Source organism: Pseudocercospora fijiensis, assembly GCF_000340215.1.
Source record: "Pseudocercospora fijiensis CIRAD86 unplaced genomic scaffold MYCFIscaffold_14, whole genome shotgun sequence".
Taxonomy (NCBI): domain Eukaryota; kingdom Fungi; phylum Ascomycota; class Dothideomycetes; order Mycosphaerellales; family Mycosphaerellaceae; genus Pseudocercospora; species Pseudocercospora fijiensis.
The window spans coordinates 83,501-226,516 of record NW_006921545.1 but is presented as its reverse complement, the minus strand read 5'-3'; the positions used below and the strand labels follow the sequence as shown (position 1 = coordinate 226,516).

General features: G+C 42.0%; 17 protein-coding genes and 1 pseudogene across 18 annotated transcripts; 8 read left to right on the top strand and 10 right to left on the bottom strand.

Annotated features, from left to right (window-relative positions):
• Window positions 1–2,861: 2,861 nt before the first annotated feature.
• Window positions 2,862–3,628, bottom strand: MYCFIDRAFT_180147 (uncharacterized protein; the record flags this gene model as incomplete). The annotated part of the gene is made up of 4 exons (XM_007934088.1): window positions 2,862–2,894; window positions 2,949–3,133; window positions 3,162–3,373; window positions 3,402–3,628. The coding sequence occupies 4 exons, from the start codon at window positions 3,626–3,628 to the stop codon at window positions 2,862–2,864; spliced, it is 657 nt and encodes a 218-aa protein (XP_007932279.1).
• Window positions 3,629–8,013: 4,385 nt separating this feature from the next.
• Window positions 8,014–21,999, top strand: MYCFIDRAFT_180146 (uncharacterized protein; the record flags this gene model as incomplete). Its single annotated transcript, XM_007934087.1, has 23 exons — window positions 8,014–8,036; window positions 18,018–18,048; window positions 18,111–18,427; window positions 18,487–18,758; window positions 18,801–18,832; window positions 18,873–19,168; window positions 19,194–19,212; window positions 19,236–19,313; window positions 19,337–19,391; window positions 19,415–19,457; window positions 19,487–19,505; window positions 19,535–19,637; window positions 19,689–20,158; window positions 20,193–20,259; window positions 20,286–20,346; window positions 20,381–20,464; window positions 20,494–20,530; window positions 20,561–20,613; window positions 20,644–20,701; window positions 20,738–20,901; window positions 20,930–21,531; window positions 21,562–21,862; window positions 21,915–21,999. 23 exons carry the CDS (start codon window positions 8,014–8,016, stop codon window positions 21,997–21,999), a joined length of 3,270 nt encoding a protein of 1,089 aa, XP_007932278.1.
• A 3,574-nt stretch (window positions 22,000–25,573) lies between these two features.
• Window positions 25,574–25,646, top strand: MYCFIDRAFT_t78 (annotated as a pseudogene). The gene has a single exon. The product of its transcript is annotated as a tRNA-OTHER (tRNA).
• Window positions 25,647–25,696: 50 nt separating this feature from the next.
• On the bottom strand, window positions 25,697–36,348 carry MYCFIDRAFT_180145 (uncharacterized protein; the record flags this gene model as incomplete). Its single annotated transcript, XM_007934086.1, has 15 exons — window positions 25,697–25,747; window positions 25,800–25,820; window positions 25,858–25,918; window positions 25,945–25,969; window positions 25,996–26,087; window positions 26,115–26,157; window positions 26,196–26,212; window positions 26,248–26,471; window positions 26,505–26,536; window positions 26,568–26,742; window positions 26,786–26,857; window positions 26,885–26,997; window positions 27,031–27,132; window positions 27,160–27,302; window positions 36,338–36,348. 15 exons carry the CDS (start codon window positions 36,346–36,348, stop codon window positions 25,697–25,699), a joined length of 1,182 nt encoding a protein of 393 aa, XP_007932277.1.
• Window positions 36,349–44,732: 8,384 nt separating this feature from the next.
• MYCFIDRAFT_180144 (uncharacterized protein) lies at window positions 44,733–48,710 on the top strand (the record flags this gene model as incomplete). The annotated part of the gene is made up of 24 exons (XM_007934085.1): window positions 44,733–44,761; window positions 44,810–45,173; window positions 45,229–45,269; window positions 45,317–45,323; window positions 45,358–45,504; window positions 45,531–45,598; window positions 45,682–45,797; window positions 45,829–45,854; window positions 45,887–46,054; window positions 46,101–46,158; window positions 46,197–46,224; window positions 46,253–46,444; window positions 46,479–46,574; window positions 46,616–46,826; window positions 46,850–46,856; window positions 46,885–47,022; window positions 47,047–47,648; window positions 47,684–48,270; window positions 48,297–48,325; window positions 48,350–48,388; window positions 48,419–48,448; window positions 48,478–48,572; window positions 48,604–48,610; window positions 48,637–48,710. 24 exons carry the CDS (start codon window positions 44,733–44,735, stop codon window positions 48,708–48,710), a joined length of 3,159 nt encoding a protein of 1,052 aa, XP_007932276.1.
• Window positions 48,711–52,654: 3,944 nt separating this feature from the next.
• MYCFIDRAFT_180143 (uncharacterized protein) lies at window positions 52,655–54,853 on the bottom strand (the record flags this gene model as incomplete). Its single annotated transcript, XM_007934084.1, has 13 exons — window positions 52,655–52,721; window positions 52,750–52,758; window positions 52,795–52,905; window positions 52,932–53,010; window positions 53,053–53,254; window positions 53,276–53,615; window positions 53,636–53,776; window positions 53,814–53,830; window positions 53,863–54,347; window positions 54,371–54,614; window positions 54,648–54,683; window positions 54,707–54,810; window positions 54,844–54,853. 13 exons carry the CDS (start codon window positions 54,851–54,853, stop codon window positions 52,655–52,657), a joined length of 1,845 nt encoding a protein of 614 aa, XP_007932275.1.
• Window positions 54,854–54,887: 34 nt separating this feature from the next.
• Window positions 54,888–61,293, top strand: MYCFIDRAFT_180142 (uncharacterized protein; the record flags this gene model as incomplete). The annotated part of the gene is made up of 10 exons (XM_007934083.1): window positions 54,888–56,590; window positions 56,658–56,718; window positions 56,745–56,764; window positions 56,794–56,869; window positions 56,913–56,992; window positions 57,022–57,056; window positions 57,098–57,193; window positions 57,233–57,240; window positions 57,286–57,309; window positions 61,282–61,293. 10 exons carry the CDS (start codon window positions 54,888–54,890, stop codon window positions 61,291–61,293), a joined length of 2,115 nt encoding a protein of 704 aa, XP_007932274.1.
• A 9,491-nt stretch (window positions 61,294–70,784) lies between these two features.
• MYCFIDRAFT_180141 (uncharacterized protein) lies at window positions 70,785–74,531 on the bottom strand (the record flags this gene model as incomplete). The annotated part of the gene is made up of 7 exons (XM_007934082.1): window positions 70,785–70,978; window positions 71,023–72,546; window positions 72,579–72,828; window positions 72,855–73,334; window positions 73,364–73,565; window positions 73,591–74,327; window positions 74,367–74,531. 7 exons carry the CDS (start codon window positions 74,529–74,531, stop codon window positions 70,785–70,787), a joined length of 3,552 nt encoding a protein of 1,183 aa, XP_007932273.1.
• A 23-nt stretch (window positions 74,532–74,554) lies between these two features.
• MYCFIDRAFT_180140 (uncharacterized protein) lies at window positions 74,555–75,202 on the top strand (the record flags this gene model as incomplete). The annotated part of the gene is made up of 3 exons (XM_007934081.1): window positions 74,555–75,042; window positions 75,092–75,164; window positions 75,191–75,202. 3 exons carry the CDS (start codon window positions 74,555–74,557, stop codon window positions 75,200–75,202), a joined length of 573 nt encoding a protein of 190 aa, XP_007932272.1.
• A 42-nt stretch (window positions 75,203–75,244) lies between these two features.
• Window positions 75,245–76,351, bottom strand: MYCFIDRAFT_180139 (uncharacterized protein; the record flags this gene model as incomplete). The annotated part of the gene is made up of 3 exons (XM_007934080.1): window positions 75,245–75,313; window positions 75,345–75,379; window positions 75,415–76,351. The coding sequence occupies 3 exons, from the start codon at window positions 76,349–76,351 to the stop codon at window positions 75,245–75,247; spliced, it is 1,041 nt and encodes a 346-aa protein (XP_007932271.1).
• A 31-nt stretch (window positions 76,352–76,382) lies between these two features.
• Window positions 76,383–78,934, top strand: MYCFIDRAFT_180138 (uncharacterized protein; the record flags this gene model as incomplete). The annotated part of the gene is made up of 7 exons (XM_007934079.1): window positions 76,383–76,434; window positions 76,462–76,497; window positions 76,546–76,670; window positions 76,708–76,783; window positions 76,815–78,514; window positions 78,546–78,615; window positions 78,651–78,934. The coding sequence occupies 7 exons, from the start codon at window positions 76,383–76,385 to the stop codon at window positions 78,932–78,934; spliced, it is 2,343 nt and encodes a 780-aa protein (XP_007932270.1).
• Window positions 78,935–92,836: 13,902 nt separating this feature from the next.
• Window positions 92,837–104,782, bottom strand: MYCFIDRAFT_180136 (uncharacterized protein; the record flags this gene model as incomplete). The annotated part of the gene is made up of 18 exons (XM_007934078.1): window positions 92,837–93,090; window positions 93,122–93,207; window positions 93,267–93,347; window positions 93,404–93,452; window positions 93,482–93,503; window positions 93,527–93,921; window positions 93,948–94,558; window positions 94,590–94,721; window positions 94,763–94,859; window positions 94,884–94,901; window positions 94,933–95,169; window positions 95,204–95,260; window positions 95,287–95,343; window positions 95,376–95,413; window positions 95,444–95,482; window positions 95,527–95,805; window positions 95,847–95,928; window positions 104,770–104,782. The coding sequence occupies 18 exons, from the start codon at window positions 104,780–104,782 to the stop codon at window positions 92,837–92,839; spliced, it is 2,547 nt and encodes an 848-aa protein (XP_007932269.1).
• Window positions 104,783–110,297: 5,515 nt separating this feature from the next.
• MYCFIDRAFT_180135 (uncharacterized protein) lies at window positions 110,298–110,999 on the bottom strand (the record flags this gene model as incomplete). Its single annotated transcript, XM_007934077.1, has 6 exons — window positions 110,298–110,312; window positions 110,350–110,394; window positions 110,420–110,448; window positions 110,531–110,768; window positions 110,801–110,945; window positions 110,968–110,999. 6 exons carry the CDS (start codon window positions 110,997–110,999, stop codon window positions 110,298–110,300), a joined length of 504 nt encoding a protein of 167 aa, XP_007932268.1.
• A 76-nt stretch (window positions 111,000–111,075) lies between these two features.
• On the bottom strand, window positions 111,076–112,870 carry MYCFIDRAFT_200753 (uncharacterized protein; the record flags this gene model as incomplete). The annotated part of the gene is made up of 2 exons (XM_007934076.1): window positions 111,076–112,378; window positions 112,437–112,870. 2 exons carry the CDS (start codon window positions 112,868–112,870, stop codon window positions 111,076–111,078), a joined length of 1,737 nt encoding a protein of 578 aa, XP_007932267.1.
• Window positions 112,871–113,353: 483 nt separating this feature from the next.
• On the top strand, window positions 113,354–114,620 carry MYCFIDRAFT_84266 (uncharacterized protein; the record flags this gene model as incomplete). The annotated part of the gene is made up of 2 exons (XM_007934075.1): window positions 113,354–114,516; window positions 114,599–114,620. The coding sequence occupies 2 exons, from the start codon at window positions 113,354–113,356 to the stop codon at window positions 114,618–114,620; spliced, it is 1,185 nt and encodes a 394-aa protein (XP_007932266.1).
• Window positions 114,621–123,259: 8,639 nt separating this feature from the next.
• On the bottom strand, window positions 123,260–123,445 carry MYCFIDRAFT_147009 (uncharacterized protein; the record flags this gene model as incomplete). The annotated part of the gene is made up of 1 exon (XM_007934074.1): window positions 123,260–123,445. A coding segment is annotated over one exon (186 nt), but the record flags the coding sequence as incomplete, so codon positions are not given.
• Window positions 123,446–124,691: 1,246 nt separating this feature from the next.
• Window positions 124,692–125,216, bottom strand: MYCFIDRAFT_180131 (uncharacterized protein; the record flags this gene model as incomplete). Its single annotated transcript, XM_007934073.1, has 5 exons — window positions 124,692–124,795; window positions 124,840–124,855; window positions 124,887–124,944; window positions 124,985–125,080; window positions 125,119–125,216. The coding sequence occupies 5 exons, from the start codon at window positions 125,214–125,216 to the stop codon at window positions 124,692–124,694; spliced, it is 372 nt and encodes a 123-aa protein (XP_007932264.1).
• Window positions 125,217–125,242: 26 nt separating this feature from the next.
• Window positions 125,243–127,730, top strand: MYCFIDRAFT_180130 (uncharacterized protein; the record flags this gene model as incomplete). The annotated part of the gene is made up of 12 exons (XM_007934072.1): window positions 125,243–126,591; window positions 126,632–126,656; window positions 126,690–126,713; window positions 126,754–126,774; window positions 126,813–126,853; window positions 126,895–126,950; window positions 126,979–127,029; window positions 127,060–127,223; window positions 127,251–127,323; window positions 127,357–127,556; window positions 127,593–127,676; window positions 127,707–127,730. 12 exons carry the CDS (start codon window positions 125,243–125,245, stop codon window positions 127,728–127,730), a joined length of 2,112 nt encoding a protein of 703 aa, XP_007932263.1.
• Between the last annotated feature and the right edge of the window lie 15,286 nt (window positions 127,731–143,016).

The following is a 143,016-nucleotide window of genomic DNA, read 5'->3' as shown; positions in this document are numbered from 1 at the left end:
GTGCTAAAGACGCGGCTATATTCGTAACTAATTAAGCTCCTTGGCGACAATAGTATATAGGCTTCCTCCGTTAGCGGTTAGCGTAATATTAAGGACCTATATAGCGGAGGCAATAGTATATAGCTATAGAGACTTCGGAAGGTTAGCGTATAGCATTATCTTTCTCGCAGTCGTATATACGATGTAATTGCTAACCTTAGCAAGGCTATTCTAAGTTAAAGAATAAGGTGCAGTAACTTGTAGTATAATGCCCTCGTCTCGAGCTTAATTTAATAGCTAATTTCCGCCGTATTTACCCCCTCTATTAAGGCGGTAGATTAGGATTAAGTAACTAGTCTATATACGGATATGTATACGATAGTCCTTAATAGCTACTATAGCCCCTAACTTGAGCGTACTAGTATATTCGTGTCGATAGCCTAACTTAGCGTATATAAACAGTATGAAATAGCGCTCCTATAATAGACTAGGATTAGTAATAGTAACTACATTAATACAGACAATATAGTAAATAGTAGATAGTCGTACGCGTAGTAGCCGATTGTATTCCTTATGCGATATAGCTATGCGATAGGCAACGTAGTTGCGGAAGTCCTTCTTAGTACTAGTAATAACGATTTAACCCTTAGATTCCATTCTTAGTAGCTTACAGTAATGAATATAGCTATATCGCAGATGCTATTTATCTATAGTGCCTATAGGCACCCCCTTCTTTAACAAAAGGGCAACTACCTTACTATCTAGACTAGAGGTTAGTATATAGAGGTAGGGGAGACTATTCTTTCGGTATGTCTAAGCGACAGTGACCTTATTGCCCTCTACTATCGTAAACAGCACACGCTTGTTATTACGGTAGAAACAGCCCTTGTCGGCAAGCTTCTTAGTAGATAGAAGGTTGGCTGCTAGACTAGGCATATATAGTATATTAGACAACTTTATGTTGCTTATACTACGCTTATTAACAACCTCCGTCTAAGCTATACTAACTATCGTAGCGTGCTTCGTATTGCTACTAAACCGAATAGGAATGTAACAGCCTTTATATTTAATAAGCAATAAAGTGTCGTTAACTATATATATGCTAGTACCTAAGTCGACAACCTAATTAGTAGTACGAGTGCTAGTAGTAAGAGCCGTAGAAACCTAGTCGCTAATAGTAACTATAGTGTTTATAGTAAAGGCGTAATTGTCGCTTAGGCCTAATAACACCCCTAGGGTAGCATTAGCCGTATACAGCCCCTAAGCACTATTCTAACTAGATAGCGGCTGCTACTATTACTAAGCAGTTAGTCTACGCTACTGCTATTACTACACCCTCTTTTTCTTAGCCTTCTACTGTTTACGACGTAGTCGGTCTTCCTCCTTTAGGTAAGGGTACTTAGTATAGTAGCGGTTAGAAGGGTGTAACCCCTAATAATAGGCGCACTTCTTACAGTTAGACTAATAACTATTCTAGTTGCTTCTACCGCGGCCTCGACCGTTATTATTGTTATTGTTTCCGCGGCTACTACGACCGCTACGGTTCGAGTTACCTCGACTATTGCTATTGCTATTACCTTATAGTTGCTAGCGCTAGAGACCGAAGAAACTATTGTATTAGGCCTAGTTCAATTAAGCTATATTCTTATTAAGTAACGCGCTAATAATGTTGTTAAGGGTGCTGTTATTAATAGTATATTCTAAGGCGCGCATTTGCTTACGGCGCATCTATACGAAAGCCTCGTAGAATAGAGAGATCTATATAATAAACATATAGACAGCCTAATACTAGCTAATAGCTAATTTAGTGTCCTTTAAGGTACCGAGCTTCTTCTTATACTTATTATAGAACTTCTTAACGTCCTTACTATCGTAGCGAAGGGTAATGTATTCCTAGTAGAGTATGAATTTAGTAGACCTACCTTTACTAGTATACTTCTTATATAGATAATCCTATACTACCTTAGAGGTATCGAGTCTAAGTAACGACTACTAGATCTCCGATATATAGTTAGCGAATATCTACGTACGCGCTAACTAGTCCTTTGCCTCCTATTTATCTTAGCGGTCTTTAAATTGCTCCTATGTTTCAGTAGATAACAGCTTAATCTTAGGCTTTAGGCGAGTCCCTTAGATATAGCGCTATACCTATATGCCTTTAAGGGCACCCTTAGCGGCATAGGCCTATACTAGATAATTCTCCTTGTTCTTTAGCTTAGGGATATTGCTTATATAAGCGTTAGTAGTTATAGGGGGAGCTATTGCGGACAGCGACGGCGATATAGAAAGAGACTATAGACTTGTCTTAAAAGGCGGCCGATAGGCGCGCCTATGTTTTAGTATAGCGGACAGCTAATACTAATATTAAAACTAGGTATAGCGGACAGCTAATACTAATAGTAACCGACTCGAGTCTAGCTCCTACTAGAACACTCGAGTAGTAGCGACGGCGGCGACAATAAGGTATTGGCGGCGGCGCGCGAATTTTCTAGTAATAATACTAGCTATATAGTAGTCGGTAGAGTTGTAATTAGAACGTAGAATGCGTATTAGAAAAACGCAGGGGGCTTATAACTACTTAATGTAACTGATGTATTCGGAAGAAGGACTAATCTATCTAGAAGTCCGAAGATAAAGTGCAGCAGTTGTAGCCTCAGGCATTAGGCACGTGATGGACCCTGACACCTAGACACACACTCCAAGTCAGTCGCAATTTGTTGTCGCTGCCTGCCAGCTCGTTGTCGACTCGAAACCTGCTGTCGAGCTGTTAGCAAAGAATTAGGGGATTGCACTAACTATGGCGTCCTCCTGTTTACTCCAGGCCATTCATTCTCGATAGAGAAGTCGCAGCCCCAGCTCTCGATCGAGGGCTATTCATAGATTTATAGATTATGGAGGCAGTCGCAGCCATGGCTCTGGAGTGACATCCGTTTTCGTAGCATAGTCTGTATAATTGCAAGTGAATTCACCTGCTTTTCATCATAGATACTTGCCCAAGCAGAAAACAATCTTGCGAGAATGATCGCATGAAGGATGTTAGAAGCGCGCGTACTTCTCAAGCGCATACCCACTGACCTTCCCAACTCAGGAGCGATGACCACCGAATCTGGTCTCTCTCGAATTTCTCCAAGAAGGTACCCACACGACTCCGATCCTCAACTCACGTCAACTTTGACTGCCACGAATTCTGCTTGCTTGTCTCCACTGATTGCAGCGCCAGTACGCACTACCGACTGCCATGCTTTGCTTGGTGATACTGGAGAAGGCCGTGCCTAACACGCCACCCTTCCAACTCCATTGGAAAGATTGTATACCCTTTACCTCGCCGTCCTGCCGTATACATGCTCGGTCGGCCGCAGAACAGTGTTCCACCCACAGTCCAGGTATTGCAGACCTAGCACATCCACTGGCTGCGTTGATACAGCCATGCTTCTAAGCACCGCAGCGAAGGGACCAGTGCCAATCGAGATCTCAAGCAGATCCATCCGACCATCGTGAGACCAATTTCCACATGTGACTTGCTCATTCTAGCATGCAGCCTTGGGAGCTTATGACATTCTTCGACATGTAAGTGAGATATTTGGAAAGGTCGAGACGCTGTCCCACGCGCGAACCGAGAAGGGGCGGAGAACGCCCAACCTCTGGCCATTATAGCTAGCTATTCTAGCTTGCAAAAGGGCCCGGACTGATTTTAGCTAGGTTTAGCCCAACCTACCTCTACCTCCCACCTACTACCTAACGCGACTATTATATGTTTATGTACGCGTTTTTTGCATAGAATGTAGTATAATACTATCCCTAAGACTTAGTCTAATAGCAGAGACAGTATTACTATAGAAACTAGTAATTTTCTAAGCAGTCTACCTATATTGTCTTCTTAGCTGCCTAAGCCGCCCCTATTTACGCAACCACGCGATTTTCGGGCCCAATCCCTATAGCAACAACAAGATATACAGTATCTACCTAGTACTCTTCCGTTTAATAAGCAGGTGTACTAGCAAGAGCTGTATAGTCTACGAGCTACCGAGGCATTTAATAACCTAGAAACATAAGACGACGGAGTGCGATTTAGTTAGTAGCTTAGGTCTTTATACAACACTAATACTAACAACGACGACAACGAGGACAACGACAAGGAGAATAGACTGCTAGGTAAAGAGTCTAGTAAAGAAGATACAACGATATATATACGCTCGAAAGGAGCGGCGGAAACAGTGCCTGCCGATCTAGAGAAGACTTCTTAGATACCTCCTCCTCCTACTATCGAGAAGCAACCTATTCGTAGGGCTACAGTTCCGCCGAGACCGTTAGATACACTAAAGTCTATACTAAAAGCCGTGCCTCGTAGAACTAGTGTGCCCGTTAAGAGGGGTTAGCGTAGTGTGCGATAGAGTATTAAGAAAGAGCTAGTTTCGGGGATATTAGCTGCGGGCGCGAAGCTAGCTTCTACGCGCAAGCGCAAAGCGACAGAGGGTAAAACACTACGAAACAAGGTACGTAGAACATCATCTAAACGGCAGAATAATAGCGCCGACCTATCTAATAAACCTCCTGCTAAGCCTATATCGATATCTAATAGCGTTATTAAGAAATCGCAGTTAGAAGCTAGCTCGCAACGCCGACCGACTTCGCGTATACCTAAAGCTATACTAACACCGAAGCTACGAGCCAACAATAAGAAGCCCTTTAGCGTAGACCTTACATAGGTCGTTTAGTATCGAATAGACGGCAAATAGCATAACATTATAACTATTAATGATGTGCTAGAAGACGACGATATAGACTATGCCTACTCGAGGCCGTATAACAATAAAATAGCGCAGTTAATACGGAAGGTAGAAGACAGAGTAGCTTCCTAGGTGTTCGTAGAAGGACTCGGCTTATACTAACAGATAGACCGTATATTTACTATCTACTGTATACGGCCATCTATACCGAAGCGCTCGAAGACTTTCTACGCTATTATCTACGAGGACGACTATTACGAAGAGGTGGCTAAGTTCTTACGCTATTGCGCTAATACCAATACTTACTATATAATTGAGGTCCTTAAGAGTTACAAGCGCGTTACTATGCCTAATCGACTATCAACTCTACTAAATAGTGACTAGTTTGTTAAGATTGACAGTAATCCATTAGAGCTACTACAACTAGCCTCTTAGGTTAAGAATAGCCGAAAGAATACTAACGACAAGACTAAGGAAGAATACCGTAAAGACGACGAGGTATTCTCGACTGTATTTAAGCAGTTTGAATGCAACGATTACTAGTGCGACAATAAGAAGTTAGGCCGTAGAATTGGTTGTTACAAACGCTATAGTATCTATTATAGTGTAATAGGCTCTCACGCGAAGGAATTTGCTAATATAGTCCGAGTTAATAGCGCTCTTCTACATTATATGCCTGCAGAGCTTGCTAACAAGATTGTCGCTTCTTACGAAGAACACATATAAGTAAAGACCGCCGCTTCTGCGAAGAATAAGGCCTCTTAGTAACAGTATACAATTAACAGTCTTGTTAGCGCCCTCACTGCGGAGCGATAGCAACCGACTAGCAATAGCGGCAGTAGCGAGTCTATCCTGCTAATAGCCTTGCTCTAATAACAGCAACAGTAGCAGCAGTAGCAATAACAGTTCAATCTAATGCTATTGCAGTTAATAATAGCCAACCCTGCTCTTATTAGCGCCCTGCAGCCTTAACAGCAGGTCCAGCCTTAATAGCAGGTCTAGCCTCCGCTATAGTAACAGCTCCGTAGCTCGCTAGTGCCGCCGGATATTAGTACTATATTAGGTGACTATATAGAGACACCTCTCTTCTTGGTCTGGTTCTTCTAATAGCATCCGATATAGTAGAATAGGCAGGAAGCTATTATTAAAGCTATTATAGATGATGCCTGGAATCTACGACAACTGCGACGCTAAGAGAATAAGAATAGGTTGGCGAGAGTAGTGCCTGCCTTCGGCATTAGGTAGGCGCTTCGTAAGCGAGTTATAGACTTTGCTATAATGCGTTAAAGTGGCCGAAATTGAGAGGTATAAAGCCGATATAACAACAAGCTAGCTTTGCTAACCCTAGCTGCACAGATTACTACTACTACCTATCCGATTTTGATTCTACAACTTAGAGATGTAAGAGGCGATATTATAGATAGACCGCGTGCTTTAAATAGATTGATTTAGATATAATATCGTTAACTTCTAGCGCTATATAGGTGTTAAATCTTTGACAGCTGAATGTTTGACCCCACTATTGCTGTTCTAACTCGTACCTCGGCTTCTTTAAGCTTAGCCGATAATGCGAGTTTTGTTTTCCGATAGATAGTACTACAACTACATATGCGATTTATATCGTTGTTTTTTTATATAAGAGCGCCGCACCTATTGTCGAATGCCCGGCAATAATAATTATAATAATGTAGTGTTGTTGTAATAGTATATAGGATACAGCTAAACGTCGGATATTTCGGGATTTAGTCCGATATGCTAAGCCTCGAAATTTCCACACTACTAGGAGACTATATAGTAACTGCGGATGGCAACAATATGAATAGCAACCGTCAGAAGTTCTTCAGAAGAGAATACAGCATTGATTTACTATGGTATAGAAGGTCTTAGCACTCTACGCACAAATCGAGCTAGAATTTAGCGTATACTACGATTACTGCCTCTTATTCTATATCTCTACCGGCATTATCGGACTATATTTATATAGCTTCTCGAGCACTTTATAGTGCTTGAACTGAGCTAAGTAGTCGATATTGTCACCCTATCGTTTATATGCTAGTTCTAGGTATGCCTAAAAGTCTGCTTACTAGTGAGGTAATCTATACTTAGGTATTGTTTGCTAGTGCTTCTTAATCTAGTGCTTGAGGTGTTTGAAGCTTAGTTTAATGGCATTATAGTCAGGCGAATATAGTAGAAGGAAGAGTAGGTATACACCCTTCGCTAAGTACATCTCCTTTAGAATAGCTCTTAAATAGGTGCTATAGTTATCTAGCAATATAACTAACCGTAGACCTAGATATAGCGTACAACGTAGCAATATTCGATAGCGTACGAATTCAATAAAGTCGTAACTATTGACGCTGCCTTGCTAGATTAGTAGCTCTAGAAGATAGCTATCAATCGTATATACTAGAAGGACCGTATATCGCTGCGAATAGTGTAGGTGTTAGACATCCCTTGCTAGAATACCTTTTGGTGCCCATCTACGCCTTCTAAGTACAGTCTTATTAGAGGTATAAGACTCGTCAAGGCATATAATCTAGAAGGCTGCAAATGACTGTAATTTAGCCTCAAATAGAGCCCTTGCTATAGAGTCTCTTTGTGAAGCCGTACGAGACAGCAGTTTGTGTGTAAAGTCGCTGCTTGACAAGCAACGACTAATAGTCGATTGTGACACCTATTCTTAGTGATTTTCTAGCAATATAATCTGCATCTCTTCTAACTAGTATATACTTCTTATTGTTAAGAAGTCCAGTAGGTCGTCTCGCATAGCTAGCGTAATTATATGCGGCCTACTACCCTTTACTAGAAACACAGTGGCAGTCCTATTCTACCTAGTTATTCGAGTCCAAATAGTAGTACGAGAGCTACGTCTATCGCGGAGCAACAACTGTACAATATCTCTACTCTTCCAACCCTCGTCTAATGCCTATTAAATAAGGTTCTCGTCTTGTTTAGTAAGTAGAGCTATAGTAGTAGGTTAGCTGCTATATAGATCGAGGGAGGGGGGTGCGGCTTTAGGCAAATAGGTACTAAAAATACGGCTTTTAGGCGGATATGCTACGAACAACACTAAAATAGGTGTTAGATACACACGAGAGGACTTAGTATACAAGTTAATATAGTATACAGTAATTTCCAACCGTGTAATAGGTATATTTGGTGAGATGTAGTAGTATAGCTAGTAGAAGAGGTGTGAGGTAGTAGCCCTCGTTCCCCGCGAAAAACAGTCCGGGCCCTTTTGTAAGGCACTAATAATGCGAAAGCTAGAGTCGACTTAGTATTGCTAAGCTGCTACAGCTACACCGTGATGGCCGCCTGCTCCCTTTTGCTGTGTTCTAATGCTACTATATCCTACTAGTTGCGGAAGCGAGATAGGCGATCGATGCAAAACACTATCGGCTGCTAATGTTCTACTAAACTTTCGTGCTTTAGACAAGTTCTCGTTTCGCCGTCGTTGAGGTCGCGAGGAAAGACCTGTAGCTTAGGGTTCTAGCATTCTTATTAGGGACTTAGAAAAGTCCTAGGAATATTTTAGAAGACAAGCTATCGAGATTAATAAAGTTTAGTTTAGAAATAAGGACAAGCTAAACGCCCTAAACGACTCTATTACTAGGCTAGAAAAACAGCTTACTAGTAGCTAGGCTCTTAATACTTTGTTCTAGACTAACGCTAAGAAGAATACTTCTAATAAAAATAACGTTAAGAAGAAGAAGGACCTTAGTAAAGTTAAGTGCTTTAAGTATAAACAAAGGGGATATTTTAAAAAAGACTACTCGTTAAAAAATAATTAGTAGACTCTACTCCGAGGCTAAAGAGCCTACTAAAAAGCAAGCCTCTAGTAACAATCCCTTCGTTATTATACTAGGGCAAAAGACTAAATATTATTTGCAATATTCGTTATATATACTAATTATTTAAAATACAAATTTATATTAGATTCTATAGCTTCTAAGATATATATTAATAGGTCCCTAGCTAAAAGACTCCCTACCTTACTTAAGATTAACCTCTCTCCTTCCTTAGTAGCCCTCGCTAATAGCTAAGTTCTATTTTCGACTAAAGGTATTCTACTTCTACACTAGATCAGTTCTTTTTAAGATATTATATCTACTCGAGTATTAAATATCCCTAACTTTAATACTATCCTAGGGCTTAACTAGTTTTAATCACACAATCCCTCCGTTAATTGGTAAATTAGAACGGTCGGCCTTAAGGAGAAAGTAGGAAGGTCCTATACTCTTCGGTCTAACTCTAAGATCTTTAATCTGTCCCCGGATTTAGAAGTAGAAATATATACTTTAGTATACTCTTTAGAAACTATTAGGAAGAATAGTAGCCTAAGATACTTAGTAATTATAAAGGAAACCTATTGTACTATTAAAGAAAAGCGATAGGATCCTAAACCTCTAAAGTCTAAGGATTCCTTCTTCTAATTAATTATTTATAGCTTCCCTAAGCTCTAGAAAGGAACCTATCCCTAACTATCTCCCTATATAGCGAAAATAGGATTATTAGATTAATATAGGATATACTAAACTAGTAAATTATCCTACGTATAAGCCAAACCCTAGACAATTATAAGAGTAGGCTAACTAAATTAAACTCCTTTAAAGGATTAATTAGTTAGGCCTTCTAATTTACCTTAGGGGAGCCCTATTCTACTTATCCTAAAACTAGGAGGAAAATAGCGGATATATATTAATTATAGGGCCTTAAATTTTATTATAACTAAGAATAGCTGCCCTTTACTAAGGGCATAGGATTACTTAGATACTATCGCAAAGGGGAATAGTTTACTAAGTTAGACCTTCTTTCTAGGTATTAGTAGCTCTTAGTATATCCTAACGATATTCCTAAGATAGCTTTTAATACTAGAGATAGGAAATACTAATTCCTTTACTAAGGGTATAGGATTACTTAGATACTATCGCAAAGAGGAATAGTTTACTAAGTTAGACCTTCTTTCTAGGTATTAGTAGCTCTTAGTATATCCTAACGATATTCCTAAGATAGCTTTTAATACTAGAGATAGGAAATACTAATTCTTAGTTATAGCCTAACTAATATACTAGCTACTTTTTAAACTATAACAAATTATATCCTTAGAGATTTGCTCTAGAAGACTATTATTATATACCTCGATAATATTCTAATTTTTATAAGGTTAAGGAGGAGTATACTAAATACTTAAAGGAAGTTTTTTAGAGACTAAGAGATAACGAGTTGTTATACTCCTCTTAGAAGTATAAGATTAGTATTAAGTAGGTTATATTCTATAGCTATATTGTGACTAACTACTAAGTTAAATATATATAGGACAAGGTAGAGATAATTTCTAAGTAGCTAACCCTAATAATAGCTACCTAGATTCGACAATTCCTAGGGCTAGTAAGCTACTACTATAGATTTATTAAGGGATTTGCTAAATTAGCTATACCCTAATTAGACCTACTAAAGGAGAGTAATGCTCTTCTTAGAGCAAAGAAGAATAGGCCTATTAAGTTGAATGCCTAATATATAGTAGCATTTAGGGCCCTTAAATTAGCCCTATCTTCTTCCCCTATGTTTATTAGGCTAGACTTTAGGAAACCCCTCTTTATTAGGACTAATATATCCGAATAGGCTATTAGTATAGCCCTATATTAGCTTAGTAAAGATAAGAAACTCTACCCTATAGCCTTTAGTAGAAGGAAGTTATAAGGTACTAAGTTAAATTACCTAGTTTATATAAAGGAAGGGCTTGCTATTAAAGAAGGTCTTAAGATATAGGACAAGTGTATTAGTAATAGCTAAGTTATTACTATCTTTATAGATTATTAAAGCTTAAAATACTTAAACTATATAAAAGGGCAAAGCAAAAGGATTGCTAGATAGGCTAAACACTTCTAAGAATACAACCTAGATAATAGATATAGAAAGGGGTCTAAAGCTATCGTTCCTAATGCTTTATTAAGAAGACTAGATTTTATAGGAACTAGGCTAGCTAACATTTCTTAGTAAGATAACAGTGCTATAGTTATTTATAATAGGCTAGTAGCTTTAAGGATAAAGCCTAAAGAGATTAAAGACTTCCCTAAAGCTATATTTGCTTTTAAAAAGTCTAGTACTCTACTAAAGAGTACCTACCTCTAGTCTATACTTAAGGAAAGCTAAGACGAGTTTAAGATTCTCTATATTAACGGAGAAGAATATCTTAGGTTTACCCTTCCTAATAATAAAGGCACTGTACTATACCTAGAGCTAACCTAGAGAATAGATTTTATAGAAACAATATATAAGAACTATAGCTATTTTAGACTCCCGAGTATTATAGGTTTCTCTAAGACTAGGGTATAGTAGCCTACTATAAAAAAGAATTAAGAAGATATATTAAAGCTTGCCCTTAATATTAGTTAACTTAGAACAAAGGTTTAGCCCCTAAGAGATTTAATATACCTAAGCAGATATTAAGTTATAGCTATTAAAAAGATAGGCAATTAATATCGTTACGCTATTTCCTACCTTAATCTTTAGCGATACCTTTACTATTATAGCTATTAATATTACTACTAGTTAGCTAGTTATAAGAGACATTCCCTTAGCAGATAATAAAGAAACCGTTATATTTATATACGAGGATATATATTATTAATATAGGCCTCTAAGAGAACTGCTTTTAGACAATAGTAAGAATTTCTTGTTAAGAGTAGTTATAAACTTAAACAAGCGGCTTAAGATAGAGTATAGGCTTGCCTTACTATACTATCCGATAATAAATAGCAGAGTTAAGAACCTTAATGGCATATTAGGTAATGTTTTAACTAAGATATATAATAGTTCTAACGTTAGGCTATAGGATATATTCTTACCTAAGGCTATATAGTATACGAGATATAGACAATATCTAGTATACTAGTCTTTACCCTTTTACTTAGTATAGAGCTAGTATCTAAAGATATTAGAGGATAAGAACTAAATAAGACCTCTTAATATTAAGACTATAGATCCTAGATCTAGGATACTATAGGTTAAATATACTAGCTAGCTTGTAAACTAGCGACTACTCGAGAGGGCTATAGTAAGAAAGCTTGTCTAACTAGAGAATCTAGTAGATAAAGGTCCTCGCTTAAAGGTTAGGAATTAGGTATTGTTATAAAACCCTAAACTTACTAAGCTCTAGCTAAAGTAGATTAGGCCCTATAAGATTAAGAACGCTTATTAGCTTAGAACGTATATATTATAGACTCTAGAAGGGAGGATACTAAAGCATTTAATATATAGGAGTAGATTAGTTAAGGTACATTACTCGGATACTACTTATTTTTAGTATAAGTATCCTAATAGTAGGCTACTAAACGGACAAGTCGCTATAGTATTAAATCCCTAGATTAAGTATCGCCTTTCTTAGTAAGATCTAATTCCTAGCTTTAAGGAGTTATTAACTATACCGGAAAGCGAATAGTTAAATCTTTAAGAGACCTAATCTAGTAGCTAACTTTACATAGGCGTAAGAAGGTTCTTAGTAGGGGAGGGAGATTTAATTATAAAATCAAACCTAAAAATAGTAGAGTAGGTTTTAAGAGACAGGAAAAATAAGCAAAGAAGAAAGAAGAAATAATCTTAGCTTATCTAAGTCTAAAAGTAGGTTAATTAGATATAGGCTAAGCTATAAAAGGAAGAGGATAGGGAGTTAGGAATTATAAAGGATTAGTTAGCTCCTAAACCTATACTCCCTAATCCTTAGGATTTAATATAACTAATACTTAGGCCTTCGAAAATAGAAGCCGAGAAACCTGATTAACCTATAGATATTATAGATTCTAATCTATAGGAATAGGATACTTAGAGTAAGATACCTAAATCCTAGCTAGCCCTAATACTAATATCTAAGGTTGTTAAGAATCTAAAAAAAGAGTAGAAAAGAAACAACGGGTTTCTAAAAAAGCTAAACTATTCTATTAGAGACGTTCCGGTTAAGGAGCAATCCTCTAAGGAAGAGGTTCTTTAGAGATTAGGATAGTAGAAATATAGTAAGATAGTAAAGAAGTTTTTTATTCTCTAGTACTCTATAGAGGAGTATTAACTATCCTAACTCTAGCCTTTAGGCTATTATTCTCGAAGTAAGAAAATTAAACAAACTCCTAAGCTTATTACTCTATTATAACTCGTATTAGACCTAATAGCTAAAGGAGCCGGCCGAGCCCTTAAGATTCTTAGACCTCTAATACTATAATCTAGATCTCTAAACTAGAATTAGAAGATAAAAATATATTAGTAGTTTTATCTAGAAAATCTCTAACCTCCTAAATAATCCTAATTAGACCTTAACTTAGCCTATATTAGTATCGTTACCGTTATCGTTATCCTTCTCCTAGTTCTCCTTAGGATTATAGGGCGCTAGTTAATAGGATTAAATAGTATACCTTAGGAATGGTTCTAGTTAAAGTTCTATGGGAAATTTTTTAAAATCTACTAAACTATAGTACGAGCCTAAGTAGGATTAGAGCTCGAGCGGTAACGGAATAGTAGTAGGATAATACTATTACGGTTACTAGTTTCCTACGTATTAAAAACGCGGCTAAAGTTAATAGGAATCCGGTTGTTATTTAGAAAGGCGCGAACTAGTTTAGCCCGAGGTTAAGGGCTTATTAAGTTGTATAGGGTAAATATAGGATTGCTACGACGATCGTATATACTTAATATAGAACGATCGTAGTAAGTAGTACCCTAGGGGTCTAACGCCGCAATACTTAGGGTATTTGAAGAACTACTAGTATAAGGAGCCTTCTAACCGTAATTAGAATATAGCGAATACTAGTCGTAGTAATTAGTTATAGCGCACTCTAAGTAGGCGCCTTCGAACAATCCTAGAACCGTAATATAACTATTAAAGTACTAATAGCTACAGCGCTAACAACTAGTATAAGTATCTCTATTCTCTAAGCGAACGACTCTACGGACCTTAGATATGATAATTAACGGAATATAATTGCCGCCGCTGCTAGGATTAATAGTCGGCTCGTTAGCTAGCGTACTAACTATCTAAGGCTAAGCTAGGCGAGGGGCGCGAATAACCTAAAGCGGGTTGTTATTAGTCTGCCAATTAATAAGTATCTCTATCTACTTCGTAGAGGGCGTAGCTCCTTCGATACCTAACTAGATCTTAGTCTCTTAGACGTAGACTATTTCGCTTAACGACCTTTCTTATAGATCTCTAGGAGGTTTAGCGATATACCCTTTATAAATATACCGAGTAGTATACGACTATTGTCCTCCCGCTTCTCCTATTATAGGGTAGCTAACCTAGCTCGCAACTCCTTAAGTATACGCTAACGCTAAGCTACCTTGCCTTACTATAGCCTAGCCGGCTTCGAAGGAGGGCGCTTATTATAATCCCTACTACTACCCCTGCTACTACCTCCGCTAAATATAGCCGGATTAGCTAGGTTGTTTAGGTTAATAGGTATCTAAGTAGCTACTACTATCCTATAGTATATTAGTATTATAAATAATATCCTAATAAATAGTATACCTAACTAACGTAGTATTATCTCCGGATAGGGAAACGTCGGGATAGTATACTAATATTAGGAAGGTTAACTATAGTATTAACTAATAGTTATTAGTATATTAATAGGTTAGTTAGTAAATATAAGAATTTAAGTTAAGGGTAGAAGAATCGTATTCTTTTATATAGTAGCTAGGTAGCCTATACTTAGAGAAATATATATAGCAAACGCTACTTTACTTGCATTCTACTTATATAATATTAGTTAAGCCAACTATAGCTTAATATTATATATAGTAGACAGCTATATATATAGGGAAAGGTAATAAACACTTAACTAAAGTTTCTAGGCTTTAGATTAAGGCCTGTTTATAAAGTACGAGTACTAGCTCCCTCTAGTATATTTATTTTACTTCGGCTTTTATATATAGCTTATATATTATAATTAGGTAAAGCCTTTATAGGTATATTAGGCTTTAGTAGGGGAGGATATAGAATCCTTAACTATACTAAGTTAAGGAAACTAAGGTTGTCTTAACTTAGTATACCTAATTAAAATCTATTATAAACAGACTAGAAACAAGCCTAAAAGTAACTATAATTATAGGAAAAAGGCTACCTAAATTAGGCAGCTAGGAGAAAAGGCTTAATAGTTAATCTAGTATATATAAGTAAGTAAAGCTAGCTATAAAATAAAAAGACAAGCCCTAGTAGTAGAGATCCTCTAGCGGCCCCTTATAAGCGGCGTGTAGGCTCTTCTAAATAAGCGGCGTATAGGCTACAAATAAGCGGCGTATAGGCTGCGAATAAGCGGCGTATAGGCTGCAAATAAGCGGCGTAGGCTACATATAACCGGCGGCCCTATATAAGCGGCTAGTATTTCCGTAACGCAGCCCTCTAAGAGGCCGCTTACTTTTAGACGAATAAGCTCGAGCGAACGGTAAACTTCCTTTCGGTAAATTGTAGATGCCTACTTCTATTATTCGACTCCGGACATTACCAACTCTATCTAGGCTAGCTACGAAGTACCCTAATATTGCTCGTGTTGCTGCTCGTAGGTATAAAAAGCTACTACTACTAATTGTTGTTGCCGAGAACGATCCTGCCGCTTTAAGTCGTAGCCGACGGAGCCGATATTACGCTACCCGTAGTCCCTAGCGGCATTTACGCTGTAACTTAGCTTACTTTAGCAATTATGTCGCAGCTTACTACTAAAGGTAGTAGCTTAGGCTATTACCTACGCAATTACTATCGACCCGTAGCTACTATAGAGACTAGCGCGAATATTACGATAACTCGAAAGAACCTATCCTTAGACTTAGGCGACACTAGTATAAACACAGACTTATATACCTTACAAGCTACGAAAAGATTAGCCTCGACGCTATTACGTACCGAATTGAAGTCCGCAATTTCATCGTCTACCTATCGACAATCCCGGTACCTTCTTAGTCCTATTATATTACCGAGCGCCTAGCCAAATAGGGCAGATAAGCTAAACGCCCCTTACTAAGGCCGATACCTATACCGCGAGTAGTACAATCTAGCGCCGAGGACCGTTAGCGAAAGAGAACGAGTCTATCGGAATAGAAAGGAGACAGCGAGGGCTCGAGTATAAGAGCCTAGAGTCTAGAAGAAAGAGTGTATTACGGATCTCTCGCACTAGGGTTTGCCGCCCTTATTATTAGCGGCAAATTTATAAGGAGCCTCTAGACAATCGTAGAGGGATCGTCCTATATTAAGTATATCCGAATCTTAACGTTTCTCTAATTCGCTATATATATCGCTATGCTTTTCCTATACTATCGAAAAGTTATAACTCTAGTATAGTAAAAAGAACAACCCTAGGCCTAATATACTTATCGGCCCTAGCGGATATCTTTATTTACTATCGACCCCGTAACCTATAGTATCGTAGCGCATCCCTATTTATGCCTACGGAGTGCGGTACGAACCCTTATTAGCTTAGAGAACTTCTTCGAGCAAGTTAGGTAAGGGTATTGTTGCTAAGGGTAGTCCTTGTAGGTAAAATAGGCTTTCCTAAGAATGTAGCTTAGATTCAGCCTAGGCTAATAGCTCCTACCTCTGCAATATACTATCCTTTTACGCCGTTAAGAGACACTAAGAAGAGCTACTAGCTAATAATGCTACCGATAGACATTAAGAAGATCGAGAAGTTTAACGAGATACTATAGACTTACAAGTATACCGAGACTATTAACGACACTTCCGAGTAGTCTAAAGACTTCCGTAGCTAACTATCGAGTCTAATCTCTCGTTATAGTAAAGGGCTACTATACGTATATAGCGGCGTAGCTTACGACTAGTCTCGAGACTATTATACTTATAGCTTACTAAATAGTAAAGAATAGCACTCCTTTCGTATAACTTTCGAATCTTCGTTATATTTCTAGTTACTAATATCTAGAACACGCCTAATAGACAGTCTACTACCTCTACTAATGCCGGTTAATAAGGCCTACCCTATAGATATCTAAGGTAGGTGTCCGGTAGCGCGTAGCCTTTATTCTTAGCGCAGTCTTCGACTCCGAACCTAGAATAGTTATCTAAGGCACATTTCTCGCTACGATGTCGGCCGGATACCGCATTTCTCCGAGCCTAGCCGCTTTCGATCGCAATACAAACTCTAATGCCGTACCTGCTTTATATACTAGCTTAAGACTTTAATCCTAAGATACAGGATTGAAGTATATCGCTACGGGTTGAATAAAGGTTGGTATATTCGAGATTAGTAGTACTAGAATTGGTTAAAGGCTTCTTATAATACAAGTCTATATTGCTACTAAAGCCGCCGACATTTTAGGGCACTATATAGCAACAAAGCTCCCTAAGGCTCGCCTTCTCTACGCTAGGCATTCTAAATATCTCGCTTTATTACACGCTCCGTTCTAACAATACACCTATAGATACTAGCGAGGCTTTCAAAGGTGCGGCACTGTTATCCGAAACAATTCTATATATAACTTTAATTATACTACCTAGACCCGCGGACCCGGTTATTAAGATCAATCTTTTACCTCCGGCTAGTTATATACACCCTATTTAGGTCTGTAAAGCTACACATTTAACTTCTAAAGTGCTCGGTAGCTTCTAAATAATAGATATAGTCGTATTGTACGATTACGCGAGAGTCTAGGTAGACATTGCTATAAGCTAGTATAGCCTCTAAGATTGCTTCGTAAAACGAGAGATATTATAGTCTAGCTAGATTGCCTAGTAACGCAGGCTCTCGATGCGGTAACTGTGCTCTTAGACAGGCCCTAAGAAGGTAACGGCGTAGCCTGTTCTCCTTACTACCGAGGAGTTCTCTTTATTTACTATACCGGCCGTTCGATATAGCTATTTATTAATTCTTAGGAAGTTATAAAAGCGGTTATCCTCTACCGCAACTACATTTCTTTTGATCTCGAAAACATATCTCTATACGTTACCCTCTACTATCGCAATATAGTAGAAGCATTCTATTATAACGAATAGCGTACCGAGATTCGGTAGCGACACTAAAACAAGGCCTAGATCGACTAGTAAGAGCCTAACACGATTGTCGCATATTAGAGCTACAAAGCTTTATAGTTTCTCGCCGGACGAATAGATTAAATCCTAGACCTTCTACTCGTAATAACGCGTGCGGATTCTAACAACTTCTAGATAAGGCATAGTCTTATAGCCTACCTTTAATATATTAGCCGCAATTCATTACTAGCTTAACGCAGTTTTATATTCTCGGAGATCGCGGTGCGCTTTCCTAAGCCCTATATCGGCTACATTACTACAACTAGACTTTCCTGCTATTATCTTAACAGTCATCCTCTTCCGCTGCCCGAGATTCCTCGTGTCTCTCCTCATCTCCTATGAAAGACGGTATAGAAAGTCTCCTCAATCTTCGAAATGCCTAGCGCACCGGTACGACTATATCGGAGTTCTTGTCGTCTTTCCTACTCCATCGCGTGAAGCTAGACCGCCACACCCTCAAATTTCACGACGTTCTCGCCCTTATGCAAATTGACTACTGGCTACACCAACACCTGTTCTCCCTCAAACTTACAGCCAAAGTTCCCAGAGTCCCAGATGATTATCGAACTCGGGCTCCCACGCTGCCTTCTCTTCATTCTTCACGTCGTTCTCTCTTTTCATACCCGCGACTTTGCCTCTTCCCACTCCAACTCAAGTTCGTCCCTCAACTTGGCCCGAGACTTCTTCAACGAGTCTACTCGTACACCTGGATCTAATCTCGCTGCTGGGCGAGAGATCCGCAGTTGCTTGCTGTTTGAGTGGTGTGGTCCGCCTCGTTGCCATCGCTCCCTCTATGATACGCAACCTCACCGGCTTGAATCTCCCCGAGAGATTCGACACTGGCTTCGGACTGAGTCTCTGCATCAGATATTGGTATGTCATCGTCATGTCCACTCGCACCTTGGAAAATGATACGGACTACAGGATTCAGGAGTTGTGCCCTACTCACCATGGGCTCAGACTTGTTTCGGCCTGTCAGTGTAGCCTGTGGCATACTGCAGCACTATGCGAGGGCATAGCCGGAACCCGCAGTGGGGAACAACCACCCGAGTTCTAGAACTTCAAACTTCTAGCTGCTACCTCTACTCAAGTCCACTTCCAGCCAGTTCATTCCTGGCTAGATAGCTAACAAGCCTATCAACCAGAAGCGAAACGCTTCATATCTCGAACACGATGCTTGCGGCAGCCAGAAAGCCATCTTCAAACCGTTCACCATGCCTGGCAATGGCGCCCACCGCTTCCTCCAACAGTACTACTACGAGATTGAAGCTGCCGCGGCCAACATTCAAAGCAGGCTACGAATACTCACACGGCTTGATGACTTCCGTGACGATCATCCCCAGGATGCCAACAGCAATGTAACTTGCTCTACAGCCGAGCTATACTCTCCAGTCCAGCATGAGTCTCTCAAGTCAGCCATCGTTGATGAGGTACAGCTAAAGTCAACCTGCTCCGAGACGGCGAAGGAATCGAAACCGACGTCTTGTGGCAACTGCGATTTGAAATAGGACATGATGGCTCAGATAACGAAGGGAAAGAACTCTGTATCCTGCCCGGCTTGCATCTCTCCGCCTTACCCATCTTACGTTCTCATAACATTTCATATTAGCGATCTCATCGTCCCACGGAAGTCGTGGATGTGCTAGCACTCTGTGTGGCGCCAGGTGTTGATGCTGTGGCATATCAGAATTGGGATGCGGCTTGATTGCCGAACCGATGGAGGAGGCATTGTAAAAGGGCGTGAGAAGGAGTGATGAAGTTTGGCTGACATCACGCGAGTGCTGCATAAGTTATAGAGGTATTCGAGACACGCTTCATGTTCTCCTGGTTTCCCAAACGTGTGGCAGAAGACTTCTTGCCCTCCGCTCTCTTGGTAATCGAGGAGGGCGATGCGGATGTTTGCGGTGGCCGTGAAAGAGTATGGAGCCTGCTGCTCAACGATGAACAATGACTGAATCAAGATTCAGTCCCCAGACGCTCACGCTCTCCTTCGCTTTTTGATAATCTTGAGGTGAGAGTGTTGGGTTGGCTGTACGAAGCGCGGATCCCTTCATATGCATATGCATACATGCGTGCGATCCCTGCACGCCACGCCACGCCATGCCTCTGCTCCTTCTTCACAGTCGCGCGGAAAGAAACTCGACTCACATTCGTAGACAACACTTCCATTCTCTCCACCCCACGAGACTCCCGGTCGAAATCTGAGGAACACTTGTCGCCATGCCTTCATGTCTTCATCGACGTCACGCCTTCCGAGCAGCGACTGATCCCGCCCTGCCGCCTTCGCGATGAACCGAGTTACGTCCGCACAGGCTCAGTGCTTTGTCTTGCAGAGCATGGTTACGACTCCTCATTGAATGGAAATGAGCAACATGAGGTGCAGGAAGAGCTCGCTTGGCGTGCGCAGGCTTGGAAAGGCAGGACATGCGCAGTTCAACTCGGGACGAACCTTTACGAAGAGACAGCCAATTGAAGAAGCATACCTGGAGTACTACGCGCCACGTCATCCATTCGAGATCAGCTTCCCACACCGTGAAATCAGCGGAAGCACGAACGAGTTGACCGCACGGGGTTGTCGCACACATCCCGGCCAAAGCCATCATGGAGAGACGATCTGACGTGAAGATTTGGACGACGGTGATGGGTTCATGAGAGCAGGCATTGGGCAAATTCCACAAGCTGCGCCCGAACACGACGTCTCATGTCTCACTGTTCGAGTTCCATCGAAGCGAAGTTCGTGCGCCGGCAGCATTTTGCGAATCACAGAATCTCCGAACATTCTTACAAGCCAATCGACATGCAGGTGAATTGATTTTACCCAGCCGACTGGAAGGCCACAAGGAACCACTGGATTGCGCAAACCAGGATCTCTTCCAAGCCGCAGCGGTGAAATCTCTTCTGTTTCCCACGAACCAGAGAGCTCGAAGCCATAAGAATATGGCGGTCGTCCTGCTGCGATGGCTGTGGCCACGTCGTTTTCTTTCGTACTGCTCTGGCTGTTTGAGGGTAGCTCGGCGTCGCCGTCTGTGTTGGTGATTCTCACTCGCTGGGAGTTGAGGAGGCAGCAGTTATGACGCTTGATTCCAAGAACTGCGAGCAAGAAAAGCAGAAGCCTCGTAGCAGGCTTGTCATCACCTTCGCGAACTGCAATGAAGAAGGTTATCCTGCTCGCGAGTGCAAGCAGGAGGGCAAGGCCAACAAGCGCGGCTACAAGAACTATTGCTCTGGGAGCACATGGGCAAGCAGTGCACGAAGCCGACGAGAATCGCGAGCGAAAGAAGCAGGAGACTGGTGGCAGGGCCGCCATCACTCTCGCGATCTGCAGTTCAGAAGTTCATCGTGCTGGCAGTCCCAACAACCGTCGATCTTGGGCGAACATTATCAAGGAATGGTCGGAGCCACCCGCGTCCTCAGGAATGGTCAGAGCTACCCGCGTCCTCAGCGCCGTCCTCGCAACGCAGCCTCAGATCACAGACTTCATCCCGCTGCTGCTGATACTGGAGAGCATTCTGCTCACAGATCTCCAGGTATACCAACGTCAGCATAAACTGCTCATATCTCTTCACCTCATCTCGCAACACTTGCCGCCCTTGACGCCAAAGCCGGAGAAGCCGATCAAAGACGCGCCGGTCTTCATTCGACGTCCACCTATGGGCGAGGTTGTCAGAACATCCACCAGGCCAGAACTAGATCCAGTATCATCGTCGAAGAGGCCCAGAACCTCGCTAGAGACAACATGGAGATTGGGCAAGGGCTTGCACGGATCGCCTCAGAGCAGGAGACGTCTGAAGACAACCTCTACAGGTCGAGCAGGACCTTGCTGATGAGTGTGAGACTCCTTCCTCGCAAGGGCGAATCAGCAAAGGGAGCGTAGAATCACCAAGGTCTCGCAGGGAGTTGACACAGAGGAGCTACATCTCAAGGAAAGAGTTCAACATCCCCTTGTAAATCACACTTGCCGGGCATACACCACCTCGCTAAACACAAGAGCCGCCTGCCAAGAGCTGACTTCAACACCGCCCCCAAGTCACAAGAGCTGGTTGTTAAGAAAAGGTGTCAACACCAGCTCGCAAATCACAAGAGCTGCCCGGCAAGAGAAGGTGACAACACCACCTCCCACATCACAAATCCCGAAGTGTCAAGAAAAAGCGGCAACGCTACCTCGCAAATCACAAATGGCTATAGAGTTTGAATAATGATTATTCAGTATTCAGTGTATTTAGTATTCAATCTGAATATGAATTTGAATATGGATCCACTAAATACGACTAAATATCAAGTATTTACTAGGCAATACGTCGGCGCATATAGATCCTATATAGATATCCGAATTTGCAGTGTTTTAGGCTCTTTCTTTATATAATACACTTTCGAGGATAGGCGGCAAACGCGTAGAAGTAATCGAGGTAGAAGAAGGTTAATGTTGTTATAAGAATAGTAGTGCTAAGTCGTACGCAGTTATTAGACTCCGAGTCTAAAGGCTCGTTGTCGCTAATATTGCCGCTGCTACTAATAACACTACTACCGCTAGTAGTCGAGCCTATTGTTAAGACTAAGCCTAAAATCAAGCGTAACTATATACTAGAAGAAGAGCCTATTGCTAAGAGGCTTCGGTAGAACCCTAGGAAGACGTTAAAGGCACTATAGTAGCTCGAAGACTAGTCCGCTAAGATAAGGGCTTCCGAGAAGGCTATTGAAGGCCTTAGTAAGGCTTATCGAGACCTTAGCAAAGAATACTAGGCTATTAAGCACCGACTAATCGCAAAGAACGCTAAGCTCGATATCTACGCGAAGAAGGCGAGCGCTTTCGAGGAGTATATTCGAAAGGAGGGTAACTATATGCTAGTATATCTAGTAGACTATCGGTGCGAGGTATGTCGTAATCGGATTCGAATAGTAGAAGAGAGGGCGAGGCACTTTAGGTATGCGGATCCGTGTAGTTGTAACCTATATATGCTACGTAGCGGCGAGGATTGTAAGTTTAAGGAAGAGCTCGCTACGTAGCGCGCTCGTAATGCCTTAGCGGCAATAGCGGTAAAGAAGGAGTATATTAGTAGTATTATTATAAAGGAAGAAGATAGATTATAGAAGGTATTAGTTGCTTCCGTAGTACCGTATATACTATTGCTGCTTGTTTAGGGCCCTATTGCGTTATATAAGGCTCAACGTAGCCTAATTATCGTATCCGGAAAGCATAACCGAGAGCGGTCCGCTAACGGGCCTTTCCGGCCGCATAGCTTTAGTAAACTCAAATTCTTCAAATCTATACTAACAATCATACCTCGACGACAAACTCCGCTATAGTTAACCTCCGTACTACCTATAAATTGATATAGAAAGCGTAGGAAAATTTGCTAAATAGCTAAGTATCGCAACGGGAAAACAACGAGCCTCGAAAGCGGAAGTATAGCAATAGCGCTAGCGATAAAAGCGACAGCGACCTTAGCGAAGTACTAAATCCGACCCTAATCGCTATACTATCTACTAACTCGCAATCGACTCAATCTACGTAACAATCAATAGTACCTATACTACGAGTTCTTATACCCCTGCCGGCGCCTAGTATAAAGAGAAAGAAGCAGAAAGAGCTAGATCCGGAGGTAGTATAACACCTAAGAAGGCCGTACGAATAGGAAGACCTACAAATAGACGACTATAGACATATAATTTAGTACTGCAAGTTTGAGCTATACTATAAGGTTGTAGGCGAGCTAGATTTAGGACAATAGTACGGTATTATAAGCAATTGCGACTATCACCTATAGCGTAGACACACTCTGCCTATTAGCAAGTATAAGGATAAGGACAAGGACAAGAACCGCTATTAAGGCGATATTCGGGCAGTAATAGCTTCTTAGGCTTTACGGAAGGTATTAATAGAAGAGACGAGGGCTTGTAATATCCTATACAACGCTGCTAGAACATAGCAATATCGTAACGCACTCGCCGCCTTCTCCTCTAAGCACTATATCGCCTTTAACGCCTTAGTTTCTACCGCCTTCTATAGGATAATACTAGCTATTAACCCCGAGGCTTCTTACGTCCTTCTATACGCTAAGTCCGCTCTATAGTCTCGAGTCTTCCGCAACTTCTATAATATACGCGATTAAGTAATAGAGATAATAGCTACTACTATTAGCTCGATTTACTTCTATATAGATACGTAGAAGTCGCAGTATAGCTATAAGTACTTCTAAGCTATTAACTGCTAGTTTGTCGATAAGAATAGCCGATTATAACAAGTACTTCTCGACCTACCGGTTGTCGTTATACGCTATACTAGTGCTAAGCTCGCATAACTGCTTATTAACGTCTTTAAGTAGTACAATATTGTTAACAATATTGGCTAGATTACAAGCGACAACGTTACCTCTAACGATACCTTAATGCGTAAGATTGAGCGCTTCCTTTACTCTTAAGGCGTTATCGGCTAGACTAAGAAGTCGCGGAGGCTTCGCTATATTAGACACATTATTAACCTCGCAATACAAGCCTTTATATTCTTAGAGTCTACAGAGTCCGCTAAGATAGCATTTAAGAAGGCGAAGAACAACGAGCGTACCTTTATTAAACAGCAAATAGCCGCTTATAATACCGCCGAAGGCACTGCCGATACGATATCTATCTCCGCTTAGCTAGATATTAACGTTGCCTCGTTTACTAAATAAGAAGCCCTTTAGAAGCTATATAACCTGTTACTCCGTCTACGAGACGACGTTCTATAGGCTACATTCAAATTCCTCGCTAGGTCCGCCGTTACTGCCGCCGTGCTAAAGACGCCTAGTAAGACTCGCTAGAATAGTTGGCTATTGCTTATAGAAGAAGCTATTGCGGCAAAGCTAACACTGCAATTGCTATTCGAGCGAGAGCCTTTACTGTAAGATATAGCGCTTTCTAACTCGGACTAGACGGTTATTAAATATACGCGTAACTTCCTTTATCCCTTTAAGGAGGTTACTATACGGTTATAGGGCTATCGCTATACACTAGACAGCTTCTAAGAAGCTATAGAATACCTTGTTAACTATTACGAGAAGTCGCTTTAGTACTATTAACATAGGCCGGCTATTATAAAGTTAATCCTTGTCTCTTAGCTCCTATTTAACAAATACTATCGACTTATTGACGAGTCTAGAGCCTACGTTATAGCACTATTGCTACACCCTTTAAAGCGACTTGCCTAGCTTAAGAAGCGCTAGACTAGTAACAAGAAGGCGGACTAGTTATAGCTAGTACTCGAACGAGCGAGGTCGCTATAGTAAGAATATAAGGACAAGTTCAACTACTCGTTAGCTTAGTAACAAGCGCTAACCGCAGTTATAGAGCTTACTAGCTTCGAGTCGTAGCAATAAGAAGCTAACGTTGTTAATGCTATAACTAACGAGTTTGATAGCTTTATATATGCCGCCGCTAGTCTACTACCTATCGAGAACAATAGACGGTTAAGTCTACTAGACTAGTAGCTATTGCTAGCATAGCGGCAAGCCTAGCCTTTACTCTCTCGACTAGCAATTAACGTATTGTCCGCGTTTGCTATGTCTGCTAAGAGTAAGCGCACCTTTAGCTTCGCAAGGCGTACGATTATATAGGACCGAAGCCAACTCGATAGTAAGATAGTGCGAGTACTTGAGCCTTCTAAGCAGTAGTAGAAGGCTAGCATTGTAGAGCTACTGTCTAGTTTAGTAGACGACGATAAGCCGGAAGACTTAACCGACACGTAGTACTATATAGCAGGCGCCTTGCAGTAATACCGACAGTATTATTATTATAGTATCTACAGTAAAAGTATATATATAATAGATTAATAGATACTACCCTCGTAATAAGGTAGAAGGCGACAATCTTTAGCAATATAGTGTAGTAGACAGCACGTCAACTAGCTATAGTTAAAGGCTAAGGTTCAATTCCTTATATTGCCCTTTTCTTTTACTGTTCTACTACTATTTTTTTGCTATTTACCTTCCTTTTGCTAATTATATGCAAATTGACCTCCGCGGAAGACTGAATATTGAATATTCACCTGAATACAGGCCGTTGCTATATTCAGAATATTGAATATAGGCGCTACTGACTGAATAATCATTATTCAAACTCTATGCAAATGGCGCACAGTTAAGGAAAGGCGCCCACACTGCCTTGCAAATCAAATGAGCTGCCAACGCCACCTCGCAAATCACAAATGCCAGGCCGCCTGGCAAGAAAAGGCTGCAACACCACCTCGAAACCACAAATGCCGGGCCGCCTGGCAAGAAAAGGCTGCAACACCACCTGGCAGAATACAAATGACAGGCCACCTGTGAACACAAGCCTTCAGCACCATCTCCAAAAACACAAATGCCGGGCTGCCTATGCAGAAGACACTTCAACATTACCTCGCAAATCACAACAGTTTCCTGCGAAGAAAAGACTTCATCAAATCACAAGAGCTGCCTGGCAACAAAAGGCGTCAACATTACCTCCCAATTCACAAGCGAGCCAACACCACCTCACAAATCACACAACCCGGGCTACCATGTTCACAAGGGGTGGAACAAACGAGCATTCACAGCCTGCTGGTGCCAGCCTTCGTAAAAAGGAATCCCTTCACAGGGAAAAAAGACCTCATCGGCGAGGCGGTCCAAGGCAAAAGCCACTACGTCAGGACCAGAGCCAGGAGCTGCGACGAAGCTGGCCACCTTTCTCGCAGCTGCGCAACCAAAGGCCCGATGTCTGCCGCAACTGGGGAGAGGAGCGCCATGGCAAGACTATTTACACGAACAGGCGGGAAGTCCTGCCACAAATGGGGTCATAGCAGCAAGGTTGCCCAGATCTAAATGGCATGGACCTTGCGCGATTGCGACAAGTTCGGGCCGAGTCCAACGAACTGGTCAAGGCGGAGTGCTTGAGTGAGCGCCAGATGCAGTGCCGCAACTGCCTAAAGCCAACTGGTTGGCCAATGCCTTGCAATGGGACTGCGTGAATGGGCGCCAGACCCAGTAGCGCAAGTGTGACAGGTATAAGTGCCCATCCCTCGTGCTCATCGTCGGTTTGAAAGTGCTAACCTTCTCTATAGGGGCACAGCGGCATGGATTTTCCGGAGCCGAAGAATATGGCTAAGGTCCAGTGCCGAACTGCGAGGAGTTCGAACTCGCTGACCGCGTTGCTAAAGCCGACCCACTAGTCTCGCGTGGAGTGCCGCAACAGCCACGAGAAGAGGCAGGCCTCCAAGCCTTGCACCAAGCCCACCACGGAGGATGACGGCCGAGGGATGGAGTGTGGGTGAGCTGGATGCTACGAGAAGATTCCAGCCTACGAGTACTGCACCAAGCCTAGTACGGTGGAGGGCGACGAAGGGATGGAGGGTGGGTAGCGAACTGCGACCAGTTTGGCCACACCAACCGCAACTACCCAAAGCCGACCGATTGCCTTCGCATGGGGTGCAGCAACTTTCACGAGAATAGTCAGGCCCCCACGCCCTGCACCAAGCCCACCACGGAGGATAACGGCCGAGGGATAGGGTGTGGGTGGGCTGGATGCCATAGCCGAAACCTACCAGGCTCAAACGATGCGATGCTGTAGGACCAAAAGCAACTCGTCTTTCAATCTACGTATTGCAGACACTATAAATAATCCTAAATCCAAATTTCCTATATTTGCCTTTTATGTTTATACCTTATCCTAGCTATGCAACTCTCCTAACGTAAGCAAGCTTCTCCTTACAATAGCCTTTTCTACTACTAATCGCATTAGTCTATTAATCTCTTATACCGAAGTCTTTAACTATACTTATACTTCCGTATTAGTAGGTTAAGACGGAAGGTTTCTTTACTATAAACAAGACCGGCCGAATATAGTTATAAAATTACCCTCTCGTATACTATATCTCCTATCGCTCTTAGATAGATACCTTCTACTTATATAGAGTAGGATACCTAGGTATATAACTATAATCCTTATTAACTAAGTTTAAGTCCTACGATATCTTCGACCTATATATACTAACTAAAATAGTATCCGTATACTATGTTTTATTATATTTAACTACTAAACCTCCTCGTACTATACGCTTCGTAGTAATTAAATTGAATTTTATATCCTCGCTACTTTTAATTATAAGACTTTCCTTATAAGCGGAGTATAGTAGAATCCTATTATATACCTATAGATATTAAATATTAAATCTAATTCAATTTATGTTCTAATAGTTATATTTAATATTTAATATAAATACGAGGTTACTAAACATTCGAATATTTAGTATATTAAGTCGGCAATTTAATAGGTTTAATAGCTATACTACGGCGTACGTAAATCTCTTTAATTATACGAAATTAGGTTGTCTATTACTTGTTTCTTACTAAGAACTAAGTTCTTTTAGTAGGCTCGGAGGATAGACCGCTTCGAGGTAGGTAGATAGAACCTACCTAGGTATACGAAGGTCGCTAATTCTACTAGGTTACTAAGTCCCTAGCGGCCTCTAAAGACGAGGTTATAGTATTATTACTACTATCTTATTTACTCTACTACTTTCTATCTAAGAAATAAGCCTTCCTCGCTCTATAGGACTTTAGGCTTTAATAATAGCTAAAGAATATCCGCTCGGTCTATCTACCTCTTCTTAATACTAATTAGGTAAATTATTATTAGGCTAATTCGGACGATATATCGTTTATCGAGTACGGAGGATAGGCGGACTTTAAGTAGTATATTAGGGAGGCGGAAAGGGAGGGCTTATAGCTACTATTTTAAAGGATTAAGAGGAAGATAACGAGGAGTCTTATCTATGCGGCGGAGATCGTTAAAAGGGCTGCTAACTACTAAGAGCGTATCGCTAATAGTCTTTAAAAGGTATATAAGGGTATAGAATAAAAGAATAGCTAGGTACTCGTCGTTACCTTAAATTCGGAATAAGGTATATATACTCGGAAGAGTGCTTTCTCGGGCTAAAATTATAGTATCCGCTACGGTAGGTATATTTTAACGCTCGTATTAATAAGGTGCTATACTGTCTAATAAATAGCGAGAGTACTAAGGGCGGTAGTTAGAGTGTTATTATTAATTAAGTATGAAATAATTACTCGAAGATTAGTATTTAGCTTTCCGTACCTACTTCTTAGAGCTCGAGTTTGCGTTATAGGATCTCTACTAAGCCTTAATTAGACTCGCTAACCTATACTCTTAGCTTCGGATAGCCTAACTAAAGCGGGCCGTACCTAGCCTCTAAAGTTAAATTTATAATTCTATCTTTTCTAACTAGAACCTAACTACCTTCTTCCTTATAATAAAGACCCGAGAAAATCGCTAACTAATCTAACGAGCGCTCGAAAATTTCCTAAATACCTAAGATCTAGAATAGGCAAGCTAGAAGCTATAGAAACGTAGGCGTATAGATAATATAGACAATATAGTACTAAATCCGATATCGGACAAGCCCTAAACCTAGTAATCGATATCTTCTTTGTTAGCCTTTCTAATACTAATACTAGTACCGAAGCCTATAATACTAACGGTTGCTTAGTAGAAGAAGCTTTACTATATAAAGAATAAGACGGATCTACTATTATAGTTATACGCTCGAGATCCGTAGGATAAGGAGCCTACTCGGAATAGCTATAGATACAAATACTTCTACTATAAGCACTATCCGGTAGATAGCCTAAGGATTTAGAAATTAGTATCTAGTAACGCCGTAGAATACCTTCTTAAGATATATAGTATTATCGTATACCCGTATAGAGATATAATACTATTATAAGGCCGTATTAATATCGATAAAATATAGGTAGTAAGCGAGGGTAACGAGGCAAGGCGTATAGCTACGGTTCTAAGGAATATAGCGGAAGCTAATATCGAAAAAATTTAGGCAGATAATAGCTCGCTATACTATAGCGTATAGTATCGCTTATTCTAGCCTTGTTTCTAGGGTCTTTAAAGAGATAATATTAGCAATTAATCTATACGCAGATAAGGCTGTTTTAAAGTCTTATACCTTAATAATAGTACGAGTATAGTATAACTTCGAGAACTAGTAAGAGAGGGTTAAAATCGCGCTTCTTAACGCTATTAGTTGTCTATACCTTAGTACTAATACTTAGAAGGCTTAGTATCGCTATAAGCACTTCTAAGCTATTAATTGTTAGTTTGTTAATAAGTTTAGTAAACTAACTTAAGTCCTTATCGATTTTCTACCTCTAGACCGAGGCTCTTATACTAGTAAGTTTATCGTATAGCTATTAATTTCGTTATTTGAGACCTTTTTAATTACTTATAAGGTTAGTTAGATAACTACTAACAACGCCTCTAATAACAATACCCTCTACGATACGATTAAGCGCTATATAGACTAGAAGGGCTTTATATACTAGACAAGGTAGAGCCGCTACCTATATTGCTTCGGCTATATTATCAACCTTATAATATAGCCCTTAATATTTGCTTAGTTAACTAAAGCCGCCGAGTTAGTAGACTAAAGGGCCCTTTAAGTACGGTAAGTAATATTTAATAAGCAACTAGAGAGCGATAGTAACAAGGTCTCTATTTCTAGGTAGTTAGATCTCGATATAGAGTGCTTTACTAAGTAAACGCTACTATAGCGTCTCTACCGACTAACTAAGGTCCTATAGCGAGAGAACGACTACTATAACGCCTTTAAGGAGCTAGCTAGGGCATAGCCGAAGCTACCTTCTACCTATCCGAAGCCGCCTAGTAAGACTCGCTAAGATAGCTAGTTACTAATAATTAAGGAAGCTATTTAGATAAGACCTATTCTTAACGTCTTGTTTATTAGTATACTATAGTTAAGTAAATACTAGCCCTCCGAGAGCGACTAGATTGTCCTTAAAGAGATACGGTTATTCCTTATATAGTTATACTATTTAAGGAAGCGACTTAGCGGCTATAAGGCTACGACATTACATTCGACTACTTCTAAGAGACTATAGAATAGCTACTTACTTACTTCGAGCGTACTAAGAAACGGTATACTAAACGAGAGCCTATAATAAACGCTATCTATGTCTCTTAGTATCTATCTAATAAATACTATTATCTAATTAACGAGAGTAGTATCTACGTTACTATAATACTACTATATCTAACCCGCCGTAAGGTATAGCTTTGTAAGCGGTAGTCTAATAGCAAGAAGAAGGATTAAAAGCTTACTAATAGCCTAGTAAGAGCGAGAGCATTCTAGACTAGATACGAGGCGCGTTATAGACTAGCTTCTATAGAGGTAGCTTCTACTACCGCTATAGAAGCTATAGACTTAACGGATATAATAGCGTAGTAATAACAGCTCGAGAACCACGTCCTAACGACTAATATTAACCCCTTCGAGTCCTTTATTGCCGCTACGCCTATTAAGCTACTATAGGTTAGTACCGATAAGCGGAAGTAGCTAATCTATATAAGTCTACTTAAATCTTAGTACCTCCCTATATAGTGGACCGCCTATCTAACGCTCTTATAACTAGCTATCGACTTAATATCCGTATTCGCTATATACGTAGAGTCCGAGCGTACCTTTAGTAGTAGTAGAAGGACCGCTTTATAGGAATTTATATTGCTTACTAGTAATAATATCCGTATAAGCGAGTATAGCAAGCAATAGCAACGTACTAGCGTAGCCGACTTGCTATTAGATATACTATAATTAGGTATGGGAGCTAACGACAATAACGAGTTATATTAGTAGCTATTCTATAAGACTCTACCGTTAAGAACACCCTCTACCTTCTTAGCCCTAATTGCTACTAACTAAGCTCCCTATTATACCGAGGCTATATTAAATATAAATTAAATATAAATATTTGCTAATATTTAATAGTAAATATTAATACGAGCGGTAAATCCTAAATACTTAGTATTTAATATCTATATATCTACCTAATTAAGATAGCGGTGCTCGCGCTATCTAGTTTTACGTAAAGCTTATCTAAAACGTAATACCTAAATATATAACTATAATAGAAATCCTCGATTGTCTAAGTTTAAGTCGTTAATATCTTTACCTAAATAAAAAGCTATCTATCTACTATATATCTCGTACCGTAAGAGAGCAATGAAATTAGTATATTATAATAAAGAGATTAGGCGGCAAAGACTTCCGTATTAGTAATAAAGACATTGTTTTCTAGATCGTCGTAGTTAGAAGTTTGCTAGGATCGTTAACTATATCTTGCTACCCTTCGTAGATATTAAACTACTACTAACGACGATACTTCCTTCCTCGCTAGCTAGGCTAAGTAAAGTCCCTCTATAGTACTTACGCTATCCTATCCTATTATTATAAGGAGTTGTCCTATAAAAAAAGAGCTTAGCTTTATACGAGATAGTAAAGGTAACCTTTCCTTAGCGTATAAGATAGATATTCGCTTTATCGATAGGGTATTTCAACTTCCTCCCTCTCTTTATCTTAGAAGAAGAGGTACTATTATCTAGTTTTTATTCCTTCTTAATTTCCCTATCGTATACTAGGATTAGTAGTTCTAAAAAAGACTATCTATAAAAAGAAAAGGAGAGGGCTATTTTCAAGATATATCTATTTTCTTTCTTTTCGAAATTAGATCCGGAAGATAAGTAGATAGGCGAGTCTAACGTAGATAGAATAGATTACTATAAAAGCCTAAGAATTTATGTTTCCTTAAGTAGACCCTAGTCGATCTTAACGCTAAAGTAGTAGAAGCGAATATTATCTAGTATTTATAGCTAATTTAGTTAAATAAGTATTAGAATACTCGAGAATATACGAGACTAGCTAGATTTATAAGTAAGAGACGGAGAAGGAAAGTAAAAGATTATTTACTTATAGCTTAGTAATAGCTTATAATTCTTAGAGCTAGGGTATATAAGTAGCTAGTAAGTCCTTTATTTAAATAGCAAGCAATTCTATCGGTTTACCGCTTATCTATAATAGTTATAAGCCTAGAAAGGAAGTAAAGAAACGAGAAGGTTCGAGAAATTACCCGATTAGGCAGTCTACTTACGTAGGCTTAACCCTTATCCGACGTTACTTAAGAAATCGAAAAAAGCGAATAACCTTAAACGATAATAAGATAACGGTTATTACTCCGCTAAAAACGCCGGTCTTTAGGCGAAAATAACTAACTAAAACGAATTAAACGATCTGGAAATCTTATTAATATAACTACTACGAGTCGAGAAATCTAACGATAAAAATATCTACTACCGAAACGACTATTAGCGCGATAAAAGGAATTCTATAACTTACTACCGAGAACTATACTATTAAGATCGATCTAATTTAAGCTTACTTATCTAGATAAGGCCTTTAGAAGTATAGGGACGATATACCGGAATCTATAAGCCGAGATCTAGCTAAGCTAAGAGAAGCTAAAGGAGAAGATAGAAAAGCGGTTACGTTTATTAAGTCTACGGCCGGGGAGAGGCCTATATATCTCCTAGAACTATATACGACTAACGAGTTAATTAATAAGATAAAGGAAGTAAGCGAGGTATCGATAAAGGAATAGGTTTCGACGCTACTTTCCCGTTTCTATTCCTTTAAAGCCCTTAAGGATATCGATACTACGGCTTTAGCTTTTACGTAAATCTAATCCGAGATCAAGGCCGCGGATAAATACGAAGTTCCCTTAGAGGCCTCTAAGAAAGCAGTCTTTATATCGTCTTTAGGAGAAGAGTATTCGTCTACTATATTTATAATTCGCCTTAAAGGCTGCTAGTTTATCTACTCTTTCCTGCGAGGAACTAGTTTAACGACTACGGGACGTTAAATATACTATTACTACTTCTGAAAGCGACAAGTTAGTAGCCTAATTTGCTTAGAATTCGGCGAAAGATAAGGCCGGTAACGGAAAGAAGGGCAATCTGCCTAATACGCCTAATAAAGCTAAATAAAAGACGTATTACTATTAATTAAAGGTTAGCTACTTTAAACGGGACTATAGCAAGTATAAATAGGACCTAAAGAACGGAAAAGTCTAAGGAATTGGTAGGGAGGAATTAAAGATCGTAGCTTAGACGGCTATCGATTCTATAACTCGACTTTCTAATAAAGGGGATTAGATCCTAGACTCCGGATATACTATAGATATATCTAACGATAAGAACTACTTTACGGTCTATAAGGAAGAAACCGGAAAAGTTACTCTAGCGAATAGTAAAACGATAAAGGTCCCGGGATCTAGTATAATCCTCGTCCGGTTTAATAAAATTCCGACTACGATTCTAAACGTTATATAGGTACCTAATATCGGTTATAACCTACTTTAGAAGCTAACTCTCGGAACGAGGAGTTACGACTATATTTACTAAACACGAAGCTATACCTCGAAGAGAAAACGAAGGACTAGCTAAAGGAGTACGTATCGGAAGATCCTATATTTTAAAGGAATCTAGATCTATTAGGACTTCGAGAGTAGCTACTACTATAAGTAAAGGTACTACGCTACTTTAGTATCGACGCCTAGGATATCCGGAAGACGAAAAAGAACGTAACGTATATAAAGTACTACTAGGAGTCCTAGAGCTTTCGACGTTAAAGAAGTCTTATAAGACTTATATTACTATAAAGTCCGATAGACGATAAAGTCGAGAAGAACCCGAAAAGGTAGATTATAGCCTAGATAGTATATATATCGATTTTTAGGGTCCGTATAAGTATAGTTCCTTAGGGTAAAATAAGTATATACTAACGATTACGGACGACGCTACGAGACGGCTAGATATCCGTCTTACTTAATATAGAAGCGACGTATACGAAGCCTTTAAGGCTTAGAAAGACAAGGCTAAACCTGAAACTAGGAGGAAACTAAAGGCTATAAGAATCGATAACGCTCTAGAGCTTATTAAAGCTCTTAAGGCCTATCCGGGACTACGAATTAAAATAGCTACCCCCTATAGTTTAGAGTAAAATAGGGTAGTAGACAGACAAAACGGTACTATTATAACTAAAGTATAGGCGTCTTTAGAAGGATCCGGATTATTTTAACGATTTTAGGGCAAAGCGGCCTATACGATTACCTATTTATATAATAGGCTACCTATTAAAGGAAGAGATAAAACTCTTAAGAAGCTCTATACTAGAAGAAAGCCTAGTAGAGAAAACTAACGGGTATTCGGCTATCTAGCCTATCCGTTTATTCCTAAAAAGAAAAGAAAAAATAAGCTAGAAAAGATAGCATTTCTAGGAATCTTCGTCGGATATACGAAGGCTATAAAATAGTATAGGATTGATAATCCTAAGACAAACGCTATCGGGATCTATACTAGCGTTAAATTCGACGAATCGACTTAGGGAAGAAGCCTATTATCTAGAGAAGAGCTACCTCCCCTACGGCCTATTATAGATAACGACGACGATATCGATCTTCTAGATAAATTATAAGGGAGATTCTAAGAAAATAGAGGGAGATTCTAAGGCCGAAGATAATACTCCGAAACTAAAAGACGAAGAAGACAGTTTTAATAAAAACGATAGAACAACTCGAGAACCGTTTACTACTCCTACGGCTTCGAATATAGACAAAGAAGAACTAAGAAGGACTACGAGGGTCCCTAAAGTACCGAAGAAGAGACTAAGGGACGAGATAGGGCTAGCGGCTCTAAAAGTCGACTATCGAAAGGACTTCGAAATACCTACTCCCGAGACCGATACGGAAGCTATTAAGGGCCCTTAATCCCGATAATAGAAAGACGCTATTAAAGAATATATCGAGTCCTTAACGGCTAATAATACCTACGAGATTCTCGACTATTCTAAGCTAAAGGATAGAAAAGGGCCAATTAACGTTATTATTCCGAAATAGAGTTATCGGGTAAAAATACTATTATACTACCGAACGGATAAATCGACAAGTTTAAAGCAAAATTAGTAGGAAAGGGCTTTACGTAACGCTACGGAATCTAATACTTTAAGACGTTCTCTCCGGTAATACGTCTCGAAAGCCTACGCCTTCTCCTAGCTACTACCGCTAGTAAAGAACTTACTATATTCTAAATAGACGTAGTAAGTGCCTACCTACTCGGAGAACTAACGGAGGGAGTCTACCTAGCTATCCTAGAAGGCCTAGACGTTTCTACTAGAACTAATAAGGTACTTAAACTCCTAAAAGGAGTACTATAATCCGGACGAGTTTAGAATAAAACTATTACGGCTTTCTTCGAAGAATACGACGTCTACGCTTTATTCGCGGATTGATTAGTCTTTGTTAATAGCGACTATACGCTAATAGTCGCGTTATACGTCGACGATCTTATTATACTAGCAAAGATAGAAGCGGAGGTTAAACCGCTAAAGGACAGGCTTATATAGAGGGTTAAAATAAAGGATCTAGGTCCCGCTAAGTTTATACTAGACGTACGAATCGAGAGAAAAGCGGACGGGTCTATACTACTAGATTAAAGGCACTATATCGAAAATACGCTTAGAGAAGAGGGCTTAGATCTAGACGAAACCTTCCGAGTATTAGCTCCGGCGAACGGATATACGGATCTACTACCTGTTATAAAGGACGAGGAGGTAGTAGACGTCGGGAAATACTAACGACTTATCGGGAAACTAAATTAGACCGTACGAGCTACTAGGCCGGATATATCTCTTCTAACGTAACGACTAAGCTAATCCTTAGTAAATCTAGCTAGGAGATATTACGACGGAGGCATCTACGGCCTTAGATACCTAGGAAATACTCGGGACTACTATATAAAGTATAGTCCTAACCTAAAGAACGAAAACGATACGAGTACTTTAGTTACTCGTCTACCGGTTATTTATACCGATTCGGACTACGCGGTAGACTCGACTAGGAAGTTAACGATAGGATATATATCCCTATTAGCCGGCGGACCTATATCTTAGTCTACTAAACTATAAAGGTCCGTAACGACTAGTACTACGCAAGCCGAATACTTAGCGCTATCCTACGCTATAAAAGAAGCTATTTAGATCCGGAATTTCCTCGAGTAAGTTAGATACCTTACGGAAGACAATTATAAAGAACCTACGACTATCTACGGGAATAATAAGGCGGCTATCGCTTTAGTACGAAATCTAGAATTTTATACTAGAACGAAATATATCGACGTAGCAGTATACTACGTATAGGAACTAGTCGAGGACAAGCTAGTCGATATAAAGTCTATTCCGATAAAGGACTAACTCGCGGACTTTTACTAAACCCCTAACGAAAGGGAAGTTCGAAGAAAACGTAAAAGAGTCCTAGGGATAAAAACGATTAAGAAGGATTAGGACTTAGCTATTTAGTTTACGACTAGAGAGCTAAGTAGAGGGAGTATTAAAATACTCGAGAATATACGAGACTAGTTAGATCTATAAGTAAGAGAAGGAGAAGGAAGTTAAAAGATTATTTACTTACGGCTTTATAATAGCTTATAATTCCTAGCGCTAGGGTATATAAGTAGCTAGTAAGTCCTTTGTTTAAATAGTACGTAATTCTATTAGTCTACCGCTTATCTATAATAATAAGGATTTATATAAATATAAGGTTCGCGGACTAGTAGAAGAGGCTAAGGATCCGTAAAGAGTAGATTGCCTACGAGAGGGTAAAGAGGTCGATATAGATAGCTAGTACGTCGGCGAGAGCGGTCGAAGTTAATACCGTAGCCGTAAAAGAGAGGGTTTAGTAGTAATATAAAACTCGAGGAGCTACGCTAACTAACTAGGATTAAGGATAATTGCTATAATATCTAGTTTTAGTACTAATATAGTATAGATAGGTAGGTCGGTAGGCAAGTAGTTTAGTAGGTAAGACGCTATAGTACGTAGAAGGTTAGTTAAGATGTAAAATTCGATAAGTAGTACTAATTAACTAGGATTAGGTATAATTATTATAATATCTAGTCTTAGGGTTAATATAGTATTAATAAGTAGGAGGCTAGTAGGCAGATAATCTCGAGGCGCTAGAGCGTAAGAGGAGGGTTTAGCCGTAAAACTCGACGAGTAGCGCTAATATAAAGGGCTACGCCCTAGGTAGATAGCGCTAGCCTTAGGCATTCGGCCTACGCGACTCTAACCTACTACTTAGCGCTTCGCGTACTATATAAAACTATTCGGATTTACGTAGATAGACTTAGCTCTTTATCGAACCTATTAGGTCTTATATCTAGTATCTACGTACGCGTTACTTATCCGTAATATTAGGTTCGATCTTTATTATAGGAAACACTAAGGTTTATTAGGAACCCGAGTAAGATAGCTAGGAGAACGCTACCCCTACTATAGTAGAGATAACTAGGGATAAGATTTATCGTACCTTCGAGAGTCTCTATACTAGGCAATAGATAATAGAAGCCTAGCTATAAGCTACGCGCTCCGCGCTCTAATACGCGGAAGTATCTTACTAGGCCGGGCCTACCGAAGCTAGTATAATATAAGACTAGTCTACGAACGAGATCCTAAAAGGACTCCTAGAACCCTCTTAGCTACCGGCTAAAACGTAACGGTATTACGCGAATAGAAGCTACTATTATAGGACGGGAAGGCTAAGACGTTCTAGGACTACTTACTACGACTAAGAAGTTCGTACCGAGTTCGTTCCGGGTTAAAACCGAAGCTCTCCGAAGATTACTACTAAGATACTATTTACGATACCCTACCGGCGAAGGAACGCGCTAGGATACACTACTTCTAGGAAAGAGGAAGCCTTATAAAAGAAAAGGACCCCGAAGCTTTCTTCTAGTAACTCGAGGACGTTTTCGCGGATAGTAACGAAGCTATAAAGGCGCTAGAGCAACTCTAAGCCCTAAGGTATACTTAGGGACAACCTTAGTACGACTACTAGCTAGAATTCGACGGCCTCCTACTAAGTATAGATAGAGACCGCTAGACCGACGATACGAAAATTAGGTACTTAAAGAATACCTTCTCGAACGCGGCTAAGACCTATACCGCCGCTATACTAAAGATTAAGGATTACTACCTCTATATAGAGGAAGTCGAGCGAATTATAACGAACCTCGAGACGACGGACTAGTTTAAATAGGCTACGAAACGCTAGTAAGAAAGGAAGAAGGAGGCCGCGAGCCCTACGGTAGTTATCCTACCCTATACGGCTTCTACGGCGAACTCGAAGGTCGACTCCGACGGAGATATAGTTATAAACCCCGCTTAAACGAACGCTTTTCGTAGAAAGAACCGCGGAGGTTAATAAGGAATAGTAGGGAAGCCTAGAGCTAAATAGGTCGACTCTATAAGGAGAGAGAAACGTAAGGAGAAAAGGCTCTACTTCCGCTACGGAGCGAGCGGATACTATATTCGCGACTCCCTATATATACCGCCGGTTTAGCCTACTAAGATTAGCGTTACCTCCGTATAACCTATTCTAGAAAACACGGAGGAATAGTCGGACTTAAGTAGTTCCGACTCGGGAAAAGCGTAACTCTCGCTTATAGTTAGGAGTCGAGAGTAGATAGAGTATAGATAAAGAAATAAGAAGAAGTTAAAAAGGATATAAATAGGAATCTTATATATACCGATATAGTCCTCGAAAATAACGTCGGAACTTCTACTCTTATCGACGAAGGATACTAGTACTACGCTACGATTAATACGGGCCTAGCTAAAGGCCTTAGGCTTAGCTATATTAGCCGAGAGTCCTAAGAAGTAAAAGGAGCGTTGTCTACGATATAGGACGCGAAAATTATTAGAGTCGTCGCCTTCTAGATAGAAATTAATAGGTTCTAATAGATAGTATACGCTTACGTCGTACCGGGATTAGCTTTCCCTCTTAATCTAGGGAACCTATAGAAGGTATATAATAAGGTTAGGACCGCGCCCGAGAAGCGATAGTACTACTACGGGAGAGCTCGGTATTAGGTTAAAGAAGGGCGCTATTACCGTAAATTCGATATAAGCGGGAATATCGCTACGATCGACGCTATAAGAAGCCTACTTACCGCTATAATCGCTAAGGATATTAAAAAGGCCCTAAAGACGAAGGAATATCCGATAAATAAGGAGCTAAAGAAGAAACTACCCTTAGAGGTTCGCGATATAGCTACGCTATTTTATTAAAAGGAAGCCGATAAGTTAGCGCCCTATCGTCCTAGTATTAATTATACGATAGAACTCTATAAAAAACTAGACGGATCCTAGCTATAGCTCCCCTAGGGCCCGCTCTATAGTATATCGAAATAGGAACTCTTAGTCTTACGAAAGTCGCTTAACGAACTCTTAAAGAAGGGGTTTAAAAGACCTACGAACTCCGAAGCGGCGGCGCCCGTATTATTCGTTAAGAAACCTAGTAGTAGACTCCGGTTCTACTACGACTATAGGGCGCTTAATGCTCTTAAGAAGTAAGATAGATATCCCTTCCTACTAATCCCGGATACTATAAGGAACCTAACGGAGGCCTAATAGTTAACTAAAGTTAACGTAGTCTCGGCCTTTTATAAGATAAGAATAGCAAAAGGATACGAGTATAAAATAGCCTTCTATACTAGGCTAGGCTCGTTCGAGTAGCTAGTATGCCCGTTCGGTTTATCCGGAGCCCCGGCTACGTTTTAACGGTATATTAATACTCTCCTATAGGAGTATCTAGACGATTTCGCGTTAGCGTATATAGACGACGTAGTTATCTACTTAAGCGGGACGAGGGAAGACTATTTCCGTAAAGTAAGGACCGTTCTTAAGAAGCTTTAGGATAGAGGCCTTTACCTTAATCTAAAAAGAGCGAATTCGGCTAGAAAAAGATTAAGTACTTAGGATTTATCGTCTATACTAATAGAGGGGGAGTATTAGTAGATTCCGAAAAGGTAGAAGCCGTATAAAAATAGGTAGTACCTAAGACCTAAAAGGAAGTTCGTCGTTTCCTAGAATTTACGAATTATTACTATATATTCGTACCGAACTATTCTAAGATCTCCGTACTATTAACCGCGCTTACCGGTAAAGGAACCCTATTCTCCTAGAGAGAAGAGTAGGATAAAGCGTTCGAGACGCTAAAGGATAAATTCTACTATATCCTAGTACTTACCTAGTAGGACCCGTCCCTTCCTACCTTCCTTAAAATAGATTATAGCGGGTTCGCGATTAGGGGCGCCCTTATCTAAGAAAAAGCGGGGATCTATCGACCGGTAGGCTTTTTTTTAAAGAAACTAAATAAAGCGGAGATTAATTACGATATCTACGATAAGAAAATGCTCGTAGTCGTATCTAGTATTAAATTTTAGGACTCCGAGCTAAAATTATATAGCCCCTTTACGATTTAGACGGACTATAAGAACCTAGAATATTTTATAGTAAAGCGCTAGCTATCCGAGAGATAGATCCGATAGTAGGAAGAACTAGCTAAGTACTAGTTTACTCTAGTCTACCGGCCGGGAATCGAGGCTATCCTACCGGATACCTTATCGAAGAGAGAATAGGATACGTTAGGCTAAGACGATAAGCTTTCGAGGTTCCGGAGATTTCTAGATCCGGATCTCTCCCTAAACTAGCCGGAAAACGTTTAGATTTCTAGCGCTACGATCCGTAGCTTCCTATATATAACCGAGACGAGACTATTATCCCTACTCGTAAACGAGATAGAGCCCGCGTAGCCCTCGCCGGAAAGCGCTAAACTATTCTAGGACCTAGAAATAAACGATATATAGAAGAGCATTATCGAGAAAGATACGGTATACTAGACGGTATTACGGAAAGTCCGTAAGGGATATAGGATATTATAACCGGAAATTAAAGCGATTCCGAAGATTTAGATCGGGGATTATATAATAGACCCTAAGGGATTCCTACGCTACTACGGCAAGCTCTAGGTTCTAGGAGCCCTAGCTACGACGGAAGCCGAATATAAAGATATAGAGGCCGAAGAACTATAGTAGGATATACTATATACGAAGATTATCTAGTCGATCTACGACTTACTACTCTACGGTTACTCTAGCTAGGATTCTACCGCTTCTATACTAGGTCGCGACTTCTACTAGCCGCTATAGTTAAAGTAGGTATAATAATTCCTACGGAATTGTAACTATTATAGGCGTAATAAAGTATAGAGAGAATATAAATACGGCCTCCTAAAACTACTACTAGTGCCCGTCCGTTTCTTTTAGGAAATCTCGATAGACTTTATAACTAACCTACTAGAGTCCGACGGGAATCGATATCTTTAGGTAATTAAAGACCGCCTTAGTAAATAGATTGCCCTTATTAGTACTCCCTCTATAAAAGCGGAGGAATACGTAGTTTTATCCCTAAAATTCTAGGTTAGATATTACGGACTACCTCGAGCTATTACTAGCGATAGAGGTACGAATTAGATAAGTACTTTCTAGAGGGAGATATATCGACTACTTAGTATAAAGTAGAGGCTAAGCTCCGCTTACTACCTATAAACCGACGGAGGTCTAGAGCGTATAAATTAAGATATATAGACTTACCTACGGAACTATATTAACTAAATATAGTCCGACTAGAACTAATAGCTTCCTATAGCGGAACTAGCGTTTAACGGGAGATACTAAGCGGGATTAGGAATAAGCTCTTTCTTCGCGACTTATAGTTACGAATCTACCTCTCCCGTTCTACTAGAAGAGGACCTAGCTATCGATAGGCGGTTAACCGCGGCGAAACGAGCGGAGGAATTTATAGATAAGATTAAGAAGATCTTAGACCTATACTAAGTATAAATAGCGGAAGTAGTATAGAAACAAGAGGATAGCGCGAATAAGACTAGGACACTAGTACCGGTATATTATATCGGAGACAAGGTCTAGCTCGACCTAAGGAATTACTAAACCGATAGACTAAAGAAGAGCCTCGACTCGAGATACGCTAAGTATACGGTAGAAGAGGTATTATTACCTATATTAGTACGACTTTCTAGGGTACCTAGTAATATTTACCCGGTATTCTATACCGACCTTCTAAGACTTACGAGTAGAGACCCCCTACTAGGGTAGGTAATCGACGACGAATAGCCGGACTCTATTTTATTAGAGACGTATAAAGAATAGTAGGTCGAAGAAATCCTATACGCCTAGAAAAGGAAATAGGGTAGAGGATAAGAAGCGCTCGTAAAATAGAGCGGGTACTATAAACCTACGTAGGAACCCCTAGACTATATCGTAGATACCTTAGCGCTAGACGACTTCGAAGCGAAATATAGACAAATCGAGGCGAACGATAGGCCTTTAGGAGACTAGTAAGAGAAGAGAGGAAAGCGAAAGAAATAAAGCAGTAACCTAGGGTTTTTCCGTAAAGTAACAATTATTAATTTATAGATTTTAGGGATTTTTACTAACCTTCGGAGTTTTTACTAACTTATTAGTTTTTTTTACGGATCGTTTTAGTTTACTAGAGAGATTTAGAGAAGGAGATATAATTTAGGAGTAGAAAAAGATTTTATTTAGGTATTTATAAATAAGTATTAGGTCTCCGCCCGAGATTAGGAGGTCCCTTTAGGACTAGAGAAAAAATATAATAATACCTCCGAAACTACCTAGAGCCTACTAGAAAACCTACGGAAACCCTTATTAACCTAGCTAATCCGGCGGACCTTAACGATTATTACCGAGATAGAGAGTAGTAGGAATATCCCTAAAAAAGGAGATTAGCGAGGGAAATCGAAAGGTAGAGAGGAACTTACGTCTAAGTCTATTAAGCTACGATATTAGCGACGGTATTCGTTACCTCCGAGGCGATAGCGCTAAAAGAAATAGTTAGCGAGGGTTTTATCGCGGGAAACGGGAAATCTTATCTAGATAATAATCCCTACGGCTAGAGAGACTTTAGAGCTTTCTATACCTTAAGAACCTTAAGAAGCTTAGCGTACTTCTCGGCGACGGTACCGCGGGTCGCGCGGGTATAGCTAGTATAGGCTACGTAAGCTATTTAAGGACTAAATAGTTAGCGAGGGTTTTAGTATAGAAATCGCGAAAACTTATAGTAGAGCGTAAGCGATTCTCTTACGAGCGTAATTAGCGTAGGCCCTCGAGCTAGCGGGCTTAAGAAAAATTAGAGAACCCTACGATAAATAGGGTAGGAACCTTATAGATTAATCGGCGTAGTCCTCGCTAGAGTTATAGTAACTAATATAGTAGATTCGACGAGCTATCTAGGATAAGTTAATTTAAGTTAATTTTACGAAGGAAATCGCGGAGGATAGGGAGGGACTTACTATAGTAGTAGTAGTAGTAGTAGAGGTATATATATAAAGAAAAGAAGAAGAAGAGGAAGAAGAGGGAAATATTAATACTCCTAGAAAGCGATATAGAAGTAAAGGTCGCGAAAGTAATAGAAGGCGCGATTATAAGTAAAGCGTTTAAAAGCGCAGTTACGGCGCGTTTTAGAAAGCAGTAAGTAGGTAAAAGAGCGCGGTTTAGTAGTCGCGAAGAAAGTTATAGTCCTTAAAACCTAGGATATAGTAACCCTAACCGGAAAGTAGCGGAAACCCTAATCGTAAAAAAGGAAACTACGAGCGCGTTACTTTAGAGAAGCTTAGATAAGTATAGATCTAACGGATAAAGTAATAGCGATAGAAACTACGAGGGGCTTTCTATCCCTACTAAGGAAGGGGAGGAGGACGGGGATAATATAAAGGGCTACGCCCTAAGTAGAAAGCGCTAGCCTTAGGTATTCGGCCTACGCGACTCTAACCTACTACTTAGCGCTTAGCGTACCGTATAAAACTATTCGGATTTACGTAGATAGACATAGCTCTTTATCGAACCTATTAAGTCTTATATCTAGTATCTACGTACGCGTTGCTTACCCGTAATAGCTAACTACTAAAGATTAAGGAGCATTAATAGGATCTCTATCTAGTTATTATAGTCCTAGTATAGTATAGATAATCTCCGGCCTTAGTACTAATATTATATCGATAATCTATAGTAATAAGAAGGTCTATATAAAGCTCGCTAACTATAATTAAGGACGACTGCTACGTTACGTTCTCTATTCTTAGTGTTAATAAAGCATTAAGCATTAATAGTTTATAGGCATAAGCAAACAGGTTAGTAGGCAAGGCGCTATAGAGCGTATAGGGGGAGAGTTTGGCTATGAGACTCGCTAAGTAGGGGCAAGGATGATTATCACGATCTCTGTGCGGTCTTGGTGCTAATATAGCATTAATAAGCAGGTTAGTGGATAGGTGATATCGAGGCGCAGGATAGGTGCTAGCAATCAGCGTGACGCATCCCAGAGCCACGAAAGGAAAGCGGCCAGGCGATTCAAGGAGTCGAAATCCATTTCCAACTACCCGTGTGACTTTGCTATCCTCGACCTTCTTCATACGATGAAGACTAAGGTCAAGATCAAGACCTCGACCACAACTTTCTTCTCGCAGGCGAAGATGTTACCTTCAATGTCGGCAGCGATGATTGGCTCAAAAATCGCCCAGAAGGAATGGATTCGAGACGTATCGGGCGCCGTGAGTGTCTTCGGCAGCGAGCATAACCAGACAGAAGAGATTCGAGACGTATCGGGCATCGTGAGCGTCTTCGGCAGTGAGCATGGCGTGACGGTAGTGGGGCTTCCGGTATTCATGGAGATGATTCCGAAAAGCCTCGCTCCGGCGCGAGAAGGATAGCAGACGCCCATCAATGACTTTGCGCATCTTTGAGTGATCAGCCCAGCAACAGAAGCGGCCCTGCCTGGCGACTGTGTCAGACTCCCTGTGCATTGAGAAGCATTGCAGATCCTGTGACTAGGCTGTATTCTCTCCTCTCGGGACGCCACAGCCCAAAACATGCTTCCGTATCAGTTCCTCGATTATGAATAGAGCTTCCAGAAAGCTTTATGCAAGGCTTCGAAAACACTCGATCCTTCCCGGTAACAAACTCAGATTCTGGAATGTCGTGCATATGCATCGTTGAAAACCCAGTCAGAGTGTTTGAATTCAAAGGAGACGAGATGGCTAGATGAAGTACTTTCCTCACCAGTCAGTACATCGTGAAAGGAGTGTCCTCTCCATGAATGACCTGTTTCCCATTTTCTCGCCGGCTTCATTCCCTGCACCTATGCCTTGACACAAGCCCATCACATTATCCTGCAAAGCGTTTGGGATGGGAAGGAGAAGCTGGATATAGCAAATGGAACACGACAGCGAGCGGGTTCGTCATTGATCGGGCTCTTTGGAAGGTATCAGCTCGTGGCTCCGCAGGTTTTGCGACCTTTGTCAGACAGCTCATTTTGGGATGGGCTTACCGTGACAAGACAAGCAGGCCGTCCGCATGAAAGACAGATGCACTAGAGGAGCAAGTCATGTACATCGTCCTTCTGATCTTCGAGTTGCGCGAAGAGATCCAAACGCGTGTCTCCGTAGGTCTGCTGCTCAATGGACAAACGTTTCTGACTCCAGTAGGCGTTCATGGCGCTTGCACCAAGCGGCCCAAAGTAATCGGCAATGTGCTGCGTCCGATCTATTTCAGGACGGAAAGGGTGGATGTCGAAGGACGGCGGTATGCTCCGTAAGACCAATCGTATCGACGCAGCCATTTTGGTTGGTGCTGGTGTTGTGCTTATTCTGTTTCGGAGACTACTGCTGTAGATGATGAGGGGTTATCTTTGGAGCTGAAGTGCGGAGGCGGGGAGGCTTTGATGGAGCGGCTGGTGTGCGACTAAGAACCTTGCAACACGGACGTCCAATGTCCAAGGACGCAGCGTGATGGCACGACGTCTTGACATGATTATCGAAATACCCTTCTTCTGGAACAATGTGCATGATGATCTGGGGATTCGCACAACGCTCGAGGTCGTGGTAGTAGATATGGCGATGGCGATGGCGATGAAGAAACTGTGCAAGCCACCTGTGTGGCGAGGCTTGGATGAGGCTCCCGCTCCCGCCCGCGCTGCCGCCCGCGCTGCCGCTCCCGCCTGATCCTGATTCCGGCTTGCGGCTCTGTTCACCATTGCCCGCATTTCGAGCGTGTATGCTTTCAAGACTTCCTCCATATCCACACCAAACAGGCCATGCCATGATAACAAGGTGATCAAGATATGTCTTGTACACTTTCCAAATGTCTCTACATTCCCCCACGCCCGCTCGTCACGAGTTGAACATAACCTTTCCCTCGCCGATCATGCAGATGTCGGCAGTCGTCCACGATCAGACGCGCTCGGAGATTGGCGCAAACGACAGCAAGCGAACAAACAAGACATGCAGCAGATGAGAGATCGGGTGCAGCTTTGCTTTTCCTTCAGCTGCCCTGTTTGCCCTGACAAAACCACGCAAAGAGCACGAGACGAGGACGAGGACGAGGACGTACATCAGCATGGCAGTGCCTACGAGCAGCGCCAGCGCCAGCGCCAGCGCCAGCGCCAGCGCCAGCAGTACGATGCATCCTCACCACAGCAGGCTGCTCCATCCTCCGCCTGTAGTACTGACTGACGAGTGACAGATACCTCGCCCGCTTTCTGTGCCTCCGCGCATCCGCCACCTGCTCCTCCGCCGCCACCTCCGCCATGCAATACAACAACACTCACGCCCCTTCAACAGCACACATTCTGGCAGTCACCTGTCGATGCCACGGGCTGGACTGAGGTCGAGATCAAGAACAATGTCCACCCACACCCCGACACTCTTCCCACCACCAATCATACCACCTGGCGCAGCATCACGAACCTCCGCTCCGACCGCCGCTACGACATGCCCGTCAACGCTCTGGAGACCGTCCGTCGCTGCGATCGACAAGTGACTGTGACTAGGGGAATTGGGAAGATCACAGTGCGTGTTGACGTGGGCATCGTGCTGGCGACGAGGAAGGATAAGGACGACGAGGCCCCGGAAACCAACCTTTTGCAGGAGTGGACGAGCGAGGTCGATGTGCCTCTGGAGTTGACATCAGGTCATCAGCGGCCGCGAAGCAGCAGGGCCGGCAGCAGCAGCAGACTTCCGGGCAGACAAGGCATGCAGGACACACCCTTCTCAAGGCTTCCGCATCGCCGTGCCAGTGCTCCCGGACCGTTTGTCGAGGATAGCAGCGGCAGCGAGTCTGATACGGTAGAGGGTGCTCGGAGGTCTGACTGACTTTGCAGACCTTGGCTTCAAGAACGCAAAGATGCTCTTCATGCCCTGCGTCTTATGCTTCTTGCGCGCTGAATGTTTGGCTGGTATGGGATAGGGCATCAAGGCGCACAAAGAGGAGGAGGACTGGCTTTGAGAAGTTACTGCCCAGAGGTCCTTGGATAGCAGTCGGCAGTTTGGCAATGTCAACCTTTCCACGCACGATCAGATTTCCATTTGCTTCAGCTTCTCACCCTGCTCCCTTATCACCTTGCTCGCTTCTCATCTTGCTCGCTTCTCGCCTTGCGCGCTTCTCGCCTTGCTCAAGCTCCTCGTCGTATCCGCCACCCGTGCATGGAGATTTCCCGGCACCGTGCCATCGTCGAATATCTCCTTTTCATTCTCTCTTTCCTCACACCACCGCCTTGCATTGCAATTACGAACAAAGCGGCAGCTCCGCCTTTGTCCTCCTTGTCTCTCCCGAGTCTCCCGGGCCAACTCCGCACACGTACAACCATGCCCGCCAAACAAGCTATGAACAGCGACTGCTATGCATAGCACGAAGGAACACTAGATTTTCAGCATCTGACTTACTGTACATCGACTCCTCAATGATGCTGTGCTGCATGCGCATGAAGACCGGAGCAGGTTGAGAATCCGGGAGAGGAACACAGGTGCGGATCACTCCCGGCAATGAGTACTGCTTCATCAAGCTAGGCATCGAGATCTACAAGTAAGTGATGACTGAACGACATGAAGATCGTGAGGATCTGCAGCAGAAAAGAGTCATCCAGGGCGTGAAATGGGAACTGGGGCAAAGGCGGAGAGGAAGAAAAGCTGCGGAGGATAGAAGTGCAGAAACGTTGTCACGAGCAATTGCCATACCAGATGGACTTGAGAAGCCCGGCGGTGCTGGAGACTGTGATGTTGAAGTAGATTTGACTACAGGCAGCTCCGAAGTTGGAGATCATGATGATGAATTAAGATGCGAGTAGATCAACCAAGAAAGTAAATTATATGCACCTCGAGGGTTCCATATGCCCCTGCAAAGTGCCCTGAAACTACACAAATTAGTGTACAAATCGGGGTGTTGCAAATCACCCCTATAAAAGCTAATTACCTCGGATTTCCACCGTTCCGAACAGCCGTAATCGCTCGAAAACGACTAAGTCTACGCCTGCACCTTAGCACTACTACTTCTACCGCTTAGAAGCGATAACTTCTCCTTAGATCCGTCGTTTTAGTAGTCCAATTAGTGTAGGAGATAGCGTACGAGAGGATTAATCTATCCGGTACGGTTAAGGTAGTGTACCTACGTATAACCTTCTACGAGCGCGTTTCGAAGGTATTATAGGCTTACTAATTAAAGGCTTCTAACGACGAGGTTTATAATAGCTACCTAATAGCTATAGTAGATCAATTGAAGTGTCTTTACTAGGTAACTATATAGGTAATAAATGCTAAGCTATAGATAGTGCCGAAGAAGGTAGTAGCTCTATAGAAGATAGAGGTAGAGGTTAGCGTAGTAGAAACAGCTTACTTAGTAATAGCAAATCGTCTAGTAAGGATTAATGCCTTAATGCCTCGTCGTTATCGTATTAATTACTTTTGCTAGCGCCTTTTAGTAAAGATAGCGGCAATCGACTAATTAGCGTAGATTGTAGAAGAAGGTCTATATCCGATAGGCTATCGAATAGGTCTTTACCGTCTACCTTATGCGGAGCGTCGTTGTTGCTACTATCGCTTCTATTGTCCGACTGAATAAGTAAGTCGCCAACCTCTATAATGCCGTAGTAGTTAGGTAGGCTATAAACCTATAGCGTATAGCCGTTAACTAAGATGCGAGGCCTAATCGGAGGCTTAGTTGTTATTGCTATTACTTTACCAACCTCTAAACCTTTAGAAGTAGCTATAACTGAGTTAGGTAGTGTTAGTAATAGCTTTAACCGGAAGACAGGTTAGCGTAATAGCCTGTCGTCTATACCTCGCTATTTAGCGGTACGATAAGGTGTTAACTCGGCCTCTTAACAGCCGTTATTAAACCACTGTTGTATATGCGCGTTAATTAAGTTATAGCTTATTAAGGCGTGGTTAGTAACCTACTATAGAAGGGCCTTATATTGCTAAGCGTCGGTAAGGTTAGAAGCCTACGAGTCGTAGAACCGGAAGAAGGCCTACGAGACTAATTCTTATATAGAATAGAAGTAGTCCTTTACTTAGCGCTTCCGTAACACTCCTAGTGCCTTATAGACCTCAATAGCACCTACTAGGCTTAACTAATTGTCGTCGTCTATAATTAGCTTAGTCTAGTACTATTTAGGGTAGATTAGATTACTATTTAGACCTTAGAAGCGATTGATATAGAGCCGGCAACGTTCTAGTATAAGAATACTCGTTCCCTCGATATAGAAGCGCTAAATATACTTGCAAGGTAGGTGATAGCTATACTAGAAGTAGCAGAAGCACTTACTATATACGTTGTCGTACGGAGCCGGTAGTACTATCCGCTAGGTAGGCTTATAGCTATTAATATCGTTATAGCACTATATAAGCTAATCCGCTACCTTCTTCTATATTGCGAGAGGTAAACGCCTAAATTCGATAGTCTTGCTTTGCCGCTATATTAGAAGCTATCTATGCTTCTTAACTACGCTATTTTAACGGACTCGGTCGCGGATGTAGCTATTAAGCTAAACGACGTATAGAACAGTGCCTATAACAGTTAGTTGTTGTTATATAGAAGAGCTAAGAAGCTATAGAAGTGTAAGAATAATACTAAAAGCCGCCGTGCTAAGGAATTCCCCTATTCTGAAAAATACAGCTTTTATATAAATTCCGATAGCACTATAAGAATAGGACGAATACGCACCTCGCAAGCTCTATTTACGCATCCAACGCTTGTCTCGGCGCTTTAAGTATACGTAATAGCCCTCGAGTAGGCTAGTAGTGCGAACGGCTATTAAAATCGGGTCTCCGAGCCGTAACTAAGTCGCCTAGCGATCGCTTTCGGAAGCCTTCTAATTTGCCTTTAGATAAGCTAACTCTTCGGCGGCCGTAACCGTATTCTTATAGGACTTGAAGGCTACTATTACCTAGTCAATAAAGTGTTGGCATTCTTCTTAGTCTCGAGCAATAAATAGAGCCTTATTTATTACCTTTAAAACAGCCGGAAAGCGCTTAAAGTGCTTCTCGAGGGTTTTAACAAGGTAGCGTTAGTAGAGGCGTTAGATAATGCCGCTATCTAAGAGGCCTTAAGCGACACCGAGTTGCTTACTTACTAAGTTATTAGTAATCGACTATAGCGCTATCTAAGAAGACTGCTTAGTATAGTTAAACTAGTCTTGATCTTTAGCTTTAGAAGAACAGCGGTTGTTAAGGTTGAGCTAGAAGTGCTTGCTATAGCCGTCGTATTCGCTAACCTTGCGATTATAGTCTAATTTAGCTATTTCTTCAAGCCTAGAAATGGCCTTCTTAATAAGGTATACTTATTTACAGTCTATAAGGAAGTGAGCCGCTAGAAGCTACTCTAAATAGCTATTGCGGACGTATATAGTCGAGAGAGGCTATTTTAGCTTATTAGTTAGGTGCGTAGAGTCTAGTAAGAACAAAGACCTATAGTTACGAAGGGCTCGAAGTTGCTAGTCCGCTGCCTATACAAGGCCTCTATATAGCTTTCTATTACTTCTACGAGACTCAATTATCTCTGCGTAGCTACTTCTACTACTAAATTTAGCCTATAAGTACTCGTACGCCTACTAAAGCTGTTTCTTACTATCTAGTTTAATACTATCTCTTCGCTTGTCGCTTATACGCTTTAGGGCTTCGCGGTTGGCGCTACTAATACGGTCTCGAGTAATAACAACGGCTCTAGCGTCGTACTATACCTGCTTCTATTTAGGTCGTCTTATATCGTTAACTAACTAAGCGACAGTTATTAAGCCTGCTAGAATAGTTAGTTTTCGGCGCCCTAAGCTTACTCTACAATACTAACTAGCTCGAGAATCTAGCAGGTCCTTCTAAACGGCCTTTATACCGTCGTTAGTCGCTAATCTATCTACAAACTCGAGACTATACGAATAACCTTCCTTTAGCGATTCTAGCTCGACGTAGATTAGCCTTATAACCGTTAAATTAGTAGGTAGAGCCTTCGGTACGCAGTTATCGAGGAACTCGCCTAAATAGGCCTTAGGCCGCTTCTCGTATACCTTAATAATAGACAACTTCGCACTATAGTCGTCTAAGGGCTTCGTTCGCGCGATACGCTTTCTACTAGGCTTAGTAACGACAACTATACCCTTAGAAGCGTTAGAAGCGCGCTGTTTGCGGTCTGCGCGGTCGTAGTCTATATAGCGCTTATAAATACGATATTTAAGGCTTAATCGTCGATATAAGCGGTTGTTATCGCGGTCTACTAACAACTTACTAGGTCGATCTTTGTAATACTATATATTCGATACGAAATGGCGGTATTCGTCGTATTCGAAGCCCTCTACTCGATAAACACCCTTCTTGCTACTTATAGGGTAAAAGAATAGGCGCCTTCGATCGTATAGATTTAGTAGAAACGGGCTCTTAAACTATAATAATCTACTTAGTTACAATCTACTTAGTTATAACACGGTCTACGAGACGAGTTATACGCACCGGCCGCTCTACTTCTAGCTTACTAAGTAATAACTCAATATCCTTAGGAGATAGGTGTTTAGCGTACGACGGCTTAGCTATTATAAAGAGCGTAGAATTAGCGATAGTAAGGTTAAAACAAGCGCGACACGTAACGCGAGGAAGAGGTAGAATAGGTCGATTAATAAGAGGTAGAAATAGCCGCTAGATAAGGTCTAGTTTGGCTTTAATATAACTCCTTATTTGTAGGCCTATACTATACGATTATAAGGCTTCAAATTGGCTCGAAATTGGACCTCTTAGCGGTCTATATATGGCCTGTCAACAACTATAGAAGTAGTCAAGCGCCTTGTTAAACCTAGCCGCCGTAGCGGCGCGATCTACACCCTTGTCTTGGTTGATCTACTTACACCTGGCCTTGACCATGGTTGGACATCATCATCGCGGCTTTGCCATGATCATAAGTGGAGATCACGACAATGGCCTTGTCTTAACCACGATGAGCTCCGAACTCCTTCACAACTCCAGATCAATCAAAATTGAGGAGACACCCAAGCGCACAACATGACCTTTGGTTCTCCCAGTGCTGTCTTCTGGTCTTCCCCGAGGCCCAGGCGGATTCATGAACATGCTCACACACCGGCGGCCTGCTGGCACCTCCGTAGATCCCCGAGAACCGAAACGTGGCCATTCATCAGAGTCAAGGAAATCACATACGAGCTTACAAGCGGAGCGCCTGAGTGAAAGCAGAAAGTAGTGTGAAATTGACCATGTCAACATACATGAAGAGCTGAGATCCTGCCCAATGTCCGAATCCTCCCTCCCTCGTCGTGGTATTGGGCTTTGTCCTCTTGTCCAGCGCCAACCTGTTCCCCAGCCTCAACGCCTTGAAGCCGCAGAATCCGAGCAGCCAGTTCTTCAGACAACGTCTCCAGTGTGCTTTGCATCTCCTCCACACCTTCGCGGACATCAACGCCTCCCTGGCAGCCTCTTCATGCCACTCTTCCAGAGACCTCGTTCGACCTCTGCGCGCCTTTCAGAACGACCCAATCCGGGTCTCCTGATGTCGAGGAGGTGCGGAAGACGGCTTTCGAGCGGGCGCCGCTTGCTCGAAGGTCAGGAGAAGGGAAGCGCAGGCAGGAGAATGGTGTAGGTGGACTGAGCAGCGGAGGTGGATGCGGGCAACGGACATGCGGGCTGCGGAGATGGTGCGGGCAACGGAGCCAAAGGGAAAACATGAAATGCTCTGAGCATTCGAGGAGCTGAGCATTCTGGGAGATGTGAGAGGCGGGAGGTGTATGTAATACTGTCAAGGATATCCGCAGCTGAATTGGAGGCAGACTCCGCTCACCTCACTTCACGGCGTGAGCGCGGGTGTCTCTACCAAAGCCGCGAATACATCAGCTTCACCGTAGGATGACTTTTCGACACTGCTATCATGCGTGCTTGTGCTGATGCTCATAGCGACCATGAACGACTTCATACACTGCCCCGACTTGGGCCTGACCATTCAGAGACATGTGAGAGGCGGGTGCCCACGGCGGCCATGAGAATTTCTGAGCAGGCGACAGGTTGGCATCTCGGTCACGCGGAAAGACGCATCATACGCATGAACATACACTGTACATTTGCTATCAAAGAACCGGGACAGGTACATGCACAGGCGCAGCCACGAATGTCCTCGCATGACGGCGTCGAAATTGTCCAGCTTACCTGCTTCTCCCTCACCAGCCTGTCCCGGCTCACGTATGCCATTCTCGACCAAAGCGCTAGGGACACGCGCATCTTGGATGGAGGTGATGGAGCCTCCGCTGCGCACCTCTTCTGCTATTTCTCTGCTGCTGCATCTCTTTCTCGCGTTTCCTTCCCGCTCGCGGCGAAGATTTGGCTGTGCTCGAGGATATGGGAGGAGCGCCAGCGCCAGCGCCAGCGGACCAGCCAGTGCTGGGCTGTTTCGTCTGATCGGTGGGAAGCTGTAGCGGTAATCTTTGCGTGAGGTGGCGCTGGTCGAGGAGCGCGCTGGCGCTGGCGCTGGCGCTGGCGCTGGTGCTGGTGCTGGTGCTGGTGCTGGCGCTATGCTCTATGCTGGCGCTGACCGTGATGCTGTGCTGGCGCTGTGCTGTGCTGTCTATGCTGGAGCTGGCGCTGGGCTGGCGCTGACCCAGGTGTGTGCAGGCGCTGTGCTGTGCTGTGCTGTGTTGCGCTGTGCTGGCGCTGGCGCTGGTGGTGCTGGTGGTGCGGCGGTGATGCGGAGGTGGTGCCGGATTCGGACTCGGGCTTGACTCCGACATCCTTGGCCGTGCGGGCTGCTCCCGCGTAGGTTCTGACACTCCCGTTGCGCTGTGGCGCCGCACAACTTTAACACTACCACACCTCAGCTGAGGCAACGACTTCGTTGCGCTTCGTAGTCTAGAATGTGCTCGTCAAGACACATCAGGTACGTTGTCGAGATCCATACGATGGCTAACTCCATGGGCGTATCCGTCGGTGTTGGCGTGCCGTCGCGTTGGAATGCAGCAGCGCATCAAGACTTCCACTTGTCCAAATCATGCCTCTCCCAACACCACACCACACCACATCACATCACATCAACCGCAACACGCAATACGCAATATGCCTCCTCTCGCTACAAAGAGATCTGCCTCCATGAGGCGGATGTATGCCAGACCTCCTTTGTCTCCAGATGAGCGTTTGGAGCAGCTTCTTCAGTCTGACGCGATGCGCGACTATTGTCGTCGTGCGCGGCCGGCCCCCTCTCCAACCTGGTACGAGTCACTCGAGTCATTTTACTACTTCGCTTTTCGCCCTGTCTACAGTTTCAAGCGTGCTGTGCTCCTGGTCTTGGCTCTCGTGGCGCTCGGCCTGCTCTGTCTGTGGCCATTCCCCAGTGGCCCACTCGAAAACCCGCCGACCATACATGCACAGCAAAATGGGGCCACTCTGGATGGGCACCACAACCCCAGCGCATCTTGCGCACAGATTTGCACCTCATTCGATCTGCTGTCTTTGCCCGCACCCGCTCATCCGCAGATCCTCTGGCTCAGTTCCAGAGCCACGGATTACGCTCCAGATTGGCTGCGCGATCTGCCGCTTGGCTGGCCGTTGAACAGTTTTGGGCGTACTAATTCGGTAGTACCGCCTATCTGGAGAACGAATGCGCTGGCAGATCAAGTGAAAGCCGAAGCAAGCCAGTTTGTCGGACTTGGAGTGATCAAGCTTCTCAATCGGTACACCGAATCATTCAACAGCTCCACGCCCAACGATGAAGACCAGTCTGTCTTTCAGCTTCACCTGCACCAACTCAACCTGTACTCTTGGCTCTCGCATTCCGGCGCCACTCCGAACGAACGCGAAGCCCTTCTTGCTGCAATGGCCTGGGCGAGCGACACTGCAGATCTCGACAGGATGGTCCGCCTTCGTGATGCTGTGTCTTCAGGCATCTCCGAGTTGCGCACCACGATCGGCGATGGGGTCGCACATATCAACCAAAGCATCGCACTTGGCCGCGGGCCCTGGTCTCCTTGCCACACTGACACGGACTGCGTGAACGAATGGCGACCCGACCTCGACTACCTCCGCTTGCTCACTTCATGGACGCACTTTGTCGAACTCAACGTGCTGACGTGTTGGCACATCGCTGATGCCATGGCATTTTTCACCCGCTATCTGTCAGATCAGCTTGGTTCCGATGTCGACACCAGTGTCATCAAGGAAGCCTACAAGAAGAAGCTCCACTACATCGGCAACCGGGCGGGACTCTATGCTGCTCGTCAGTGGGCACTCGATCAACACCAGATCAGCGGAAAGATGGTCGAAGCATGCGGGACCTGCTTTGCGAACACGTCTGCTTGGTCCTACTGGTGGCAGCCCTACGATGGCACAGCGACCGCTCTGGATGTTCTCGAACCTCACGATCCAATTTTGCGCAGCGCACGGCTTCACGGCAAGCCCGAGGCTGGTCGTGAACGGGGTGGCTTTCCCATCAGAGCACCTTCTGACTTCCGCAAGTACAAACCTGCACTGAACGGAGAGCATTGCTTGGGCATCGATCACATTTGGGGTGACGAGCTTGATCAACAATTGGAGGGCAAGGTAGACATGCGAGCGAACGATCCGTACAGGATTGAGACTCAATCACTTCAATTGGGCCTGGACTTGATGTGGGGGAAGGTGTGGTGCATTGCCAACCCCAAGCTGGTGAAGAACACGCATCTGGGGCTGCTGGAGGCGTCTGAGGCATATGCTTTGCACTGGGTGAAGGACAGGGAGCGACGATGGGAACGAAGGAACTTCGTGCACGAGGCGTGGAATGAGGAGTGATGGAAATCAAAAGACAATTTCGGTTTACTTGTAATGTAAGACTACGTAGTATGCGCAATCAAGGTGGTTTGATTTGACAGCGGTTGCGGATCTCAGATGGTGTTTGATTCGGCTGCTGACCATCGTCGGCGCATTTCCGCTTGCATTCAGTCATATCATGGCGGAGATTCGTTCCCTGACCTACCCGACCATAACAAAGATTGCTGACTGCACTTCACGTCGAGACGAGAATTGACGATGCTGTTCGCTTCTCACTGCTTCCAAACAATACCTTTGTGTCATACTCTGAAAGACCGATTCTTTGTGCCATGAGCTAAGGCCTTCTTGCACTCCGCCAATTCGATTCAATCCAACCCGCACGTCATAGCGCTCGACAAGGTGGGAATAACATGCTTGAAGTGGAGGCTGTTGGAATGAAAGGCTTGAGTACGAGGTACAGCACGACAGCGGAAACAGAAGGCAGTTATGCCTCACTCGCTCTAGGGAAGATGTCCATTCGCAAGGCCAGGCAGTGAAGCCCGTAGGCCAGAAGCTCAGGACTGAGACTTCGAGCAAGAAGCCAGAAGAAGCAAAGAAGGTTCTTGTGAGCGTGAGGATGAGTGTCTAGGCCTAGGACTAAGGTTGCAGGCCTGATTCAGTGCCCAAAGTTCCTACTCGGGGAGCATAACATTCTATGCATGTCATATCCTAGGCGAGACTCTTTATAAGCCAATCCGTGAGTTGTTATACTTAAGCTGCTTATGCAATCACATATCGCTCTATAGGAACTATAGGACGAGGGGATGAAGTCAAAGTTAAGGAATACTTATAACCAATTTCTAAGCTATTTTCTAAGACTTAGCTATATAGTTAGGGGAATAATAATAGCGGAGTCCTATACTGCTACTAAACTCCTAATTTAGTACGTACTATATTTATACTATAGCCTTAGTTAAAGTCGAAAGTAAATATATTATATTCTAGTCGAATAAAATTATATACTTACTAATACTGCCCGAACGCTTATTATTAGATTAGGATTAAGGTACTAGCTACCTCTATTTAGGCGCCCCGCTTTATAGACTTATATATACCTTCTACCTTCTATCTTCTACCTTCTATATATAATTATTTCTATTCTCGATCGTTCCTATATAATCTTCCGCTAAGTATACTAAAATCTATATCGTTAGCGGTCTATACTAAGCCTATAGCGAAGCGTAGAAAAGGAAACTATACGGCTCCTATATCGTCGTTCGGTATATAAACGACAATTCGAATTTATATAAGTATAACTATATATTAGATACTAATAGACAAACTTAAAAAAGCTATCCTATATAATAATACGATAAAGATATCTCTTTTTATAAAGTACTCGCTAATATAAGAATTTTAGGCTATATTTACTATATAAAAAGGTTAGTCCTCCGATAAACCTATAATAAATCCTAGACTTTAAGGATAATATTACGCTAACGTTTAACCTACAATACTTCGAGGTCCTTCTATATACCGATATCTCGGCCCTCGAAGTATATAGGTCCCTAGTTCTCGACGCTATTACTATCGCCTTATCCTTAAGGGTAGACGCTAAGACCTATATCGTAATTTATTTAGGATTTGCTCTTAGGGCTTAGATCGCGATAACACGGTATATTATATTCTATTATAGACCTAGAGGACCTAGCTAAACATATCGTAGTAGACCTTAGCTACTTTATATTAGATATTATCGTAAGGATATTAAGCTATAGCCTTAAAGGGCAAATAGCTATATTTAGCCTACTAGCTTAGTATAGCTTATTCTTAGGCTCGTATACGAAGAATTAGGTAGAGTGCTTATAATTAGTTATTAGTAGGTTCGGAAGCTAGCCCTAGTTACTAGTCTATTACGTATGCTTAGTCTTAATATAATCCCTATTTATTAGACCCTATAGTAGTTTGGGTTAGTCTAGTTTAGTTTGCTAAGCCGAAGATCTAGTTTGGTTTAGGTTAGTTTGCTAAGCAACTATAGGAGTAGTAGGTTCGAACTATAGAATTTATCGGTTTCTAAGAAGTATAAGAATATATACGTAACTCGAAGTAAGCCCTTTAAAAAAACGAGAGTATAGCCGGTAGCGTAGCCGGCATTTCTTAGTTATAGAAAGGTACTTATATTACCCTAAATCTATAGACAACTAGCTAAGGGCACTAATTAATTAAAAGTATATATATATAAGCTATTATAGTTCGGTTTAGAAACTGTACTTATTAGGTATAAATTTTATCCTTTCGCTCGCTAATTAATCCCCTAACTACTTAGTAGAATATCCTTATCTAGATCTAGGTAGAACTTATCGATTTCCCTCGAAGCCCTCCTTAAGAAGTTCTAATACTTTCCTTCTAAACTATCCTCTAATATTAAGTACTAGGATAGCTCCTCCCTCGGTATTAGTATAGTCTATAAAAGAGCAATTAAGTAGCTCTATACTACGTTCTACTAGTTACTCGCTATACTAAGGCCGAATACTAGTTCGTTCCTTAGAACTCTTAGTTATTTAGTAGATAAAAAGGGTAGGGTAGGTAGTAACTTCGTATTATATAAGGAGGTAGAGGCTACTATAGCGGAGTCCTTTAATCTATAGAAGATAGTAAAAGATATAGAGGTAGCTATAGGTCTAGGTACCTAGTTAAATTTCTAGTAGGTAGAGGAAAATAATATTTAGAGGGAGTATTAGGTAGAGTTACGAAGGTAGGTATATAATATAGTCTAGAAAATAGAGATAATTCCTATAAATATTAGTATTAGGTTCTTTAAACTTCCTCCTTCTTCCCTATTTTCTTTTTATAAAAATCCAAACTAATACAAATTAGCTTAAATATCTATCTTCTTTTAGTTCTTTATAAGACCTAGCAGCGTAGCCGGTAGCGTAGCCGATAGCGTACCCGGCATTTTTACTCCTTAGTACTAACGGGATTCTTAAAGACTTCTATTCTATACGGCTAATAAAGCATACTATATTATATATATATATATACTTAGAGAGTATTTAGAGCGCGGTATATAGCGCGGTATAATAGCGGTATATTTCGTATATAGAAACGCTTATAGATAATACTAAGAATATCCTTCCTACTAGAATATCTATCCTACCTACTACTATCTTAAATATAGATATTCTAGCCTTTAAGAATCTAATTAAGGGCTTTGAAATCCTTATCTGTAATCGTAATACGCTTCGCGTAGATAGCTAATAAGGTTAACCGCTAAAATAATATTAGTATAGTTCGAAAAGAGGTAGAAGAGAAATATATATTCGAAGATACAAACTAGGTAGGCTTCTAAAGCCTCTAAAAGGGCCTCTATTACGGATACTTACAAGCGATAGTCTAGTATAATATACTAGGCAATTTCGCGAATAAGTTATTATAAAGGAGCTTTACGGATTAGGGGTTTACTATTACTCTAATACCTCCGAATCTCTCGAAGGGCTATAGCTAAAGAAGGATTAGTAAAAAAAAGTAAGAATGCCTACTACGCTACCGGCTACGCTACCGGCTATAGATAAGACTTACTTTCTAGGCGCTATCGACGCTTCGTACGATTATTACTACTAGTAGTAGAAGCGCTTATCGTCGTTATATACGGAGCCTTACTCGTAACGCTCTCTCTAGTACTAGAGCTAGCGGTAGTAGTTCTAAAGGCCCTAAAGATAAAAGGATACCCGATAATTAAGGAGCTAAAGAGGAAACTATCCCCTAAGGTTCGCGATATAGCTACGCTATTTTATTAAAGAGAAGCCGATAAGTTAGCGCCCTACCGTCCTAGTATCGCTTATATAATAGAGCTCCGTAAAAAACTAGACGGGTCCTAGCTATAGCCTCCTTAGGGACCGCTTTATAGTATATCGAAATAAGAGCTCCTAGTTTTACGAAAGTTACTCGACGAGCTCTTATAGAAGGGATTTATAAACCCTACGAACTCCGAAGCGGCGGCGCCCGTACTATTCGTTAAGAAACCTAAGGAGGACTCCGGTTCTACTACGACTATAGGGCGCTTAACGCTCTTACGAAATACGATAGATATCTACTTCTACTAATCCCGGATACTATAAGGAACCTAACGGAAGCCCGATAGTTAACTAAGATTAACGTAGTCTCGGCCTTTTATAAGATAAGGATAGTAAAAGGATACGAGTATAAAACGGCCTTCCGTACTAGACTTAGTTTACTCGAATAGCTAGTATACCCTTTTAGTTTATCCGAAGCCCCGGTAATATTTTAACGGTATATTAATATTCTTCTATAGGAGTATTATAGACGATTTCGCGTTAGGCTATATAGACGATATAGTAACCTACTCGAGCGGTACGAGGGAAGACTATTTCTATAAGGTAAGGACCGCTCTTAAGAAGCTTTAGGATAGAGGCCTTTACCTAGATTTAAAAAGAGCGAGTTCGCCTAGAAAAAGATTAAGTATCTAGGGTTTATCGTCTACGCCGACGGAGAAGGCGTATTAGCCGACTCCGAAAAGGTAGAAGCCGTATAGAAGTAGGTAGTACCTAAAACCTAGAAGGAAGTTCGTCGATTCTTAGGATTTACGAACTACTACCGTATATTCGTACCGAACTACTCTAAGATCTCCGTACTATTAACCGCGCTTACCGGAAAGGGTTTCCTATTCTTTTAGGGAAAGGAGTAGAATAAGGCATTCGAGACGCTAAAGGACAAATTCTAACGTATTCCGGTACTTATCTAGTAGGACCCGTTCCTTCTAACCTTCCTCGAAACGGATTATAGCGGGTTCGCGATTAGAGGCGCTTTTATCTAAGAAAAGGCCGGGATCCGACGACCGGTAGACTTCTTTTTAAAGAAACTAAATAAGGCCGAGATTAACTACGATATCTACGATAAAGAAATACTCGTAGTTATATCTAGTATTAAGTTTTAGGATTCTAAGCTAAAGTCGTATAGTCCCTTTACGAATTAGACGTACTATAAGAACCTAGAGTACTTTATAGTAAAGCGCTAACTATCCGAGAGATAGATCCGATAGTAGGAAAAACTAGCTAAATACTATTTTATTCTAGTCTACCGGCTAGGAGTCGAGGTAATCCTTCTAGATATCTTATCGAGAAGAGAATAGGATACGTTAGGCTAAGACGATAAGCTTTTAAGGTTCCGAAGACTTCTAGAACCGGATCTCTTTCTAAATTAGCCGGAAAACATATAAATCTCTAGCGCTACAATTCGAAACTTCCTACGCGTATCTAAAGCGAGCCTATTATTTCTACTCGCGAACGAGATAGAGCCTACGTAACCCCGCTAGAGGGCGCTAAACTATTCTAGGTACTAGAAATAAACGAACTATAGAAAAGTATAGTTAAGAAAGATACGGTATACTAGACGATACTTCCGGGAGGAATCTAGGATATTATAGCCGGAAATTAAAGCGAAGATTTAGATCGGAGACTATACGATAGACCCTAAGGGGTTCCTCCGCTACTATAGCAAGCTCTAGGTTCTAGGAGTACTAGCTACGACGGAGGCCGAATATAAGGATATAGGAGCCGAAGAACTCTAGTAGGATATATTATATACGAAGATTATCTAGTCGATCTACGACTTACCGCTTTACGGCTACTTAGGCCGGGATTCTACCGCTTCTATACTAGGTCGCGACTTTTACTAGCCGCTATAGTTAAAATAGGTACGACAATCCCTACGAAACTATAACTATTACTGATATAATAAAGTTTAGAGAGAATATAAATACGGCCTCCTAAAACTACTACCGGTTCCCGACCGTTTCTTCTAGGAGATCTTAATAGACTTTATAACTAGCCTATCCGAATCCGACGGAAACTACTACCTCTAGGTAATTAAGGACCGCCTTAGTAGGTAGATTGCCCTAATCGGTACTCTCTCTATAAAAGCGGAGGAATACGTAGTTTTATTCTAATACTATATTAGGTATTATAGACTACTCCGAGCGATTACTAGCGATAGAGGTATAAGTTAAACGAGGATATTAGAAAGAAATATATCGACTCCTTAGTATAAAGTAGAGGCTAAGCTCCGCTTACTATCTATAAACCGACGGAGGTCTAGAATGCGTAAATTAGGATATATAAGCTTACCTTCGAAACTATATTAACTAAATATAGTCCGACTAGAACTAATAGCTACCTACGGTAGAACTTGTATTTAACGGGAGATACTAAGCGGAATTAGAAATAAGCTCTTTCGTTACGACTTACGGTAATAGTTAATTTTACGAAGAAAATCGCGGAAGAATAGGATAGGAACTTATTATAATAGTAGTAGTAGTAGTAGTAGTAGTAGTAGTAGTAGTAGTAGTAGTAGTAGTAGTAGTAGTAGTAGTAGGGATATATAAAGAAAAAAAAGAAAAAGAAGAAAAAGGGGAAAATATTAAAACTCCTAGAAAGCGATATAGAAGTAAAGGTCGTAAAAGCGAAGGAAGGCGCGACTATAAGTAAAGCGTTTAAAAAAGAAGTTACGGCGTTTAGAAGGCAGTTATTAGGTAAAAGAGCGCGGCCTAGAAGAAAGTAATAGTCCCTAAAACCTAGGATAAGGTAACCCCAATTAGAAAGTAGCGGAAATCCTAGCCGCGCGGAAGGAAACTACGAGCGCGTTACTTTAGAAAGCTTAGATAAGTGCCGATCTAATATCTAAAGTAATAGCGCTAGAAATTACGAGGGGCGTTCTATTACTACGAAGGAGGAGGAGGAGGGTAGGGATAATATAAAGGGCTACGCCCTAGGTAGAAGGTACTGCCCTTAGGCATTTAGCCTACGCAATTCTAACCTACTACTTAGCGCTTAGCGTACCGTACAAAACTATTCGGATTTACGTAGATAGACTTAGCTCTTTATCGAATCTATTAAGTCTTATATCTAGTATCTACGTACGCGTTACTTACCCGTAATACTATACTTTAAAGGCAATAGCCGCGGCCTACTAGTTTAGTATCTAAGGCTATATACTAGCTAGTACTAAAAGCTATACTAGTACTAGAAGCTATACTAGCTAGTCCTCGCTATTATAGAGACGTAATAACTATTATTTAACTAGGATAATAGTAATATACTTAAGATAATTTACGAGGAAGAGGCCTTTAAGAAGATCGGGCTAAAGTGTATAGTAATATACTTAACTACGAAGGCAAACCTATCGGTAGCGTAAATACGACTAAAACTAGAGATTATAGCGAGAACGGTTTAGTTAAAGAAGTAGAAACTATTCTTAGCCTAGCCCTCGTCTATAATTCTAGTATATTATTCCTTCTAGCGAGCTATTAATCTCTAAGTAGTCTCTTCTGCTCTCCTATATCCGATTAACGATTAATGCCTATCTAGAGAGCTACCTAGTATACGCTAACTAGCCTCTAATAGCCTACGCTTACGGCGGAGTACCCTACCTCTAGTCTCTTCTATAGTACGAGATATAGTACGTAGTAACTACTTAGATTGCTTATAGTTAGCCTTAATCTAGGGATTAATATAAGGTATATTACGTTAACCTCCTAGAGTACTAAAAGGAATACGCCTATCGCGATAGCTAGTAGTATCCTATATAACTATATTAACGTTACCTCTAGCGTTACCTCTAGCGTTACTAGAAGATCCTATAGTAGATTCTAATTATCTATCTCTAAGACTACTAAGAGTACCTTAACTTTAACCTTTACTAGCTATAGAACGTACGTCTATCGCCTAGCTATTATAACTAAGAAGACGATCGGCCTATATATAACCGGACTAAGTAAGACTATTCCGTAGGATACTAGGTTACGCTTATAGCTAAATATTAGTAGGCGGTAGCGACGTTAGTATTATGGATCTCGTCGTAGTAGCGATGCCCTATAATAAAGTATCCTAGGTAGATTAGGCTTCTACTTCTACTATTATAACGGAGGTTTCTATAGCTTTCTTTTAGTCCTCTATACGCTTCTTCTTTATATCGATATCCTTATACTACTATCTAAAAACCTCCGGACTAATACGCTTAGGTTTACTTAGGAACTTATATAATCTTAGACCGCGTAGTAGTTCGGGCTAGTTTAGTTTAGTTTGCTAAGCTAAAATTCTAGTTTAGTTTAGTTTAGTTTAGTTTACTAAGAAACCGGTATACGGATCGGTTTGCCGGCTACGTACCGGCTATAAACAAAAGCTCGACCTAAATTACGTCTAAGTAGTCTGAAATATAGATAAAATCGTATAGTATATATAATATACTCTATATAGGGCCCCTATCGTGCTCCGGACTCGATTTAAGGTTGTCGTATATCGTAGTAGTTTAGTTAGATTTTCTCGGAAACTAGTTTAGACTATACGAGATAGTAAACTAAACTAGAACTAAACTAGTAGCCTGCCGCTAAGAAACTAAACTATATACGTTTCGTAGTTCGGAAACCGAACTACTACGGGGTTTATATAATCTAAAAGGCCGCTATCTATTATCGATAGAATAGTACTACTCCTTATACTCGGATACCTTCTTCTAAATAAGATCTTTATTAATATTAATACCCTTTATAGTATTCTAACTATATACTAAGTTAGTCGCGGTAAAGATATTAGTAATACTATATAGTATACGACTACTAACGATATAAGAACAAAGGAACTTAAATATAGTCCTATCTTCCTAGCTAGGATACCGGTCGTTACTAACTTTAGTAGAGATCTACGCCTAAAGTATCTTAAATATAGTACCTAGTCGGGTATTAGACTTTAGTACTTTAAATATCGGAGGTTTCGCGGCTTCTAGAATTAGATTTATATATCTAAGGTTAGGTTCCGGATTATAGATATTATAGTAGGCCTTATTTTTAGGCAGGTCTTAGATATATAGTGCCTTACCCTTACTAAGATACCGGAGAATAACTTTACGAGGATATATACTATACTACTCTCGGTAGTAATCGTTCTAGACCTCGATCTAGATACGAGGAATCTTCTCTTATATAGCGATTTCCGAGTTAGTCTAGTATATAGGATTCTCTGCCTTATTATTACTATTAACCGTATTAGCGACTTATTACGTACTAGCTATACTAGTATCCTCGCCCGGTAGCCTAGATTAGCGGAGTCTAGATAGGCGAAATAGCGTATACGAGTTACGACGATTACGACGAGGAATATTAATAGCTATTAAGTCGGTACTAGGACGAACTTTCTTTATACTATCCTCGATATACTATAGGAGGAAGATAAAAGCTAGACTACTAGTAATAGTACGGCTAATACGACTAAGGCGCTATACTATACCTTAATACTATATATAATAGGGAAGTTAACCTACGCGATAATCTCGATATCTAGAATATTTAAGCCGATACTAAATATAATTATAGCGATTATAATACGATACTTCGAAGATACTTCTAGATAGTCGGCTGTCTTATAGTACTAATTATATCGACGCTTCTAGTTACGCTTAGCGATACTAGTAGTATAGTAGTATAAATATTAATATCCTTAATATCCTAGGTATATCTATTCTTTAGATCTTAGTAATTAGCGGTAGTAGTAGTAAACTAGTAGCGGATAATATTAGTTAGATCTTAGATATACTTCTAACTATCGATAAATAAAAGCGCCTTTTTAATCCTCTCGGATATTGCTTCCTTAGTCTTACTATTAAAGGCGCTATTAGCGGTAAAGTAGAGGTAATTATACGAGCTAAGCTAGCGTTTTAGGATAGTACGTAGGATATATATAGTATAAGGACGATACTACTCCGGAGGATCTTTATCTAGTATAGCTCGTTACCTACCTCTCGAAAGCCGCTATACTTAAGTATAAACTCTTCGGTCTCCTCGGATATAGTAGTAGAATAGCTAAGCTTAACTATATCGGTATAGAGGAGCTTACGTAGTCTATAGATCTAAGTATCCTCCTTACGAAAGTCGCGCTACTTATTTACTAAGTATATCTTATTAATAACTACTAGACCGATACGTACGCGGACCTTTAGATCTCGAAGGAGCTTATAGAACTCCGGACTCGTACCTATCTCTAGACTTAGTATAATCGAGTAGTATTTGCCCTCGAGTATATACTTAAAGAGATTAGGATTAATACTCCTCGTCTTAGAGGTAATATTAATAGTATTTAGTAGGACGTCTAGCTCCTTTGCGATATTTATAATACTCTTAGCCTACTCCTCGCCGCGACGATTAAGTAGTATAAACTAAAGGGTAATTAGACCTAGGCAAGTAAGAGTTAGTAGTAGTAGTAATACTAATACTAATAGTAATAGTAATAGTAATAGCAATAGTAATAGTACGAGTAATAGCAATAGCAATAGTAATAGTAATAGTAATAGTAATAGTAATAGTAATAGTAATAGTAATAGCAAGAGTAATAGCAAGAGTAATAGTAAGAGTAATAGTAAGAGTAATAGTAAGAGTAAGAGTAAGAGTAATAGCAAGAGTAATAGCAATTGTAATAGCAATAGCAATAGTAATAGTAATAGCAATAGCAATAGTAATAGTAATATACCTATTAGTAGCGTAAAGGCGAGGAATATTAGCGTCTTACCTTCGCCTATTTTAGAGATCTATAGTAGATCGTTACCGCTAAAAATAATAGTATAGACTTAATTAACCTAGATAGGCCTCGGCATAAATCCCTTTCCTAGATAAAGTAGCCTAAGAATCTTACGTAGACCTTCTAAGTAGACGCTACTTTATACTTATACGGCTTATATATAATCTACTATATCGTATATAAGCCGGCGGACCTCTTTAAGGCTTAGTAGATTATCGGCATTAATCTAGCGGTATCTACTCTAAAAGAAGGCTTTCTATTCGGTCTTATTCGCTAGCTACTAGATTTCTAGTAAATAGCTAAAATCTAGACGCTCTTAACTAACCGCGGCGCGATCTAGTAGCTCGGGTAGGAATTATTATTATTAGCTATTAGTATAAGCGCGTTTAGATACGCGCTTCGTATTCCTATCTTTCTTCTTCTGCGTATTAATAGCATCTTACTACTTGTTACTAAGCTTCTTAAGCGGTATACTAGCAGATAGCAAAACCGACTCGAGTCCTAGCGGCGGCGGTAGCGGCGGCGAGCTTATAGAAGCGCGATATAGTTAAAGATAGTATTATATAAAGGGATATTATAACGACGAGTATAGTAAAAGCGCGGTTCTTTAATATTATTGTAGCAAAATAAGTATTCTAAAGTTAGCGTTTAGTAACGAAGCCTAGTATACTAGCGATAGTAAGGCTAACTTTTAAATACGATAGACCTACCTAGAAATAGCTAGTAGACTTACTCCGAGTATTTAGTCTAGCGTAGAGGTCGAGACTAAATTAGATTACTACTAATAACGTATTATTAGTTAGTAGTTAGCAAAGAGGTAGTAGTAATATATACTATATACTATATAGGGGCTAGATTGTAAAGATATGCCCCTAAAATTAAGCGCGCACTATAATTAGCTAATAATTTAGGTCGCAGTTACGTACCTAAACCTTAGGCTATACTTTTACGTTACTTTCTATAGTAAAGGTAGTACTATATATTATTCTCGAGCCCTATACCGTCGCTCCGCTCGACTAGGATAAGTACTATAAGGCTTAAACGATACTATATTAGATAGGACCTTTTTTCGAGGTTTATCGATATCTAGCGTTAAACTAGTATACTATATAGGATTGTTTAACTCTAATACGGTAGGTTATATAAGGGTTAAACGATTTAGTCTTAGGCGCTTTAGTATAGGCTTAGTATAGACCGCTAACTAAATAGATTTTAGTATACTTAGCGGAAGATAAGATAAGAACGATCGAGAATAGAAACAACTATATATAGAATAGTATAGAAGGTAAAAGGTAGAAGGTAAAAGGTAGAAGGCAAAAGATAGAAGGTAGGAGATATATATAAGCTTAAAAAGCGGGACGCCTAGATAGAGGTAGTAGTATACCCTATAAGCCTATTATCGGGTTAGAATAAAGGCGCTTAAGACGTTTAACTCTAGTCTCTTAAAGACGCAAGAAAGGAACTTTTATACTTCTTATACTTTAGATCGTATAGAGTACTTCCTATAGGCCTATTATCCGATCTAGGCTAAGATACTAGAGACTTTTAACTCCGGTATTCTTAAAAATATAACGAAGGAACTTTTATATTTCTTATACTTTAGAAAGTATAAGCTACTCGCTATCTATAAGCCTACTATCGGATAAGTACTATTACTATACTAAGGCACTAGAGAATCTTATCTCTAGAGGTCGAGATAAATATATTAAATCTTAGTCGAATAAACTTTTATAGATTACGAAGTATAAAGCACTATATACAAGCCTATTATCTAATTAGGACCTAGGCGCCGGACTATCTCTACTTAGACTAGTAATAAAGAGTATTTATATATATAAAGTATTCCGTAGTAGACTTTTCTAAAACCCTATACTAATAATATAAACTCCCGTATAAACTATATAATACCCTTTATTGCTAGTCTAATTTGTTTCTATCGGGATTAAGTAAGTATATATAGATAAAGTGCCCTAAATTTTTTTCGAAGAAAAAATCCGTAATACCTAGACCGTAATTCGAAGATCCCCTACCGTAGTAACCTAGATAAATACTTTATATATACTTATTACTATTTTTTATTCCTTAGATAATAGCCCTAGTTAAGGAAAATCGAATGTAATCTAAGAGCCGAATACGCTTAGCTATATAGAAGGCTACTCCGTATCGCAACGATAAGAATACGTACTATTTAGACCGTAATTTAAAATAGTACTACCGGGCAGGCCTAGATAATTATATTATCTAGGACTACTACTATTTATTATATATTAATTTATATTCCTTAACGAGTGCTTTCTTAGGAGAAGAAACTATATATAAATAGCTAAAATACGATAGAAACGGCTTAGATAAGAATGGCGATTCCTATATTCCGCGCCCTAACTAGTAGAAATTTTACCTAGCTCCGTATAGTTTTAATCTAAGCCCGCTACGGATATAGGACGCGGACCGCTATATTCCGTAAAGGTAGATTGTCTATATAATAACAAAACGTATATTAGAATATAAAGGTAGGCATCGCTAATATCCTTATATAGTCTTAAGATAGGGCGCCGGAGACTTAAATAAAGTATCCTTAGAAACGTAGTAAACGAACTTTTATACTTCTACGGCGAGCCTAGCTATAGAGCGCCGCGGTTACTAAGAGCGCCTCCTCTAGAGTTACTACTACTACGGCTATATCCTCTACGGCTACGCTCGCTACTATAAAACTCGCTATATCCTCTACCTCTACCTTTACGGTTACCGGTATCTATATAAAGTACTGCCTATAAGTCTATTATTAGATTAGGATTATAGCTCCGAAGTCTTTTAATCCCGGTATCCCTACTACGTTCTAGACCTTAGAAGCCTACTATTCTATATAAAAACGAAGGCCGTCGATATTCTTAACTACTTACTTAATCTTAAGGTCCTCTAAATTGTAATAATTATACTAACTAGGCTTAGGAGACAAAATAAATTCGGCTATAGTACCTATAAGAACGCGGACGATAGTAATACCTCGTCCCCTAGTCCTAAAAACCTAGGTATAGATCTTAATAATATAGGCTTAGATAGATACTAGCCTAGAATAACGACTACTCCGTCTTAGATAATAATAACGATATCTAATCGCTAGGATCGACCGCTATAGTAGATAACTTAGGATTACGCCTAAGCCTAATATACGAGTATTTTCGAGTAACAGTAGTCGTTAAAAGACGAAGTAGTTACTCGAGAACTTTATAGAGAAGGAGAAGGAGAAGTATAAGTAGTCTAGGGTAATAGCTTACTTATTCTTATACGAGAATCTCCTAGCGTCTTAAAATAAATAAAGCGAGCTATAAAGCTTTTGTTTTTTCTTTCTTTATCTGTCTCGCTAAATAGGTACTTAATTAGGAGTTAAAGTTACGTTAAAGAGAGAAGTTACAGCTCTACCTACCTAGTATAGTTAGATTCTATAGCAAGTCTTAAGTAAGTAACGCTACGAGAATAGAAGAGGAGAGAGATATTATCTATAGAGTTATAGTATAGTTTTATTTCTAATATATATTCAATATATATATTATCTAGCATTTGCTTACGTAAAGGCTCAATTCATATCGCATTTGCTAGAGTTATAGTATCGTTTCGTTTATAATATATATTTAGTACATGATCCGGCATTTGCTTATACAAAGGCCCAATTTGTATCGCTTTCGCAGCTTTTGATGCTCGTGAAGAATGCTGTCTCTTGTGTCGTGACAAAATCGTAAGACGGTGCGCCTGTAATTCGTATAAGTGTTGGTAGAGTAGTGGTGGTTTCGGTTTCCTTCTTCAGTTGTTGTCCTCTGGAGACGATGCTGGCGACTGAGTCTTCGGCATCTCAGTCGACGAAGATGTCAGCAAGGCAGGATCAACATATTGACCGGGATCCGTGTAGGAACCGTCTAAGATGAAATGGCCGGCCCACTCAGGGTCGCTGGGATCCTTGAACCAGTTGGGATCGACTGAAAATGGCATGTCCCACGAACCGGGATCTCCGAAGTCGTCAGGCTTACACCAAATTGAATCGTCCTGTGGCCACTCGACGTTGTGTATCGAGGCTCCTCCAACACCAGTGTCAGGTCCATTGCCTGCCGGCACGCTGGACGCCGCTTCCACCGGATCATTCTCCTTTTGAGCCACTGCGCCTTCAAACATCAGCGAGTCCTGGTCACTGATAAGATCAGGCACTGGCAGCTCGTTCTGGGGCATTGAGGCTCCTCCGACACCAGTGTCAACTCCATTGACTGCCGGCACGCTAGATGCCACTTGAACCGAATCATTCTCCATGCTAGCAACTGCAGCCTCAAACATCTCCCAGTCCTCATCACTGATGAGATCAGCCAGTGGCATCTCCTTGGACATCGAGGCTTCATCAGCGCCATCATTGACTCCATCGCCCACTGGAGCGTCGGAGGCTGCCTTAACCGGATCATTGTTCATGCCAGCAACTGCAGCCTCAAACATCTCCCAGTCCTCATCACTGATGAGATCAGCCAGTGGCATCTCCTTGGACATCGAGGCTTCACCAAAGCCATCATTGACTCCATCACCCACTGGAGCATCGGAGGCTGCCTTAAGCGGGTCATTGTTCATGCCAGCAACTGCAGCCTCAAACCTCTGCCAGTCCTCTTCACTGATGTGGACAGGCAATGGCAACTCGTCCTGGTCCATCGAGGCTCCTCCAGAATCAGTATTGCGTCCCTCGGGGGCCGGCACATCGTGGGCCGGCTCAATCCAATCAATTTCATTGCGAGCCATTGCAGCCTCGAACGCCTGCCAGTCGATATTATTGATTAAATCGGCTAGTGGTAACTCCTCCTGGTCCATCGAGGCTGCTTCAGCACCGAAATTGACTGCGGGCTCGTTGGATGACACTTCAATTGGATCAATTTCCTCGCGAGAAACTGCAACTCCAAACATCTGCCAGTCCCTATCACCGACAGCTGGTTGATCCTCAAGGCCGGAAGGCTGTACTGGAAGAGGAGCAGTGCCAGGTCCGGAGTCAGAGGCGGCGGTCAGGGCTCGAGTTGCTTCCATCACGCGTGGGACCAAGACGTCGCCAATGTGATATTCCATGTCTCGCTTGACTCTCTGAGTCGCCTTCTTGTGAACGCCACAAGCGAGGAGCGTGGCAAGCTTGAGGATCTTCTGCTGAATGTCTTTTACGTCTCCACTTTGCGTAGCGAGATAGATGGCCCAGCAACTGTCCTCGACTTGCTGCCATGCTCTGGCGTTGCCTGTGTTGTGCTTGCTTTGCTTGCGTTGACACACATCATTGGCCTCTGTTGCAGATCCTCGGATCTTGAACTGGGGCTTGAAGATGCAGTTGTTGCCATCGCTGAAGCCGAATGCCTTGGTGTAGATCAGTGCTACCTGGTATCGATGCATGGTGGGCTCTCGGCTAACTGGTGTTGTGATTCTGTCTCAGGATAGCAACTGAAGTAGAGGGATGGAAACGGAGAAGGATTTATAGGCCATGAATGAGTGATGGCCATAGTTCGACTTGAATGCTTTTGGCTACAGTAAGCTTGATCGCTCGCCGACGAGCGACTAGTGTCGACTTTAGACGATATTGGGTGCTGCAGGTCGGTACGTCCGACGCATTCGCATGATGTAGGCATCCGAATAAGTCGTCGCCATAGTTGAAACTTCGACTTGAATGCGATCAGCTGCAGTGAAGCTCGTCGCTGGCCGATCAGTGGTCATGATCGACCTCAATGATACTTCGTGCTGCAGGTCGGTGCTCCGACACGTTCGTATGATGTGGGTATCCGAAGAAGTCCTCAATGAGAAGTCGTGCTTCAGGTTGATACGTTCGGGCATCCGAAGAAGTCCTCACTTCGCATAGTAAGCATGACTTTATCGACAAATGCGAGTGGGATGGGCTGCGCTCTGGGTGAACTCGTGAGTCCTTTGATCCCGCATGCAGGTCCGTAAATTCATTCGTGCCCTGAAAGGCTGGTGTGAACACTGGACTTCTTTGCCTCGGTAGATGTAGAGGCGATTTCAGCAGCAGAATTGATCGCAACGCTGTCTTTCTGCGCGAGGCTCGACTTTTCTCATGTAAAGTAGGCAGGTCGGTGGCAGACTGCGTGCATGAGGTGTTTGGAAGTTCGACCCTGTCTTGGCGGAAATCCTCAGGAATCACCGACGGACCCGTCTCCGAAATTATGTGTTCGCCTACAATCTCCGTCTTCAGTTCTGAGCCTCTCTCGATTGCACTCTCACGGGGAAAGAAAGGGAAAACAAAAATGTAACAAATCGTGATTGATTGGAAGAATTACGTCCTTCTCGCCGAAGTCCGTGACCACGGAGGAAGATCCCAAGAAAAGTCAGAATACGACTTCCTTCGAAGTCCCGTGGAAGACGGTTGAGGATCAGGATCAGGTAGTCGGTCCCCAAAAAGCCTCCCACCAAGCCAATCCTTGACCATTTGCTCCTCCGCCAACCCAAGCTCCCATGCATTGCGGAAATTTTGAAAGCAAGCACTCACAGAGAAATCCGAATCGTAGCAATCTCGGAGAAAGGTCTCGTACATGGTCTTGATCGCCGCAGAGCTCTTTTTTCGCAGGGTGGCATCTTGAGTTTGAGCAAGGCGCTTTTGGTGATGTTGTTGGGCGAGATCCAGCTTGACGGTGGGTCTTGGAAAGCGGCGGCGAAGCTGGTCTGCCCAGTCGTTCGTCCCCTTGGGGATCTTCTGCTTGAGGTCGATGTATGCTGTGATCTGGGCAAGTTGGGGGAAGCTGAAGCTGGAAGAAGCATCTGGGCGGTTGCTGTACTTTTGGTAGGCCTGGTCGATGAGATGAAAGGTCCACATGTGATCGAGGAAGCTTGCTCGTGAGACGTTGTCCATCAGTGGGTCGGGGAACATGTTGGAATGCTCGAACAGGTCTGCGAAGGAGTTGGGCATTTTGTCGAAGATGCAGAGTGGAAAGTGTTGTTGTTGTTTGGCGTGAAGTAGAGACTCTAGCACGAAGAGAGTGTCAACAAAGCTGAAGATGTGTGTAGGTATGAAGATCATGACATGGCGTGGGAAAAGGAAGAGGACGTTGCTTTTGTATGGAAGGCTCCAAGCACGTTGAGACAAGTCGGGGTCAGAAGAGACCAGGTGAGACAAGAAGAAAGAAAGCGCCGACGTCTCACGCCTAGCGACCGATACATCTCCTACCTCAGAAACATGTTCTGCCTACCAGAAAATTGCACCGACCGGGGTTTAGAGTGAAACCGATTTGCGCTCACTCGTGGCAGAGAGAAGTTTTGGCCTGCGCCCATTCAGGTCATCCCCAAAGACAGCCTGAAGACCATGCGGGCGGCGGGTGATGGGTGATGGACGGTGGGCGGCGGCCGATGGGGAGTGAGCGGATAGCTGCGTGCGAGCATGCATGCACATGCAAACGAGCCTTCTCGAAACTCATGAGATATGGCCATGCTCACCTCCAACCTACACTCTCACTTGTCCAATCCATTCAGCTCGTTGCAAGCCCTGTCTGGGCGCTCTCTCCACACCATCAAGACTCCTGCACAATGCGCGCATTTCGCAACATCCTCATCGTGGGTGTCCTCTCCAGCGCCATCTACTGCCTCATCAAGGACAGGCCTCTCGTGCTCTTGGCCATCGTCTTGGTGATCGGAATCGCGGTGGGCGCATGGTGGATGTACATGGTGCAGAAGATCAGTCAGAGATACGATGAGTGGTGCGCGGCCGTGGCCAAAGCGAAATCGAAATCGAACAGCGGCCGAGATGCGACGCTTCTGCGCTTGATGGCTGCTGCTTTTGGCGTGGGCATCGGCGTCTCGGGAATCATCGTTGTGGCTGTGGTGCTGGTGTGGGTTTGGTCATGGTATGCGCTGGCTTGTCTTGGGTGGGTGGGTGTCGTGGCAGCTGTTGGGAGCTGGATTTCGTGAGTTTCCGCCCCCACCTGCAAGTCGCTGACTAACACATCCAAATAGCTACGGAGATGAACTTCTCGACTTTCATGGGCGGCACATTGGAGTCAACCAGAATTTATCACCACACATTGGAGTCAGACAAAATTCATCACCAGTGAGTACGAATCCTAGCATTTGAAATGTTTTCCTATCTTTGTAGCTGACCATCGCATGTCAGATGTGACTGACTATTCTGGTCCAAGGCAGGCATTCGACACGATCATCCTGGTTATCCAAGACTATCTTCCGCTCCCATTTGATCCGAAGCACTCACTTCCGTCCCTCGATGGCGCCTATCTTCCCTGAGGCCTCCACCACGCCTTGAACAACAGCCTCTATCGCACCCTCCAAACCTCTCACAGCTTCCGCAAAGTCCATGTGGCGAGCTTCCTGGATGGCATCGATGATGCGATCGCCCATGGTTCCGAGGATTTTGTAGCTACAGGCCTTCCGGGCGCGGCGATCTAGCTTTCTTTGAGCTCGTTCTGCTGTGCGATATGGATCTTGCTTGAGTGATGCCTCCTGCTCCTGCTCCAGTTTCTTTTGCTTTTGCTTTTCCCTCCCTTCTCTTTTGACTATCGCCAATTCTTCTCTCAAACTTAAGACCTCTCGATCCCGCTTGTCCAGCTTCGTAGCTCCGACTTCCAGCGCCTTCTTCTTGCCATCAAGTGCAGATCGCAACGTTGTGATGGTATGCTTGTCGGCGTTTCGTTTCTCGGTCAACGATGCCAGAGTTCGAGTCTGTTTGATATCTTGCTTGTGGAGGGCTTTATTCCTGGATTCCAGATTCCGGAGTTGGGTTTTGAGCGACTCGTTCTCTATGTACAGCTCATTGAGTTGGGCAAATAAATGTTCGGCGTCGTTCTGACCTGTTCCTGGGCCTGCGTGCGCGTTCTTTCCAGGGCTGTTCTCGCAAGATGACCTAGAAGAACACCTCCCAAATCTATCTGATGATGACGATGTTCCTGAAGAGGAGGACGAAGACGACCAGTCCTTCTCATAATCTTTCTCATACCGATAGATGGCGTCCTCGATGTAAGCGGGAAGACCCATGCGATGTACGACGCCGGTGATGTGGTGTGCAGGGCCATTGTCCTTGAGCAGTTTCCAGAACTCGGTCATGCTGGCTTGCAAGTTTTGATGATTGGTTTTGCGACCATATTCGGCATATAGGGATGCGAGAGTCTCGGGCTCGATGTGATGGGCTGAAGGGATCTGCGCTGCTTGGAGCCGGCCGAGAATGAATGGAAGTTGTGATGGATCGGCCAAGGGAGAGGCCATTCTCGTACGGAGGTCGTAAGGTGCCAATGTGATGGTCTCGATGCCGCTTGGTCAAGTTGTGATGGAGGTTGCTTGGTGGAGAAGTGGTTGGGATAGAAGGACAGTGTGAGGCGAAATGATGCGTAGCGGCGAAAGGGAGATTCATGGTGAGAGGGAATTCATACTTATGTAGGCACACAATGCAATCGCGAAAGCTCATCAATTGGCGACCCAAGTTCGTCGAGAGACGATGGGCGGTACAAGCTCATCGGTGGACGATGTGCGATACAAGTCCATGGGTGGGCGATGGGCGACAAGAGTTGATCGATGGGCGATGAAAGTTGCATGATATATTCGTTGTCCGTCCACAGACAAAGCGTTGCTGCCGACAATCATCTTACTATCTTGGCAAGGCCCATACACACCACGTCTGCGTACTGGAGACTGATCTTTGTGGTTGGCAGGCCGGTTGTTGTTGTATGAGTGAAGATGAACAAGGCAAAGGCGCAGGCTCGGAGGAGACGCGAGGAGTCAGCGTCGGAGTCGGAGTTCGGGTTCGGATCTTCAATCCGAGAACCAGGACTATCCACATCTCCCTCCCCTTCCCGCCGGTCTTCCTGCTCGCCGCCAGCAACGCTCGATCTCGATGCCTTTACCGACCTGACCATTTCGAGGCGTCCGTGGCTCTGGGGGCCGGATGAGAATGTACCTAAGCACCCTCCATACGCTGCCGACACCTACGCTGCCGACCATGACTATGTGCGTCCGCTCACACCTCCAACCACACCAACCGCACGGGCTGAGAATGAGGATGAGGAGGACGAGGGCACTACCATGTCTGCGCGACTCTCTGCTATGAAGGAGATGGCTACAAAGATCGAGCATCATGATGTTGCGCGCAAGTCCAAGCATAACGCGAACGCCCTTGCCACTTCCGCCGAGACCATGCAAGGCACTGCTTCACGGGCGAAAGCGCAAACGTTCAAGACAAAGGAGAAGCTGGTTCCGGTGCAGGCGCCGGCGAGGAAGGCGAGGACTATCATAATCGACAATGCCGGCATCGTGCCCGAGCCTGAGCACAATGCGAAAGCTCCAACTACATCCAACAGCATGAAACGTGCGCCCATGCCAAGAACCCGCGCCGAAGAAGCCGCGAACAGCACTCCAGCGATCCTGGTCTGGATAGTCTTCATCCTCTCAATGTACGTTTGGGGTGCTTCGCCGTTCGCTTGCCTTTCAGCAGTCCAGCTTCCGCACGTTTGGCGCCCTGTCGAAACTCCTCTGTCGCTGCTGAAGACATGTGCTTCGATGCGCGTGTCATCATCGTATGAGTACTTTGCGCGCGAGTCACCCGGCTTCTATCACCCTCCGACCAGCATAGCGAACCTGTCATATGCCCAACGCATCCACGACGCTCTCCCCGTAGCTGACGAGGCCTCTTCAACATTGCTTATGGGCTTCATAACCAATACGGTCGCTGTAGAGAGACTTCTCACCAACGCACCTTTCATGAACTTTGCCGATTCCTGGAGGCTCTCGGAAGAGTACAAGAAGCAGCTTGGGGCCTTGACGCAGGATGTAGGCGCCGCAATCTCTGCTGTACTGGACAGCACCTCCGACATGAGCTGGCTTCCAGATTCTGTCGCCGATCTCGTCGCTGCTGCAATCGGCAAGCTCTCGTCCTCTATTCTGGGAATGTCGCCAGACCAGCAAAAAAGCTTCGCTATTGCTCGGATTCTTTCCGCCATCAAGACCATGTATCCAATTGAGCAAAACCTCATCGAACGCTTTCACTGGAATTTGGAGAACACTGGCCGCGATGCGGAGCATGCACTTTTCCTCGCACGCTGGTACTCGCAATGGTCACTCAACCAACTGTCAGCCTGGAAGATCATCCAAATCCAGTCTCAGCACTTCGCAAACGTCGAGCTGGCGGAGGACCTGTCCCACGAGATCGAATCGTACATAGCAAGCCTTGACCAATGGCTCGCATTTGTGAAGCCATATGCGGGCGTGGCATACTCCGACGACTGGATCACATTCGAACAGCCATCCGCAGGCTCAGAGGGCACCGCCGCGATCCTTGGCTTTGCAGAGCAGGTGCTGCCCAGCGATGGCTGGAAGGTGGAAGGTGATGTACTTGACGATCGCGGCAAGCTCGAAGACAAATGCTGGGAAAGTTTGGTAGAATTGGGTGATGTTTTGAGAATGATAGAAGAAGATGGGATTCTCTGAAAAGTTGACGATGGTGGAAATGCTGTGCATGGGATCGCTTGCCTCGGCCTGTGAGCAGCTCATCAATCAAAGTACTGCCTATTAGACAGCATGGCCGGCCTTCCTCCTTCCTTGTCCGCCTTCGAGACTTCGGCCTGCTGGTCTAACATCAACAAAGTCTTGACGACTTCGCCTTCCAAGTTTTCCGTTCTACTTCTGGTGCTGGGACGAACTGTCTCCGTGGTTTCGCATGAGATACGGTCGAAGGAAAGAAGAGGTCGACGTCAGTTGCCCGCTTGTCGTATTTGGACTGGCCATGTGTGGACTGGTCGTGTTTGGACGGGTCACGTTGCGTGCTTTTCTGCGACTGCCACCCAATCTACTTTCTGATCGAAGTAGATATGGACCTGACGATTGTTTGAATGGCGCACCTTTCCTTTCTCTCAAGCAGGCTCACTGCCTCAATCAATATCGGCTACCCTCAGCGGGATCTTTTCAGACGCACTAGACAGTCCTCTCATTCCGTTCATCACTTTGGCACGCTGATCCGTTTGCTGCGTTCACATCATTCGACAATCCCCCAGGCCACACGAGTATCCCGCCTGTGCGGGCCAACTCGTGTCAGATGAGGCATGCTTGTCGACATGAGCTGCATCAGCAGCGCCTTTCAGCTCCGCGGACTTCCTATCCCATCTCGTGCGGCGCGAACCTTCATATCGTCTCGCTGTGAGCCGGACGACATTCCCAGGCTGACTGAAACCGAAACGGACCTAGAGGGCGAAGCTCTTTTCGACGTACGCCTGGCAAACCGCAGATCTGGAGACACGAAGAATATTCATTCCCTTTGATCAAGGACGATGATGCTATTATTGTTAAATGGCGCTCACATCTGGAGAGACAAAGAATATTCATCACCTTTGATGAAGGAAGGCAACACGATTGTTGAACGGCACTCTCCACCATGCCGAGTGCTGTCAGAACTGGTGGTTTCTTTCGAGACTCGGAACGAGATGTTTCGTCGTCCTCACGCTTATAATGAACGAGATCTTGCTGGCCAACGATTGGCCTCCTACGCCGCTGTAGGATGCACACTTCCTATTGGACCCAAAGGCCGTCCCGAAAAGTGCATAGAGCTTCTTGCTTTGGGTTCTGACAGTCTGCTTGCGCGAGTATACTTGAACACCAAATGCACGAGAGCATCGACAGCGCATTATGCCCAGGCGTCTTCATTGCTTCCGCTCCCTTGGCGCCATCCACGTCTAGCGATTTGAATAGCAAAGATGCCGTTGGAAGTCGTCTGGCGTAAGCTGCTTTTGCTTTCGGCGACGATGCGGGCACTTGAGCTCTCCATTGGTAGAGCGCAAGTGATTCAAATCGACTTGAAGCGAAGATTGGTGGGCCGGCCGGTAGATGGATTCATCAATTCCTTGTTCATGATCAGTATGCGAAGACCGTTTTGAGGATCTGCGACGGTGCCTTTCTGATCGTCCTCGCCGCAGAAGCCGGCTTCTGGCTCTTCGCATTGGCAAGAACGCACCGTGTCTACGATCTCGATGGCAGGCGTGGCAGGCATCGCAACAGGGGAAGCATACCAGCCGGCGGTCATGGAGAGTGATATGTGACCTTCATTCTCAACAGTGGTTCACGAAGAAACGAGGTCGTCGATTCTCGAATGCAGCGACTGCGAAGTTGGTGAAAGTGGTGGTTTCTTGACCTCGATATAAGCAGGCTGCGCTGGCATCGAACTGGCGCTTTCAAATGGCAGTACGGGTCTTGCCAAGGTCGCAGTATGCATTCGTTCTTGCAATGTCTTGACTTGGAGCTGCTTTTGGAAGGTTGAAATGAAGATGTCTACCCTAGGCTAATACATGGACCGTTCTTTCGTCAGTCGTTCGAGCAGAGCTTATTGCTCGAATTTGAGCATCGTTGTCTCTTGTGCCAGCCTCGAGCTTTTTCGATACGCGGGACAAACGTGTTCAATCTTGGTGTGCCTGCGGCAGCGAGGATGTTGTCGGTGCGACCCGGAGAATATCACGGAATCCAAGCATGTTCGGCTGTATCTGGTCATGCAAGAAGGCGAGGTACTCGCACACCGCAAAGGCCGTCGCTACCTGACGCTGATCAATATGGATTCCGGCCGGAGAGAGTTGATGACATTTGCTACGAGCAAGTGACCGGACTAATCTGAAGATGAATCGCAACGCTGAAATAGTGGAGCAATCGGCAAGAAGCGCCAATCTAAACGACAAAGGATTCAGCTTGGCAAGATTTGACTCAAGGGTCCACCCACTCTTGATCTGATGCTGCTGCTCATCATACCCGCTACCTCATTATCATCGCCGTCACCCCACAGTCACGATCGCTGTGGCTATACGACAGTCAAGACTGCGAGAAACCTCCACCGCACGGCACTCGTGGGCCAAGTCTTCACCCGAATGAGATGACATCCTCCACCGAGAGCCAAGCAGCGCTCGAACGGCAAATCCGGTCAGACTACAGCGAACGGGCTGCAAGGAACAGTAGGAAGCGGCTGGTCGACGGCACAGCGCAGCTGAGCCTAGTGATGCCATCTCAAGCACTATACCATCAAGAGAGCGCAATGTGGCTGTGGCACTGTCACGATGAGGGTACTGCAGGCTTTCTGCCAGCATGAAGACATCGCAGCACCCCAGCCCGGAGGCCATAGTCGTATGGCAAGCGCAGCTTGTCAGTCGTGTCACGCCTGTAGCGCGTCAGGACCTTCACAAAGGTGTGCGGCAAGACAGATCCCATGGCTCGGCGTGGCATTACATTCTCCGCCACCTCAACTACCGCCGCCATTGCGCCCTGCCCTGCCCTTCCCAAAGACACCACTCCGTGGACACTATCTGTAGCTCTCTGGTCCCCACACTAACACTCTCTGCAAATCTCGTCTTCTCCCATCTTCGACGGCTGTTGCCACTCGACTCGAATTCATTGCCTGCCTTACCAAAGAAACGAGAGCCCAGTTCGCGCTGCAAGTCCGAAAGAGTCCCCGCTCTCCCTTGTGCCGAAGAAGGCCGTAACAAGATCAGCTGGAGTATCGGACCACGCGTTGAAGCCTAATGCAAAGTTCGCCCACTTTCTACTTGCAAAGGGCTAGGTGCAGAACGAGCTCCAAAAACTTCGAAAGACCGACACACTCTCCGCAAGGATGTCTACAAGGAAAACGTTATGGAAAATGTCTAGGGTTCGGATTTTGGAAATGCGTGGTGTTCACTCTCGATAGGCTTTCCTTTATCACATCTAGGCAAAGTCTCTGATACCGATCAGACCTGGTCTTCACAGGGCGCTGTTTGACCTCATTGCTCCACATCAAATCATGCTTAGCTCGTTGCTGCAACGAAACATTGCCCTCGGTTGAGATCTGGCTCTTTCAATCCTCATCGAATGTCGCTCTACCTCTTGACGACGCTCAGGCACCGGGCTTAGACAAGGCTTTTCCTACTCGCAGATTGATGCCTACAAATCCAATACGGCCTCGAAGTTTGGAACTGTGCAAGGCAGATCCTAGAGAGGAGACATCTGGCATCGAATCCGAACATTTCACGACACAGTACGGCTGTAACTCTAGACGTCAATCCCCCATCATCACCAGCGGAAGGCCTTCAACCCTCCTAGGCACCGGACCTTGGATCAGATCGTCGGCCTTACTGGGGACCAGACCTGGAATCAAAAAGTGGTAACCTCGCAAACATGAGGATGCGGCGCAGCGACAGTAGCGTTACTCTTGGGTTGTCGCTATCAGCCGGCATACCGCCATTTAGGCTCACGGCATTTTCGTGCTATACACTCGAGGAAAAAAACTCATAGTGTAACGGCAGCATGGAGTCACATATGCCCGAGTATCTATATGCGAAACGACGGCTCTGTTACGCTATTAATGTATCGCATACGCCGGATCGCGATTTTGCTAATTGTCTCTTCTTTTATTAGGTTATAGAAGCGCACAAGCCGGAATACTAGAGTTAAACTTACTATATATAGTGCTTTCAAGCCTTACAGTCCTATCTAACTACTTGCCGGTTTCCTAAGTAGTAGCTAAGGACTAGAATTCTACTCTTTAACTATTTTTCTCCTAGAAGTCCTAATACTAATAGTCTCTTATCTATTAAGGGATGCCTAGAACCTAGATCGTATAGCTTACTATATTCGTAATCGACTACTCCTTTAGCTAGAGACGGCACGGCTAATATTTATACGATATATACCTCGAGTTTAGTATAGCGACGTTTTTAGCCTTTATAGAGGTATAGCCTAATAATAGTAATACTAATAACTCTAGCGCTCGTATAAAGCTACTATCTCGATACTATAGGTAGCCTAGACTTTACGAATAGGACCTTTGCGAGCACCGTCTAATATTAAAGAACGTATCTTTATATAGAATAATAACGGATTGCGAATAATAACTTTAATAATTACCGTAGCTTTCTTAGCGTCTTTTAATAATACTAGCTATCGACTATAGCTCCCCGCTATATGCCTTTTACGAGGAAAATCTAATAGTTACGTAGGATATAGACTCCTCTACCTTCTAGATATAATACTAGGAGGACTACCGGTTATATCTCTAAATCTAGAAAGTTACCCGGAAATTTAGATTATAATTACGATCTCCCTTCGTAGCTTTAACGCGAGATACTTTATATCGTACCCCGGCGGTAGTACCTATAGTTCTCTTATAGAGATACTCGACGAATAGTATTTCTAGTAAGTATTAAGGCTCTAGAGGTCGGTAATATACTATAAGAGCTTCTTAACCCTATTCCTAGCTAGTATATCCTTCTCTATAAGTTATCTAGTAGTAATCCTAGTAGAAGATAGATATCCTATATAACGGGTTATCGCTTCGTCTATACTCTAGACGTTAGTACTAGTATATTGCTCTAGTAGAATCGAGGCATTACCTTCTTAGAGCGTCTAATTATACCTCCTCTATCGTACTATAGAGATATATAGATTAAAAAAGAGAGAATAGCTTTACTTAATCCTCCTATAGTTTAGGAAGCTAAAATTCGAGGACTACGTTTACGTTATAGCGCCTTTACCTATTTATATTATCGCGGGCGTATCCTCTTATAAGCGCTATACTATCTATACGCTACATCCTTACTATATCTATACTCTCGGGTCCTTACTAATACAATCGAATTTAACTATCCTAGCCTATAGCGCCCTATAAGTTCTCGCCGGAGATTTAGAACCTATATTAGAGAAGAAGACTATATCCTTAATCTATCTACTATTGCCGTAGTACCGCTTATATATTTAATTTATATTCGATACTTTCTAGAAAGGACCGTAACTTTACTAGCCGTAAATACTATTAACTACTACTATACTTGTATCTATACTAGCCCTAGAATCGAAAGAGTAGCTAGGCTATAGTAGTTATAGCTTATAAACTTCTCTACTATAAGTATACTTACTTATCTACCTAATAAACGGTTAGCTACTTAGTCTAACTCTTTTAATATAAAGATAATAAGAAACCGGACCCTGAATCTTCTTAGTTCGATATGTGCTACCTATAAGATACCCTTCCTTTTTAGCTCTAAGAATCGGTAAATAAGTCGTAGCTAGGATATAGATATATATTATTCGTCTTACGCTCTTAAAATATACGTTTATCTAAGAAAGCCCGCTCTCTTAAATACGATCCCTTTATAATCCTTACTGTATAGCTCTAAGCCCTTGAATTTGCTAAGAAGTCCTATTATATACGCTATATCTATAGTAGTAGCTTAAAACGGCTTAGTCCTTACCTCGAGCTTACGCTTAATAGTTGAAATTACTACGCGAGTTTGTTTATATAGAGAGCCTACTAAAGCTTTACTTATCTAGGAGAAGGTAGATTTCTAGCTATTAGCTATAGTAGTATAGCTAACAATGTCTAGTAGCAACGTACGTATACGGTACAATGCTATAGTAGCCTAGAGAAAGAAATCTATATAAGGCAACGAAAGATACCCTTCGGTATACTTTAAGCTCGGCGTATATATTATATAGAAGCTAAACTAGATGTCTCTGCCTTTTCCTTTACGTACTTCGTACGTATATTACTATTAGAGAGTAGAACTAATATAGGGAGATAGATACTAGTAGTACGAGCCTATACCTTCTTTATAAGCGCGCCTAGCTATTATTACTCTAAGCAAGCGAGCAAGGTTATAACCTATCCGCCTTTTTACCGAATAACTAATGAAATAACGAGTTATATACGACCCTATACTTATGCTACTAACAAAAACCGCTTCTTAATAAAATAGGCTATAACGAGGGCTAGATTATTAATAATATTACTCTAATCCTAATATTCCCCTTTATTCTAAGAGCGACACTTATAGCGAGTAGGTTATTATATATCTAGCTTTACATCCGTATAAATAGCACTATTGTTACTATAACTAATAAGACTATAATACTCTATAAATATTAATCTTAAGCCTCCTCCTTCTTATAATTCTACCTTCCGAATCTTAATAAAATAGGCTACGACTAGATCGATATTCTCGATAATATTACTCTAATTCTTATATCGCCCTCTTAATTAAGGGAAATAGTTATAGCTAGAGTCTCTTTACCTATACTCGCTCGACTGCCGCTCCTATTTATATTCGAAGACTACAGAAATTAAATTTCTAAATTATTATATTCCGTAGCTTTAGCTAAATTACTATTAAGGTTAATAGTATAAAGGGACTTCTACGATTTGTGTAATATTATAGTTAGTAAAGTAGTCGGCGAGTAGAAGCGGAAGGAGGAAAAGATATAAAATACTATAGCGTAGGTAGGAACTATAGTTAGGGCGAATAGTAGTTAAGCTAGAACGTTATAGCTAGTCTATATAGCTAGCTACCTATACTTCTCGTCTCTTAGATATATCTACGCGGACATTTAGCTTAACTAAAGATTATAGAGGCAAGGATTCTTCGGGAAGTAGCGGTACTAAAGATAGCCTAGTTAGAAGGCCCGGAAGATAACAAACGTCGATAATACGTACCTTTAGCTTATATAGCAAAACTACAATTACTAACAGGGCCGTATTATAAGCAAATTAAGCACTACGATAACAAACCTTTCGTATACTTATTAATAATAGTTTTAGCGGCGATCCTAGTATATCTGCCTTAAGTATTCGTAACTCGGATCTTTTATAACTAGCTTCTTTAGCAATTATAGTATCTTTACGAGATATAAGAATACTCGAGAATATACGAGACTAGTTAGATTTACAAGTAAGAGAAGGAGAAGGAAGTTAAACGATTATTTACTTACGGCTTAGTAATCTCTTATAATCCTTAGCGCTAGGGTATATAAATAGCTAGTAAGTCCTTTATTTAAATAGTAAGCAATTCTATCGGTTTACTACTTATCTATAATAGTTATATACCCGGAACGTAAGTAAAGAAACGAGAAGGTTTAATAAATTACCCGATTAGGCAATCCGCTTACGTAAGCTTAACCTTTATCCGACGCTACTTTAAAAATTAGAAAAAGCGTTTAATTTGTAATAATAATAATATAACGATTTTTACTTTACTATAAACGCTAGTCTATATACGAAAAGAACCGACTAATACAAACTAAATAAAAATATTATCGATACGACTACTACGAGTCTAGAAATCTAACGACAAAGATATCTACTACCGAGAGGACTATTAGCGTAGTAAAGGGAATTCCGTAACTTAGTACTAAGAACTATACTATCCAGATCGATCGAATTCAAAACCACCTCTTCGGATAAGGCCTTTAGAAGTATAGAAACGGTATACCGGAATCTATAAGCCGAGATACGGCTAAGCTAAGAAAAGCTAAAATAGAAGACGTAAAAGCAGTTACGTTTATTAAGTCTACGGCCGGGGATAAGCGTATATACCTCCTAGGATTACGTACGACTAAGGAGATAACAAAAAAAACAAAGGAAGGAAGCGAGGTATTAATTAGGGAATAGGTTACGACGCTCCTCTTCCGTTTCTACTCTTTTAAAGCCCTTAAAGATATCGATACTACGGCTTTAGCTCTTACGTAAATCTAATCCGAGATTAAGGCCGCGGATAAAGACGAAACCCCCTTAGAGGCCTCTAAGAAGGCAGTCCTTACTTCGTCCTTAGGAGAAGAGTATTCGTCTACTATATTCGCTTTAAAGGCGGCTAGTTTATCTACTCTTTCCTACGAGGAACTAGTTTAACGACTACGGGACGTTAAATATACTATTACGACTTCTAAAAGCGATAAGGTAGTAGCTCGATATACTAAGGATTTAGCGAAAGATAAGGCTAGTAACGGAAAGAAGGGCAATATACCTAATATACCTAATATAGCTAAAGGAAAGACCTATTACTATTACTAAAAGGTCGGGCACTTTAAATATTACTATAGGAAGTATAAATAGGACTAAAAGAACGGAAGAAACTAGGAAGAAATAAGAAGGAATTAAAGATCGCGGCGTAGACGGCTATCGATTCTATAACCTAACTTTCTAATAAAGGGGATTAGATTCTAGACTCCGGATACTCTAGATATATATCTAACGATAAGGACTACGTTACGGACTATAAAGAAGAAACCGGAAAAGTTACTCTAGCGAACGGTAAAATAATAAAGCTTACGGAATCTAGTATAATTCTCGTCTAGTTTAAGGGAATTACGACTACGATTACGGACGTTATATACGTACCCGAGATCGGTTATAACCTACTTTCTATAAGCTAACTCTCGGAACGAGGTATTAAGACTCTATTTAATAAAGAAGAGGCTATACTTCGAAGAGAAAATAAAGAACTAGATAAAGGAGTACGCGTCGGAAGATTCTACGCTCTAAAGGAATCCGGATCTATCGAGACTTCGAGAGTAGCTACTACTACGACTTAAGGTACTACGCTACTTTATTATCGACGCCTAGGATATCTATAAGACGAAAAACAACGTAATATATATAAAGTACTACTAGGGGTCCCGGAGCTTTCGATATTAAATAAGTCTTACGACAATTATATTACTATAAAGTCTAATAGAAGATAAATTCGAGGAGAACCTAAAAAGTTAGACTATTATCTAGAAAGGGTATATATCGATTTTTAGGATCCGAATAAGTATAGTACCTTAGGGGGAATTAGGTATATACTAACGGTTATAGACGACGCTTCGAGACGGCTAGATATCTATCTTACTCGCTATTGAAGTAGCGTATACGAAGCCTTTAAGGCTTAGAAAGACGAGGCTAAACTTAAAACTAGGAAGAAACTAATAGCCGTGAGAATCGATAACGCTCCGGAGCTTTTTAAAGCTCTTAAGGCCTATCTAGGACTACGAATCGAAATAACGACGCCCTATACTCTAGAAAAAAATAGAATAATAGGGAGACAAAACCGTACTATTATAACTAAGATACGGGCGGCTTTAGAAGAATCCGGATTACTTAAACGATTTTAGAGTAAAGCGGCCTATACGATTACCTATCTACAGAATAGGCTATCTATTTAAAGAAGAGATAAAACTCCTAAGGAGCTCTATACCGGAAGAAAGCTTAGCGGAGAATACTTACGGGTATTCGGCTATCTAGCCTATCTGTTTATTCCTAAAGAGAAAAGGAAAGTTAAGCTAGGAAATATAGTATTTCTAGGAATCTTCGTCCGATATACGAAGTCTACGAAATAGTATAGGATCTATAATCCTAAGACGAATACTATTAGGATCTATACTAGCGTTAAATTCGACGAATCGACTAAAGGAAGTAGTCTACTATCCGGAGAAGAGCTACCTACCCTACGGCCTATTATAGATAACGACGACGATATCGATCTCCTAGATAAAGTAAGATCTAAGGAAATAGAGGGAGATTCTAAAGCTAAAGATAATACTCTAAAACTAGAAGACGAAGAAGATAGTTTTAATAATAACGGTAGAATAACTCGAGAACTATTTACTACTCCTACGGCTTTAAATATAGACGAAGAAGGACTAAGAAGGACTACGAGAGTCTCTAAAGTACTAAAGAGACTAAGGGACGAGATAGGGCTAGCGGCTCTAAAAGCCGACTATCGAAGGGCCTTCGAAATACCTATTCCCGAGACCTATACGGAAGCTATTAACGACCCTTACTCCCGAGAAGAGAAAGACGCTATTAAAGAATATATCGAGTCCTTAACGGCTAATAATACCTACGAGGTTCCTAACTACCCTAGGCTAAAAGGCGGAAAAGGGTAAATAAATATTATTATTCTAAAATAGGGGTTTAAAGCAAAGATTCTACCGAATAGACAAATCGATAAGTTTAAAGCGAGATTAGCAGGAAAGGGCTTTACGTAACGCTACGGAATCGACTACTTTAAGACGTTCTCTCTAGTAATACGTCTCGAAAGCCTATACCTTCTCCTAGCTATTGCCGCTAGTAAAGGACTTGCTGTATTCCAAATAGACGTAGTAAGTACCTACCTACTCGGAGAACTAACGGACGAAGTCTACCTAGCTATCCTAGAAGGCCTAGACGTTCCCGAAACTAATAAGGTACTTAAACTCCTAAAAGGAGTACTAGGACTAAAACAATCCGGACGAGTTTAGAATAAAGCTATTATAGCTTTCTTTAAAGAATACGACTTCTACGCTATACCCGCGGATTAATCGGTCTTCGTTAATAGCGACTATACGCTAATCCGCGCGAAGCGAAGTAAATAGGTATAAGCTAAAGTATTCGAGGAGCTTATAACGAGGATACGGAGGTATTATCTATTTACAAGCTAAGCGGAATAATAGTTAGAAGTAGTTGCGTTACGTATAAGGTATTTGCCGGGGGTTTAATCTTAAGAACCGCTACTATAAATTTAGGCTCGGCCTCTAATTAGAAGAAATTAAAATGTCCCCCCTACGTAACTTCTTCCTTAGGACTGCGATAATATAACGCTATAGCGATAACGATATTACGACAATAATACTACGGTACCCTATTACGATATACCGCTACGATATATATTACGATATAGTCCTATAGCAATATAGTAACGACTTCTAACGGTTATTTCGCTTAGGTCTCGCTTCGCTCGGTAACCCTTAGGTAGTACCTGCCTATATAGTACTTTATAGTCTCGTTATACGTCGACGATTTTATTATACTAGCGAAGATAGAAGCGGAGGTTAAACCGCTAAAGGACGTACTTATATAGAGGTTCGGAATAAAGGATCTAGGTCCCGCTAAGTTTATACTAGGCGTACGAATCGAGAGAGAGGCCGACGGATCTATACTACTAGATTAAAGGCACTATATCGAAAATACGCTTAGAGAAGAGGGCTTAGATCTGAACGAAACCTTCCGAGTATCGACTCCGGTAACCGGATATACGAATTTACTACCTATAACGAAGGACGAGGAGGTAGTAGACGTCCGGAGATACTAACTAGTTATCGGAAAACTAAATTAGACCGTACGAGCTAGGAGGCCGGATATATCTTTTCTAACGTAAAGACTAAGCTAATCTACGGTAAATCCGGCTAGGAGATACTACGACGGAGGTATCTATAGCCTTAGATACCTAGGGAACACTCGGGACTACTATATAAAGTATAGTCCTATCCCGAAGAACGAAAACAATATAGGTACTCTAGTTACTCGTCTACCGGTTATCTATACCGATTCGGATTACGCGGCGGACTCGAATAGGAAGTTAACGATAGGATATATATCCCTATTAGCCGGCGGACCTATATCTTAGTCTACTAAACTATAAAGGTCCGTAATAACTACTACTATAGAAGCCGAATACTTAGCGCTATCCTACGTTACAAAAGAAGCTATTTAGATCCGAAGTCTCCTCGAGTAAGTCGTATACCTTCCGGAAGACGACTATAAAGAACCTACGACTATCTATAGGGATAATAAGGCGGCTATCGCTTTAGTACGAAGTCCTAAATTTTATTCTAGAACGAAATATATCGACGTAGCGGTATACTACGTACGGGAACTAGTTAAAGATAAGCTAGTCGATATAAAGTATATTCTAACAAAGGACTAAATCGCGGACTTCTTTACTAAATCCCTAATAAAAGGGAAGTTCGAAGAAAACGTAAAACGAGTCCTAGGGATAAAAACGATTAAGAAGGATTAGGACTTAGCTATTTAGTTTACGGCTAGATAGCTAAGTAGAGGGAGTATTAGAATACTAGAGAATATACGAGGCTAGTTAAATTTATAAGTAAGAGGAGGAGAAGGAAGTTAAAAGACTATTTACTTACGGCTTAGTAATAGCTTATAATTCTTAGCGCCTACCTCCTTCTTAGGCTCTTTATAGTGACTTCTTCCGCTTTGTGTACACCTTCTACATTATCTTAGTTGCTATTACTTTCTTCTATATCTGGTTTAGCGGCTAGAAGAAGTCTTCTATAAAGAGCCTAAGGACAAATGTCGTAAATCCTATAGGTTGAGCCTTATACGTTGTTGTATATAGGAGTGTAGTATAATAACTACGCATTTTTATCAAAAGTCATATTAGAATCGCACCTAGGCACGACTTTAATACATACATCTCTCTATATAAAGCGTACTATATCTCTAAAGGCAGACGAATGAAAATTACAAAACAGCCCTTCGTAAGAAACGCTATACGAATGGCGTCCGGATGCGCTTTAGATAACGATATTGCTATATAGAAATCGGAGATTGAACTATCGGAGGTCGTTAAGAATTGCCTACTTGCTAAGCTCCGGATGTTTAAGTATTACTTTGCCTAGGTTAAGATAAAATGTCGCAGGAGAGGGCTAGCTACGCTAATTGCGCTAAGTACTAGCTGCTAACCCGGGCGCAATCTAGATACACACGCTGTACGGCTATCTTATTATATCGATATCTTCTAACCTATCTCTTTGAACTTCTTCCTTGCAGTCGGAAACACTTCGCAATATAGTATAGAACCTTGAATTCGATTCTAGTATATTGTATAGCGTTAGATATATATACTCTAAAACTATAAGGAACGCAGCTTACAACGGCTAACTTTTGTCCTTAGACCCTTGCTAACGCAAGGAGTAGTAAGCAGGCACAGTCAGTTAAAGATCCGATAGTAGAAGGTACGTATTGTGCCTGCCTCTACTACTTACGTTTAACTAGGAAGGGGCTAAAACGGAGATAGCTTAGCGCTAGGGTATATAAGTAGCTAGTAAGTTCTTTGTTTAAATAGTAAGCAATTCTATCGGTTTACCGCTTATCTATAATACGAGGACCTATATAAGAGTAACTAGAAGCTCCTAATCTCCTCGATAAACTTAAAATAACCCCGAAATACTATTAGGAACTCTCTACCTTATAGAGCCGCGATCTCTAGCCTATCTATAACGTAGTAAATTTGTAAGACTTTAGAAATATCCCTTTATAAACTTCTATATTACTACTATATTTAACGCGCTACTTATCCTCGCTTACTAATATACGATCCCGAGGATCCTAAGGATCCTATCGATAGGATCGTCGCGATCGGAAAAAAAAGTTTTTATAACGTATATTCTCGAGAATCTATAAAAGTAGGACTAATTCTATATAAAGAAACTTAGGGAGTATACTACTAAATCGTTTTAGGTACGAGTAAGTAAGGAAAAACGTCGATAGTATACTAAAGAGAGAGGAAGCGAAAGTTCTCGCTTAAGTTCGTCGAGTATATACTAGATACTAGCTATAGCGGCGTTTAGGTTAGTTTAGGTTAGATATACGTAATTAGACTAATATTAAAATTCCTTCTATTTACCGTAAGCTTAACTAACTATAGTTTTACTATATAAGCTCTCCTTAGTTATCTACTCTACTACTAATCCTTTTATATAATCCGTACTCGAAAGTATATAGTCTAGCTATAGTAATCGATTCCTAGCTATACCCTAGTTATAACTAATACTATCCTAGCGGTAGTAGATAATACGTACTAATAACGTCTTTCTAGACCCTAGAGAAGTTCTATCTTCTTAGAGGTATCTTAAGATAGAAAGTAGTAGATAATTCGACAAGTATTCGAAATTACACTATTAATAAAACTAATTTAAAGCGGAGGTCCTCTTATACTATATCCTACTCCCGGCTCGATTGCCTATCGAAAACGAAAGCGCCGAGTTACTAGCTCTATATAGCGTAGTATATCTTTGCTATATACTTCTACTTCTACTAAAACTAAAACTACTAACTAATACGACTACTACTATTCGCAGCACTAGTTTTCTATTAACAATTATACTAATACTATCTCTCAACTCCCTTGCCGAGATCGCATAATCGAGAAGCACCTTATAGGGCTAATGGCGAATAGTTTCGAGCAGACTTGCGCTCATATTCCAGTCCCTTTGCTGCCGTGACAGGAGCGTGCTGGTATGGAGGAACTGCTGCGACAGTCTTGGGATGCTCGCAACGCGCCCGATGCTTGCCATAGCATAACGGACCTCCGGACTCAATATGAACAAGCAGCATGTATCATTGGTGTCGCCATGCTTATCTGGAGCAGCGTCGGCGCAACCATCAGCATCAACGCCCCAATCAGGTGTCATCAGCACTGCCAAAACCACCCTGAGCGCTGCCAAAACGACCCTCTGCCTCGTCGTCAGTGTCATCGTTGAACTGCCCTCCTTGGCTTGATACACTTGAGAAAGTCTGGAATGTTCGGCTAGCACTCAACGAAGACGTTGACAAGGTCTCGAGCAAGGTTCTCGATATGGCTAGTATAGAAACCCAGCCTCAGCGCTGCCAAAACGACCCTCTGCTTCATCGTCAGCGTCATCGTTGAATTCTGATTTGGTGCCCTCCTTTCGCCTAAGATGCTCGAGAAAGTCTAGGAAGTTCTGCTCGGCTTTACTAAGGACGTTGACAAGGCGGTCAGCAAGGTCCTTTTGCGGTTATTGTAGAAGGATGTCAACCCTCGGCGCAGGTCCATTTGGCATAGCCACAGTGCGGCAGGATCAGGCAAGGCTAGAGCGAGCTCACCCAGTCACGCTGATGTGCAATCCAGCGGACCGACTCCAACCAAGCCAGCCATTTCTTGTGACCTTCTTCTCTCTTATCGTGGCTTGGTTCCTTTTCTGGCGCCTTTGCCGGGTGTCAGTGGTGTTCTTGGGTGCTTTGATGTTGTTGCCGGTTTTCGAGATTGCTTTCGCCAGTGTTGTTGGAGCAGCCATGGGCCCATTGAAGCAGCCATTGGTACCCTCGGAGGTTGAGACGATGGGAGGAGAAAGCAACGCGGAAGCACTCTCTTGTTCTCCCATGCTTACTTCCGGCTTCCACCCAGCAGTCTTTGGCCCGTCCGTCTCCAGACTTTGAACTTTCTTTAGCGGCCCAGCGAGATCGCTCATGATGTATGCCGCGTGAAGATTGTGCAGACGCTGCGATCCTGAATACAGCTGTTCCTGTAATCACGATCTGGAAGCTCACATGGCCTTGGTGCCAGCATGCTTCCAAAGTGCGGATTGACACTGGCCGGCGAACGTCTCTCACACCCTCGAGCGCTGCGATTCGATGGCATGGATTTCTGCGTCAAGATGACAGATCCCCTGCGAAGCTTCGACGAATGACCACTCGCAAAGAGCGATTCTGGAGCTGAAGGATGTCGCAAAGGCACATTGGAGGATAAACGTCGGAAGGGTCCGATGTTTGTCGATGGTAGAAGAGGATTGCACGGAGAGGCCCACAACAGGCTGCTACCGAGATACGGAAAAGGGGCACATGGCTGCCCGCAAGCAACCCATGCCTGTAGAGGCCGACCTGGAGAACGTGACAATCGCAGTACTGAACTTGTGCAGCGAAGCCGGGCGTAGACGGCGCTCGCGACCAGATGGCACACAAGATTGGCGAGTCCGGCAAGGTGGTCTCCTGGATGGGGCGTGTCTCTGTCCTCATCGATGAAAACACTCCGCGGATCGCTCGCAGGTGCATACTGCTGCGCTTCTGATCGAGTGAGAAAAAGGCAAGAACAACTCCTGCCCGCATCTGTGAGAGCGAGATGTATCGCGTTCGTGCAGGCATTGCTTCTGGATCGTGAAATTCGTGGGTCAGGTCAACTCATTTGTGGAATCATAAATGTGAAGTTGCCTGTTGGTGGGTGTTCGCGCTTGCCCAGCCTGCCTGCCATCGATGAAGCGCACCAAAGCGCATGGCTCCGCCTCCGCTTTCTTCAGCGGCGGCACGAGGCCTCTCACTTCAATCAGAACTCCCTCCCCCCGTCTTTCCTTGACACCTCTGCTGCGAAGTTCCCAGAACACATGTCGAGTGTACGCCGGATTGCGGGATCAAATGTATGCACTTCCTCTCCTGTGTCGATCAGAACGTCGTCTGCGCCTCATTCCCGAATCCGACTCGTCCGCCATCGAGATCCTGGGAACGCTTTGTAGGCACGACACTTGACGTGCTTTCTTCATACCAGCTTCATGTTTGACGTTGATATCATCTTTCGTGCAAGACTTGTCGACATTTCCCCCATTCAATTTACCGATTCCAAGGCATGCATATGAGATGTTCATGAGTCGCGCCATGTTCACGACAGGAATGCCCGTCAGCATGGTGGTTCCAGCCAGCAAAGCTTCAAAAGAGTATTGTGGCGGCAGCACATCTAGCCGCCGTGGAGTGGCTCGTTGTCCTGGATCTACACATATGGTTGGGTCTTTCGTAGGCAGCACACGAGCTGATATCATGTCCAGACTTGGGGAGTTCTCTCGGCAATCCTGAGAAGGGGACTGGCAGGCTACAATGTGCTGCAGACGAGAAGAAATCCCATATCGTTCGATCTGAGAAATGTAGTCTGATACCGCAGCTCCTCCTATCGCCTCCGCAGATCAATCATAACCACACTACAAATATCTTCCGATCTGAATTGTTTGAGCGCCCGTCTTGTTGTCCAAACTTTTCTTGCCTTCCACGTCGTGGCTCTGGACGCGTGGTCTCGCTGGCTGTTAACACTCTGTCCGCCGATGTCAAGTCGCTCTCTGTTTCTCACTCTTACTGTGTTTGTAGCATTGGCTGCGCCTCGCCCTCCATCTCCGCCTCCCTCTCCATCTTCTCCTCCGCCTCTGTCTTCGTTTCTGTGGTGCGACGCCAGGACACTGGGCTCGTACGTCTCATGCTACTGCCATGATGGTGGATGGTCCAACGGGCGTCGGGTTTGTGTGGTGCTATGGGAATTGAATTCCTTGCTGAGGAGCAGGAGCACTCGATGATCGTAGGATCGCAGGAAGCGGATGGTCGTGGATTGCCGATTGGGATGGCTTGGTTGTTATGATCGCTGTCGTCGCTTTTGATTGATTATCGTAGAGTTGCTAACACAGATAGAACAGTAGAGAGGGGAGTCGAAGGCACGCAGCTAAGATTCGGTATAGCCCTAGAGCCATTTGCGTGAAACTCATGTCTATATGTGTTTAGATGCAAAGCTCTTGTAGGCCGCCTTTTGAAATGCAGATAACTAAATTTCGATGTTATAGAAGGGAGCCGGACATGTAAAAGGCAATAGCAATAACTATGCGAGCAGTGTTATTTGTCCTTGCATCTCCCTATACTTATACCCGCGCGTAGTCTATAATCCGGCTACTAAGCGATAGGCGCGATAGTATTACTATTTAAAGGTGCATCCGGTACTACTAGGAATAGCTTATTACTATATTAGTGAGATACTAAAGCTATCCCCTCGTTGCTATATCTGTCTCGTAATATCTTAAGAAGGCCCTAAAAGAGATTTATCGTACTCGGTAGGTTGTGCTACCGGAACGTTATATCGGCAGTAGTAACGGCGTTATAGAATCGGCCTACGAGGCGGAGGGTAATCTTAAAGGGAAGCTAACCTAGCTTTCGGACTCGGTAGTCGGTAGTAGTAGTAGTAATAAAGCTAGTGCTGCCCGGCGCGTATAGTTTAGAGAGTTATTATAGTTACTAAGCTCGCATATCTAATACAAACGGCTTCCTTTGCCGCTATTACGAGGTCCCTATTAGCTGCTACGAGAGCCTATAACCTTCTATCGTACGTCGAGCATACCTCTCGTCTAGACCTCTTAAAGCCTTATAAAGTCTATAGTAGACAAAATTCGAGATAGCCTATTAAGTAAGCGAAGGACTTAGAAGTCGGCAAACGCTCCGGTTATTATTAGAATTAGCTATATCCTATACGGCAGTCGAGCGAGAAGCCTTTAGGTTATAGGTATAGGAGTGTTGCGACTACGACAAGTCTAGAGCCTAGATTATCGCGTTAGGCGGAGCCGAGTCCGAGCCTACCTCCGATTAGCTTCCCGTATTAACTACTATATTTTCGGGCAAACCGTATAATACCTAAAGCGCTAGGATAGGCTACGCCGGCAAGTTCCTACTATAGCGGACTCGGTAAGATATAGAAGTCCGCGCCGTAGTATACGTAACTATAGAAAACGTAATCTCGTCGTCGCTATATATTATAGTTACTAGGTCGACCGTAGTAGTAGTAAGGGTAGTAGTAAGGGTAGTAGTGCGATTTCCGCTAGTATACTAAATAGACCCCGTAGTAGTTCGGTTTCCGAACTACTAAACGTATATAGTTTGGTTTCTTAGCGGCGAACTAGCTCCCTAGTTCCGGTTTAGTTTTTTCGAACTATATAGATTCCTAGTTTAAACTAGAGACTGTATTAGTTTTACTATAAGGACACTCTTATTCGACTACCGGCTACGATTGCCGGCTATAATAGTAACTCTATTACATTTACTACGCTCTTTTGCCGTTGCTAGGGCGTAGTTGCCGTTGCTAGGGCGTAGTTGCCGTTACTAGGGCGTAGTTTTGCTATAAGGACACTCTTATTCGACTGCCGGCTACGATTGCCGGCTATAATAGTTACTAGGTTGTATTTACTACGCTTTATTACCGTTGCTAGGGCGTAGTTGCCGTTGCTAGGGCGTAGTTGCCGTTACTAGGGCGTAGTTGCTATTGCCGGGGCGTAGTTGCCGTAGTTGCGAAAGCTTACCTATATAACGTTACGTAGGCGGCAACAATTAGGGCTTCGCGATATTCTTATACTTTCAACTTCTTCCTCTATACCTATACTAATAATAACTACTATACGCTACGCCCCCGCCCCTTTCCCTTATAATAGTAAAAGAGAAGCGCGCCGCGCGCTAAATAGAAGATAGAACTAAAGACCGCGAGTTTGTTTTGCCTAAGCGTCTAACTAAAAAGCGTAAGACTAAAGAGGAGTACTCTACGAAGAAGAATTCCGTACGAGACCGCGAGAGAAAGGACAAGATAGATAAGGATAAAAGAGCTAAGGATAAGAGAAGAAAGGCGCGGAATAAGGCATTCTATCGATAGCTAGCGCCTATAGAAAAAAGTGAAGGTTAGAATAAGAAGACAACCTAAGAGAAGGCTAAGAGGAGGAAAGAATTACGGCTAGTTTTCGAGCGTAAAGTTCTAGTAGCGTAAGTCAATCTAGCTAGCGGCCGTAGCTAGCAGCTATAGCCGGCAGCCGTAGCCGGTAGCCGTAGCCGGCAGCTATAGCCGGCATATTTTTCTTTAATACGTTAACTAATAGTATTTAGACCTATAGCCGCTACCTCTATCGATACGACCGATAGTAACGGAGATGTTTAGATAGCCGAGAACAATAATACTAGAGTTTAGGATGCCGCGACAGAGCTTAATACTACGAATAAAGGAACTAAAAAAAGCGAGGAGATACTATACGTCGATCTAGTAATAGGTATAGTCTTAGGGTCTAACGCTATAGACGATAAGCGCTAGGAGTGGATCGAGTATAGTTAAAGAGACGAGATACTAGTAAAGGGCTAAGGTATAAGTCCTATTAATCTAGAAAATTATAGTTAAAGCTACTACGAAAAGCTAGCAAGGATTGGAATCGAGACTAGTCGTCTTTATATCCTCGATATAGAGTAGAAGTTTCTTTATTAGTATTAGAGCGAAGCCTTTGCGTCTATAAAGGCAAAGTAGCTTGCGATTAATGCGATCGGGGCTAGGTATCTAGAGACGGTAGAAGTGTTACTATAGGAGGAAGGGGTATAGGTAATTATTCTATACTCGGCATATATAGCCGGCGTTCGTAGCCGGTAGATACTAATAGTTAAATAGAAAGCGTTTCTCGAAGGTAGAGTACTACTACTATATAAAATCTTTACTAAGGTAGAGAGGGCTTATATCCGGAATCTAAGCTGCTAGTAAGATAGGTTGGCGTTAGAATTCTCTAAATCTCTATATAAGCCTCCGAAGGATTACCTATTTTAGCGATACGGCTTTATCTCGACTACTCCGTAGGCACCCGAAGAAGCTCGAGCGCTCTTTAAGGTCTTTACTAAGAAGCGGAAGGAGTTCGAGGATTAGGATTAGTTAATAGAGCTGTTAGTTAGTCTTAGGTTTCGTAGTTAGACTCGGCCTAAGCATTTACTTGTCGAGTATCTTATACCGAAAGAGGATAGATTAAGACTAAAAACGAGCTTAGATTCGTTAGGTATAGTAGCTCGGTTCCGTTAGTAGGAGAGAGCCGCCGTATAGAAGGCAAAATTCAGGTAGTTAGGGTAGCTAGGAAAGAAATTCTAGTAGTTAGGCTAGCTAGGGTAGCTAGGAAAAAAAATCTAGTAGTTAGGTAGCTAGGAAACAAAAAAAAAGGTAGCTAGCTATTTACTACCTAGCTGTTCCTAACGATACGATGCTATAAAAGAAAGGGTGTTTCCCTATAGCTACTAGTATATATCTACTACTCCTAAGTCCTTACCTTACCGTACGAAACCTTAAAACATGCCGACCGACATTGTATATATACTAGGCGCTATACTAGGAAGGGTAATAACGAGACGATAGTCGAAATAGTCTAGTATACGAGCGAGATTGCGACAACGTCGAGAGAAGGTCGTATACTTACCTTCGAGCCTATCGAGTCCTAGACGACGATTAGGGCTAGATTTATCCTCTCCGAATCCTAGTAGTAGGAATTTATTATAGGGTACTACTACCTAGTCCTTACCTTTACGGAGTCTAAGTAGAAGGTTGTTCGGAGATATAAGAATATCGAGTATTAACCCGGAAATCTTCGAAAAGGCTAGCTAGGCGTATCTTTAGAAACCCGAGTATATAAAGCAGTTCAATCAATAGGTCTATAAGATATAGTTCTCTTTATACTTACGTTCGAAGGAGTATAAACTCCGGAAGTACTCGATACGATAGGGGAGTAAGGAGCGAACGGACACATTCTAGAAGTTCTTTATAGAGGGGGCATTGTACCGTTATACGACTTCTCGACTTAAAGGTTAACTAGTAATTGTCTGTAACTTCTACGGTTTAATCTTAAAATACCCGAAACTAGGGGATAGGAACTTATCGCCTACGAACTATCTCTATTCTAAATAGTATCGGGAATCTTAAAGAGAGAGGAGAGTTAATATAGATATAGCGTTCTAGAAAGAGGTACGTCTTCTAAAATGCCGGCTATAGCTGCCGGCTACAGCTACCGGCTATAGATTCCGGCTACAGATTCCGGCTATAGATTCCGGCTATAGATTCCGGCTACTTAAATCAACCGTAGAGGTCTAGCTAATTATTATAGGCTACGCTTAAGGAAGCTCTAGGATTGAAGGCTACCGATTTCTCCCCCGAAGACTTTAAGCAACTAGCAAACGAAATGCTAGCTATAAACGGTCTTCCGGAAGACTTCTACGAAAGGGAGTCTATATAGAAGACATACCTATATCTTATAAACTACCCTCCCCTATTTCTCGGCGCGACAACCTAGCGTATTATGTTCGAAAAGAATAAAGAGGCTACGTTAGACGACATTCGGGAGATCCCCCGTAATACTCGCCGAGTAGCTATTACTATCGATAGCTAGTTAAGCCGGACTATAAGAGCCTCCTTCCTCTCGATTATACTATACTTTATTAATTCGGATTAGAAACTCTAGGAACTTATAATCGGATTCCCTAAAATTCTAGGTTCCTATACTAGTAAGGATATAGCGAAGCTTGTCTATACGGTAATAGATAGGGTTAGCGTAACAACGAAACTAATCTCGATTACTACGGATAACGCTAGTAATAATCGAACATTATATAAGGCGTTGTATATACAATTCACTCGTATATGTCTTTAAAATTACTAATTATATCGATAGGGTCGAGTACGTAGAGGAGATTATAAGGTCTACAATCTAGCTTAATCTTCCGAATATTAAGCTCGCTACGATTCCGGATACGTACGACAATACGTACGATAATAACGATAAAGAGGAGCCTATTAATAGCCCTAGCCCTAACGAATCGGAGCCGACGTCGTTGCTAGTTACATCCCTATAGAAGTTTCCCTACCTCGCTTATATAGTTTAAATCGCGATCCGAGCCCTCTTTAAGACGCTTAAAATTGTACTATTAAACGACGACTAATAGAAGATCCTAGATAAGGATAAAGCAAAGTCGAAAGTCGAGAAACTTATTATAGTAATAAGACGGGATAAGGTAGAGAGCCTCGCTCTCGTTTTATATAAGGTATAACTTTTGTCCGTAGCCGGCACCTATAGCCGGCAACCTAGTATAGTTCTAACTCTTTTTCTCTAGCTTCGTCGTCTAGCAATATATACGAACTCGAGCTTATAGAGATATAACCGATTCGAGGCTATTTAAAAGAACCTAATCGAGCGCCCTAAAACCGATACCTAGAATATCGTATAGAATAAGCGATAGTAAAAGCGGCCTCCTTAGCGCCTACTCCGTTTTACCTAAGACGTTAAAACCCGGTTCGATTCGACTTTCTATATAGTTACGAGGGGATGTACTTTACGTACCGCTCTCGAGATCTATTAGAGTTCCGAGGGTATTAAGTAGCTCGGCCTTACCGCCGCCGAATAGCGCTAAGTAGAGTATCTCGTCGATATTAGTAAGTATTACGCGAAGGTTACTACTACGATTAGAAGAACCCGAGGACCGACGATCTACCTTGTCTTTACGTACTATAACTAGCTCTTTAACGAGCTCGAGGAAACCGTAGCTAAGCTAGCTAAGAAGAGCGTTCCCTAGAAAGTAGCTATAACGAAAGCTATAGATACCTCCTATACTAAGTTATATAAATATTATAGTACTACCTTTAACTCGTTTAGGGATATCTATAGCGTTGCGTACTTACTTAACCCGGTAGAAAAGGATATATACTAGTAGAGGCCGGAATAGAAGGCGGACGAGGTATAGCCGAAGCATTACTAGACTATTCTAGAAAAGATATTCTATAAGCGTCGGAAAGAAACTAGTCTAAATACAGCTCCTATAAAGAAAAAGAAGGTTTAGAAGGCTCCGATATTATACCTATTTCGTAGGTAGGAAGTAGAGGTAGAAGAGGAAGCAACTACTAAAGTAAATAAAGAAGAGTTCGATCTCTATCGGCGCGCGAGTAAGTATAAACCCGTAGGCTCGGAAAGAGGGCTAATAATCTCTAGATCTTACCGGTCTTCTAGACGAATTCGGAGACGATATTCTCGCTATATAGCAGCGGTTAGAGCCTAAGTTTCTAACGATAGCGTCGGTCGCTCGGGACGTCCTCGCTATCCCGAGCGTAGGTATAGGCTATAAGAGGTCTTTTAGTATCGCTCGTTACTAGGGCCGCTTTAATCGAATATACTCGCCTACTACCTTCGAATCTATTATAGTATTCCGATACTATCTCCTCTACTAGAATCGCTAAGGTAGGTTACTAAAGATTACACTAAAGGAGTTAATCGAGGAATTAGAAAACCTTAAGATCGAAGAAACCTAGGAGCGCGAAGAGAATACGAAATTTAGTCTAAGCGAAACCCTAATTAGCGATAACGAAGAGGAGGAGGGCGGAGGTAGAAGGCGATACCGGGTCGAGAAGCGGAAACGTATATAGGCTTAGAGTAGCTTTAAGGAGACGAAGCGTTTACGTATAAGGTAATATAGCCGGCATATATAGCCGGTATATATCCGAAATGTGTTTCGAATTCCTAGGACCTAAATAGACTAGTTGCTATAGCAACCGACCCCGCTTACCTACGGACTATTTCTAATTCTCTATTCGCTCTTCCTCTCCTTCTTCCCTTTCCCTATATTCTTAAAGACAAACATGCCTTAAGGATTCGGCTCTTCGGGCCTTCCTAAGCCGGCTACCTCCCCTTTCTTAAGCTACTATCCTTTATTCGAATCTAACGATAACCTAATAAGGCGGTTTAATAGAAGACTATTTATTCTAGAAGGCAAGAAGTATTAATGTCTCCTTACGATTATATACTTATTAATTTCTAAGTCCTACCGATATGCCCTCGTCGCCTAAATACGTAGATAAATATCTTTAGAGGCTAAAGGGCAAGGGTAAAGCAAGCTAAGCATAGGGAGACCGTAGCGAGAACGAGATATCGGAAGAGTAAGGCTCTCCGTAGTATATACAAAGGAAGGGGGTTCCTCGGAAAACAATACCGAAAAATAAGAAGGCTATAGGTAGATAGGAGAAGGCTAAAAAGAGTAGGCGGACGAAGACTATCGCGAAGAAAAGTTATCTTTCTATTAAAAGAAAGGGAACAAGGCAGGACTCGACGATAAAGAAGCGGCGCTTTAAACTAGGTACTATTACCCTTCGCTAGATCCGGCTTTTCTAAAACAAAAGAGGGACCGAGCTTTTAATCCCTAAGACTCCCTTTTAGCGACTCGTCCGAGAAATTACATTAGATTTTCGGTCTAGTATACGATTTACGGCTAAGGCGATTAGTGCTCTTTAGGAAGCTACGGAGGCATTTCTCGTAACCGAGCTTAAGCTTTTAAACCTCCTTACTATCTATACGAAGCGGGTTACTCTTTAAAATAAAGATATGCAGCTTCTAGCTAAAATTCGGCGTCGGTTTATAGCGGATTAGTTGGAAATTGTATTTAGTCGTTAGATTAACCTAGGAGGAGGCCCATTTTCGCATCCTTTTACCGGCTATAGGTACCGGCTACATTTCTAATTTTATCTCTACGCCGTCTCTAAATCTAAGGTACGAAGTAGAAACCTAGCGCTCTATATTTACCCGGCTATTACAGAGACGAGCTATATTCAGATTAGTTTCTTCGTATATCGCGACCTAGCGGATAGTAAGCGAAAGGGCGATAGAACGTTTATAATACGTCTCTATTTAGACCTAAAACATAAAGGTCCTAAGGAGCCCTAGTATCCTAACTATAAGGAGATTCTTTAGCATTAGCACTTTGATCCTCTATACTACGAGGCAGATAGTAAGCCTGCGAGAGAGAAACTTTAACGAGAAATTCTCTATAATACGTAGCGCTATTGCATAGCTATAGATGCGTACTAAGTCCGGTAACTCGAAGAAGAATTAAGATAGCGTATTAGCGACCGAGGAAGAGATCGATAGTATACTAGTAGAGTCGAGGTCTTATAAGCGAAGTATAAGATAATATAGGCTCTTAGTCGTATAGAGTAACGTACTATATAAATAACTAGGCGTACTACTCTTATTCACTTATGACCTATATCCTAGGATACTCTTCTCGTACTTTTTATACTCTTTTCTGATACCTTACCTATAAGCGCTCCGCGACAACCGAGTGAATATAAGCCGTAAGGTTTCCGCTCGGTACCTTAGCCTCCGAGATAGGGCGGAGTTGAATTTAGAGCGATAGCCGGCACTCGTAGCCGGCATATAGAGACGGTAGTAGGCCTTTTCCTACTAAATAACTAGCTTGTTTAGTATAGCCTACCTAATATTTCTTGTGTTTACTAGCAATAGGCCTAGGTTACTTATAAGATTACTATAGCTGGTAAAGGCATTACTAAAGAATATCTATACTGTAGTAAGATACTATTATTACGCCGGCTATTTATTAAAAGGAGGCTTTCGCCTATTACTGTACCGGCTATATGTGCCGGCTGTATTTCAAAGTCTCCCGTACCTGCCTTTTTTAGCCGTACCTGCCTTTTTTAGCCGTGCCTGCCTTCTTTCCTTGCTCTAACGTTACTATAATATAGGCTTGCGCGAAGCTTACTCTATTGCCTAGCGATACCGCGATACTACCGCTATATTTAACCTTCGTATCGATACCTACACCTCTACGCTCTGTATCTGCTATCTCCGTAATACCCTCGCTCCGCGCGCTTTCGTATACCTTCGTAACGTACTTTTTTCCTTAATTCGACGACTTTTATAATAGCGAGTCTACTTAACTAAGTTACGACGCCTCGCAAGAAGGGACCTAGTACTTCTACGGGTCGTAATAAGACCGGAAATAGCAGAACGAGCATAGTACATTAACGCAAGAGGGCTACTACTACTACTACTAGCTCCGGTACTAGAAAGGGCGTCGCGAGTAAGGCTCCGCGTAAGACAACGGCGGGCAAGGCTCTACGTAAGACGACAACTAGCGCTTCTACTACTAGTACTAATCGTACGAAGCGTCGATAGCGCCTAGGAAGTAAGTCCTATTTATAGCCGGTAGCGTAGCCGGTAGCGTAGCCGGTAGCGTAGCCGGCATTCTTACTGTCTTTTTACTAATCCTTCTTTAGCCGTAGCCCTCCGTAAGATTCGGTAGTATTAGAAGAGTTCTTAGCTCCTAATCCGCAAAGCTCCTTTCTAACGACTTGTTCGCGAAATTGCCTAGGATTATAGAACGGACCTTCGCTTCTAAGCCTCCGCGATAGGCGCCCTTTAAGAGGCTGTAGAAGCCTACCTAGTTCGTATCTTCGAATATATGTTTCTCTTCTACCTCTTTTCGGACTATGCTAATACTATTTTAGCGGTTAACCTTATAGCTATCTACGCGAAGCGTATAACGATTATAGACAAGGATTTCAAAGCACTCGATTAGATTCTAAAAGGCTAGAATGTCTATATTCGAGACGGTGCTAGGTAGGATAGATATTCTAGTAGAAAGGATGTTCGTAGTATTATCTACAAGCTTTTCTATATACGAAATGAGCCGCTGTTATACGGCGCTGTATACCGCGCTCTAAATACTCTCTAAGTATATATATATAGTATAGTATGCTTTATTAGCCGTACGGAATAGAAGTCTCCTAAAATCCCGTTAGTACTAAGCAGTAAAAAGGCCGGCTACGCTGCCGGCTACGCTGCCGGCTACGCTACTAGCTACGCTACTAGGTTTTTTAAAGAACTAAAAGAAGATAGACATTCCGGTTGATTTGTATTAGTTTAGATTTTTATAAAAAGAAAACAGGGAAAAATAAGGAAGGTTAAAGAGCCTAATAGTTATAGTTATAGGCACTATCCCTGTTTTCTAGAGCATATTATATACCTGCCTTCGCAACTCTACCTAATACTCCCTCTAAATATCCTTATACTCTACCTACTAAAAATTCAACTAGGTACCTAGACCTATAGCTGCCTCTATATCTTTCACTATCTTCTACAGGTTGAAGGCCTCTTCTATAGCAGCCTCTACCTCCTTATATAATACGAAGTCACTACCTGCCCTACCCTTTATATCTCCTAAATAACTAAGAGTTCTAAGGAACGAACTAGCATTCGGCCTTAGTATAGCGAGTAACTAGTAGAACGTTCTATAGAGCTGCCTTATAGCTCTTTTATATACTATACCGATACTAAGAGAGGAGCTATCCTAGTACTTAATATTGTCGAATAGTTCGGTAGGAAAGTGTATAAACTTCTTAAGGAGGAGGACTTCTAGGGAAATCGATAAGTTCTACCTAGATCTAGATGAAGACATTCTACTAAGCAGTTAGGGAATTGAACCGTAAACGAAAGGATGAAATTTATACCTAAGGAGTACAGTTTCCGAACTAAACTATAATGCCTTGTGTATATGTATATATGCTTTTAATTAGTTAGTGCCCTTAGCTAATTGTCTATAGATTTGAGGTTATATAAGTACCTTTATACAACTACGTAGCCTAAGTAGGATTCGAAAATTCTATAAGTACTAAGGACTAAAAATGCCGGCTACGCTGCCGGCTACACTGCTAAGTCTTATAAAGGGCTTGCTTAAAGCTACGTATACATTCGTACACTTCTTAAAAACCGATAAATTATATAGTTCGAACTAGCTACTTATATAGTTGCTTAGCAAACCAACCTAAACCAAACTAGAGTTTCGGCTTAGCAAACTAAACCAAACCAACCCGAACTACTGCGGGGTCTAATACTAAAGGTCGATAGTAAGAGGTCGTATAGTCGCAATTTAATAGATTTCGTACTGTTTTAAAAGACTTTAACGACCCTATATTCTCTACTAATAGATACTAGGTATATTACTAGAAATAAAGCTAAAGTTTGTTAACAAAATAGCGGTATAGCTAAATCCGAGGTATTATTTATATTGCAGTAGAAATACGTATAGAAGTATTGCTTATAGACTATAGACTTAATAGATCTATATAGTAGGCGCGCCTATTAATACCCTAGTAGTATATAATACTATAGTTATTATAGAACAAGCCTATAGGCAGAGGTGCGAGCTAGTACTACTACTGCTACTATTAGTTAGAGGGCGGCGCAATACTATATAGAACACTAGGCGCGATTCAAGTCGCGTTTCTATATAAATTTATATAGATATTGCTATTAACTAGCGCGAGTAGTATTCGCTAAGGTATTGTCGCGTTCTCTATCGCAATCTTAGGCTCCTACCTCGCGTTCTTACTCTTCCTCTTACTACTACTACTACTCTACGCCCTCCGCTTGTTTTTGCTCTTACCGACTATCGCGTCTACGGCGGTCGCGTTAATAGTAATATTTTAGTTAATAATCGGGCGGTAGAAGGACGATAGTATCTCTAGAGATATAGGAAGTTATAACGGTATAGGATTCGCGCGTACGGTAAGGTTAATCTTAGCGCCGGTCGTAGTATTATTATAGTCGTCTACTAATAGCGATAAGGCGCGTTATCTTAACTCGCCGCTAATATTGCAGATAAGACTAATAAAGTTGTTAATAACGCGGTCGCGACGAGGACTATCGAGCGGCTTACCTTTAGTAGTTAGTCGCTCTTTAATCTTATATAGTAGTTGTCGTATATTATTATAAAGCTTACGGAATTAAAGCCGGTAAGTAGGTACGGTCGTACGGTCGCAATTTAAGGGCGCGGTTAGCGTACGAAGGTTGTTATAATAGTTAAGTCTACCGTCGTTAAATATAGCTATCTAGCGGTCGTAATTATATGTCTTAATTAGCCTATATTCTATTGCTTTATAAGCGGACTAAATATAGCGATAAAGGACACTATTTTAACGGAAGAATTTATAGTCGTAGGTTAGGTCGTCGGATATAGGCTTCTGCTTATAATATACCTTCGAATCTTCGGCGTAGTTAATCTTAGCGCTAATTGCCTACTAAAGCTTCTATAGAAGTCGTAGAAAGAAGTAGGCAATCTCGTTACTATCGGTTGTTTACAGATAGACCTTCGTACGCGCTATAAAGGCATCGTTATCGGCTCGAAAGTCGTATTTAGCCAACTTTTTAATTACTCGTATTGCCGTCCCTTTAAGTATATAATCGCGCTTTATAATAGCCTTAAACTCGCTGTGTTTAAGCACTAAATGCTAGCCTTCGAGCTAGTTAGTATTTAATATCTATTCGACGATAGTAGGCGCGCTAAAGACAGCGCAACGATAGTGCTTACAAATTAGCGCTATATTGTCTTTAAGCTCTTTCTATAAATAGCGGAGGTCTAACTAATAGTCGTCGTCGTCGCTCTCTAGTATAAGGGTACTATCTTTACGCGTAGCGCGTAGAAGACTCGCCCTTACTAAATTAAGTAACTCGAGAGCGCCTTTACGGCTTCTTTTTAAAAAGGCGAAGGCATATAGGTACCGCTTTGTGTCTGTATATTTCTCGCTCTTAAATCGCTTATCTAACGTCCGTTTAATATATATATAGCAAAGAAGGTGCTTTGTAGTAGGAAACGCGATTATAATAGTACGCCGCTCTACTACTAAGTCGTCTATAAGGAAGAAGATTGCTATCTAACTATAGTCGTTTAGATTAGTAGCATCGACCGTCTAGGCTTGTATTTGCTTTAGCGCCGTAGCGACAATATTACTATCGTTAGTCTTTGTAAGGAAGAACGCGACCTATCGTAGAGAGCCGTATTTGTCGCGTACTATAAGGGTATAGAGCTACTAGCCTAGATAGTTAGAATTATGCGTCGCGTCTATTTATACTAAAATACGACTACGTAAAATTCCTAAGCCACATTTTAATGCAAATACGAGTATAGTAGTATCCTTGCCGTCGATCTATCTTTTTACATATACTTTAGCGCAAAAGAAGCCTTCTATTTAGCAGTATTAGTACGTTATTTGTATAATTAAAACAATAGAATTCTAGGAATTCTAGGAATTCCGGGGTTCGGGGATTCGAGCGGGGTTTACCGACGGGCTAATCCGTATAAAGCGGAGATCCGTAGTTAGCTAAAACCGTACCTCGGCTATACGGAAGCTCCTAATTTCGAACTTCGAGTAGTAAATAATACTAACTTAGTAATGTAAATATACCTTCTTCGAGCTATTTCCGATACTCCGCTATCTATTGCTTCTATATTAACGTGCTTCTACTAAGCCTACTATTCTTAAATACTTTGCGGTACTATCGGCTATAGTTAATAACGTCGTCGCGCGATATCTGCTCGCCGCCGGCGGCTTAGAAGGTCTTGTACGCGACTTTGTAGTCCTTACTACGTATTCGATCCTATACTTAGTACGGCCGCTAGCTAGTATATACCTGCTAACTAACCGCGTTCTAAAGAGCGCTATATAGGCGATATATATCTATTTTTTATAGGTAATAGCCTAGATAGTACTCGACTAGGCGCCGATTATTACGAAAGATAGTATAGCTAACTACTACGCGATTGCCGTCTAGTTTATCTTTATTCTCGAGCGCTATATTCTTATTAACGCGTATAGTTAGCGGACACGCTATAGCTTCTTCTATCTTCTTTTCCTTCTTCTTCTTATATCTACTATAGTGCTTCTATCTCTACTAATGCGCTTTAAAGCCAAATCGATACTTATATAATATATACTAGCGACTAAGTTTATCCGCTCGGCGCGCTATATATATCTAGAAGTTGTTAATATATAGCTAAATTATATTAAACTCCGCCGCCGTTACGATAAAGCCCTTCTTGCTATTATTATTATTAGGGTCGTCTAGAATAGCTAACTACTTCTTACGTAGCGCTCTTAGATTAGTAGACGCGCGTAGAATAGTATATCTATCTTCGATAACTATTACTTTAATATACTTTCCGCGGTAACGAGATATCGGCGCACTATCGACTTTACTACTACCGCTGTTACTATCTTTCTCGTCGCGTTCTTTAGCGCCTTTTTTACTATAGCCGCTATCCTTACTATCCTCTAACGCCTAGTCCTTATTACTAGTATTTAGTAACTAAATACGCTCGACCGGAGGAGGCTTCGACGCGTTATAGTTATTAACGAGATAGTCGATAATATCGTCGCGTTCTACCGGATTTAATAGACTCAAAATAGATAGCCGCTTAGTCGTAGAAGTAACGATTAACGCGACTCTCGTAGTACTAGGCGGCGGCGGCGGCGGCGGCGGCGGCGATAATAAGGTCTCGGAAGCTATAATATAATAGAGATAGTGCTATTTTAATAAGAGCGAGTAAATACAAGGCGGCGATAATAATACCTCCTATAAAGCATATACTACTACGAGCGATAGCAAGGGCGACAATATAGGAAACAACAAACAAACGCGTCTACGCGCCGGACGGCCACGGCAGTAGAAACTACCGCTCCGTGTCTTAGTTAGCGATGTTCTATTTCGGGTTGACCTAGGGTGGCTGACTGCTAGCGCTTTAGGTATTATACTAGCAGGCCATTTTCGCATAGAAGCCAGCCTTTGGAAGGCGACGACTACAACACTATTTGGCAGCATGACTCGGAGGCGCGCGCCCCAGCAACGACTTGCTACCTGTCCAAAACAGCGAGGAGATTCCGACGAGACGCGGCTTAAGCAAGCTACAATACGAGGCCGAATCGCGATATCAACGACCGACCGTGAAGAGCAAGAACGTCAACAGCGAAATCTCTCGCGTAGAACGGATCACGAGAATGAGATGGACAGCAGTGAAGATACAAAGCAGGCGTTCTGGCTTGCCTGACTTGCGCCGCGGCGGAGAACGAGGTGGACAGTAGTGAAGCCACAGGGCAGCGGGTTGTCTTGCGCCGCGGCGGAGATCGGGTTGGACAGCAGTGAAGCTACAGGGCAGATGTTCGCCTGTCTTGCGCTGCGGTTTCGATTGAGCCTATAGGCAAAGACTCGTTTGCAGTTGGGCCGTACATACAACGCCATGTTGGGGGCAAGAATGCTGAGTCGACAAGCACAAGGTAAGGATGAAACTGGTTGATTTTCCTGACATGATTTTGAAGTTCCTTCTATGCGCCCAGCAGGCGCCGCGTGAACACTGAAGTCCTGCTACTTATGACTTACCATTCAATTTTTCGAGCCCATGCGCCATTTTTTTTCGATCTCAAACCAAACTTCGTCGCTTCGAATTCCCCCTCATTCCACGCCTCGCCCATGTGGTCGCGCAATCAACCAGGCCTGCATATGAGAGAGGGAGTGTATGCAAATAAAGTCGTATCAAAGAAATGCTTCAAAATCGTCGTCAGCGGCCTTGGCCTGGCCGAAGGTGAACAAGGAGGAAGCTGATGTCGGCAGGCCCGTCTTGAACAATGCCGAGAATTCTCTGGAGCCGGCTTAGGCTTGTCCATCTCCTTGGGAGCTGGCTCGGTATTCTTCTTGGGAGCTGGCGCCGTATTCTTCTTGGATGATGAAAAGGCTTCTGGTCCGGACGTCGCGGGCTGCTTGGTGAAGGATGGTGCTGCTGGCTTCTTGTAGGATGAGACTGCAGAGGTCAGTGTCTTCTTTGCTTTCGATGCCAATGGCTCTGGCATGGCGAACTCCTGTTGGTTCTCTTCCTTGCCATCCGTTCCGTCTTGGATTGCAGCGACGACGTTCTTGACGAAGCCGTCATAGGCTGCTGCCAGCGAAGCTGTGGAGCTGGCATCGCTGTCTTGGTAGCCATCGGAATCGCCAGCCTGGTCATAGCTGACATCGTTGCGCTCAGTGGCCTGGGTCCCGGTCTCGTCAGCGTCGTTGTTGCTGGCATCGCTACGTTCGGAGGTCTCGGAACCGCCAGCATCCTTGTCCTGAGCAATGAAACTCTTGTCGTGCTCAACATTCATGGCTTGAGGACGCTTTGGAGCGTCGGGCTCGCGACGACTGAAGCTGCAGGTCTTTGGTGACGGAGTCTCCGGTGATACAGCAGCCTTGGGGTCGAAACTGACTTGCTTGGCAGCTCCGCTCTTCGATAGGACATTGGCACCCTTGGACTTGATGTTCTTGCCAATCTGGGCAGTGCCAGGAGCCGTGGCAGCACCCACAACAGGAACCGCGACAGGAACCGGGAGTCCCTTGAGCTTGACGGTCATGAAACTCTGGTTGTCTTGTCCGGTGTACGTAGCGAGGACCTCTTCAATTTCGTACTGGGTTGACGCGGCCGCGATTTCCATGGTCTTCTCGGCAGGCACCGCAGTCTGGGCCTCTCCAGCTGCACTTGGTGAAGATTCCTTGTTGGTGATGGCTGATGAAGCCTTCGCGCTCTCTGGGACTTGGATTGTGATCTGGACTGGTGCCTTCACGGTGCTCTCTTCATTCTCTGAGGCCGATTTGGCGGTGGCCATTTTGGAGGCAAGAACAGCGCGCAGACGAGAAGTCCGTGCCTCGACTGCAGCGTTGATGAGTCTAGTCTCTCCCATGGTGTGGCGGTGGTCAATGACTGGTCTCTCGGCCCACGGATCTCCAGCAGTAGGTGGCTTGATATCCCCATCCCATCTACAAGAAGCAAAGGTCAGCATATCTTCCAGACATGGCGTATACCACAAAGACTTACCCTGGTTGAAACCAAGCCTCACTGAACCGATACCAAACACACTTCCACTCTCCGTCATCCTGCTGCTCTTCGTCCAGAGCCGGGCACTTGTTCGACACATATCGGTCAATGCAGGAGAGAACTTTCTTGGCAGCGTTCATGAAGGCAGTGACATCCTCCAGAACACAAATCTGATCCACGAGGCTGAGGAGTTGTTCTGGGCTTGGACGGTTGCGAGTAGAGACTTGGTGTTTGGCACAGAAAGCCCGGACCTTCTTGATTCCTTCGGCTGTCCACTGAATACGAGCATTGTTGACGAGATCCTCTTCGCTCAGTGATTCGAAACGCTTAGCGCCGACTTCAGGCTTCGAGGTGGGCTCCCATCCTGCTTCACTGCACCACGAGATGGCTTTGTCGATATCCCATGAGTTGAAGTCTGGCTCGTGAGTTGACATGACGAAGTTGAATGTTTGGTGTAGAAGCTGATAGGCGTGGGAAGGTAGCAGGATTGGTAGCTTCTATAGGAAGAATCAAGAAAGGCGAGGTGTTGGATTGCTTATATCTACCTTATCGCCAGTCGATGAGATCATGGATGCTGATCGACGGGCGGTGCGACAGAAGTGTGTAGCTTACCTCTATCGGCCGGCGATGCGATGGAAGTGTGCAAGTGTGCAGCTTACTTTCATCGGCCGGCGATGCGATAGAAGCATGAAGCCTACTTCAAGCATAGTACCGGTCCGGACTGTCGACTTACTTACAAGTGACCGCCCCGCGATTGGACCGACCTCATCGGCCGCCGATGAAGCAAACGTCAATGCCACATCCTATCTACGAGATATAAAGAGCTGCCTCAATCCTAGATACTTACTTTCTTCTCACAGTACTTCTGACCTCTAGCCCACCACATCTCCTAGGATCACGGAGAAGAGGCAAACCAGATGTCTTCTCGAACCAAAGGCAAGTGGGCTGATCACAAGCCAGCATACCAAGCCTATCTTCAGGAGAACGATCTCAAGTCAGCATACCAGCTCCTTCCTCAACAGTTCTTGACGCTTTACAAGCTTACTGGCGTCCCACACGATCGACAACAGATGAAAAACTTCCTTACCAACTACCTTCTCAGACAGTGGGGAGATGACAAGGAGAAAGTGATCGGAAAGAAGACGCAGTCGTCATGGGTTGATGGAATCGTCGACAAGGCTTACGCTCACGGAGTAGGGGGAAAGGAATTTGAAGATGTGGGCAAGGAGGCGGACAAGAATATACAAAGCCAGATGGATGTCGACGATAGCCAGCAAAACGAGGATGGCCATCATTCCAATGGAGAAGAAGTCAGCAGTACTGCGGCTCGTGGTACTACGCGTGATGCAGCACACGTCTCTCTCCTCTTCGCCCAACTTCGTCAACGCGAACAAGATCTCGAGCGTCGTGAGATGGCTCTCGACGAACGAGCCGTCGAGCTGTCCGATCGTGAAGCCGTGCTTGACGAACAAGAAGTTGTCCTCTCGAACAAAGAGTCTGCTCTCAAGACCTCGGAGAACAACCTACGCACGGAAAAGGACAGCATTCGCGAGGACAAAGAGAAGTGGGAGCAATCCTTGCGCACTACATCTAGCTTCTTGGATGAGTCTTGGGAAAAATTGTACAAGAACGAAAACCGTGTTGCGGAGAAGATGAAGAAGGTCGACTCTGAGCTACGCGAGGCGAACGCTTTGCTAGAAGTCACGAATGATGCATTGATGGACCAGGCAGAACTCACCAATCAAAAACAGGAAGAGATCGAGAAGAAAGACGAAGACATCAAGCTAAAAGAAAAAGTGATTCAGGAAATGGAGAAGGACTTTGCTCATACTCTTGCCCCAACATTCATCCCTCCAGGCCTCGAACTCTGGGCCTCTCGTCTCCGAAACTCGTCTACAGTTACCCTCGAAGACAAGGCCGAGTTTCAGATGACTTGTAAGGAGATCTGCGGCAAGCCAATTCTGGTGCAGGAGATGGAGGAGGCCAAAGCTTGTTGGGAGAAGGGACAGTTGGTTCCGGCCTTGAGGAAGTTGAGGGCTCTAGTTGGCGGTGTTTGGGACGAGCCCAAGCTTCTTGAAAAGTAAGGAATGACATATGTTCTCTTTCACGGCTCTGGGGGGATATGATCTTGGCGAAATGGAGTGATTGCTACCTCCATTCAGGCTTGTGGGCATGAAGAATTGAGTTCCGTAATATGTAAATACCAAATTGCGACCGAGTGCACGTGATAGACCGAGTGCACGTGATAGACCAATCAGTTAGGGCTAGCTTCCGAACTTACCGATAACCAATTACAAGCACTCTACCTAATTCTTCGCTTACAAGCCTAACAGGAAACCGTACTAAACTAGTATGCGATATACTACTTTTTTACGACAACGGAAAAATAACAATCTAAAGAGCGGAGATTGTAGAACTACCAATTGCGTTTCATTCTATCTAGGAATTAAGTCTGTACGACGTTGCGTTATTAAGCGCCGCTATATTTGCTAAAGCTACTCTGCTATAGCTGTCCGAATTAGCAGGCCGGCTAGCTATATGCTAATATACACCAATATTCAATATACTATAATTAGTGTTTCAATACTTAGAGGTCCTTCTCCTAGGGACGGCGATCTTCGTTTATATAGGCAGTATCCTTACGCGACACTTCCTCGTTAAGATATAATATATCTAGGAAAACGACAACCGTCTAATAGGCGACTCGACACTTGGAGGTCCTTGCCCGACCATTTCCGAACATCTTTTGTATAGTACATAAGCACGCGCGAGGTGTAGTTGTTAAGTTGTTAGTATATAGCAGACGCGACTCGAAAGTCGACACTAAGAACACCTAAACTCGCCGCTAGCACCGCTAGCACCGCTAGCACTATTCCTTAGTCTTAAGTCTTCTAAGATGTCTAACAACCTGTCGAGCGAGATAACGGAGTATAACTACGACGATGAAGGCAATCTAATCCTTCTAACTTAGCGCTAATAAGATAACGGCGAGCTAATAGACTAGGATTCAGATAATGCGCTACTGCTAGGTCAGCTAGGATATCCAGCAGGTCTAGCAGCTCTAGCAGGTCTAGCAGGTCTGCCGCCTTTCTAACCGAGCACTAGATTTCTAAGTAATGTACCGGAGACTATCGTGCGACCGGCGGACATACCTAAGATTAGCGAATTTAAGGATAAGGAGTCGGAGTCGGAGACGGAAGATAAAGATCTCGGCGAAGAAGATACAGAGCTAAGTAATAATAAAGAACTCGAAGCCCGAGATAACGATAATAAGGATGCCGACGAAGATGAAGAAGCACTCGACAATACGCGCTAGGCTACTAAGAATATTGCGATGAAACGTGTGCTTAATAAGCGGTATAAGGAAGTCAAGGATCTTATAGCTAGATATAAGCTCAGTATTAGATACTTCGTCAAGTATTTAGTCGGCAAGCTAGGCGAGACGGTATCTGTATCTACTAAGTCCCGCAAGACTATAAAGCGCTCGAAGCGTTACGAGAAGAACCTTAAGGCTGTTACCGATGCCTTTCTAGAAGACCGCCTGTTTAGCGCTCGTATCGTTCGTAATAAGCTAAAGAGCCTAATATCTCCAACGGCGCCATGCAGGCTCTAAACTCTTACTCCAACCACGCGAGTCAAACTTCTAGCAGAAGCGCACATAACCGTGCGGTCAGCCTACCGGCTTTCTCTATAGCATCAGTTGCTCGGTTAGGACCTGCTGCCCAATGTACGCCGCGATTATTAGTAGTACTAGACTAAATTCGCAGACAAGCGTAACGTTATACGGAAGCGTACGATAATGCTAACTTCTTAAGTCCTCTATTCGATGTCTTATATTAAGGCATTATTCTTTCTAAAGATCCTTAGTATCTTCCTTATTAGCAATAGTGCGAGTCGCCGCACTATCGAGGTCTTGAACAATCTAAATATAACGCTAGTATACTAGACTATCTAGATCCTAATAGACAAGAATGCCGATTATATAGAAACGCAGATTGCCGAGCTATACAATCATCTAGACAAGCAGTATAGTAGCACTATCGACAATTTCAATCGTATATAGAAGCGTACTATCTAGAACACTAGCGATACCAATAAGATAGTAGCTATAACTACGTCGTATATAGCCGTAAACAAGCGCATTCCGAAGGGTAGCCTAAAGAAGAAGATGATTCATTACGACAAGCCGCTAAATGCTAATAATATCCTTAAGAATATCTACGAAGACAAGGCGATACGCCTAGATAGAGAGGAGATTACCGATATTAGCATAAAGACCGCGCTCTTCTACATCGACGAGGCTATTGCGTATACATTCCTAGAAGCCGTCGAGACGATCTTTAAGAACGAGGAGGGCCGTAGTAGCGCAGCGCTAAAGCGACTAGCTTAGCCTATAATCGATGAGCTAAATCCTGCCCGTATAGAAGTATACTCGCAGCCTATATCGTTCAATAATAAGGCTACTATTAAGGGCATATATGCTGTATAAGATAAGATCCTGCTTAAGTTCTAGGACCTAGATCGCGAGAAGGACTTTGCAAGCGGACTAGAGGGACCCCTTTACATCTAGAATAGCGATAACATAACCGTGCTTCGAGGACATAGTATACGTAATAAGAGCGTTGAGAATAAGGATCTATACGACAAGCGCGACAGCCTTCTTATATCGCTAGCCTAGTTCCATACTATAATAAACTGCGCATTCACTATCCTACGTACGCACTAGGACAAGAACAGCGATAGCGAGGCTCTACTAGTAGCTCAGATAGTAAAGGGCGATACCGCTTTTTAGTATAGTAAGAACAAGGTTAGTAAAGACAAGCCGAAGTTCTTTAAGATCCTCTAGCTACTTAAGACTACGTTCCGCTTACGTAGTATTAGTGCGGCGATCGAGTAGTTGTCTAGCTAGGGTCGCATAGTAATCTCTAGCGAGGATAACCGTATATAGGCTATTAGAGAGGCTCTCTCTCGATTAACAGCTTAGCAATACCTCGAGATACTATATAATATCTATAAGAAGCTCCTCTCTATCGAAGCATAGCGCGGCCTGCCGTATCGTACCGGTAAGGCAGCGCCTAATGCCTAGTATACTACAATAGCGCGGATGATATAGGAAATTGAGATCTTCCTTACTCTACGACTTAGTATTCGCAACGCCGATATTAGTTATCTACGTAGGATCGTTAACCACTTAGTTCCAAATTTCTTCGGCGCTAAGCAAGGCAATTATAGGCGGATAATGCTGTATGAGCGATAGCTGCTTAGTCCTAGTTGTAATAATGTCCTCTAGGAAGCTATTCTATCGTCTAGAATTATTACTAATAGCAAGAAGGGCTATACGATAGCGGCTAATAAGCAGCTTAAGATGTAAGTTTATAATAAGTGTCTATATCTAGATTATTGCTAACTATCGCAGACACAACTACGAGTATTTAGAAGATATTAATCGCATCGGCAACTCGACCTATAACCTACTAGCAACCTTTAAGAAGATTGCCCTTAATCGCGAGCCGTCTCGTACTCTACGCAACATAATGATATCCTTTACTAGCATTAAGCTAAGCAGCTACCACACCTATAAGAACACAGCTGTTGACGTCTTTAGCCGCGTAGAGAAGCTCTTCTCTAATAGATTTATAGCTCTGTATAGCAATAAAGGTAGACAGTTATTAGATAATATCTAGCAGCTTAGTAGCGATCAAATCCGTAAGAAGGTCGCTGCATTCAACTAGAGTAACAAGGACTATTGCGAAGGCCGGTCTACTGTTACGGATGCCGTAATTAAAGATATAGATAGTGCTAAGGCTAGTCGCGAGGCTACTGCTAATCGTAGCAACATTAGGGGTGCTGCTATTAACGAGAATAACTCTAAGTAGATCGATGCTATCTAGCGTGCTAATAGATAGGCTAAGCTAATCGGTGCGGAGGTTCAGGTTGTTAATGCTACGGGCGATAACTAAAGAGAGTTTATAGTATACACTATACGAGAGGATACGATTAGAACAATAGATAGCGAGTATAGGTTTGTAGATTGAGGATGATATTTCTCTACTTCTAGTCTCCGTCGTTATCGTATTAATCACTTTTGCTAGCGCCAATTGCTAGAAACGCGCTCAATCGAAGGATCTTATACTAGCTAGCTAGCTAGCCGGCCGCTATATAGCTTCTCGATAAAGTTAACTAGATAAGCATTATGCTAGCTAGCGGGCCGCTATATAGCTTCTCGATAAAGTCAACTAGATAGGCGTCGTGCTAGCTAGCCGGCCGCTATATAGCGCAAAGGGCAGTGTTAACTCGAGCTCGTTCTTGCTATAGTATTAACTCTAGCTCGTTCTTGTTATAGTATTAACTACAGTGCTAATTGGACTTTGCTGTCTTATAGCTATCGCAGCTTATACCTGCTAGTGTATACTATACTCGACTGATTTGGCTAACGGGGCGGCCTTAGGTATAATTATATGCTAGCGTCTAGTAAATAATGTCGCTCTTGCCGTAAAGGAGCGGGTAGGTTGGTAAGGTAATATATAGCCGTTATTGCTGCCTATTGTCGACTACGTAGCTCAACCTTACCTACGTAGATAGACCTTCGCTTTCTAACTTCAACTTCTTCTTCTTCTTTACATCAACTATACTATATGCCGGTATCCGCCTCGTGCGTAACTAGCGACAGTATCCGCCTTGCGCGTGACTAGCGATAGTGAATACCTCTACCCCTAGCAATACACTAACTGTCTATATACTATAGCGGCAGTATCGAGATACCTCTTATCGCGAGTAGAAGTGGCTCTCTACTGCGACTAACACTATTCCTTGCTAGTCCTGCGACTTGCTACCGATAGAACCGCTTAGAATTAGTCGAGGTCCCTTAACAGGTATTGTTTGTTCAGTCTAGTCCTTAGTCTCCGATAGGCTTTGCCGAAAGGCGACTCTCCTAGCGAGTAGGTTTAGGAATCAATCGCAGTCTTAGTATAGCTATTCTATAGTAGCATTGCTGTTAGGTAATTCCGCATTAGATAGTCTTCTTGTCTATTGCTATAATAGGCTTTCTACATTAGGCTCTTCTCGGGATACTATACGTATATCTAGTTAAGCTTAGTATAACGCAGCCTTTACAACTTCGGCGATTAGGAGCGTACGATATCGGATATAGCCTCTAGGCAGCGAGCTGTTAATACTATAGTTCCGCGGTACGAACAGGCGTCCTTAAGCAAGACGTCTTTATAAGGGCACTGCTATACGACTGCAGTAAGCGCATCGACTCTGCTAGACAACTATAGTACGCACCCCCCCTTCCCTCCGAGCGCATTAAGACTATTATATACCTGTAGTGCGTATCCCTATCCGCGAGACCGAGCGCATTAAGACTGCTCGAAGCAGTACGTAGCACGTGTTAGGCTTCTAGGGGCATATCTTTTTAACACTGTCTTTTTGACAACTTTAGGCGCGGTTCGACTATTGTTCTCTAGGTAGCTTTAGTCGGTACCTAGTATCCAACTCTTTATAAGTTCGCTAGTATTACACGCTTAATAATGCCTGCTCTACACTCTGTTATAGTTAGTAATAGAATGCGTTAAGAACTTAACACGAGGAGAGCATCCGCCGTATACAGCTTGCTTTTAGCTTGCTTCGCGGCCTGCTTAAGTGTAGGTTTATAGGCAATGTATACTTCTAGTGTGCTTCTTGTAGTATGCTCCTAGCCGGCCCTTAAACCGCTAGTTATATTAGATCCCTAAACGCTAGTGTTCTTTTAAGTATAGGAGGGTATTAACGTAAGAGGTCGCTTCGGCGGTTCTCGATTGCATATTATTGCCCTACGCTTCTATCCTACCGTATATGTTGTAGTGCCTACTAGCAAGCATGTAGTGCGATAAGTATAGTATTAGCTTTGTCGGCCTTCTCGAAATAGGACTTCTCGAAATAGGACTTCTCGAAATAGGACTTCTCGAAATAGGGCTTAGAAAAGAGGACTTCGGTATGCCTAAGGCTGCGGCCGTCGTTATCGTATTAGACACTTTTGCTAGCGCGCTTTGCTAGAAATACGCTTAATCGACTCGGTTTAGCGTAGCGTAGCGGCGGCGGTATTATTGTTTAGAAAGCATTGTAAATTCGAGGAAGGAGATTTAGATAGAGGAAGCCTCGACAGCCCGCTAAGGCTCGGATTTACTATAGCATAACATCCGATTAGCGGGATTAGGCCGGCTCTAAGATCGCGATTTCCTCTTATACATCTATCGACTTTAGCTATATACCGATTTTAACAAAGACTATAACAAAGGGCGTAATAGTGCTAAAAACGGGAGATATACGTGCTATGCTGTATGTTGTGTTAAAGGTCTACTATCTACTATGAAATCCTACTAAATACTGCGATAGCGACAATCGATGCGATAGCGACAATCGATACGATAGCGACAATCGATACGATAGCGATAATCGATACGACAGCGATATCTAATACGATAGCGATAGCCGATGCGATAGCGACATCTAATACGACAGCGACAGCCGATACGATAGCGACTAGTCTAGCATACCGCCTATTCGATTGCCTATACTTAACGCCTACTTAGAGAGCTACTAGCAGAGCTACCTATTATACGCCGACCTGCCTTAGAGAGTCTACGCTCGGTGCGTAAGACACGACCTCCTCGCTCCTCGTTAGTACGAGATATAGTGCTTAGGATCTGCTCAGCTCGGCTATATGCCTACTTAGCAGCAGCGCTAATCTGCGGTAGTAGCTGTCGCTAAGTACCTAGTCTACTAGATGAACCTAGGCGTTCTTAGCCTCGAGTTCCGGATACCTAACTATTGCGGCTATATAGACGATCTGCCTACACACTAGTAGACTCTACGAGGCTGTTTCTCATCTTATTGACTGCCGTAGCACGCTGCTATAGTGTAAATAGTATTATAGCTAGCAAGGTAGTATTAGCTATACGACGTACACTAAGCGCGTTCTGCGCTGCCTCTCTTATAGCCTGTTCCTACTTCTCCTTCTCCTTATCTTTAGTAGCCTTAGCCTTTGTATCGAGGCCTATACGCTACTTAGCTAATACCTCTAGACTAATACTCTTTAGGATGTCGATAACTTCCTATATCGAGAAGGGCTACTTATGCTATTGAAGCTTCTAGAACCAATCTACAAAATCCGCCGCTTTCTGCTTTAGGAGATCCTCGTCGATAGCAATATCGTTCTATATATCAATAGAGTTAGCGGCAGTAAATACGTTCGCAATGTTAGCTAGTATACGATTATCGATAGTCTCTATCGATAGAATGTCGAATCTTATACGATTTGACTAATACGGATACCGAATATTAGGTCGCTTTAATACCCAATCCTTTAGTATACTAAATCCGAATGCTAGGCGAGTACCGGCTCTTAGTGCCTTGAATTTCGGAGGAGCAGTACCCTCTAGAGGTATGTCGATGTAGAGGGTATTTAGGTCTGGATTGCAGATGTTGCAGCAGTCTTCTACTGCTAGTAGCTGCTAGAAATACATTGCCTTATCCTTACTAAGATATCGAAGGACGACCTTACGTAGGCACATACCGTACTAGCCGCGGAGATAATTATTCTAGAACTTACGCTATATTCGAGGAATCTTATCGCGTAGCTCCATTTCCTTCTTAGTCTAATAGCTATTATTATTACTATTATCACTATTATCGTTAGCGACTTCTCGAGTACCGGGCGTATTAGTATCTTCTCCTAGAAGCTTAGACTAGTAGAGACCTAATAGCCGGAATAGAGCATGCGATCTACGTCGGCCGCGCGGCCTAATCGCCGGATAGTTTAAGTCTAGTAGTAGCTGCTTAATGCTATTATTAATGTAGTACGGTAGGAAAATAAAGGCTAGGCTACGTAGAATAGCACGACTAACACGACCAAGCCGCTAGATAACATCTTCAATATCGCGTATAATAGTGAATCTAGCCTAAGCAACAAGCTCAATATCTGGTATATTAAGGCCGACACTAAACGCAGTCGTAGCAACTATAATGCGGTGTTCTAATAGACCATCTAGATGCTCTATAGTCTTACAGAAGCGACTATAGCGCCGCTTCTAGTCTCGCTTAGCGACACTGCTAGTATAGAAGGTTACTATAGTATACACATTAATACCCTTGTTGTCCTAAGTATATCGCTTCTTTAGGTCCTCGCATTTAGCGGTCGTCGCGACTAGCCAGTGCCGAATAACATTGGCTAAATCCTAGATATACTTACGACTATCGATAAACAGAAGGGCCTTCTTAATGTTTATTGGCGTAGCTTGCTTGGTTTCTAGGTCGAATGCGCTACTAATTGTAAAGTAGAGGTACTCATATAAGCGGAGCTAGTTCTTTAGAATAGTGCGCAGTATATATATCGTATCTAGACGGTCGACACTACTACGGATAATTTTAGTCTAGAATAGCTAATTACTAACGAGACGGAAGCCACTATACTTAAGCATAAACTCCTCTGTCTCCTTAGATATAGTCGCAGAGCAGCTAAGCTAGACTGTGTTATTACGGAGCAGCTTGCGTAATGCAAAGATCTGTGTATATTCCTTCCGAAAGTCGCGCTATTTGTTTACAAGATAGACTTCATTAATAACTATAAGACTAATGCGAGCGCGCACCTTTAAATCTTGTAGCAGCTTCCGGAATGCAGGACTAGCACTAGTCTCTAGACTTAGGATAATATAATGAAAGCGGCTATTAGCGATATGCTCCAATAGCTTAGGCTAGAGGCTTATAGTTTCAGAGGTAATATTGACAGCGTTAATAATGCTATCTAGCTAAACCTGTCTATCTGCCTATCTACCTAGTTAGAGTTACTAATAACGGTTGTCAATAGCCTCTGCCTGTTCCTCGCCGAGGCGGTTTAGTAGTGTGAATTGGAGCGTTATTAGGCCGGTCAGATACGTAAAGGCTATAAACACGAGACTCTTGCCCTCGCCTGTCTTTGAGATTTGTAAGACATTACTACTACTAAAGATAAGCGCATAGACTAGATCGATTTGGATATCCTTTAGCTAATAACCTTTACCTAGATAGAGGCGGTCCAATAGCTTTATAAGGCTAGTAGTAACGATATTGCGGTAGACGTTCTTTGCTTCTAGACACGCTACTACATCGTATACGAGTTGCTTAACTTGATCCTATAACAAGCGCTTAGTCTTATTAGCGGCATTAATACGATCGCATCGACCCTAGAACTATGCCTTATAATCTTGCTTGTTCTTAGGCTACTAGACCGCTAGCAGGTAGCTGAAATCTGGTCGCTCTCGATTAACCGTAGCGCGCCTAGGAAGCTATGCTAGAAAGTGCTGTTTATTACTCTAGCTATTAGCACGCTTACGCCTATCCGCGCGCTTCTTATTACGCTCCTTAGTCTTCTACCGATTTACGGCATTCTGCTTCTTTCTACTAAGGTTCTTAAGAGGCATTGTAGGCGGCGATGCGCGCTAGCTACTATACTCGAGTATCGGAAGCTAGATCTCGAAATATAGGCGGCGGCGGCGGCGATAAGGTCGCAAACACTAATATAGGACGAGGCGGGTCGGTACTCTAATGCATTAGAGATTGCGGAGCTCGAGTCGGTGCGAACAGTTACTAGTATTGTTGGATAGCGAATGTTAATGTCGGAGATAGAATTTATAGGGTGCAGCGACAACGAGGTACACTTAGAAACACTCCGCAAGCGCCTAGAAGTGACTAGCGGCCCTTAAGGAAGTATAATCGAGTGCGAGGTCGTACTAGTTAATACGGTAGCTACGAGTAACAGCAAATAATTGATGGGTTAGGTTAGTAGAGGTATACAGCCCTCGGTAGCGAGATAAAGGCAAAGGTAGAAGAATTTAGGCATTCTAAGTGCGGGAGGTTCGAGAGATAGTTAGTACGACGGCCCGCACGTACTTTGTTTAGGCTTTCATATGCTGTTTGTATATAAGTAACACTAGGTAGGGTAGAACAAACGAGTCTCGTAGGAAACATGTCTTAGTATATAGAAGATAGAGGTTTCAATTAACATTTTATAGAGTACTTTGTATAGACAATTCTATAGACCGTATCAATACGTAGGACCCTTTTTCTAGGTTTGTCTATATCTAATGTGGTTGTTGTTCTGTATTTCACTTTATACTAAATACCCGTAGGCAATTGTATAAGGGCCGTACGGTTTGCCTTTAGGCGCTCCGCTATAGGCTTCGCATAGACCGCTAACTAAATAGATATTAGTGTACTTGGTATAGATGATGTAAGAACGATTTAGAATAGAAACAAGCATAGGTGGAAGGTGGTGGGTAGGTAGAAGGTGGTATGGAAGGTGGTATGGAAGGTGGTGTCTAAGCCAAGCCTACAAAGCGGGGCGCCTGAATGGAGGTAGAGTGATTGGTCGATATCAGATGAATGTTACAGACTGGCACATGGGGCTTGGCACGCATGCATGTATCTACTATTCACGGAGTATGACTTGAGACTTTGACTCTGGTTCATACTCTCAGATATCACAAATACAAAACTGTCGCACATGCCAAACAGTGGCCTGCACTGCGCGTCACGCTCCCTTCTCCAGCCGAGACAGCGGCGATTCATGTTTGTTTCCGGTTTCACTCTGGCAAGCTTGGAAGGTTTGATACAGAGACATGATGTTGCGCCTCAAACATTGACATCAATCACGTTGATTTCGGCAAACGGCGAAGGTGGGCACCCAACATGCATGCCTTTGTCGCCCGAGTCTTCCAACTTCGCCAGAATTTCTCCAGCAACGCAGAATTTCTTGCCGTCACACATCAAACTTGTACAACTCTCCTCTTTCGATGGACAATATTCGTCGCTGTGCTGGCCACGGCAACATCAAGCTCACCTACCTTGGAACAGCACTGCTTGTCGCCTTTTGGTACTTCCACTTGCCGTTCATCATCGACGTGCTCGGATTCATCTGCTGCTTCTGTATCGGTGTGCTCTCTGTTGTCAAAATCATTTGGTTTCGCAATCGGCATGCAGCGTACATGGCGCGACACTGCCGAAAACACCACCTGTGGATTGGTCTGCTCCTTACTCTCAGTTTGGCCATTTTCTTCATCTGGCTTCAATTGATCCTTGTTTTGCCAGCGCCGGAGACGACTTCATCCCTACCATCATCCCTACGTCGACTCCGCAAGGACAGCACCACTACTGTGGCATTCGCAGAGACAGAACTCTCCTACCTCCACGGTGCCGGAGCGGCAAGCGCGTATACCTGTCTCGTCGCGGCCTGTCGCGTGCCAGGTACTTCCTCCATCAACCGGACATGGACATCTATCCAGGAAAGGCTCATGCAACAAGGATCTCCATCCCTTGGCCTCACCATGACACAGAGCGAAACAGGTTGCTGGCAGCAAGATTCCAATCCATCTCAAAATGCCATCCCATCTGCAGCAGACTTATCTGAAGCATCAGTTTTCGAAGATTTCCGTCATGACACCCTCATCCTCGCCAACGACCTCGCAACCTACGCCATCAAAGTCATAAAACTCGAATCTGCCATCGACACAACAATCAACCAAACAATCCTCGAAAGCATCAACGACATCTATCGCCTCCTCAGCTCCACCCGCACGTCAACCACCACCACCTCCTCTTCAGTTTATACAATCTCTCTCGACCGCCTCATCGCCTTCTACTCCTCCTCCTCCCTCTCCTTCTGGCCCCGTCTCTTCCACCAAAAATCTTTCCCCCTCTACACCCATCTCCGTCCCTACCTCTTCCCTACACCAACGCCTACCGAGTCCCTCTCCCAAACCCTTTTGTCGCTCAACGAAAAAGTCACAACCTGCTACAAAATCCACATCGCACTTGCAAACGTCCGAGAAGCCTACTCCGAAGCCTCCGCCAAACTCACAAACCTCATCAACGACTACGGCACCAACGAAAACATCCCTGTGGAAATCACCCGACAATTCCCACCCATCGCCAACCTTGTGGCTCAGATTCGGAATGGGAGCACGAGTCGCCTAGGAGGAGGTGTCTCGGTGTTTGATGCGAAGAGAAGAGTTTCGGGGAGGAATTGGTGGGGGAACTTTTTAGAAGAGGTGATTTTTGAGAAGATTTGGGGCGAGTTGGAGAGGATGGGGAGGGATGTTGAGGAGATGCGGATTACAGGGAGGTGGATTGAGGGGAGGGTTTGGTGGAGGTATTTAGTTTGGGAGGGGAGGGAGGGGGTAGAGTGAGAGATTGGATATGAGAGTGAGAGTGATAGGGATGGGATGGGATGGGATGGGATAGGATGGGATGGGATGGGATAGGATGGTAATAGGAAGAATGGGGTTGGAGGTGATGCGGATGTGAGGAAGGGATGGGATGGTTCAGCGTTTAGAGTAATAGATCGATGGGAATGGGAATGATGAGGAAAAGAAAGGGCTTGGAGGTGGTAGAGAGGTGGCAGAGAGGTGGGAATTGGATGGGATAATAGATAGCATTGATAGAGTAGAATAACTAATGTTTGGCTCCTGATCTCTATTGGCCGAAACCAACTAGGGTGTTCATGTTGGCAAAGACCGCTATAGGATCTGAGGTACCGAGAAGCAAGATCTCCCCGAGTGGTTCACGTTGTATCATCTTGTTTGTGGTATTTCTTGATAGATTGCAGCTCCAGTGCGAAAACCAAGCACGAGGAAGTCAGCCCTTCGCTTGACCTGCAACTTGCACACTTCCAAGTACACCTACATTACCCAACACCACTGTCTGATAGCATGGGTGCGTCTGCTTGGGATAGCGTACTATGTGATGATGTCGACAATATCTGAAAGACTGACACCAGTTTACGGCGGCGCTGGTGGCTGACAGGCCGATGATAACAATAACACCGGTGGCGAGAAGCTGGAAGATGGCTCCTCCACTGAGACAACGTACCAAGGAGGTCGAGGCTCGTCGCCGTCATTGTGGTGATAAGGACCATTTCGCGTGGGACTGCCCGGAGGCACGCACCAGGTCGGCCACAACAGGGCTGCTTGTCTCGAACCACATTCTTCGGATCCAGCTCAGAAGTGTTGCGGGTGCTACAAGGAGCTCCAAACTGCCAGCGAATGCAGTACTATGCAGATTCACGCAGTTTTCAAGGCTATTCGTGTTTATGCCGCCTTGGGAGAAGAGGTTTGGAACGCTATCGAGGCTTAGAACGCTGTTGAGGCTGCTGACAAGGAGGTGGATGTCGACACTGAACCCGATTCACACCGTGTAGCAAGCTGGAGTTTCGTACCAAAGCATAAAGGCGTGTTAAAGAGTATGCTATTGGACGAAAAGCTGCAAGAAGTGCCGAAGCTATAGGCAAAAGCTAGTTAGCAATTCCCTCTTTGCTATTTAGCAATTCCCTCTTCTTAATACGGACAAGAGTGCGCACGGACGATTTATAGTGTACTTCTACCCCTTTATGCTCGATTAGGTAACTAAGCAAGGGCATATAGGAACCCTTCTATGCTAGTAACGCTAAGGGCTAAGAATAAGGCATTTCCGGAGGCTGTCGGTTAAGTAGATATATAAGACTACTAGAATTGATTGCTATAACCTATATACTAATAACTATGAGGGTATAGTACTAGCTACTACTACTATAGACCTTGCTACTACTATATACCTCTACGGAGTAGTGCTATAGATAGTAGTAGAGCTATAGAACCTAGTATATACTAGTGCTATTGCTAGGTGTATACCTGTTAGTTTAATAGCGGTAGATAGTCGAATATAGTATATTGTATCGCTACCGGTAGACCTAGAGTATACGGTAGTATAGGTTAACTACTATAGAACTAGACAAACTATCGCTCCGAGTAAGGCGGTACTAGCGCTATTAGACGTTATCGATTGAGTGCTATAGCGGCTCTTTAAATGCTAGCTAGATCGTTGCTAATAAAGCCGTAGCGCTTAGTAGGTATATAGACTAGCGGAGCTAAAGGCCGTAGTTGTTATATTGCCGCACGAGTACGAGGTTGTTATATAGATGCCCTCGTACGCCTTCTACGGCCTCTTTAAGAAGCTAGGTTTAACTAATCTACGTATTCGAAGCTAGAAGCCTCTCGTTAATTAGTACGGACGTGTCTTCTAGGTGCCGCTCTACCTCTTCTACCTCTTCTACGGCGGTTGTTTAGCAATGTAGATAGCTCTTAGATAGCTCGTTCTACCTCGACAATAGTACGTAGTAGAGCCGCGGCTTTATCGATATACTAGTGTCGGTTAAAGTGCGTATAAGGGTCGAATTCGAAGGATCTAGTTAACTTAATCGTATCGATAATAGTGTGCTTATAGACAACACCTTAAGTAACTCGAAAGCAGCCTAAGTACTAAGAGCGTTGTTTGCTAGGCTCCTTAGCAAGCTTAGCTATCTCGTCGTACGCTAACTTTAGCTAATTAAGGCCCTTAAATAGAGCCTTGCGGTAGATCTTTAGGTTAGCTTTAGCAAACTCAGGTCGGCGTAGACTGCTAGGTACCTAGATCCGCTTACGACTAGTGCGTATAGTTATCTCTCTATAGCGAAGAGCCTACTATAGCTTTAGCTTAAGGAATAGGGTAAGAATGTTATAGCGCCTACTAGCAAGCTACTTCTTTATTATTAAGTAAGCACCTTTAGCTCTCGAAGTAACTAATTGCCCGTAGAAGGGGAACTTCTTCTACTAGAAGCAGTATACTAGCTTGTGCTTATAGCTCTAGTATTTACGTAGAATATAGGCTCGAAGGGTTATATAGTAAGGGTTCTCGTAGTTTGCTATCTACTAGTCCTTAGTATTAAATTCTTCTTCTGTCTTAGTATAGACATAGGTACGGAAGTTGTCTACGAATATAGCACATTCGGGGTCGTCTTGCTACTTAGATTTGCCTGTCTCTTTATTAACAACCTACTTCTAAGGCATTAGCTTCCGAGCCTAAGCCTAGACATTCTTAAAGACATACTAGGCGCAGATAAGAGCCGGTGTTTAAGGGTATGTCTTGTTAAGGGCATTTATATAACTACGGTCTCGATCTGTAACCTATAGGCCTAGCGGAGGCAGGTTGTATACCTTACAAAGCGACTTGAAGTTCTTAGCAAACTAGGTAAACGCAGCTTCGTCCTTATTGCCTATAATATAGTATCTAAAGGGAATAGTATTACCTACTCTAGTGCCTGCTATAATGTTTAAAAGTGGACGGTTGTATTTGTTTGTCTTATAGGTATTGTCGATAATAAGGTACTTAGGATACTACTTATATAACTCGGCTATTTAAGGGTTGAGAACGAGGAGTTTATCGAGTTTACCGGCTAAATCTACCTCCTTCTTCTAGTAGAAACCCAGTTAGCCTAGCAGCTTAAAAAGCGCTTTAGAAGCGGTTAGATCGCCTTACGCTGCCTTCCGTATATAGGCTCAAACATTGGCGATGTCTTTAGCTAGCTATATACCTATAGAATGTAGTTGTTAGTGTGTTATTTATAGAGAGAGTAAGGAAGAGTATAATTTAGGAGGAAATTAGGCTTAGGCCGAATCTCGGCCGAGTGCATTTAAGAAATGCGACTGCCTTAATACTTACATTCTTTTATGTCTATCAACCTATGTAGTATCGTATATACGGCGGTATTAGCGTTTAGATCGTCGACAATTATCTTCTTAATCTTCTCGTTACGCTAGCGTCGTCTATGTATAGCGAAGTACTTAGGCGGCTTAGGTTAATAGTTATATTAGCCGCTTATCTTTCTAACCTGCTAACGACCCTCTAGATTCTTCGGATTACACGCACTTAACGTAAGTAATGCTAGACACTTCTTGCGCGCAGAGACCGCGTTTAGACGCTTTGTCTTTACCTTATTAGATAGCGTGCCGCCCTAGTTATAAAGAAGCTACCGAGATACCTATACCTTAGTATTTTAATAGATCTTCGCCCTCGACCTGTTTCCGGACTTAATAGCCTAACAATAACCGGCTCTTATTACGTAGTCTTAAACTGCTAAGAGGGCAGCATCTATAGAGCGATAAGTGTCCCTCGGAGGTGCTAACAATAGTTAAACAGTTTCCTTATTACTATTAGTCTCGCCTTTAGCATTAGTATTACCTCTAGCCTATCTATCTACCTTAGTAGTAACCTCTTTACTAGTTAGCTCTATAGGTAGCTATTCTTCTATGCCCTAGTCTTCCTCTTCCGCCTCCTTTTCGAGCTCGTATTTACGCCGTTCCTTATTATTTAAACCGTCTAATTCGACCGACTCTTTATCTCTAATTCTACTGTTAGTAATAGGGCTTCTACCTACTACTCCCTACCCTTCGACCGACTTAATATCTTAGAAGAAATCGTCCGCTTAGCGGTCTTTAGCACTACTACCGAAATATAGTCCTTGCGATAGAATAGACGACTCGTAAAGAGCCTAAGAAGCTAAGGGTACTAGAGCCTCGCTCTGTAATACTAAGAAAGACATAGTAACGATAATAATACCTTAGTTTAGTCTATACTATTGAAATTCTATCGATATAAGATAAGGTTTGTAGTAGAAAAGACGCGACGCGCCGCATCCCTTAGCAAAGTGCTATTTCTAGCTATTTACAGTAACAAGAACGCTAAGAGCCGGGCACTAGCGCTTTGCTATTTATAGGTTGAGAATTGCTAAATAGTAAAGAGGGAATTGCTAACTAGCTTTTGCTAAGCTATACAACGATGCGTTCTAAAAACGCGGCGGAAGGAAAAGCGGCGGATAAAAAAGCGGCGGATGAAAAAGCGGCAGATAAAAAAGCGGCGGATGAAAAGGCGGCAGACATAAAAAAGCAGCCGCCGCGAAAAAGCAGCCGCCGCGGAAAAGCAGCCGCCGTAGAAAAGCAGCCGCCGTGAAAAAGCAGCCGCCGTAAAAAAGCAGCCGCCCTAAAAAAGCAGCCGCGCTGCAAAAAAGCAGCGGCCGCGACAAAGCAGCGCCGTGAAAATGCAGCCGCTGTAAAAATGCAGCTGCCGTGAAAATGTAGCCGCTGTGAAAATGCAGCCGCCGTAAAAATGCAGCCGCCGTAAAAAGGCAGCGCCGTAAAAATGCAGCCGCCGCGAAAAGGCTAGCGCCGTGAAAATGCAGCCGCCGCGAAAAAGCAGCACTATAAAAATGCAGCCGCCGCGAAAAGGCAGCGCCGTGAAAATGTAGCCGCCGATAGAAAAACGTAGCCTTCGCGATAAGCCTAGTAGAGGTAGACTTCTTACGAGTATTAATAATCGAGTAGGATATTATTATTATAGCCTTATCTTACCCTTTTAAGCTCTACTAGGTTAATAGCCTATACCTATAGCTACTTTAACCGCTTCTAAGATATATATAGTCGAAGTAAAGCCTTAGGCTATAGTATATCGTAAGAGTATAGTATAGTATATAAGTATAGTTAGTATATATAGACGTTCGCGATAGTAGAGTAATAGTAATAGAGATTAGTAAAGAGTTTAATTATAGTAATAATAACTCTTCTTAGGAAATATTATACGTTTAGTAGTAACTAAGTATAGAGATTATACTCGACTATAGAAAAGGTAAAAGGTAGGACTCTTAGGGCTAGGCTATATCCGAGCGTAGATAATTTAGGCGTAATCTAGTATATTCTCGTCCTAATAAAGTACTATAATACGAGATAGAGCTTTAATATAGAGCGTATAAAAATAGGGACTTACGCGTATAAGGATAACGAGACTCTTTTAAGGGAATAAGAGCTTAGAAGCGACTATAGAGTTAAAGGCTTTCCGTAAGATCTCTTCTTTATACCTATCTTAACGTCTTAGATATAATAATAAATATACCTTAAAGCGAGGCCTTATCTTAGTAGATACGACTCGCGAATCGTCTGAGACGTAGTTATTTCTTTTCTTTCTATCTTATCTATTAGCAAATATTAAAAGACTAAATAGAGACGGCGTAATACTATCTAAATTAGGTTCCCTTTACTATTACTAGTAGTAATAGTATAGCCTAGAGAAAATTCAATTTTATATTTGCGTCTATACCTAGGTATTATAGTTTAATAATATATTTTAGTATACCGATAGTTAAGTACTAGCTCTAATTTTCCTAGGAGACTTTTAGTATAGATATCTTAGTCTAATCCCTACTAGATTTCTTAAGTAGATTAGTAAAGAATTCTACTATTAAACTAGGCTTAGATTAGGTTCTACGGCTAGATAAAATTACGTATATTAATCCTCGCTATAGAGCGCGCGGATATATATAACTCTACGGAGTTGCCTTATAGTATACTCTATCTAGTAACTAAATTTCTTTCGATCCCTTAATCGCTTTCTTATTAGGATATTAAGGGCTCCTACTATATACTTTCGCTAAACCGAAGTCTATATATCTATATATTCTATCGACTATCGAGGATCTAAGTAAGAATAACTCTATTATACTACCTCGTAGTAGAGCTACTTTTCGATTAATAGACTAGTAACGTCGATATAGTTATCTCGTTATAGAAATTAGGTAAGACTTCGCTAGTAGACTTCTATTTTTAGTTTCTATAAACTAATTAACCTCTATATACTCCTTTAATCCCGAGTACGTAAGCTAATAGGAGCTAGTAGTCCTACTAGTTAGTAATATAGAGGCTCTTAAGTAAATTATAAGTCTAGCGCGGGCTATAACGCCTAAGTATAGAGTATAGGCCTTCTACCTATACCTTAGATCTAAAAGATAAGCTTATAGATAGATTTAACTCTTAGGAAAGAGTATAGGATTAGTACGGACTATAGTACTATAGGTAAGCGGTAAACTAATAGAATTACTTACTATCTAATAAAGAACTTACTCGCTACTTATATACCCTAGCGCTAAGAATTATAAGCTGTAAGTAAATAATCTTTTAGCTACCTTCTCCTTTTCTTACTTATAAATCTAAATAGTCTAGTATATTCTCGAGTATTCTAATACTCCCTCTACTTAGCTATCTAGTCGTAAATTAAATAGCTAAGTCCTAATTCTTCTTAATCGTTTTTTTCCCTAGGACTCCTTTTACGTTATCTTCGAACTTCCCTTTTATTAGGGGTTTAGTAACGAAATCCGCTAGTTAGTCTTTAGTCGGAATATACTTTATATCGACTTGTTTATCCTTAACTAGTATCCGTACGTAGTATACCGCTACGTCGATATATTTCGTTCTAGAATAAAATTCCGGATTTCGTACTAAAGTATTAGCTACCTTATTATCCCTATCAATAGTTAGAATTTCTTTATAGTTGTCTTACTTAGGGTATTTAACTTACTCGAGGAGATTCCGGATCTAAATAGCTTTTTTTATAGCGTAGGATAGCGCTAAGTATTCGGCTTCTATAGTACTAGTAGTTACGGACCTCTATAGTTTAGTAGACTAGGGTATAGGACCGCGGACTAATAGCGATATATATCCTATTATTAACTTTCTAGTCGAGTCCGCTACGTAGTTTAAATTAGTATAGATAACTAGTAGACGAGTAACTAAAGTACTTATACCGTTTTCGTTCCTAAGGATAGGACTATACTTTATATAGTAGTCCCGAGTATTTCCTAGATATCTAAGGCCGTAGATACCTCCTTCGTAATATCTTCTAGCCGTATTTACCGAGGATTAGCGTATTTACGGATATCTACTACCTCCTCGGCCTTTATAGAAGGTAGTAGACTCGCGTATCCGCTCGCCGGAGTCGATACTCGAAAGGTTTCGTCTAGATCTAAGCCCTTTTCTCTAAGCGTATTTTCGATATAGTATCTTTAATCTAGTAGTATAGACCCGTCGGCCTCTCTCTCGATTCGTATATCTAGTATAAACTTAGCGGGACCTAGATCCTTTATTTTAAATCTCTTTATAAGCCTGTCTTTTAGTAGTTTAACCTTCGCTTCTATCTTTACTAGTATAATAGGATCGTCGACGTATAACGCGACTATTAGTAGATAGTCGGTATTAACAAAGACCGATTTAACCGTAGGTATAGCGTAGAGGTCTTATTCTTCGAAGAAAGCCGTAATTGTCTTACTCTAAACTCGTTCGGATTGTTTTAGTCCTAGTACTCCCTTTAGGAGTATAAGTATCTTATTACTTCCGGGAACGTCTCGGCCTTCTAGGGTAGCTAGATAGACTTCCTCTATTAGTTCTCCGAGTAGATAGGTACTTACTCTATCTATTTAGAATATATTAAGTCCTTTACTAGCGGCGATAGCTAGGAGAACCTAGAGAAGACATAGGCTTTCGAGACGTGTTGTTGGTAAAACCGTCTTAAAGTAATCGATTCTATAGCGTTATATAAAGCCCTTTCCTACTAATCTCGCCTTAGACTTATCGATTTGTCCGTTCGTAGTACTTTTACTTTTAACCCCTATTTTAGAATAATAACGTTTGTTTGCCCTTTTCCGTCCTTTAGCTTAGAATAGTCGATAATCTCGTAAGTATTATTAGCCGTTAAGGACCCAATATATTCATTAATAGCGTCTTTCTATTATTAGGAGTAAGGGCCGCTAATAGCTTCCGTATAGGTCTCCGAGGTAGGTAACTATATTTCGAAAGCCTTTCGATAGTCGACTTTTAGAGCTACTAGCCCTATCTCGTCCGTTAGTCTCTTCGGTATCCTAGGGACCCTCGTAGACTTTCTTAGTCCTCCTTTATTTATATTCGAAGCTATAGGAGTAGTAGACGGTTCTCGAGTTATTCTTTTATCGTCGTTATTTAAACTATCTTCTTTATTTTATAGTTTCGGAGTATTATCTTCGGCTTCGGACTCTCCCTCTATTTCCTTAGATTCTCCTTTATCTAGGAGATCGATATCGTCGTCGCCGCTATCTATAATAGGCTATAGAGTAGGTAGGTCTTCTTTAGATAGTAGGCTACTTCCCTTAGTTAATTCGTCGAATTTAACGCTAGTATAGATCCTCCTAATAGCGTTCGTTTTAGTATTATAGATTCTATACTATTTCGTAGACTTCGTATATCCGATAAAGACTTCTAGAAATGCCGTCTTTTCTCGCTTATTTTTACTTTTCTCTTTAGGAATAAATAGATAGGCTAGATAGCCGAATACTCGTAAGTATTCTCCGCTAGGCTTTCTTCTAGTATAGAGCTTCCTAGGAGTTATATTTCTTCCTTTAATATATAGCCTATTATATAAACAGGTTATCGTATAGGTTACTTCGCCCTAAAATCGCTTTAATAATCCGGATCCTTCTAAAGCTACCTATACCTTAGATATAATAGTATAGTTTTGTTTCTCTACTACCCTACTCTATTCTAGAGTATAGGGCGTTATAGATTCGACTCGTAGTCCTAGATAGGCCTTAGAAGCTTTTATAAGCTCCGGAGCGTTATTGATTCTTACGGCGTTTAGTTTCTTCCTAGTTTTAAGTTCGGCCTCGTCTTTCTAAGCCTTAAAGGCTTCGTATACGTCGCTTCTATAGCGAGTAAGACGGATATATAACCGTCTCGTAGCGTCGTCCGTAGTCGTTAGTATATACCTATTTCCTCCTAAGGTATCGTACTTATACGGACTCTAAAAGTCGATATATACCCTATCTAGGCAACCTTATACCTTCTCGGGTTCCTCTTAACTCTATCGCCTATTAGACTTTATTATAATATAAGTCTCGTAAGACTTATTTAGCGTCGTAAGCTCCGGGTCTCCTATTAGTACTTTATATACCTTAAGTTGTTTTTCGTTTCCCGAATATCCTAGGCGTCGATACTAAAGTAGATTAGTACATTTAGTCGTAGTAGTAGCTACTATTAAAGTTCCGATAGATCCGGATTTCTTTAGAATATAGAATCTTCCGACTTATATATCTTTAGCTAGTTCTTTAGTTTCTCTTCGAAGTATAGCCTCTTCCTTAGTAAATAAGGTTGTAATCCCTCGTTCCGAGACTTAGCTTATCTAATACAGGTTATAGCCGATCTCGGGTACGTATATAACGTCCGGAATCGTAGTCGGGATTTCCTTAAATCGAACGAGGATTATACCGGGTCCCGCGATCTTTATCGTTTTACTATTTACTAGATAACGTTTCTAGTTTATTCCTTATAGTCCGTAAAGTAGTTCTTATTATTAGATATATATCTAGTATTTCTAGAGTCTAGAATCTAATTCCTTTTATTAGATAGTCGAGTTATAGAATCGATAGCTATCTAAGCCGCGATCTTAGAATCCTTCTTATTATTTTCTTAGATGTTTCCGTTCGTTTAGTCCCTTTTATACTTCCTATAGTCCTGTTTAAAGTAACCGACCTTTTACTAATAGTAATATGTCTTTCCTTTAGCTTTAATAGGTATATTAGCTATATTGCCCTTCTTTCTATTACCGACCTTATCTTTCGCTAAATCCTTAGTATATTAGGCTACTACTTTATTGTTTTTAGAAGTAGTAATAGTCTCTTTAACGTCCCGTAGTCGTTAAACTAGTTCCTCGTAGGAAAGAGTAGATAAACTAGATACTTTTAGAGCGAATATAGTAGATAAATACTCTAATCCTAAAGACGATATAAGGACTACCTTCTTAGAGGCCTCCGAGCGAGTTTCGTCTTTATCCGTAGCCTTACTCTTAGATTAGATTTACGTAAGAGCTAAAGCCGTAGTATCGATATCCTTAAGAGCCTTAGGAGAGTAGAAACGGAAGAGTAGCGTCGAAACCTATCCCTTAGTCGATACTTCGCTTACTTCCTATATTTTTTCGATTACCTTCTTAGTCGTACGTAGTCCTAGGAGGTATATACGCTTATCCCCGGCTATAGACTAAATAAAAGTAACCGCCTTTACGTCTTTATCTATAGCTTCTTCTACCCTAGTTAAATCTCGGCTTATAGATTCCGGTATACTATTCCTTTACTTCTAAAAGCCCTCTTCGGATAGATAGTTTTAAATTAGACTAATCTAGATAGTATAGTTCTCGGTAGTAAGTTACGGAGCTCCCTTTACCGCGCCGATAGTCGTCTTAGTAGTAGATATCTTTATAGTTAGATTTCCTAACTTATAGTAGTCCTATTAATAAGATTTTTAGATTGTTTACTTTATTTTAGTCGGTTCTTTTCGCGTATAGACCGGCGTCTATAGTCGTCTTAGTAGTAGATATCTTTATCGTTAGATTTCCTAACTTGTAGTAGTCCTATTAATAAGATTTTTAGATTGTTTACTTTATTTTAGTCGGTTCTTTTTGCGTATAGACCGGCGTCTATAGTAGAGTAATAAGCGTTATTATATTATCGTTCGAAGTTATTCGCTTTTTTCGATTTATAGAGTAACCTTGGATAAAGTTTAAGCTTATATAAGCGGATCTCCCTAATAAGGTATTTCCTTAAACCTTCTCGTTCTTTACTTATATACCGGGCTTATAACTATTATAGATAAGTAGTAAACCGATAGAATTACTTAGTATTTAGATAGAGGACTTACTAGCTACTTATATACCCTAGCGCTAGGAATTATAGGCTGTAAGTAAATAATCTTTTAGCTTCCTTTTCCTTCTCTTACTTATAAATCTAACTAGCCTCGTATATTCTAAAGTATTCTAATATATAAGGTTTAATCGTTATAGGTAGTAAGCGTATCTTACCTAACCCCTTTCCTTTAGAAGTTTATTATAATACTCTACTATTATAGTAGCTACCTGGAAGGTATTAATAAGACCTGTAAGCTAGCCGCTATACTATTCTACTAGTAAAAATTAGGCTTAGGGCTAGTATAAAAAGTCACTAAATTTAAGTAATTAGTATAGTTCTAGAAGGGTTATAGGTCCTAAACGACGGCTAGAATAGTCTAGTGTTTAATAGAGCCTTGCCACGTCGTCGTCGCTATTATTTGTTTTCGGGTTTCTCGGGCTAGGGCTGCCAAGCGTTACACTAGGGTTGCCAAGCGTTACACTAGGGCTGCTAAGCGTTATACTAGGGCTGCTAAGCGTTACACTTGCCTAGAAGTAATTTTAATAAATTAATAAAAATACTAGGGCGGTTTCTGCGTATTATACTCGATATAATAGGCCTAGAACTACGACTTAGAAGTATTCTACTAGTAATAATAAGGGTTCTAAGGGTAGGGTCTTATAAAATTTAGGTAGAAATTTAAAGGAATTTTTATTAAATCTCTAAGTAGGTAAATAAATTATATCGAGTACTATAGATTTATTCTAACGTTCTAGCTATCGAATAAGTAGTATAAAATAGTCGTACTAATATTTTTGGTCCTAAGTACTAACAAAAGTTAGCTAAAAATTTAAGGGAACTAGAATAAAATATCTAGGTAAGTAAATAAATCGTAGTAAATTTCTACTAACTATCTACGATATTTTAACGGCTAAATAGCTAGTATAGGGTTAGGGTTCGATCTAATTAGGGTAATATAGTATAGTATTAGGGCTATTATACCCTTATCTTTTATAGAAACTTACTATCTAAGCTATATAAAACGATTCTATAGACGGCTCTATCGACGTATTTCGTCGGGACCGTCCCTCGGAAATACCCCGGTCCGCTTAGTTAGCACGACAGGGTTAGGGTTAGGCATAGTAGTAGTAGGTGAGTAGTATTAAATATTTAATTCGATAAGGAAGTAGTATAAAATAGTAGCGATTTATTTAAGGGCATAGGATATTTTTAATATTCGAAAAAAACTAGCCTCCTCCTAAAATAGCTATCTCGTACGTTTACCGTACTAACTCCTATAAAAAAATGTCTATTCCGTTTAGTTTTCGATACGATATAGAATCCGTTAGGAAAATTAGGGCACGATGCTTATATATAATATTGTTTTTTATTATTCTACTAGTAAAAATCGGGCGTAAGGCTAGTATAAAAAGTTACTAAATTTAAGTAATTAGTATAGTTCTAGAAGGGTTATAGGTCCTAAACGACGGCTAGAATAGTCTAGTATTTAATAGGGCCTTACTACGTCGTCGTCGCTATTATTTGTTTTCGGGTTTCTTAGGCTAGGGCTGCTAAGCGTTACACTTGCCTATAAGTATTTGTAATAAATCAATAAAAATACTAGGAGGACTTCTACGTATTATACTCGATATAATAGGCCTAGAACTACGACTTATAAGTAGTATACTAGTCGTAATAAGGGTTATAAGTGACCTACTACTATATAGGGTAGCTAAGCGTTACACTCGGGCTGCTAAGCGTTACACTTGCCTAGAAGTATTTTTAATAAATTAATAAAAATACTAGGACGACTTCTACGTATTATACTCTATATATTAGGCCTAGAACTACGACTTAGAAGTAGTATACTAGTAGTAATAAGGGTTATAAGGGTCCTACTACTATATAGGGTAGCTAAGCGTTATACTCGGCCTGCTAAGCGTTACACTTACCTAGAAGTATTTTTAATAAATAAACAAAAATACTAGGACGGCTTCTACGGTTTGTACTAGATATATTAGGCCTATAGTTGCGACATACACGTATTATACTAGTAGTAATAAGGGTTATAAGTGTCCTACTACTATATAGGGTTGCTAAGCGTTATACTTGCCTATAAGTATTTTTAATAAATTAATAAAAATACTAGGACAACTTCTACGTACTATACTCGATATATTAAGCCTAGAACTACGACTTTGAAGTAGTATACTAGTAGTAATAAGGATTATAAGTATCCGACTACTATATAGGGCTACTAAGCGTTATACTTGCCTAGTAGCTTTTCTAGTAAATAAATAAAAATACTAGGACGACTTCTACGTAAAGGTATAGTTATATAGAAATTCTACAGAATATAGAATGATCCTTACTCCTAAGACCTAAGTACTATAATCTATACGTAGTAAAGTTAAACATTTTTAACGTTGTTTTGCTAATTGTTAGTATACTAGGAAATTGGAATAGCAAAAAGATCTAGTAGGGGTTATAGTATAGCAATATAGGATAGCTAGAATAAACTAGGATATATAGTAAATTATTTATAGACCTTTATCTAGAAAAGTATTCTAGTAGAACTAAGTAATATAAGAGCGGTAGTAGCGTAGCGTTTGCTTAGTATCTATAGGGCTTAGACTTTGCTCGTACTCCTCTAAATACGTACTACTCGCTAGAAACAATATAGTACTAGAAACGGTTTAGTATATCTTTAAGATACTTCGTATTATAAGTATTATTCGTATTAGTTATCTAATATAGCAACCTAGTAGATTTAGGAAATATCTAGAGTAAGAGTTTATATATTAAAAAAAATAGGGTACTAAATAGCTTAGAGCTATATAATAGAAGATACTACAAGTATAGCAGGATACTAGGGTTGAAATCTAACTTAGATTGTAGTATAGAGAACTAATCTTTATTTTACTTTTCTTCTATTTAGATTTATTACTATATTAATAACAAGGACTAGCTTGTATATAGGAATAAAATTAATCCTAAGCGATAGAAAGTATTATTAAGCGAAAGTATAACTAATATATATTTTCAATACTAGCTTAGATAAAAATAGACTTCCTCGGTAAAATAAGGTATTAGGGTTGAAATAGGACATTATATACTACGTTTATATCGAGGCTTATATCTTTCTTTTTAATCCTTATTAATCTAAATTAACCTAAAAGGTTTTAAGCTAAAGAAGTATTAGGATATACTCTCGAAGAGAGCCTACTAAGCCTAAGAAAGAATAGATAAAAGAAGATCTTTAGAATAGCTAGCTAAGCTTATCTTTTCAAAGAAAAAGAAACTTACGCTTAGTATATAGACTAAGGTATAGATAGGTTCTATTTCCCCTCTAGTTTTGTTATATAATAGGTATTCGGATGTATTGTTTAGCTTATAGATTATATAATCTTAGGGGTATATATTTCCTTATATTATTGCTACTTAGGTATAAGGGTTTAATTGCTAGGTCTATACTAATTTTAACAAAAAACAAAATATATTTAGTGTAATATTAATATACTATAAAAATTATTAGATAGCCTAAGTAGGGTTTTGTATATAACACTTAGGGTAACTCTTTAGGAAAAGAGGATATATTAAGAAGGCAAATTAGCTTAGAAGTTTCTTAGGGAGGCTATTCTTTGTCTATATTATATATTCTTTAGAAGTAATATAATATATTTAAATAAATAATTACTAGGAGATAACTTCTTAATAGCTAGACTATTATTAGTTTATTTTATATTCTACTAGTAGTATTTTAGATCTATAGAATTTTATTAAATAAGGTATATCTAGAAGATTTCTTTAATAGAGATACCGTAAAACTCCCGCTTAATAGCTTGCCTAGTTCGTATACTAATTAGATATAAGTTTAGGACTAGTAATTCTCTACTAGCTTTAGAAAGAAAAGCTAGAATTCATTCTATATTTATTACAAAGATATCCTTAGAATTATAATATAGAGATCTAAAGGTTATTTATTTAGTCTTAGTATTATAACTAGGATTAGATACCGTAGCTAGTATAGAAGTTGTAAACGGCCTATCTAGCCCTAGTACTAGGCCGAAGAAGGACTCTTATAGAAAATTATAGTAATATTTAGCTACAAGGTAGATATTCCTATCTCTTTAAAACAAGCCTTAGTAAAGGAGAATTATTCTATTAAATACATCTATAGCCTAGGGTTTAATAAATAGAAAGATTATAAAGTTATATAGCTTAGGATACTTTAGGACTGTTTTTTTAAGATTTAATAGAGTTGAGGTATAAAGGATAAGAACTATTTATTTAATTAGTATATTCTTATCGCTTTAGTGATTTTTAAAATAACATAATATATAGAGTTTGTAGTAAAGGTTTAGTTAGATTTCAACTATAGCTATAGGATCTAACTAGGGTTTTGCTAAGTAGTAGTATAATATAGTAGTATTATTACTTACTATATTGAGGTTCCTTCTTTTATTCTTACTTTGTTATATACCTAGCTTAGGGTATATACTCTTTATACTTATTAATATAGATATAGACTTATTTTAGAAACTTCTATATAGTATATACTATAGAGCTAGTAATAATAGAATGTTTCTACTTAGGATAAATAGATAATTTAACGATATCGTTTAGGATAAGCCTAAGATATATCTAGAGCCTATTCTATCTATAACCTAATCTGTAATATTATAGCATTTATTAGTATATAAACCGTTATACTAGTAGCTACTATAATAAGTAAACTAGATAACGAGGTATGTGTTTTTATACGATTGTCGTATCGTCGTAATCTCGTTAAAAGCGCTTAGGATATATCTCGTAACTTCTATAGAGTTTAGATAGTAGCTTAGGGTAGTAGAGTAATAAAGAAGGGGCCTATAGTTCTAACGGCGTAAATAATAGAATGTTAAGCAATCGACTAGTCTTAGTACTCTTAGCTAAAACTACCGCCTAGCTGCTCGCAATTGCTAGATACGTAGTAGGAGATACTCGACGAGATACCTAATCTAGCGCTAGCGCTAGTTAAGGTCGAGGCTAAAAGCAACTAGCGCTTAATAATACTAAGACGTAATACCTAACAAACGCTACTATTAATAGCGTTAGGAATTAGAGTAAGAGAGCGGATTCTAGGTTTAAGGGCCTAGCTATTGTAGTACTAATAGTAGTTACCGTTATTACTATATAGATATAGTAGAAGGCTTATTATTTAGGATTCTAGAAAGTAAGGTAGAAATACTATAGCTAAAGGGCAATATCTAGGCCTAAAAGTAGGTAACC